Genomic DNA, 144,179 nt, shown 5'->3' with positions numbered 1-144,179 from the left:
GTGCTGCTGTGTTAATGTCCAGTGAAGTCAAAATTATTAAATAAATTTAAATAGTAAATAAGTCCAAACACAGTCCATAAAGTGCTTATAAAGGAAAAAATCTGTGCTTCATTGAAACCAATGGTGAATCAATAATTTTCAAGCGGTGATCCGGTGATAAGTGTGGGGTGGGAAAACCATGCACCCCTCCAATGTATCCCGCACTCACCAGAGATATGCACCCCTGCAGGGGTAGTAAGCCTTAAAGTATTAGCCTCTCTCCTAGGAATCACGGTATTAGGCTTTAGGATGGAAGTATCCCTGGATATCACTTCTCAATGCGGTCAGATATCTTCAATAGGCAAGGTCACCATAATGCTCCATACTCCAAATATGGGGAAATAATCCCAGGTAACATGTAGAAAGGAAGACCTCGTATAGTGAAGTACCGTTTTTAATCCGTTTATTAAAGTATAAAAAAGACTACTCGCATATAAAAACAAGGCAAAGCAAGCATACGAAGCAGTAGGGGCCGCGAGTCCGTCGTTGGCGGCTACTTCCGGGACGCTACAGTAACCAGCGACCGGATCTGCGTTCCATTGGGGTGGAAATGACGTAACCACGCACGTATTTCCATTAACGTCATTTCCGCCCCACTGGAGCGCAGATCCGGTCGCTGGTTACTGTAGCGTCCCGGAAGTAGCCGCCAACGTGGGACTCGCGGCCCCTACTGCTTCGTATGCTTGCTTTGCCTTGTTTTTAAATGTGAGTACAGTCTTTTTTATACTGTTTTTTACTGGTATTTATGGACTGTTTGGACTTATTTACTATTTAAATTTATTTAATAATTTTGACTTCACTGGACATTAACACAGCAGCACTTTGTTATTGTCACTTTATTGATTGCACATATCACTTTATATTCACCATTTATGTGTTTGCATTTATTTATATGTCAACGTGCAGATTAATTGTTTATCACGATTTTATATATTTTTTACATTTAATACACATTATTATTATATACAAAATTTTCACAATCCCTTCCATATTTTTAATATTTTAAAATCCCTTCCATATTGGTGTATTTCTTACTTTTTAACAGGCAGCGCCATTTTACCTCGTTTTTACTCTTACTTTGTTTGATATAGCCATCTGGACTATATTTTGGGGTAGGCTGCAGCCTTATCAATATCCATTAGCGCGGAAACGTACCTCTTTTTAAAATTAAAGCTAGCTTGTACATTCTTCCCTCCAACGCTAAAGAAAACCTAAATCCATTTCATTTCAAGTATACACTTTGAGTGCATTTACCCACATTGGGTTCTGATGACAAAAAATTGCCAAATAACTTCTGAATAAAGCATTGGTCATTGGACCACCTCTTCGTCATCTTCCCTTGTTTCAGAGTTGCAATGAAGGGGAACCTGAACAACCCTTTTACGTTCTTAACTTTGGACATGCAGCCCTGTCTGGGAACAGTTTTTTCCTGCATGCAATACTGACATTGGAGCGAAGTTCCAGTGAAGCGTGATGACACGCTGCCTTTAGTATGTAGGACTACAGAAGTTGTCTGGCAGGGTCCCCCTGTCAGAACACGTAACACAGCGGGAGATCGCTGTACTAACATTGCATAGTTAATACCACAAGCTCTTCTGTGTTTTTTTTTTTCATTCAGCCTGCTGCATTGTATTGAAAACAAACTCAGTGTGTACCAGGCATTAGAATGAACTTTAGTGAGCATCATTGCAAACTTTGGGACACAGGCTATTATATTCAAGCACACTTGTATAGCAAATGACTTCTCGATTTTCTATAACATCTAGAATACATTGCATGCATTGAGGTTTGCTTGTAACAGACACCTGCTACTAGAGACTACTCTGCTACTCAAACTTTCCTTGTGCAGCTGCTCTTTTTGGGGTGGGGGTGGGGGGAGGAATCTGTATTGAAATACGGTGACTGCCATTACAGGCTTCCTTCTGAAAGTGCCGGTTATGCATTGTTAAATGCAGGCGATCATGCCAGCTGTTTAGGTTCAGTACTTTGTCACTGATGTAGAACAAGCTTTGAGTGGTTAAATAAGCAAATCGCTGACAAGAAAATAAATCTCCTCTCCCCTGGTAAGCATCCCACTCACATAACCAAGCTTGATGTCCTTATTTTTGGTCATTCCTAACCTAAAAAAAATGTTACTGGCATGCGAATTTCTGTCTGCACAAATCAGACTTGATTTTAAATTTACACACACATTTATTTTATATATGTGACACGATACAGAATCTGGAGAGGAGAAAAACTATATTGTAAAAAAGAAACATTGACTTTGAGACAAAATCCAAAAATCTGCATCAGAGGCCATGCATATACCATTGAAAAAAGAACAGGACAATTATTGCGTATTAAAAAGGGATCAATTTACTGATCACTACACAAGAACTTTTGTTCCTCGCATTAATCAGCAAAATTTTTACAGCTGTGTTATGGCCGTATGAGTAAGGCCTTGCCTTAAAGTGACACTAATCGATAGCCTTATTCTGCAAAAATAATCCATAGACGTGCTGCGTAATGGCCCAGAAATCATATTTTTTTCTGCAACCTTGTAATGTCCTCCGTGAGCTCTCAACTCTCCTCCTTTTTTGTCTAGGGCAAAGATATGAGGAGATATAATTAGCTGATCATCCGATCAGACTCAGAACCCTGCACCCCCACGTTCTAGGGGCTTTGAGTCCTGATGTCTTTAGGCCTAGAGCAGGCTCCATAGACCTGCTCTTGACATAAGGATGCCAGGACCAATCCACCACTGGATTGTGGGGGAGCAGAGTTTGCCAATGAGTGAAGGATCAGGTGAGTGTAAGACTTTCTCCATTCCCTGGACAAAACAAGCACTTAAAGCTTGCAGTGCAGGCACAGCCCCGCTGAAAGGACAGTTGGAGTTGTCAATTATGTTTTGTAGTAAATATCTAGAGCTGTGCACAGTATGTAAAAACTGCTTTTGGGCAAAGTTACAGGAGTGGGCACTAATAAGTCTCTATTCATATCTACCAAATAAAATCCTTATCTGCTCCAAAGGCAAAGGTATAATATGTTAGGCTAAACTGCAAGAGAGAAAAGTTATCCGGTGTAGAGCTCTTAAAGTGGTGAAAGGAGGGTGGGGGAGAGAATGTATACAGTTTGGGTCTAAACAGTGTAAAGAGTACAAAGACTTTGGGATTGAATGAAGTAGCAAAATAAATCAGTGGGGCCTATAATGCTAGTGTTCCAAGTATTATAAAATATCATACTTTACCACTATAGAAAGCTAGAAACACAGAAAAAAAATCTATCAGTATTCATAAATAGAAAGTATTTGCACTTTAACCACTTTCTGCCCGGATATAGGTCGAAAGACAACAACGCGGGTTTCCTTCGCTGGGAGGGCGTACATGGACATCCTCCCATGCTTGCTCTGCCCACGCGCCCCTTGCAGCAGGCAGCGAGCTCTGTGATCGACGAGTCCTTCGGCCCCAGCTGATCACAGATAGGGGTAAAGGGCCAATCACAGAGGCCCTTTACCACGTGATTAGCTGTATCCAATGACAGCTGACCAACGGATGTAAGCAAAAGCCGGTTATTGGCTTTTCTTTCCTCACGCTGACCATGTGAGGCGAGACGAAGAGCGATAACTGGCTTGTGTTAAAGGAACATCGGCACTGATTATCAGTGTCCTAAATATCAATGTTGCCAATCAGTGCCGCCTCATCAGCGCACATCCGTGTAGGAGAAAAATTACCTGTTTGCAAAATTGTGTTACAAACTATGACTTTTTTTTTTCCCCAAACCTTTTCGGTCTTTTTTCGTTTATTTAGCAAAAAATAAAAAAAGCAATTGGTGATTAGCCTCCAGACGAAAGCTCTATTTGTGTGAAAAAAATTATACAAATTTCGTTTGGGTGCAGGTTTGAATGAGCGTGCATTTGTCATTCAAAGTATGACAGCGCAGAAAGCTAAAAATTAGCCTGGGCAGGAAGGGGGTAAAAGTGCTCAGTAGGCAAGTGGTTAAATTAAACCTTTTTGAAAAATCATAAAAGCATATTACATGTATACAAGTTCTATTTAGCTTGCACTCCTGTTGTGCCATCTAATGACCAGGGTCGCATGTTTTGTAGACTAGTACAGCGAAGGAGATCTTAGTTTTTTTTTTTTTTTGGATTGGAATAAAAAAGGTTGTTTGTTCTTGCATTATGCCAGTTGACAAGCGATAAGATAACATTTTCAGTGGCATAACTTTTTCTGGTCGGCCTTAACGTTATAATTTCCAGATTAGGTCTAAAGTGACATTGAACTAATGTGTGATTGAAGCAGATGTGTACAGGTATGAGAGAAGAGCAGGTGGAACTTGTTAATATTTAATAGTTAATATTTAACTGCTGCAAAACACAAAAAGAGTCCAGATGCACCGTACACTGCTTAAATGAATCAGTTTGGAGCTGTGGGTTAGGCACTTCTCTCCATTAGCTGGAATCTGCCACCAAAAATACCATTCCAAAATATTAATTAGTCTTAAAAAAAAAAAATCTTTATTAGTCTTCAAAAATACAATACACTTAGATGTTTGTTCCTTGAAAAAATAGAGAAACTCTTTTCTCTGTTCCTAGCACCACCTCTGCAGTATAATGGTTGACCATTCAGAAACTAGCAGAAGTGCTGTTGCATTGTGGAAGCATTTGTTTTCTTGGTTTCAATAATTTTTATTGGTTTAAGTAAGAAACATAGGATAAAGATGCATTGCATATTAATTAAACAATTCATAGAAGAGTACATGGATACAGTCGACCACACAAAGAGGCGTCAGCCCGCAGCCGTATCCCACATATCTAGGGCAGTGATGGTGAACCTTGGCTCCCCAGGTGTTTTGGAACTACATTTCCCATGATGCTCATGCACTCTGCAGTGTATTTGAGCATCAAGGGAAATGTAGTTCCAAAACATCTGGGGTGCCGAGGTTCGCCATCACTGATCTAGCGGTTGTCTAAACGTGCATATGCAAATAACAGCAATTGCGAAGATTTTGAAAGTTGCAATGCAAAAAGGAAGGAGCATGTAAACAAACAAAACACAGAAACAATCAGAACAAATGAGTCACTGAGTTTCACCTGCGCTAGAAGATAGCAAATACATTTCAGCATTCGTTTTCTTGATCCAGACCTTCTTAACCATGATAGGCAGCCACACAGAGGTCCCCCCCCCCCCTTTTTTTTCTTTTTTGTTTCTTTAATTATACCACGTGTGGAAACGCTATAACCAATAAACTTCTTTGTACATGCCTGGCTCCATCTAATAATTTAAATTCTAAAAGAAAAATTGTTTAAAATAGTTTTCTTAAATTGGTACAGTACAGGCGGTCCCCGGGTTACAAACATCTGACTTACAAACGGAGGGAGACAACAGGAAGTGAGAGGAAATCTCCCTCTAGGAAGGGAAATTTACTTCTGTAAGAATTATCATGGGAAAAAGGTGTCTCCACTGAAGCTTTATCACCAATCCTTGTTTCCACAACAACCCAAAATTTTCAAAATCCAATTGCCATAGGGACAGAAAGTGAGGTGAAATCTTCCGAACAGGGGTACAGACAGCAACACAAATGGTACAGGGGTGTTAACCCTTCCCTATGCTATCCAAAAAATGTTAACATGATTTTATTGGCTGGAAAAAATGTACCTGTTCTGACTTGAAAACCAATCAATTTAAGAATAAACCTACAGACCCTATCTTGGTTGTAACCCGGGGACCGCCTGTACATGGGAGTTGATTCTAAGGCTGGCCATACATTATACAATTTTCTGTACAGTTTTCTTTAGCTTTACCTTCAACTATGTAGTACAAAGGCCTGCCTTATAAGATACAATTGAAAGTGTTGTTTCATTTTGACCTTCTATTATGTTTTTTGTTAAATCGAACAGAAAATTGTACAAGAAATTTGAACATGTATGGCCAGCCTTAGACTGGGTAATATGTCCTTACCTTTAGAGGAGTGGACACTGGCAAAAGCCTTGTTGAGAACCGCCCTGAGTGTATCAATATAACCCTGTATGCTCCACAAGTCGTTGGTTTTCTGCTAGTTTTGGCCCCTTCTATTGAAGTTTTTTTCTTCTTCTTTTTTTTTTTTCTTTTTTCAACCTTTTTTACTTGACTGACTCTTCTCTCTGGATCTGACTGCTTATGGCTCACCTAGCAGTTTCAGCCTAGGTTACCATTGATGTACATCATGGGAACCATACCCGGACCTGTGGGCTGAAGTTTAAAAAAAAAAAAAAAAAACTTTAACCTCAGTGATTAGCTACCACAGTTTACCCTTCAGTCCCCAGGTTATAAGTAATCACCTCTGATTGACCTATCTGCGGTGTATGCATTCTGCCCTAAGGGTATCTTCAGCAACCCCTCAGTGATGTGACAAATAGTTGGTGTGTGTCCATTAGCCCCTCATTGACCTGTCCCCAACATATAGGTATTAACCCTCTCAGCCCCCGCTCTTTAACATCTTCAGCGCCCAATCCTCTATGTATATGTGATATCCTATTAACTCCTCATCCTCAGTCCATGTGCATTATCTCCATAATGCTCAGTCTTAAGTCCTGTGTTAACTTATCAGTATCCAGTACTCAGCTCATACTTTACCACCACACCAAATATCCAGCTCCTCTCCACTGAGTGGTCCAGTAGGAATTGCCGCTCCACCACCCCATTTCCTGTTTCATCCTTGGAAACAAAACCTTGCCCCATCCTCTGTCTCCTGCACTACCCCCACAGTTCCTGGACTCCAAAAACCAGTCCCTGCTAATAACCTGATTCAATTTTGATTTTTACAGGTTTTTGTCAGCATAACCTTTACAGATGATATTGCTGCTGATGCTATCCCCAAGCTACCTCCACTGTCTGAGAATAACTTGCCTCAATTTTGGGGGGCCCATTTCCTGGACACTTCTGTGTGATGAGCTCGGCTCCCATGCATGCTGCTGTACAAATTCTGTAATACAAAATTACTATAATTTTGTAAATGGGCGCCAAATTCATTATGGGGCAATTTCTTCACCCTTGTCATTCACCTGTGTGGCGAAGACCATATTTTGTAGTAATTTTGTTGCTAATTGGAAAGATCAGTAACCACTATTTGTGAGTCCAAATATTACCTGTTCTTCTCGCTGTCATACCCTCCACACACTAATGCCTGCTGTCATAACGCCACTAGCCCCTACTGCACACACTTTCCTCTGTCATACCTTCGGACTCCTCTACTGCACATACTGGCCATTGTCATACCCTGCACATATTGCCCACAGTCATTTCCTCTATACTTCTGCACATCTTACCCCCCTGTAATACCCTCCACACCCCTCCTGTACATATTGCCCTTAGTCATATCCTCTATACTGCTGCACATCTTACCTCCCTGTAATACCCTCCACACCCCTCCTGTACATATTGCCCTTAGTCATATCCTCTATACTGCTGCACATCTTATCCCCTGTAATACCCTCCACACCCCTCCTGCACATATTGCCCTCAGTCATATCCTCTATACTTCTGCACATCTTACCCCCTGTAATACCCTCCACACCCCTCCTGCACATATTGCCCTCAGTCATATCCTCTATACTTCTGCACATCTTACCCCCTGTAATACCCTCCACACCCCTCCTGCACATATTGCCCTCAGTCATATCCTCTATACTTCTGCACATCTTACCCCCTGTAATACCCTCCACACCCCTCCTGCACATATTGCCCTCAGTCATACCCTCCACACTCTTCTCCTGCACAATTAATCACCCTGTAATACACTCTGCACTCCTTTCCTGTACATACTGCGTATCCTGTACATACTACCCTCTGTATACTCCCTTCCTGCGCATACTTCTTGCTGTCATTCACAAAGCACTCTCTTCCTGCTTGTATTGTCCCTGGCATACCCTCTGCACTCTCATACCTCTCCTGCACTTATTGCTTTTTGTTATACAAGCCGCAATTTTTTTTTTTGTACATTGTTCATACCCTTATTTATTACTCTTTTTCACCTATGGACTGCTGTCATACACTGCACTCCTACATGTAGTGCATCTGTCATACCCTCCACAATCCTTTCCTGCACATACTGCCTCCGTCATCCCTCTGCGCTATATTGTTGGTTATATACCCAAGCTTTCCTGAAAGTGTTAGTAAATGCTGTCACAGTTCTTGTATATTGCCTTTTATCGGTGATCGTTTTTGAAACCTTTCTGTTTCTTCTCTATTTCCAGGTAGTAGTGAGGATGGTGAAAAGGACTGAAAGACTACTGGTCCCTGTGTAGATGGCACTTGTACGTCGTACATTTTCTGTAAAGGAGCAATCTCAGATTGTGTAAACTTTGAGAACATTGGCTGCAGGAGTGTGCCCATGGTGTAAATTATTGTACAATCTACTTCCTCATATCCGCAGTCTGCTGTCATGCTCAGTGATCCCAGCACTCCTACTCTTTGCCTATGTAAAGCTACTACTGCATTCAGTGTACATTATACAAGTTAGAGCTGTAAAGTAGTATCTAGTACGATGGACCTTGTACATTAAGATATATACCTTTATTGTGTCTGTGCTAATGTAATGAAAAGAAATCTTACTGTGTATCCATCAACGTTTAAAACACTATGTATTGATTATTATTGCACTGTTATATTGCAGATCTGTACAGACGTTTTTTTAAAGGGGGGGAACCACTGCTTGCTATAAATTTTATCTATTTGATTGTGTTGATATATTTGTTTTTTGCATTCTAGATTGTGAATGAAGCTGCTCCTGAGATTCTTGATCTCAGCATCTTATATGCTGTATCTTTTTCATATTGTTGTTTTTCTCGGAAAACAACAGCATATGTTGTTTTTTTTTTTTTTTCAAAGATTTTGGATCTTTTTTGCACATCCAGTATGACAATTTATTGTATGCGTTCACTCCTCAGTATATAGAACAGTCCCAATATTTGTACCTAAAATGAACGTGGTTGTTTTTAGATGTGGGTTTTCATATTCACTTTTCGTAGCTGTACCTGGCTGTAACTCCTGCTATGTCTTACAGGTCTATATGAGATATACAGTCTGTATATAGATTACAGTGATTTGCTTTGTCCTATGTAGATATGTCTTTTTTTTTTTTTTTTTTTAAGCAGACAATATGCTGCAGAGAATGGAATATAGACCCATTATTTTCAGTAGTGCATGTTTATTATGAATTGGAACTTGCTTGTCTAGTTTTGGATGGATTGAAGGAAGGTAGAGCCTCTGTCAGGTCAGTACTGCTCTCTCAATCCCTTGATGGGATGGCTTCATTATTTTTAATGATGGTTATTGCTGCTGAGTCTGAAAGTGACAAATTCAAAATGTTATGGGTGTCACTGGAACTGCACATGAGTCTTCCTGTAGGAACACCTGGCCTGAAGACAACTAGAACCTTTCTTTATTTTGGGAACATTTACACTAATTTCCTGTTGTATTTTTGAAATGGGAAATTGAGGAGGATCTTTCTGATGGGGAGTCTGAAATAACATGACAGATGTTTGAACCCTTTTCAATTTAAACCTAAATTTTAGTCTGAGAGTTCCACTTTAAGATATATTGGGTCCTCTGCTCACTCTTTTAATTCTTGTTCTTGTATGCCTGTTGTCATAGCAGTATAAATAACGCATACCTGCAAAAAAAAAAAAGACTGAATATACTAACTTTCTGCTGACCTCTTCTCTGCTCACTGTCCTCTACTAGTATTCACCCATTTCAATGAGTACAATATCTGCCTCCCACATGCTCGCTGTGGTTCCATCCTGCCAGAGCATACATTTTGTGATGACATACAAGCCGACGAGCGAAAATACAGCGAGTGGATGTGTTTGAATACTTGCGGAGGACAGTGAACAGTTTTTCATGAAACAAGTGGTTGGATCTGGTATGTCACTGGACTTCAAGTGATTATAACGTTTTTTTTTTAGAGCCTACGGTTGGCTGTCTTGTAAAAGGAATCCTAATGGCTAAATACTGGTTGCTTATACAAACAGCGGGAGGGGACGGTACCCCCCGCCTTTCATGGCTTTACTGGGACATCCCATCCCACAGGTCCCGATCGATCAGCCTGCCCTTCCGCCAGCTGATCAGAGCCGAACAAAGACCGGGATTGGCTTTGTTCGGCTCTGTAATATAGTAACCCAGATGTAAACTGCACCTTTTTTAAAAATCAAAAGCATTCGATCACAACAATCTTGGTGTGATCAAATGCTTCCAAGGGCAGGGAAGAGATCTGGGGTCTTATAGACCCCAGATCTCTCCATAAAGAGTACCTTTCACATGCCTATTGCTGTCACAAGGAATGTTTACATTGCTTCTGATCGCAATAAAAGTGTTGAAAGAAGAAGTATTATAAAGAGCTCAGTATAGCCTAGTTAGCAAAGAGTGATACTGCACATCAGTTGTTACTCCTTAAATGGGACTGCCAGGCTGTAGAGCAGGCCGTGAAAGCTGTAACCAACCTATTAATGCGTGTAGACACACCAACATTCACTATTCAACCTTCATAGTCTCCTATCATCCCTCTGCTTGCCTCTGAGAATATATTGCTTATCACAAGAAAATTCACCCTCAGCCAAACATCCTAGCACTACCACTGTTACAAGTAAATATGAAATATTGGCTTAAACAGGATTTGAAGAAACATTACAATTCTCACATAAAATAACCACTACAGTTAGGCAATGTCTACCCTGGTCTACCCGTTTCCTTTGGCAGTATTACGTGTACCTCTAAATGACAGGTGCCCTTTAATGCAAATACTACTTCCATTTATCTGAGGAACCCGTGACAGTGCTCCATATTTGATTATTTTAATGAAATGAAAATAGTTTAGACACATTATAAAAAACTGCTTACAAGCACACCGTATCCTTCCTAATTGCAAGCAACCTAGCGCTTGTTGAGGAGATAACTCACACTCTAAATTGGTAAATGCTGCTACTTGATAAGAAACATATAAATAAAAAGAAGAATATTAAAATACACAGATGGTCAATATTCCTGTAGCGCAAGGGTGAAGAGCAAAATCACAACACCTACCACTGACAACCATAAAATAAATAAAATATAATTAAAATAAATTTTAACACCAATGCAGTATAATTCATCAATGATATGCAGCAATAGTCCATGAGACATCCGTTATGGAGAAGTAAATTGTGGGTGCAGATGTATGGGGTCACCAACCATCACCACTGTGCTCTGAAGGGGGAGATGCAATGCCCACTCACCGACTTCATAGGCTCAGCCACTCTCATGACAGAGCAAACAGACAAGTAATCACAATTTCCTCCAGATTTCCAAGACCGGAATCACTGTATTGGGAACAGAGGAGGCACTGGTGGAGCCAATGCTGTTTGCTCTGGACACTATGCTTCCTTTTCGTTCCATATGTCCTGTTTCCACATTATCACTGAAAGAGGTGTCAGATTTGCACCACGAGTCTTCAATAGACGCGACAACACCACCTTCCGAGTGAGAGAGCAGAATGTCGGAAGGTGGTGTTGTCGCGTCTATTGAAGACTCGTGGTGCAAATCTGACACCTCTTTCAGTGATAATGTGGAAACAGGACATATGGAACGAAAAGGAAGCATAGTGTCCAGAGCAAACAGCATTGGCTCCACCAGTGCCTCCTCTGTTCCCAATACAGTGATTCCGGTCTTGGAAATCTGGAGGAAATTGTGATTACTTGTCTGTTTGCTCTGTCATGAGAGTGGCTGAGCCTATGAAGTCGGTGAGTGGGCATTGCATCTCCCCCTTCAGAGCACAGTGGTGATGGTTGGTGACCCCATACATCTGCACCCACAATTTACTTCTCCATAACGGATGTCTCATGGACTATTGCTGCATATCATTGATGAATTATACTGCATTGGTGTTAAAATTTATTTTAATTATATTTTATTTATTTTATGGTTGTCAGTGGTAGGTGTTGTGATTTTGCTCTTCACCCTTGCGCTACAGGAATATTGACCATCAGTTTAGACACATTACTCCCAAGGGATCACTGTTTAGGGTGCATACATCATCTTAGCACTGTGTGCATGAGACTAAACTGTGTCCCTGTAAATGTATACATTTCCACCAAATTATTCTTAAAGGTATTAAAATTGGTGAACTTTACTATGACTTATTTTCTGAGCATTTTGCCAGAGAGCGTGCCATTGGCAAATGGTTTGATCCATAACTTGCTGGTGTGCAATACAGTGCTAGTCACTGTCTCCATGTATTTTCAGTCTTAAACTGGTGGTTGTGTAACATTTACTCTCTGGTTGTTGTCTTGACCTCTTCCCCAGCCCTGGCAATGGGAAAACAAATTCTATAGGCTAAGAATTGTTACAAAAGAAATGTGTGTATATTATCCAATATTCGTTTGGAAAGAAAAAAAAAACTTCTTCCATGTGAAATATATAAATCTCTTCCTGGCTCTGTTTTGTAGATGTTAGACCACACTAGGCCATTTGTTGAAATCCCACTAAATCTGTCCTAATTAGGATAACTTCATTTATTTTTTCAGTGTTGTAACCAGCATTTCATCACTCTGGCATATATTATAGCCCTAATCTGGACAGCAGAAAAAAATACTTTTGCAATTGGCCTCCCCCAAATACTTGATGGGTCTAGGGGTAGAGGAATGAGCTGTAATGCCTTATTCCTTGCTACACCAAGCTTCCACCGCGCTGTGTGACCAGTCCCCTTAAACTGCTTCCTTTCAACGCTCTGGCCTGTGCTCACACTTCAATGTCATCTGGTCCTCCAGTTTACATGAGGATAGCAAGAGCTGCATTGAATAGAGTAGAATCCAGATTTCTCTGGAAGGAAGGAATAAGGTTAATATTAGATTATTCCTCTACACCTAGACTTAACAACTATTTAACCACTTTACGACTACCCCCGCCGTAGATATATTGTGCCAGGGTGGCCCTCCACGCCCGATCACGAACCCAGTTTGTGATCTGACATGTCTAGGGCGTACACATGTGCAGCCGACGAACCTCTCCCGCAGTGATCACACACAGCAGGAGCCCAGCGGCGAGTACTGCGGACCTAATGTCCGCCAGCACCCACCGATTTTTCAGCACAGAGGCAGAACGGAACTTTACCTAATGTAACTAAGGTAGGTCACCGTTCTGTCCTTGGGAAGGCATTAATCCTGTGTTTCTGTAAAGCAAGAACGTGGATCAATGCCTTCCTATTGTAAAAGCACCTCCCCCACAGTAACCAAGCACAGGCTAGACACACAGTTAACCCTTTGATTGCCCCTGATGTTAACCCCTTCCCAGTCAGTACAGTGACAGTGCATATTTTTTAGCACTGAACAAAAAAAAAAACCCCAGTTTGTAGACGCTATAACTTTTGCACAAACCAGTCAATATACGCTTATTGGGATTTTTTATAACCAAAAATATGTAGCAGATTACATATTGGCCTAAATTGATGAAGACATTTTTTTTTTTTTTTTTTAATTTTTTTTTTTTTTTTTGGATGTTTTATAGCAGAAAGTAAAAATATTATATATATTTTTTTTTTTCAAAATTGTCGGTCCTTTTTTGTTTAGCGCAAAAAAAAGCGCAGAGGGGATCACATAATCACCAAAAGGAAAGCTCTCTGTGGGGATAAAAGGACATACATTTTATTTGGGTACAGTTTTGCATGACCACGCAGTGCCGTATCACAAAAAATGGCCTGGTCATGAAGAGGGGTAAATCTTCCGGAGGTCGAGTGGTTAAACCCCTAAATTTAGCTTTAAGTGCAGTGCTCATTGCAAATGTTGTAACAAAGATGTATAAAATTAAAAAAAAAAAAAAAAAAGTCCTGTGCAGTAAACCCAATGATTTCAGCATTGCCCGGCGTGCCGTAGCCCATTCAACAGTCTGCCTCTAATTTGGCTTTAAACTCTTAAGACTTCTGTGTAAGGCGGTGAGAAAATCACAATTGTAGGGGTGAGGGAGGGGAGCTAAGGATTCTGAGAAATTCTGATTATAAAACAAATGCGGTAGCAGGACAACAGGCAGTGAAGTGGGCAGCAGTATAGCTTGCTTGCTGCTCTGGCTTGTTATGTGGCTTACCTGCTTGTCATGTCTTGTCTGACAGAGGTTTAAATTAAATGGCCACTGCTATCTTGGCATATCCTGTGTATCCATGGTTGTATATAGATGTTTTTTGGAACATGCCAGAGTAAATCACCCTATTAAAATGGAACTGAAGCCCAATCGTCCTATTCATTAGGACTGATCATCTGGAATCAAAGCAAAATAAACCTTTTTTTCTTTTTTTTTTTATATATTTAAAAATATTTTACTGGTACAAGATAGATGCCCCAGATAGTCACAGAAAATAACTTGTATAGCATTGTGTATTAGTTTAGATTTTTTTTTTTTTTCCAAGGGAGCTGTCCAATTTCTAAAAAGGAAAAAATAGACAAGCTCTTGGCTGTGGGATTGGTATCTGCAGTGTGCTCCCCCCACACTGCTGGGTCAATCAAGCCACAGTTTGGCAGCTCCAAAACACATTGCATTTAAGTTCGAAGGTATGCACAGAAGAGGGTTTTCCAGATAGTAAAGGTAATGGCAGGTACTGTCAAGTGTTTTTCACATTACAAGTAAAATTTAGTTGGTGTAATGAATATCATAAATGTCTCCATGAATGGAGGATTTCTAAAAAATGGAACCACGTTAGTGTCATTACAAAGGTAAGAGACACATTTTTACTTGTCCAGATGTCTTGCATAACAAAATGCCTTACAGTAGGCTTCAATGTGCTCCAGGTTTACTGTGACTTTAAATAGCCAAGCTGGCCTAAAACGATTTCCTTGATTAACCCATGCTGGGAGCGCTGTATAAATTAAATGTAGCATCTGCTACTACATACAATGCTGCGTTCCAGCAGCGGGATGGGGCTTTTGCCCCGCTTTCAAAAAAAATGTGGGTTCAGTGCTGTTCAGCCATTCATAGGAAGCCTTGTATTTTATGAATGTCAAGGTTTCCTCTGATTGGCTGGGGTGGGAAGGCGGAAAGGATGATGTCACATTCACACAATCTGTTTCTTGCGTACAAACTACTGTAATATATTAATAATTGTTGTCCAAAGGTCTGCTTAGAATATGTGCAGTTTTGAACACTGCATGCCAGTTTCATTGCAGCTTTTGCATGTAGAAATGATCAAACGTTAACACATTTTCATGTGTTTTTAAATTAAAAAATGCAAAATTCCCTGGCTGCAAGCTTTTGAGCGGTGACCCTTTCAGTGTAATAATACTTCATCTTAAAACACATCAATTCTTAAAATTGTGTGTTTTCAATTGTAGAAGTTAAAAATGGACCCAAAGTTGTTTTTTTGTATCGGTTTCCTGGGTGCAGCTGAATCCAACAGTTCAAATGTAAGCCTTTTAGAGTGATTATATGCTTATAGACCCCTGGCAATACCAGACAGTAAATGATGAATACACATAGCGCTCTCCAGGATTAAACAGCATTTCTTTGACATTAGAGCTGCTATGATTCGGCGGAGGCATATCCGCTGCTTTTACATAATAATGTGATGGGGAATGGTCATTTCTAGTGGGTGCAATTGTGTAGCAGCCCCTGTAAATCATCTGAGATTTCCCCTCACTTCCTGCCTTCAAGAGAAGTGGTCACTGGGACTGGATTTGGGGAGGGATTAACATGTCTGCCAGGTTTTTATTTCTATTCTCCTATTGGAGCATTTCTCCTATCCTCCTGCCCTTGGGGTCCGTTCCTATGGCTAGGAAGTAAGTCCCCCCATTGGAGACAGCCAACGATAAAGCCTGACAGTTTATGCCTTACCTCCTTTATTCTAGCCTTGCTGTCATGCTGGTCCTTTTTCTTTAATATTTTGGGTCCCTGACACAGAGCAAGCATGGAGAGGATTCCCAAATTTTCTGGCCCACGTGTTTCCCTATATTTATCTCAAGACAGGTTTACTTTAACCGCTTCCGGACCGCCCGCCACAGTTTCTCTGCGGCAGGCAGCCCCTCCGGCACAAACCGACGTAGGTCTACATCGGTCGCGCGCTTCCACCCCCACTCAGCAGCGGGGACTCCGATGCACATGGCAGGCGGCTCCAATTGCTGCCTGCCACCCGCAATCGCTCCCCGCTGAGACACAGCTGACCATTCTTCTCTCTGGAGTGATCAGAGTGCCTGTGATCCTTCTATGTAGGATCACATGTCTCTATGATCATTTCACAAGAACCTCCCCCATACAGTTAGAAACACGCACCTAGGTACACATTTAACCCCTTGATCACTTACTGTTAACCCCTTCTCTGCCAGTGTCATTATTACAGTAACAGTGCATATTTTTAGCACTGATTACTGTAGTAATGTCACTGGTCCCCCCAAAAGTGTCAGTCAGGGGTCCGATCTGTCCGCTGCAATGTCGCAGTCCCACAAAAAATCGCAGATCGCCACCATTACTAGTAAAAAAAAACAATAAAATTTACATAAATCTTTCCCGTAGTTGGTAGACGCGATAACTTTTGGGCAAACCAATCAAAATATGCTTATTGCGATTCCTTTTTTTTTTTTTCTTTTTTTTTTTTTTTTTACCAAAAATATGCAGCAGAAAACAAATTGGCCTAAAATGTTAAAAAAAATAGATTTTTACTTTTTTTTTTTTTTTTGGGGGGAGGAATGTTATATAGCAGAAAGTGAAAAATAGGTGTTTTTTTTTTTTTCAGAATTTTTTTTTTTGTTTATAGCGCAAAAAATAAAAATCGGTGATCAAATACCACCAAAAGAAAGCTCTATTTGTGGGAAAAAAGCACATCAATTTTATTTTGGCACAGCGTTGCACGACCGCGCAATTGTCAGTTAAACAACGCAGTGCCGTATCGCAAAAAAATGGCCTGCTCATTAAGGGGGCAAATCCTTCCAGTCCAGAAGTGGTTAACCTGGACATTCTTAATAGTGACACTCCACTTGTGACTTGTTTTAGTTTTATCTCTATCTAGAATTTTGCTAGGTAGTTTGCTTTTTGTAACTGGTGCAAGTCTTCCTTGACCTCTGGTTTTCAGTATGTATTTTAGAAACCTTCATGCTATTTTGTGGTTGATTTTTTTTTTATTATTCTACTTGGGGCTAATTCACACATTGTGCGGTAAAAGATGTTTTACTGCATTGTAAAGCGACAGCCACCGCAAGGGGACACAGAAAACAATTGTTTCCTGTGTATCCTATAGACACTGCAATGCAGCCTGGATTCATGCTGCAGCGCGCTGTGATAAAATGCAGGTATGCTGCATTTTATCGCATGGCACTGTACATCAGCACAGCGCATCGCACTGCAGTTCAGCACCATAAATCAATTTTATGTTTTGCACATTTTAAATGTTTGTCCAAAAAACAGGGAGACGTGATGCGTTGAATGGCGCACCACACCGCCCCCTACCACAGTCGGGAACGGACAGCGCGGCAGCTCTTCGCTCCTCTGTGAACCGGTCCTTAGTCTGGCAGGTGAAGACAGCAAGTCTGTCCGGTACACCATGGAGATCGTTTTCATAAGGGATTTGCACTCGTATTAAGAGAATCAAGCTAGATAAAAAGAACTGTGCTGTTGAGTGGAGTAATTGGTATGTTTGTCTTAAAGGTCTCATTCACAAGGGCGTACCTATCTGTACACCTGTCCATAGGGCCATCCATGCCCACACGGGATGTGCAGATGTTCCGTCCATCCAGACAGTCCAATTCATGTTTTTTAGGGATGCAGTAGCTGCACTGACAGTCACTGGTCCCAGTTTGGCAGCTGTGCAGGTGCATGTCCTCAAATGCTGTGTGTGCTCACACATGTACCTGCATGGCTGTCAAATTACCAATAGACATGAATGGAACAAATGTGCATCCCCTGTGGGCAAAGATGGCCTTTCGCATGGGTATACAAATAGGTACGCCTCTGTGAATGAGACCAAAAAGTGATTAGTGACTTTAGAATATTCAAGCAGATGGTAGCCATGCATACTGGCCAATCTTTATGTGCTAGATACTTATTTCGACTTTTGTTGTCCTGTGTTTTTTTTTTATTTAATAGTACCTTGTGTTTTTCTAAATGCCCTCTACTAACTGCATTGATGTCTTAGATTCTCACCATTGCACTGATAATAACTCTATGAATCTATTTGTTCCCTAGATGATCACATATGTGCAGTATGTATGTCCGTGTTTATTCTATGTATCAATAATTCCTCTTAAATAGGACTTCAGAGACACTTGTCATGATGGAAACGTGGAGGCTGCCAGTACTGGACCCTCATTCTTAATTGCCAACTGCCCGATTGTCATACTTGGCTCTTTCCTCACGTTAACCTTGAGTCATAGACCTGAAAGAAGTATACGGATCAGGATTTTTGACTTTATTCAGACCTTGCTGGCCTTCCTGGTTTGAATTTTTGTTTTGGGTCAGTAACTCTCATGGCAGACTGTAAACTAGCATTGTATGTTTAATGCAGTAAAAAAAAAAAAAAAGATTTCGATGAATTTGCAATCCTTTATTTAATAATAAGACCACCTAAAACCGTTTTTAAGTGGTTGCTTTCTGGTTTAAATAACTGCTTCACAACACACTTTATTTCTCAGGTGTTAGTGGTGAAACCTCTGCCCTGCTCGGCCAGCCTGTACAACCATCACAAGTGACCCCTCTTTGACGATTCATTTTGTTTTGTGTGAATGCCAGAGAAACAGTGAAAGTCTATAGAAGAGAGGACAAGGCAAAGATCAGAGTTCTCCCTGATAAAGAAATTCAAGAATAATAAATTCAGGCCAGTAAGGTTCACCTATCCCCTAAATATCCAGTTTGGGTGCCCCATAGCTATAAGCACTACTTTGTATTGAATATTCAGCATTTGTGCAAATACCAAGTGTTCAGAGATCGCTATCATTTGGGGATAGTTGGAGATTTGTTTTTTTTTTTTTTGCCTTAAATCAAAAGTGTACACAGCATTAACTTGTCCAAAAACACTATATAGCTTTTTTGATTTAAGATGGTGTCAAAACTGGTTTAAAATTGTTAGTATAGATTATCTACAAAAAAATGTAAACTTGAACTGCAATGACTGCTGATTAAGTTGCCTTGCACATTGACTGTATACACACATGAATGATGTATGTACAGTCTGTTATGAACTAGGAGCTTGTAGGCTGGGGATTTTGTTTTCCTTGTAAAATAAAGCAAGTATATAAGGTGTATGGCAATATTTTCCTGGATGAATGTCCAGTTCTTAATGGTCTTTAAATGGTGTACATTTTTTTTTAATTGTAAAATTTTTACTGTACATTTGATGATCATGCATAGTGTGATTCAAACTGCTTGTAATTTAAAACACTATTTAATATTCAGAATAAAAGTTATATATTTATAAAACTCGTGTTTCAAGTTTTTATTTGTCTTGGTCGGGTTGTGTTCATATTCAGTGAATTGTAAAAAAAAAAAAAAAATTGCAAAGGAAGCTTTGCCGATCTAGCCTGGTGAGTGTGGGCATCTGCGAGGGCTTATTAGAATCTGGAAGCCCCCTTTAACAAAAATGAGGCTCCAGATACTGCAATTCATCCCCCCATGTGAAGGAGTAGGGGCTTTTTCACAGAGGAGTCCCTGTGAGGTGGTAAAAACAGGTGGCTGAGCCACCTTAATGCCTTCCTCTTGGCCCTCTAAGAGCTTCTAAATGCCGGGTGGCAGGCATTCGGGTCATGTGACCGGTGTGATTGGCTGTATGCATCGGGAGCTTTCCGGTCCCTGCTGGTGACCATGCTGGGAGCATGGAGGATGTATGCTCTCAGCACAGAAAACTGTTTACTTAAGGCCGCATTGGCGTTAAAGCCCACCCCCGTCGGGGCCACATATATGCGCCACATCGGCAGGACGTTGTTACAACTATTACACATGCCACAGCAATTTTAACTTGTGCTGCAGAGTTTAACAGGCGGCACCACCCGTCAAAATAGCCATGAGATCAACGGGGGCCGCCCTGCAACTGAGAACCAAACACATTGCTCACAGTTGCTCCTGCGGTGTAAAATTTCTGTTTGGCAATTAAAGAAAATAAAAACTGTCATCGGGAGGCAGTAGTAGCACGTCCTGAACAATCTGCCAGCGTCTGATGATACTCTTGTGGACCTGTAGTCCTCCTTTATTTTATGCTGCTGGTATATTGGAGGATCACACCCCTCTCCTTCTCTCCTGGTTTTTGTTCCTACTATAAGGGCGACCCTTTTTAAGATAGATTTAGGGGTATTTGATTTCAATATAGTACCCATTCTCTATCTCCGGCTGAGGTGAGGTTACAGTGACATTTTTATTTTTCAATTTATATACAGTATAGACCTGCCAGCCACTGCTATACTGCCCTCTAAAAAGTAGTTCTCTGTGGATTGCTCTTCAGAGGGCAGTAAGCATTGCCACCACTGTGAAAGAGCCCTAAAAGCTACTCGTTCACACAAAAGAAATAACCGTAAATAGAGACAGTGTCTTTAAAAATAAAGTTGTTCCATGATGTACATTCATCATATATCATGAATAAACTGTGCCTGCCAAAAGACTGACCTACAGTGAATGACATCTCCCAGGGCTCCATCGATAAAACTCAACAGAGGGTGGGATCTCATATATGACATCATTGACCAAATATTTCTTTCTCTGTCGCTCATTAACAGACGCAGTCCTCTTGATTAATATCAAATCGGGTTATACTGCCCTCTACAGGAGTAGGACACTAGGCAGAAGGAAAACGTTCTGGCCACACCTTAGGGGCAGTCCCAGAGGGTATATCATCTCTCTCCCTGCTACAGGATGTTAGTTTTTTTCTGTCTAGTTAGGAGTAAGGACCTAAGTTCCTTGCTGGGATCTGTGGTCCTGGCAAGATTTTTTTTTTTAGAAAAACTTTTTTTAGGCAGCTTTTTTTCTCCAGTTGTTCCTGTGAGATCTTCAAGCAAGTATGCTGAAACTGGGCGACGGGCTGGATGTTAAGATCCAGTGGTCACCCCAGTCAGCCTACGAGCGCATGCAGGCCCTAGCTCCGCGCTGGGTCGGCCGCAACATAGTCCCACTGGACGGGGACTGACCCTGCGAGTTAAACGTCTCGCCTGGATGCCGATGACCAGTTGGAAACTGAGTCACGGCGTCCGTATTGGTCGACAGCCCCCCACCTCGGTGGAGAGGGGTTCTGTCAGGAGTTGGCGCCCGCCTGTTCCGGTATGGTGAGTAAACTGTTCCCCCTCTCCCCCTGACGGGTTTGTGGGTGGACGCGGGCCCCTCCCTGGGATGATCGGACCCTTATGATCCTGGATCCCCCCTCTATCCTATAACAGGTGTCACAGATCCCCCTCTTGAGGGTGATTTAGTGAATAAGAACCAGGAGGCTTGGTTTGGGAGCTGACTATCGGAGTCACTGTATGAGGGGCACTGTAAAGGGACCATGACTGAAGTCAGTGGCTGGCATTACTGTTAGGATGGCCATGTAAGAGGGTGATAGCATCCTACCTGGTACATAAGGTTGCAATACAGGCCGATGCCTGTGCCTGGACTACCGCCATCCGCAGGCTGCCATCCTCCCACAGGCCGCAGCAGGCCGCTGCCATCTTTCCACAGGCCGCCGCCATTCTCCCGCAGGTCGCACGGGGCCGCCATCTTGGCGTAGCCTCGTGTCTCCAGCATGGGGCGGCCATTTTGGAGATGACCAAACACCTCGGAGTAGCATGGGAGGCGCCGGAAGGCGTGTAAAGGGGCGGAGCCGCCTCCTTTACCCGGGAAAACGATCCAAAAGACTTCCTGTCTGTAAGAGACAGCGCTGAGAGCAGGTTGATAGAAACTTCTGTGCATCAGGTGGTGAGGCTTGGGGTCTCTCTCTCTCTCTGTGCGGTCCAAGCAGGTAACACTGAGGGGCGCTGTTGCGCTGGGGGACTACAAGAAAAAAAAAAAAATTTTTCTTTGCAATTATTTTTTTGTTTGCTGGCAAGTGTCTTGAATAATCATGGACCCTGCCACACATGTATCCCCACCTGATCCCCTCGAGGTGGCCGCAGGACCCTCCAGTACCCCACTTGTGATTAATGCATTATCAGCAGTTTTGGAGTCTTTGGTATCCCGGGTGGAGGTGGCCTGTCAGAGACGGGGGTCAAGGAAGCGACCCCCGCCTACCCCTATTTCATCTGACACTTAAGATACGGATTCTGAGCTGGTCACTGCAGCTGCAGGTCCCTATTCTGGGGCTGCTGTCTCGGGTACGGTCTCCTCAGACAGTGAGGAGGATGTTTCTGCCTCCGCCATAGCGCAAGAAGAAGCGTTGGTGGACGCACTAGTCATGTCTGTCCGGGAAACCTTAAGTCTTGAGGTTACACCGGCAGAGGTAGCTGACACAGAAATTCCCTTTGGTACCAGCAAGCCTACAAAAGTGGCGAAGGTTTTTTTCCTTGCCCAAATGTTTTGGTAATCTAATTAACCACTTGCCGACCGCCGCACGACTATCTACGGCGGCGGTCAGCCCCTCACAGGCAAAGTGACGTAGGTCTACGTCGCTCGCCTGTGAGGGTTTAGGGAGCGAGCGCGCGCCGCCGGAGGCGCGCTCCCGCGTGGTCACGGACCCCCCCGCGCGTGTGACCGGCGGACCCGATCGCCGCCGGCCACTCTGCGATCGGCGGGGGAGAGGAAGAAAGTCAGGCAGCTTGTGTAAACAAGCTGCCTGTCATTCTCCTCTCTGTATGAGAGATGATCACATGGATCTACTATGTAGATCCATTGATCACTCTGCATACAGTTGAAGCCACAGCCAATCACAGTTAGAATCACGCCCCTAGGGACACACACAGCCCCTCCCTCTCAAATAAAGTTAACCCCTTCACTACCAGTGTATTTTTACAGTAACAGTGCATATATATAGCACTGATTACTGTAGAAATGTCACTGGTAACCCCAAAAGTGTCAAATGTCAGTCAAGGGTCCGATCTGTCCGCCGCAATGTCGCAGTACCGCAAAAAAAATCGCAGATCGCCGCCATTACGCGTTAAAAAAAAAAACAACAAAAATGACAAAAATCTTTCCCTTTGTTAGTAAACGCAATAACTTTTGCGCAAACCAATCAAAATACGCTTTTTGCGATTTTTTTTTTTTTTTTTTTTTTTTTTTTTTTTTACCAAACATAGGTAGCATAAAACAAATTGGCCGAAAATATTAAAAAATTTAGATTTTTACATTTTTTTTGGGGGGAATTTCATATAAAAAAAAGGGAAAAATATTGCTATTTTTGCAAAATTTACGCTCTTTTTTTGTTTATAGCGCGTGATCAAAAAATCGCACAGGTGATCAAATACCGCCAAAAGAAAGCTCTGTTTGTGGGAAAAAAAGGACGCCAAATTCGTTTAGGTACAGCGTCGCACGACCGCGCAATTGTCCGTTAAAGTCACGCAGTGCCGAATCGCAAAATACCCTCTGGTCGTTTAGCAGCCAAATCCTCCGGGGCTTAAGTGGTTAAAGAAGAATGGGATCGTCCGAAACGAACCCCCTGCTATTTCCAAGCGCATTGCTAGGCGCTATCCGTTTGAGGAATCCCTCCTTAAAAGATGGGTGTACCACCAGTGGTGGACCCACCGATTTCCAGACTAAATAAAGCCACTGTTATCCCGTTGGAGGACGCTCCGTCCTTTAGGGATCCGGTGGATCGAAAAGTGGAAGCAGAATCCCGCTCCATTTTTTACCCTGATAGGGTCAACATTTAGGCCAGTGATTGCCATTGGTTTAGTTTCACAAACATTGACAGAATGGACCAAATTGTTACGCCGTGACATAAAGGGGAGAAGCATCCCCCCGGCAGTATCAGATTTGCTGGAGCAGATAATACAAGGGCTACAGTTCATCTGTGACGCCGCCCTGGACGCCACTCCCTTGCTAGGGCGTGCATCTATTTCAGCAGTGGTCCTCAGATGCGTGTTGTGGTTAAAGTGCTGGTTGGCGGATCAAGGTTCCAAAAAAGCTTTGGCTAATCTTCCTTTTCAAGGGGATCGCCTGTTTGGGGCCACCTTGGATGAGATTATAAAGGATCTCACTGGGGGCAAGAGCACTTTTTTACCACAGACTGCTAAAGGTAAAGGACCTCGTAACAGGCGAGGACCTTCCTTTTCCGCTCATAAGAAGTTTGTTCGTTCCGCTGGGGCGGGCGATAAGGGGAAGTCCTCCAAAGCCCCTTCAGGGGGTTTCAGAGGGCGCTGGTCGGGTAAACAAAAGTCCGACTCAGCCAAACCTGAAGATATGACCAATACAGCCTGAAGGTGCGCCCCCACCCATCTCTGGGGTGGGGGGACGTCTTCACCGGATTCCGGATCCATGGCTTTCCAGAATCCCGGACAAAGGGGTTCGCGAGGTCATGCGGTCGGGTTACAAGATCGAGTTTCGATCACTTCTACCGGTGCGATTCTTCCCTTCCAACATTCGACTATACCGGATCGCTTAAAAGCTTTGCGGGGGGCCGTAATGGATTTGATGCAACAAAAGCAGTTCCCGCTCCTTGAGCAGAACGTTTTCTTCACTTTTTCTAAAGATCATTCCTAGTTCCCACCAGCAGATTGAACTATCTGGTCCTGGGACTGATGGTGGCCTTCTTAGAGGCAGTACCGTATGCCCAGTCTCATACCCGAATTCCCCAAAAGGAGATTCTTTTCAGATGGAATCGGAATCCCAATTCTCTGGACAATCGGATCCGGTTGAGCGAGCGGACCAGGGAGTCTCTGGTCTGGTAGCTTCGGTCTCCGATGCTCAGACAGGGGAAGTCATTTCTTCCGGTAGAATCCAGGTTACCGATAAATGTATTGGAACTGAGAGCGATCAGACTTTGTCTGATTTACTGGACCGAGCAGCTTTAGGGCAGCCAGGTTTGGATTCAGTCGGACAAGGCCACGGCCGTGGCTTATGTCAATCACCAAGGGGGCACCAAGAGTGCCCTGGCGGCCATAGAAGTGGCCAGCATTCTTCATTGGGCGGAACGGTTTGTTCCGGCTCTCTCCGCGGTATTCACTCCGGGGGTGGAAAATCGGCAGACAGAATATGTCAGGCGTCAGATTCTGGATCAAGGGGTATGGCCTCTTCATCCAGAGGCATTTCACCAGCTGTGCCTTCATTGGGGCACCCCGGAGGGGGATCTGTTGGCAGCTCGGCTCAACAGGAAGGTGCGGAGGTTTGTAGCCTGCTCCCGAGATCCTCGAGCGGACGCAGCAGACGCGCTGGTCGCCCCGTGGGGACAGTATCAGCTACTGTATGTCTTCCCTCCTCTCAAGTTACTGCCGAAACTTCTTCGCAGGATAGAGGTGGAGGGAATTCCAGTTATCCTGGTAGCTCCGGACTGGCCTCGTCGACCCGGGTACGCCGACTTGGTCAGGCTGGTCGCGGACGCTCCTTGGAGACTTCCTCTCAGGGAGGATCTGCTGTCTCAGGGACCGATCTTCCATCCTGCTTTACAATCGCTGGCTTTAACGGCCTGGCTATTGAGACTCAGGTGCTGAAGGACAAGGGATTGTCAACTTCAGTTATTCCTACTTTAATTAAAGCAAGGAAAGCGACTTCCAGAAAAGTCTATCATCTCACATGGAGGTCTTATATTGCGTGGTGTGAATCCTTTGGATTTCCTCCACGTGCCTATTCGGTGACCCGAATCTTGGCTTTTCTGCAACAGGGGGTCGAGCAGAAGCTGGCCTTGAGTACTGTCAAGGGTCAGGTTTCAGCGTTAGAAATCTTCTTTCAGAAACCTTTGGCTACCCATTCCTTGGTGCGGAATTTCATCCAGGGGGTGCGGCACTTGGCTCCGCTAGAGCGCGCGCCCTTACCGCCCTGGGATCTTAATTTGGTGTTGTCGGTTCTTCAGAAACCTCCCTTTGAAGATATCAGGGAGATTCCCTTGCTTACGTTATCCCAGAAGGTGGCCTTCTTGGTGGCCATCACTTCTGCACGCAGGGTGTCAGAACTGGCCGCATTATCTTGTCGTTCCCCATATCTGGTGGTTCATAGGGATAAGGTGGTTCTTCGTCCGAATCCATCCTTCCTTCCTAAAGTCGTTTCAGAGTTTCATCTGAATGAGGACATTGTATTGCCTTCCCTGTGTCCTAAGCCCAGTCATCCTCGGGAATTTGCGTTACATTCCTTGGATGGGGTTCGGGCAATCAGGGTATACTTGAAAACTACGGACTCGTTTCGTAACACGGATTCACTTTTTGTGATCACGGATGGCCCCAAAAAGGGGTTGCCTGCATCTGCTGCGACTATCTCCAAATGGATCAGGCAGACGGTGGTACAGGCTTATTCTATTAAGGGTCGGAATCCTCCGTTCCCTGTTAAGGCGCACTCCACTCGGGCGCTTAGTGCTTCCTGGGCCTTCCGCCATCAGGCGTCAGTGGTCCAGGTTTGCAAGGCGGCTACCTGGTCGTCGGTTCATACCTTTACAAAATTTTATAAAGTTGATGTGATGGCATCGGCGGATGCCTCTTTTGGCCGCAAGGTTCTGCAGGCCGCAATTTGAGGAGACCGTTGGTCTACCTCGAGGGTTTTTTTCTGTTGGATTTTCAGTTGAGTCTCATCCTTTGGTTTGATGAGCCTTTAAGACTTCTAGTCGGCACCGGTTGGGCCTTCTAGATTGGATTTTGATTTCTGTTATCCCACCCCTCATTTGTGGCACTGCTTTGGGACGTCCCGATTTGATATTAATCAAGAGGACTGCGTCTGTCAATGAGCGACAGAGAAAAATGGATTTTTGTAAAATCTTACCGTAAAATCCTTTTATCAAGCTCATTGACAGACGTAGTACTCGCCCCTCTACTTTTGAGTTGGGTTGGGTTAAATTCTCTGACACTGCTTTGTGACATAACTAACATCCTGTAGCAGGGAGAGAGAGGATATACCCTCTGGGACTGCCCTTAAGGTGTGGCCAGAACGTTTTCCTTCTGCCTAGTGTCCTACTCCTGTAGAGGGCAGTATAACCCGATTTTATATTAATCAAGAGGACTGCGTCTGTCAAGCTTAAGAGAAAAGGATTTTACGGTAAGATTTTACAAAAATCCATTTTTTCCCAGACAGTAAATGAATGGGGACGGGTGATATTCCTTTTTAAAGATGCAGGCACCTGCCACTCCCATAGAAACCATTTAGAGGAGGAAGCTGAGAAACAGTATCTCACAAAAGTGAGTACACCCCTCACATTTTTGTAAATATTTTATTATACCTTTTCATGTGACAACACTGAAGAAATGACACTTTGCTACAATGTAAAGTAGTGAGTGTACAGCTTGTATAACAGTGTAAATTTGCTGTTCCCTCAAAATAACTCAACACACACCCATTAACGTCTAAACCACTGGCAACAAAAGTGAGTACACCCCTAAGTGGAAATGTCCAAATTGGGCCCACAGTGTCAATATTTTGTGTGGCCGCTATTATTTTCCAGCACTGCCTCAACCCTCTTGGGTATGCAGTTCCCCAGAGCTTCGCAGGTTGCCACTGGAGTCCTCTTCCATTCCTCCATGACATCACAGAGCTGGTGGAAGTTAGAGACCTTGCACTTCTCCACCTTCCATTTGAGGATGCCCCACAGATGCTCAGTAGGGTTTAGTTCTGGAGACATGCTTTGCCAGTAGATCCCCTTTACCCTCAACTTCTTTAGCAAGGCAGTGGTTGTCTTGGAGGTGTGTTTGGGGACGTTCTCATGTTGGAATACTGCCCTGTGGCCCAGTCCCCAAAGGGAGGGGATCATGCTCTGCTTCAGTATGTCGCAGTACATGTTGGCATTCATGGTTTCCTCAATGAACTGTAGCTCCCCAGTGCCAGCAGCAATCATGCAGCCCCAGACCATGAAACTCCCACCACCATACTTGACTGTAGGCAAGACACACTTGTCTTTGTACTCCTCACCTGGTTGTAGCCACACACTTGACACCATCTGAACCAAATAAAATTATCTTGGTCTCATCAGACCACAGGACCTGGTTCCAGTAATCCATGTCCTTAGTCTGCTTGTCTTCAGAAAACTGTTTGCTGGCTTTCTTGTGCATCATCTTTAGCAGAGGCTTCCTTCTGGAACAACAGCCATGCAGACCAATTTGATGCAGCGTGCGCCTTATGGTCTGAGCACTGACTGGCTGACCCCCCACCCCTTCAACCTCTGCAGCAATGTTTTCAGCACTAGTACGTCTATTTCCCAAAGACAACCTCTGGATATGACGCTAAACAGGTGCACTCATTTTCTTTGGTCGGCCATGGTGAGGCCAGTCCTAAATAGAACCTGTCCTGTTAAACCGCTGTATGGTCTTGGCAGCTCAGTTTCAGGGTCTTGGCAGCTCAGTTTCAGGGTCTTGGCAATCTTCTTATAGCCTAGGCCATCTTGATGTAGAGCAACAATTCGTTTTTTCAGATCCTCAGAGTTCTTTGCCATGAGGTGCCATGTTGAACCTCCAGTGACCAGTATCAGCGAGTGAGAGCGATAACACCAAATTTACCACACCTGCCCCCCATTCACACCTGAGACACTAACGAGTCACATGACACGGGGAGGTAAAATGGCTAATTGGGCCCAATTTGGACATTTTCACTTAGGGGTGTACTCACTTTTGTTGCCAGCGGTTTAGGCATTGTTGTTTTGAGGGGATAGCAAATTTACACTGTTATACAAGCTGTACACTCACTACTTTACATTGTAGTAAAATGTAATTTCTTCGTTGTTTACATGAAAATATATAAAATATTTACAAAAATGTGAGGGGTGTACTCACTTTTGTAAAATAGTCTATAGATATACACCGTGCCTTGAAAAAGTATTCGTATCCCTTGAAATTTTCCACATTTTGTCATCTTACAACCAAAAACATAAATGTATTTTATTTGGAATTTGTGATAGGCCGATACAAAGTGGCACATAATTGTAAAGTGGAAGGGAAATGATAAATGGTTTTTACATTTTTTTTTTCCAAATATCTGAAAAGTGTGGAGCGCATTTGTATTCAGCCCGCCCCCCCCCCCCAGTCAATTCTTTGTAGAACCACTTTTCGCTGCAAGTCTTTTTGGGTAAGTCTCTACCAGCTTTGCAAATCTAGTGACATCTTTGCCCATTCTGCTTTGAAAAAGTCTACATACCCCTATTAAAATGTCTGTGAAATGAGACAAAAATAATTTCAGAACTTTTTCAACCTTTACTGTGACTTATAAACTGTACAACTCAATTGAAAAAAAAAACTGAAATCTTTTAGGGGGGGAGGGGGAACGTAAAAATAAACTAAATTGTGGTTGAATAAGTGTGCACACAACTGGGGATGTAGCTGTGTTCAGAATCACATTAGAACGCATGTTAAATAGGAATCTGTACATTCCTACCATTATTTAAAGTGCCTCCGATTAACCCCAAATAAAGTTCAGCTGTTCTAGTAGGTCTTTCCTGATATTTTCTTAGTCTCGTCCTACAGCAAAAGCCATGGTTCCTAGAGAGCTTCCAAAGCATCAGCGGGATCTCATTGTAAAAATTTATGTCAGGAAAGGATACAAAAGAATTTCCAAGCCATTAGCTATACCATGGAACACCGTAAAGACAGTCATCATACAGTGGAGAAAATATGGCACAACAATGACATTACCAAGAACTGGACGTCACCCCAAAATTTATAAAAAGACAGGGAGACTGCCAAGAGGCCTACAGCAACATTAAAGCGGTTGTATCCCGCTTTTTGACACTTTTACCTACAGGTAAGCCTATAATAAGGCTTACCTGTAGGTACAAATAATATCTCCTAAACCGGCACGGTTTAGGAGATATTTACAGTGCATGCAGCCGCTCGCGCGAGCGGCGCATGCGCTCTGAAGGTCCGGGGGGACCTTCAATTAACTTGCCGGGAGCTTGCCGGAAAAATCACTCCCGCGCGCATGCGCGGGAGTGACGTCATCGCGGCTCCGGCTAATCAGCGCGCTGGAGCCGTCTCTTTCGGCCAATCAGCGCGCCGGAGCCGCCGAACCCGGAAGAGACGACGAGGGATCATGGCAGCGCCCGCATCGATGTCCGGGGGTCCGTGTCGGGGCTTCGTTTTAAGGTAAGTTAAACATAATGGGCTAGTATACAATGCATACTAGCTCATTATGCCTTTGTCTTGCAGGTTTTTTTTTTTTTTTTTTAATAGGGTTTACAACCGCTTTAAAGGTGCTGCAGGAATATCTGCCAAGTACTGGCTGTGTGATACATGTGACCCCAATCTCCTGTATTCTTATGTCTGGGCTATGGAGTAGAGTGGCAAGACGGAAGCCTTTTCTTACGGAGAAAAAAAATCCAAGCCTGGCTAAATTTTGCAAAAAAGTCTCCCAAAAGCAAGTGGGAAAATGTGTTATGGTCTTATGAAACCAAGGTTGAAATTGTTGACCATAATTCCAAAAGATATGTTTGATGCAAAAACACTGCACATCACCAAAAGAACACCTTACCCACAGTGAAGCATGGTGGTGGCAGCATGCTTCGAGGGCTATTTTTCTTCAGCTGGAACAGGAGCCTTAGTCAAGGTAGAGGGCATTTTGAACAGTTCCAAATACCAGTCAATACTGGCACAAAACCTTCAGGCTTCTGCTAGAAAGCAGAACATGAAGAGGGACTTCATCTTTCAGCACAACAACGACCCAAAGCATACATCCAAATCAACAAAGGAATGGCTTCACCAGCAGAAGATTAAAGTTTTGGAATGGCCCAGCCAAAGCCCAGACCTGATTCCAGTTGAAAATATGTGGGGTGATGTGAAGAGAGCTATGCACAGGAGATCACCCTTGATAGCGTCGGCTCTGATGAAACGCGTTGGATCGCGGTGTGCTGACGTCACCCTCTGCGTCCAGTAAGTGCGGGCGGTAAGCAGTCCGGCCGGCGGGTCTAGCTCCTTCTCATTCAAGGCATTTATTTTATTTACATGTGAGTGCATTTCAGTTTTTTTTTTTATATATTAAAGTCGGTCTGGTTTTATGCTATGGCGGTCCCCCTTTTTTTTTTTATTTCAAGATTGCGCAGTCCACTGGTCCCTATGTGTAATATCTATGAGGTGGGCTATCCTGTGACTGCTGTGTTCCCTTGGACATACCTACCAACAGGCTGTTGTCCCGATTCTAAGCGGATTCCTTACTGCCATTTGGTATTATATTGGGTGTGGCTCGATTTAGGGGTGAGTGTCCCTTTCTTCATTTCCACTGGGTGAAGATTTCCATCTTCTGCTATTCACCTCTCTCATTTGTTGGATGTTCTTCAATGCACATTCTTATCTATATTTGGTAAGGGGTATTTATATAGATCTACACACACACTGTGGTGTTTACGTTTTACATTTTATATAATTTTTATTTTTGTTTTCTTTTTGCTCCTTTTTCACTTGGTGTGGAGGTGTTTTTAATATTTTTCATTCCACATTATTTTGGTGTCCATTAACCTTTCATCAACTTTTTGGGGGTTTTATGCTATGACGGTTTTTTATCATTTCATGTTCATCATCCCATATGACCATTATTAATCACCACCATTTGAGTGACCTTGACGTCGTCGTCATAACAAATCAGGAGTTCTATATAGGATACCTTTCTGACATCTTGACCCTTCACAGGCTCATCTCACGTGGCGGAGAGTGATTTACACATATGCCATATATTCACCTATATTCTGGTAAGCAGAATACTCATCAATTGTGGATTCCTTACCCAATCACCCGATTGATATATCATTTGCACATAGGATTCTATGAACTTTATACATTCTTTGGACTTTTATTTTTGTATTTTGATACATTTATTTGTATTTGTTATCACTTAGCGCGACTTATATTTATTAACTGTATTATTTTAGTTTTTTATTTTTACCTCCCTCCACCTTAATGATTTCAGTTTGTTGTTCAACTGAGTTGTATAGTTTATAGGTCACATTAAAGGTGGAAAAAAGTTCTGAAATGATTTATCAATGTCTAATTTTTTTTTACATCACAGAAACCTGACATTTTAAACAGGGGTGTGTACATTTTTTATCCACTGTAGATAGTGTCTGTGAATAGCAATTTTCAAGTCTTGCCACAGATTCTCAATTGGATTTAGGTCTAGATTTTGACTGGACAATTCTAACACCTGAATTTGCTTTGATCTAAACCATTCCATTGTAGCTCTGGCTGTATGTTTAGGCTCCTTTCCCTGCTGGAAGGTGAACCCTCCGCCCCAGTATCAAGTCTTTTGCAGACTCTTAACAGGTTTTCTTCTAAGATTGCCCTGTATTTGGGTCCATCCATCTCCCCATCAACTCTGACCAGCTTTCCTGTCCCTGCTGAAGAACAGCATCCACACAACATGATGCTGCCACCACCGTGTTTCACGGTGGAGATGGTGTGTTCAGGGTGATGTTCAGTGTTCGTTTGTTGCCACGCATAGCGTTTTGCTTTTAGGCAAAAAAGTTACATTTTGGTCTCATTTGACCAGAGCACCTTCTTTCACGAGTTTGCTGTGTCCCCCACATGGCCTCTTATGACTTTCTCTATAAAGGCCAAATTTGTGGAGTGTGCAACTAATAGTTGTCCTGTGGACAGATTCTCCCACCTGAGCTTTGGATCTCTGCAGCTCCTCCAGCATTACCATGGACCTCTTAGCTGCTTCTCTGAATAATGCTCGCCTTGCCCGGCCTGTCAGTTTAGGTGGACGGCCATGTCTTGGTAGGTTTGCAGTTGTGCCCTACTCTCTATTTTCGGATGCTGGATTGAACAGTACTACGTGAGATGTTTTAAGCTTTGGATATTATTTTTTTATAACCTAACCATGCTTTGAACTTCCCCACAACGTTATCCCTGACCTGCCTTGTGTGTTCCTTTGCCTTTTATGATGCTGTTTGTTCAGTAAGGATTTCTAACAAACCTCTGAATGCTTCACAGAACAGCTTTATTTATACTGAAATTAAATTACACACGTGGACTCTTTACTAATTAGGTGAGTTCTGAAGGCAATTGGTTCCACTAGATTTTAGTTAGGGGTATCAGAGTAAAGGGGGCTGAATACAAATGCACGCCACTCTTCCGATATTTATTTGTAAAAAAAATAAAAAACCATTTATCAATTTCCTTTCACTTCAGTTACATGCCACTTTGTTGGTCTATCAAATAAAATATTTACGTTTTTGGTTGTAACATGTCAAAATGTAGAAAATTTCAAGGGGTGTGAATACTTTTTCAAGGGACTGTGTATGTATGTATGTATGTATATATGTATGTGTGTGTGTGTGTGTATATATGTATATATATATATATATATATATATATATATATACACATACATACACACTATATTACCAAAAGTATTGGGACACCTGCCTTTATACGCACATGAACTTTAACGGCATCCCAGTCTTGGTCCGTGCGGTTCATTGAGTTGGCCCACCCTTTGCAGCTATAACAGCTTCAACTCTTCTGGGAAGGCTGTCCACAAGGTTTAGGAGTGTGTCTATGGGAATGTTTGACCATTCTTGCAGAACCGCATTTTGTGAGGTCAGGCTCTGATGTTGGACGAGAAGGCTTGGCTCACATTCTCCGCTTTAATTCATCCCAAAGGTTTTTCCATCAGGTTGAGGTCAGAACTCTGTGCAGGTCATTCAAGTTTCTCCACCTCAAACTCGCTCATCTATGTCTTTATGGATCTTGCTTTGTGCACTGGTACGCAGTCATGTTGGAATAGGAAGGGCCAACCCTAAACTGTTTCTCAAAGTTGGGAGCAAGAAATTGTCCAAAATGTCTTGGTATGCTGATGCCTTAAGAGTTCTCTTCATTGGAACTAAGGGACCAAGCCCAACCCCTGAAAAACAACCCCACACCATAAACCCGCCCTCCACCAAATGATTTGGACCAGTGCGCAAAGCAAGGTTCATTAAGACATGGATGAGCAAATTTGGGGTGGAGGAACTTGACTGGTCTGCACCCCAACCCGATAGAACACTTTTGGGATGAATTAGAGTGGAGACTGAGAGCCAAGTCTTCTCTCTAACATCCGTGCCTGACCTCAGAAATGCCCTTCTGGAAGAATGGTCAAACATTCTCATAGACACATTCCTAAACCTTATGGGCAGCCTTCTGGGAAGAGTTGAAGCTGTTATAGATGCAAAGGTTGGGTCAACTCAATATTGAACCCTTCAAACTAAGACTGGGGTGCCATTAAACTTCATGTGCGTGTAAAGGCAGGTGTCTGAATACTTTTTGTAATATACAGGCATACCCCACTTTTAAGTACACAATAGGACCAGAGCATGTATGTAAAACGAAAATGTACTTAAAGGGAAGCAATACCTTTTTTCACTTCTCAATGCATGTAAATACACTAGCTCCATAGGAAATCTTGGTCAGCTTGACATGGCATTGCTCCCAAACCATGTGACAAGGACACCAAGCTTGGGGAGCATGTTAAGGGGATCCAGGACTATGACATGGTAGATTACCTAGGCAAGCTGGCCAGCCACAAACATGATATATTGTAGTCCTGGGTCCCCTCTCGGTGCTCCCTAAGTTTGGTATCCCTGTCACTTATGGTTTGGGAGCAGTGCCATGTCAAGCTGACCAAGATTTCCTATAGACGCCAATGTTAAAAACCGGGAGTAGTGTCATGCCAAGCTGAACAAGCTGTGTCCTTACTCGCGAGTGTACTTAAAGTGAGTGTACTTAAAGCGGGGTATGCCTGTAGTGTACATATCAGCAGTAGAATACACCAAACAGCCAAAGTTTGGTGCCAGCCTTAAGCCCCATCCCTACCTAGCATGCCTCAGTTTAATGCTAGTGTCCCTGGAGGATTGATGTCTTCAGCTATGCTGAGAAAATTCTAACTGGTTATAGCAAACTTTGTTTGACTTTCTTCCTATATTTTGACAATCAAGATTCCTTACTACATCACTGCTTGAGCTGGGGTCTACATAGCAGCTATTGGCCTTTACCTAGTTTTGGAGTGCCTTACCCAAACCTTGCTGGGCTCCACTTGTCTAGGCCTAGAACTGATAAAAGCTAGCAACAGGGCACTGTCCAGTTCCATTGCCTTAGCCCTCTCTTAGACTCACTCTAAGTAGGCAGATTTGGGTGATCCGTGGTAGCAAACCTTGTTTTATTCACCGCTGGGCACCTTTTGCATTTCCCGCTACTGCCAGTTTCAAAAGAGAGAAGCATTAATTGCCATAATTCATTCATAGGAATCAGGCCACTATATATTTTTGTTAATTCTCTAAGTACCTAATTCCCGCAGTGCTGATGTGTGGTTACATGACACTGACAGCCCACTGGGAAGAGACCAGTTACTTGGGAGCCTGGCCGGGAACATCTCCCTAAAGGGCTTGGTGCCTCTAAGATCAGGCTTTGTCTGGGTTCAGCACTGGAACCTATCTTCTTTAGGGGAGGTATACCAGCTTAGATCCTCCCTGGAGGAACCCACAGCATGTTTTCTTCCTGCCCCTCCTTATTAGAAAGGGAATTTCCCTTCTTTCCTCTATAGCTGGAATCTTGAGTGTTGAGAGACCTTCCCCCTTAGCACCACTTTCTCCCACCTCTTCTGCGTCTACCCCAGCTTTTTTTTACTGTAGCTGTAGGTCTAGTTCCTGTAAATACCAAAGTTTCTGTTCTTGGGGTAGTTACCAGTAGAAATACTTGGCCTTCTCATCTGGAGGCTGCTATGAAGTTATCTTGCATTTCTAGGAGGATTTCTTTATTGGAAAATTATCTCCAGGGCAGCATTCTGTTAGCTCAGAACAGATGTTTTCTGCTGTCGTCACTGAATTCTGCTCTGGGTAGGTCCCCTGGCTTGGACACTGGGTGCTGCTGTGACTTTCCCTTTAGGCCTCATGCACACTGGATGATTTTACAGCTGCTGTTTGTCTTTAGGTGTTTTTTCTGCAACCAATAAACTCTCCATGCTATTCTAGGTGTCCATGCACACGTAGGCTGTTATCAGCGGTTTTGGCAGGGATGTTTTCTAGCTTGAAAAGAACCCAGAACTATTGGGGTTTGAGAGTAGTTTTTTAGCTGTAAAAATGCTCTAACTCTGAAAAAAGCTGAAAAGCGCGGCTATTTTGCGTTTATCAGTGTTTTTGATCCATAAGCTTTTGTGGGAGTATAGTTTTGTTAAACCTCATGATTGCTACTGCAAAAACGCTGAAAAGCTAACTCTACAGCTACAGCTTTCTACAGCTAACACTACTGGCTTTTTTTTTTATAACGTCTAGTGTGCATGAGGCCTTAAGCCCCGTACATACGTACTGATTGTCGGCCGTAAATATTCGGCCGACGACCGATCGGCCAATTGTAGGCTTGTTAGTATGATACTTCCGACAGCCGACTGCGCATTTTCGGCCGAACAGAATCTGTCGTGCAGGCATTAAAATTTTTGTTGGCCAACACCAGAACGGCCGATTGTTCGCCAGTCAGTACAGATTTCGGCCGACAGACAGCAGATTAGCAAGACTGGGCATGCTCAGAAAAGAAAAAAGACAAGGAAAGTTAACCATCACATGACATCACTTCTGCAGTCGGCTGTTGGCCGACAAAATTTGTGTGCAGTTTTCAACAGACACGACAGCCCTGGACAAAAGACGGCCGATCGTTCGGCCGACGATCAGAACGCGTGTACGGGGCTTTAGTCTTACCCATGCAGATACTCTAAGGGCGATCATCTCTTGACTGGTAACTTCTAGACATGTAGGTCAGGTTCTTGTACCTTTGCGTGTCCCAGACCTTGTGTTTCAGGTGGACATCAGAGGAGGGCCCTGTGTCTCCTTTGACTGTCTGCGAGCAGAAAGAAACTAATCTCCTGCTCCAAGTATCCTCCTTCAGAAACCGAGAATGTCTTTGAAACCCGGGGTTTAGCCCTTTTATCTTGGCTGTTTTGCAGATTCATGAAGGAGGCCTTTCTAGCACTATTTTCTGTTCTAGATTCACTCAGGTGAATATTCCGTCCCAATAGGATTTCTGTCCTTTTGTGCCTCAAATCCTGCTGCGTCATTGGATTTGGAAAGTCTAGAGCATTTAAATCCATGTGAATCTTTAATTCAGAGTTGGGCAGGATATATTTTCAGCAGTGTCCCTTTTAGAGCTTGCCACAAAGGTGTCTTTTGCATAACTGGTGAGTGTGTCCAACTTATTCTCTGCTTCATCATGGTTGGGTTCTAACCATCCTTTCCTGCCAACCCTGTTTGAGATGTGGTTATAGAGACACATTCAGAGACCGAGAACCATCCCCCGTTGATACAGAGGAGCATGCATAACCACGCTGGGACAGAAATTGTCATTCCCAGAGATTCCAGGTGAAAAAAAAAAAGGCCTGGTAAAATAATAAATACTGCCGCCTCATCTATGGATTGGTAAACTGCAACATATTATATTTTTGGTTTTAGATCTACTTTAAGAGAACTCCAGGGTGTCTTTAATCTGTTCTACAGCAGACAATGACGCATGTATTAAAAACCGAAATGGAGACATATAGTATGGCTGTGTGTATGTGTATATATATATATATATAATATTTGTGTTTATATTTTTATTCTGAATGATTAGTGTCCCTATAATTCTGTCAGAAAATGCTATTGTATGATTGCCTATGTTAGGCACATGCACCAACCATCCCTCTGCTACCGCCCTGCGGGACAGAAGGGATATCTCTCACACGTTTTTGTATTTGATCCCTTCTATTTGTTTTTTTTTTCTGTGTGTGTGTTTTTTTTCTTTTTTCTCCTGGGTTTTTCACGGGTTGATAGGGTGGATGGAGTTTTCTTTCTTGGATCAAGAGCCCGCACTAGTTGGAGTAGGAGCGGGGCGGGGTGGGTGGTTGGGATGTCTTTATTGTCGCTATATGTTTTTTCTTTTTATGTATCAAGGAATGAGTACTGCAATATTTTTTTACTGTGTTATTTTTCCCCCTTCTTGCCGAGTGAAATTATATATTTTTTCATGTCTTTTACTGATATATATTCTGTTTTTTTCATTTTTAGTATGTATTTCCCTAGATATCAGAACCGAACGGAACCCACGGAGCTCCTGCATGATATTATGCTGATCCATCTCCATGGCGCACCTTAAACTCCTTACTTGGAATGTTCGGGGCATGAGGGATAGACTTAAGAGGTCAGCTGTTTTTGATGCCTTAAAACGCCATAGGGCAGACGTTATAGTTTTACTTGAGACCCATCTAGAAGGTACTCTTCAAAGGGCGCTGAAGCGCCCTTGGTTGGGATGGACGTTCCATTCCATGTACACTTCTCATTCCCGTGGTGTGGCAGTCTTGGTTGCCAAAGCAGTGCATTTTGAGCTCCGGGGGTCCTTAGTAGATTCGCAGGGCAGATATGTGTTTTTAGATGTACTGCTGTATGGTGAGCCTTATTTGTTATTAGCCTTTTATGTTCCTCCACCGTTTTCGGCTTCTATACTGCATGAGGGCCTGGACTTCATGGTGTTGCATCCACGGATACCAGCGATCTGGTTAGGGGATTTCAACAACACCTTGAACCCCAGTTTGGATAGGTTACTTGCTCCCGGAGCCACACAGCCCCAGACATTGACAACTAGGTTTGCACGGTTGATGGAGGAATTTAATTTGCTGGACACTTGGAGGGTTTGTAACCCGTCATTAAGGGCGTACTCCTATTTTTCTGCCTCTCATAATTCTATGTCTCGTATCGACTTTATTTTTATATCCCCCTTTTTACTCCCCAGACTTTTGGATGCAGGCTTTTCAGCCCGCAGTCTTTCAGATCATTGTCCCTATTGGGTTACGCTCCGGATTCATAGTGAACGAATTCGGCCAGCCTGGCGATTAAACCCGTTTTGGCTCCCCCTCATCCCTGAGGAGATAGACTTGGCCGCTAGGTGGCAACAATTTTTTGCCGATAACGTCGGCTCGGCCTCCCCCTTGGTAGTGTGGGAGACCTTTAAGCTTCATGCTAGATCGACATTAATGACCACCATTAATTCTATTAAAGCAACTTCTGCTCAGGCGCATACCGAGGCGATTGGAACCTTGGCCTCTGCAGAAGCTGCGTATACAGCTGACCCGACACCCACTGGTGCGGATCAATTAAAATTAATGACAAGGGTAGTTGAGCAGCTGGAGTATGAAAAAGCCCGTAGGACACTTTTTTTTCAAAAACAAAAGTTGTATGAGCATGGAGAACGGGCGGGTAAACTTTTGGCCTATCTAGTACATTGCAACGATAGGCCTCCGGTAGTGATCACTCTTCATCCTCCAATGGGACCTCCTGTAACCGACCCTGGGTTAGTGGCTGACCGATTTCGGGATTTTTTCCGCGACCTTTACACTTCTACAGCCCCGGCCGATGACTCTCCGATTTCCCTGTATATGTCCCCGGATGTTCTTCCCCAATTGTCGGTCGAGCAGCTGGAGCTTCTCGAGGCCCCGCTGTCGCAGGAAGAGATTATTGAGGCTATGGCTAGAATTCCCAGGTCTAAGTCCCCGGGAACAGATGGAATGCCCATAGAATTTTATTCCACATACTCTGAGGTATTGGTGCCACACTTGTTGTCTATGTTTGAATGCGCATTTGAATCCTACACACTGCCCCCTACTATGCGGGAAGCTTTAATTGTTCTTATTCCTAAACCAGGTAAAGATCCCCATCAACCCACCTCTTATCGCCCAATTTCTTTGTTACAAGTTGACGTTAAGATTCTGGCTAAAATCCTGTCTATTCGCCTCAGTAAGGTCATTCTTTCTCTTGTTCATGCGGACCAGTCGGGTTTTATGCCAGGCAGGAACACCTCATTCAACTTGAGGCGTCTCTTTATGAATTTACAGGCTGCTCATGACAACATTGGCTCAAGAGTTGTGGTGTCCTTAGACACAGCAAGGGCATTTGACTCAGTAGAATGGGGTTTTCTCTGGAGATGCCTGGAGGGATATGGCTTTGGCCCCAATTTCATCCGGTGGGTACGGATTCTCTACCAGGCACCGGTGGCTAAAGTACTGGCTAATGGGAGGACATCGGAGGGGTTTTCTCTTACTAGGGGTACTAGGCAAGGTTGTCCCCTTTCGCCCCTTTTGTATGCGCTGGTAGCAGAGCCACTTGCGATAGCGATCCGGTCGCACTCTGATATACATGGTCTCCGGGTGGGAAGATTAGAAGAAAAAATTAGTATGTATGCAGATGATACCCTGTTGTACCTGGCTGACCCAGATTCATCTCTCTCGGTAGCCCTTTCCCTTATTAAACAGTTTGGCCGATTTTCTGGATTACAAATCAATTGGGACAAATCTCAAATTCTCCCCATAGATAATATTTCCCCCTTCCCTGTAAACCCACTTTTCCCTTTGCAGGTAGTGAATTGTATTAAATATTTAGGGATCCAGGTGACTAAATCTTCAGTGGATTATATACAGAACAACATACAACCCTTGTTTACATTGTTAAAAGCTAAGACACAGATATGGGCGCGTCTTCCGCTGGGGGTTTGCGGCCGGATTAACCTCGTAAAAATGGTGTTACTACCTAAGTTTTTGTATATTTTGTGGCATTCTCCAATTTACCTTCCCCTTAAGTTTTTTCTTCAGATAGAAGCTATACTTAAGCCCTTTATTTGGGGATCCAGTAGACATAAGTTGGCATGGCGGAAGCTTAAGAGTCCCGTTGACCTGGGTGGTATGGCTCTCCCAGATTTTAATTTATATTACCTGGCATCACAGTTATCCCACTTCTTTCATCTTCATAGTTTTGATAGGGAGAGATTCCTGGCCCTTCTAGCCCCTGCATGGGCCCATGCATTAGTTGAACCCCTATCCTTGATTCTGGTGGGCGTACGGGGGGCTGAAACCCGGGGGGATAAGACCTCTATGTTATATCAGTATAGGCGAATATGGGAGGTGGTGTCAACCAAATTGGATATACCCTCGCTACATGCATATACGCCGCTGTGGCATAATACCAGTCTCCGTGAGTGTGCCTCTATTCCGGATGCACATGTGTGGGCCCACTATGGAATTTCCTATTTGGTTGATATACTTACCAATGGTGAACTCCAATCTTTTGATGAGTTAAAAGGGCAACACGATCTCCCTAACCATATGTATTTTAGGTACCTGCAGCTTAGGCACGCTTTTGCAGTTCAATTTCCCCGTCCTATTCAAGAATTGACCGTAATCCCAGTCTTGGAGGTGGTAATGGGCTTTGAATCTAAACAACTTATTTCATATATGTATAATGCACTCCTTTTGCCAGAATCAACGGTCTTGGCGTATGCCATCAAGACTAAATGGGAGGGAGATATCGGGACGCTTGAGGATAAGGAATGGGGGGAAGCCTTAGATAACTGCAAATTGGTTTCTCCGAAACTCTCGGATCGCCTGACTCAATTATATATTCTACATAGAGCCTACCTGACACCGGCTGTGGTGGCTACCTATAGTAGCGAGGCTACTGGCCAGTGTCCCATGTGCAGGGTGGAGCGTGGCACCTTTTACCATTTGCTCTGGACATGTACCGAGGTCCAGGGCTTTTGGGAGCAGGTGGTTAGATTTCTACATGATACCATGGGGTCTCCTTTGACCCTGGTTCCGAAATTCTGTTTACTAGGAATACCCCCTGATATTAATATAGATAAATATACCACACTGTTTTTGCATGAGACACTGTTTCTCGCTAGGAAGTGTTTGGCCCGCCGCTGGATGAGAGATTCACCTCCATCTATACAGGACTGGCTCCGGGAGATCAATGTAACCTTGCCCTATAAAAAACTGATCTACTCCCATAGAGGAAGTGTATCCAAGTATAATAAGATATGGGATAGGTGGGTTCAGGCCCCAGAGACGTGCATGCCATCTGAATAAAGCCACATAAGAGATCGTTCTAATTTCAGGGAGTGGTACAGCTGTTTGTTTTCATTCTTTGTGTTTCCTCTGTTTCCTTTCCTTCCCTAGGGAGGGGACGTATTAGTAATGCATATTATTAGTAGTATGTACAAAATGACAGATATCAGTCTACTTGTATTGTGTTCCTCGGCTTCCTTTAATTGCAGTACAGGTTCCTCTATATGAACCCTTGTTTGATATATGTAAATTAGTTTGGTTTACTCATTCCTTAAAATTTCAAGATGTGTATTGTACAAAGTTGTATAGTTTTTGCTTTGATTTATTACAATAAAGAACTTGTTGAAAAAAAAGAAAATGCTATTGTGCAGAATTCTATTCGTACCTTACCGTATTTGAATGAGACAGTTTGAGTTTGGCATTGAAAACAAATTCCTTTCAGAGTAACAAATATTGGACTGTGCTGACGAGATGCCAGATTTGATACTGTGTGCCATATAGGCAACCAGAGTTGTGTCCTTGATTTTCTGCTCTAGGGCATATAAATATACCTTTTGGTTATTAAGTTCTGAGATAATCAGATAACAAACACAGATTAATTCTGACTGTTTTGTTATGACTTTCCAGTTGCCAGTTGACCTGGACTTTAATAAGAGACTCAAACCTTTCCAATCGGACATATATTTAATTTGACATTAGAAGTTAAAAGCAAGTATGAGGAGGTATTTTATCTAGCTGATTTCCTAGTAAACGCCCAAACATGGAGTACACAGTGTGTAAAGATGGGGCTTTGTAACGCTCACTTTTCATGCATGCCTCTCTGTTGGTCAGAAGGACAACACATTTCTCTTGAAGCATCTTGAGGGGGATATTAGATCCCCCATATTCAGAGCAGGGAGGGGGATATTAGATCCCCCCATATTCAGAGCAGGAAACTTAAATTTGCAAATTGAGCAGTCTAGATGCTTTAAGTGAAACTATTCATCCTCACTCCAGAAATGTGAAATTTTTGAGCTTCCGTGCCACTGGCTTCTTCCGTGTTTAGAATCTTAGGCTATCTTAATTAATCAAGCTGGGATGATGTAACTCCCATACATGTGCACAGGAGTAAATTCATCCTGACATCTAGGTGATGCAAGGATTGTACTTTGAGTTTAGCGTACAGTGTAAAGAGTTTGTGAGAAGGAAGGAAAGAATCCATACAATGTCCCTTCTGCAATACACAAAACAATCCTTCATGCTTATAATTTTTAATTTCTACCTAAAATTACACTTTTAAAGCACAACTCCAGTTCCCACTTCCAGTGAAGGCGCCACCTTAGCAGTTAACAAAAAAAAAAAAGCCTATACTTGCCTTTTTCCTAGATGTCTTTGGCTGGGACTGATGACATCATAGGTCCTTTTTGCTCTCTTCTTTCTAAAGAGGTGGGCAGATCCTAAATGCTGCTGGTGGTACCTTGTAAGAAATTAGTCCATAATGAAAGGGCAAAGCCTTTATTTTACGGCTACTCTGGGGGATGTAATTTCTACATTTATGCCCCGCTAGACACAAGCTTAAAATGATTCTTGCAGATCATAAAAGCATATGCTGGTACTTTTCTGATTTTAAAATGTAAACCTGTCAGAGAAAAATGTAGGCTGCTATTGCTGACCTCTCATACTGAAAAAGCAAATAACTCTAGTGTTCCTTGTATATCTCAAATCCTTCAGTCTTTTCATGGAATCCCAGACAGACTCAATAATGTTGAGATCAGGGCTCTATGAGGGCCAAATCATCACTTCCTGGACTCCTTGTTCTTCTTTACACTGAAAAAAATTCTTTAATGGTTTTATCACAATGTTATGCCGTGCTACTTCAGGCTGGGTTCACACTGTGTGCGGAGCGGCTTGCAGCAGGGGGTCCATTGCGTCCCTGTTTACCGTTTTCAGGTCTGAATTCAGAAACAGACCAGAAGACGCACAGGACTCTTCTGTGAACCAGCTCAATTAAGAGCCATTCGCAATCTCCTGACATGCCTATTGGAAGCGGGGAAACCCGCATCCAATTTGCACCAGTGTGAACCCAGCCCCAGAGATCAATGGGAGGAAGCCCTCCAGTCGGTTTTAATCTGTTCCCTAAATGGGTCACAGCGACTGACTAAGCTGTACATCCTTCTGAGGGTGTACTACACTTCCCACAGATTATACACTATGGGTCTGGTGTCTACGCCTAACTGTACTAGATGTAATTGTGTTCCTAAAGACCTGATCCACCTACTGGTGAGGTGCTTAAAACTGCACCCCTATTGGAAGGGGGTGGTGGACACTTTAAATAGGGTGTTTCAAGTGTCTCTCTCCCTTTAGATCCCAAACCATGTTTGTTGGGTTTGAATTAATACGAATGGGATAATTACACTAGAGGCGATTGGTAGAACCCTATTTCTAGCTCGCAACTTAACAATGTTCTATTTTAAGTCAGAAATCCCTCCTATGGTTGGGGAGAGGATTACAGCTATTTGTAATACACTGTGGATGGAAAAAATCATAGTCAGGTCCATAAATATTGGGACATTGACACAATTCAAATCTTTTTGGCTCTATACACCACCACAATGGATTTGAAATGAAACAATCAAGATGTGCTTTAACTGCAGACTTCCAGCTTTAATTTGAGGGTATTTACATCCAAATCAGGTGAATGGTGTAGGAATTACAACAGTTTGTATATGTGCCTCACACTTTTTAAGGGGCCAAAAGTAATGGGACAGATTAACAATCATAAATCAAACTTTCACTTTTTAATACTTGGTTACAAATCCTTTGCAGTCAATAACAGCCTGAAGTCTGGAACGGATAGAGATCACCAGACGCTGGGTTTCATCACTGGTGATGCTCTGCCAGGCCTCTACTGCAACTGTCTTCAGTTCCTGCTTGTTCTTGGGGCATTTTCCCTTCAGTTTTGTCTTCAGCAAGTGAAATGCATGCTCAATCGGATTCAGGTCAAGTGATAGACTTGGCCATTGCATAACATTACACTTCTTTCCCTTAAACTCTTTGGTTGCTTTCGCAGTATACTTTGGGTCATTGACCATCTGCACTGTGAAGCGCCATCCAATGAGTTGTGAAGCATTTGGCTGAATATGAGCAGATAATATTGCCCCGAAAAACTTCCGAATTCATCCTGCTGCTTTTGTCAGCAGTCACATCATCAATATATACAAGAGAACTAGTTCTATTGGCAGCCATACATGCCCGCGCCATGACACTACCATCACAATGCTTCACTGATGAGGTGGTATGCTTTGGATTATAAGCAATTCCTTTCCTTCTCCATACTCTTCTCTTCCCATCACTCTGGTACAAGTTGATCTTGGTCTCATCTGTCCATAGGATGTTGTTCCAGAACTGTGAAGGCTTTTTTAGACGTTGTTTGGCAAACTTTATTCTGGCCTTCCTGTTTTTGAGGCTCACCAATGGTTTTCACCTTGTGGTGAACCCTCTGTATTCACTCTGGTGAAGTCTTCTCTTGATTGTTGACTTTGACACACATACACTTACCTCCTGGAGAGTGTTTTTGATCTGGCCAACTGTTGTCAAGGGTGTTTTCTTCACCAGGGAAAGAATTATTCGGTCATCCACCACAGTTGTTTTCCATGGTCTTCCGGGTCTTTTGGTGTTGCTGAGCTCACCGGTGCATTCTTTCTTTTTAAGGATGTTCCAAACAGTTGGTTTGGCCACACCTAATGTTTTTGCTGTCTCTCTAAAAGGTTTGTTTGTTTTTTTTCAGCCTAATGATGGCTTGCTTCACTAATAGTGACAGCTCTTTGGATCTCATATTGAGAGTTGACAGCAACAGATTCCAAATGCAAATAGCACACTTCAAATTAACTCTGGGCCTTTTATCTGCTCCTTGTAAATGGGATAATGAGGGAATAACACACACCTGGCCATGGAACAGCTAAGCAGCCAATTGTCCCATTACTTTTGGTCCCTTAAAAAGTGGGAGGCACATTTACAAACTGTTGTAATTCCTACACCTTTCAACCTGATTTGGATGTAAATACCCTCAAATTAAAGCTGAAAGTCTGCAGTTAAAGCACATCTTGTTTGTTTCATTTCAAACCCATTGTGGTGGTGTATAGAGCCAAAAAGATTCAAATTGTGTCGATGTCCCAATATTTATGGCCCTAACTGTATATCAGCATAGGGGGTGCCCACGAAAGTTATGGGATCCTTGGCTAGATCTACCCAGGCTTTCCCCGGTAGATCTGACCATGGACAGGTTGCTTGGATTTAATGTTGGATGATTACTCGTATGTCATTACTTGTGGCTGGAATGGTAACATGGTTATTTACTGTTTCTGTATATGCTAGACCTTTATATAATAGTCATGCTCCCTGTGGCATTTACTCTGTGATTGTTGACTGCGATTTTATTGTTTTGTAAGTTTCTGGCTATGTTGTTTGTTTTGGGCTGTATTCTATTAATAGTCTTTTTTCGGATTAAAAAAAAAAAAAAAGTAATAATTCTTAATGACATTGGCTGTATGTTTGGGGTCAGTGTCCTGCAGCAGAATACATTTGAGGCCAGTCGCCCTGATGGTAAGTCAGCTGGCTGCAGTTCTTTTAGCTTAGGTCTCTCTTTACTGGAGAAGGGTGGTCAAGGGGGTCCCCCCTGAACTCCCTTCTGCAGTCCCCCTAGTTAGGGGTCTCTCTCCTGGAGAGGGGTGGGTAGAGGGGGTCTAGGTTGGGGTCCCCTTTGGATCGCTCCCCTGCGGTACATTTAGCTGCAAGTCTCTAACTGCGGAGGAGTGGGGGGGGGGGGTTCCTGTACTTCTGGATGGGGGTCTCCCTATATTTGTCAGTATTTCTGGATGTATAGGGGGGTCTTTTTTAATCGCCCCATGCAGTTGTCATCCTCCTGACGGGGTCAGTATTCCTGAATGGGAGGGAGGGGCCCCTCTGATCACCTCCCGGCACTACTCAGCGATGAGGAATTTGTAAATATAGAGGGGGGCCAGGGAGTCTTATATAGAAGTAGTTAAGTGTCAGGTGATCTTATAGAGGTATGTAGGTGTCATAGGGTCTTATATAGAGGTAGGTGAGGACTTGGAATACACTTTTCATTTTCATATATTAAGTAAAAGTCCTAAAATAAAAGTGGGTGCACTGAAGGACTTGGTGGGAGGGCCCTTGGGAATGTTGGTGGTCAGGCCCGGTAGGGGGTTGGGGATGGGGCTCAGGCCTAAAGCTGTGAAGGGGCCCCAAAATTTCTGATGGCTGCCCTGTTGAGGACACCATTGATCCTGACAAAATCTCCAAATCAATTTGCAGAAATGCAGCCCCAAACTTGCAAGGAACCTTCACCATGCTTCACTGTTGACTGCAGACACTCCTTATGTTGCTGCTCTCCAGCCATTCAGCAAACAAACTGCCTCCTGCTACTGTACAGCCAAATATTTAAATTGATTCAAGAGCACTGCTGCCATTTTTCTGCACCCTAGTTCTTATGTTTTTGTGAAAACCGCTTAGCCTTGTTTCTGTGTCAGAGGTATGGCTTTTTGGCCCCAATTCTTCCATGAAGATTCATCTTTTAACATTCAGCCTGTCAAAATTCGATTTGCAGGGGGCAGTCAAGGCTTTGTCATATGACAGGAGTAGGGCTTAGCACAGGGAGAACACAGCTTAGCTTCCTTTAGCCTCCTCCTCCCTCCCAGTGGCATTTAGAGGTTGCCAGAGGAATATGGAGGGGATTGGTTCCTGTATATGCCGCCCCTCCTGTCCAAGCTTCCTGTGTGCTCCCCTGTCTTAAATCCCACCACCCCAAACCCCCACTCCCCCCCACCAAGATTCGCAACTTTCCCGCTCGCCTAGCGAGCGGGAAAGGGGCTGGTAATCATGTCTGTTACCGTTCATTCATAATTGAGGCCTAGTAAATTATGTTTACTATGCCTTGTTCTGTGAATGAATGGGAAGCTCTGTACAAAGCTATTCCTGTTCATTCATTCTGTGCAGCTGAGGCTGCAGAGATGGCGAATAAGGGCAGTGTCCTCTATCCTCTCTTCTGTTTCAAAAGTGAGACATCAGGGGGCTGTTTAGACCTCTGATATTTCACAAAAGCCCCCTCAATAGGGCTGCTAAAAAAATGGTAAAAAATAAAAGGAACACTTTGAAAACACATCAGCTCTCAATGGGGAAAAATATTATGCTGGATATCTATACTGATATGGACTGGGTAAGGTGTTAGGAATGAAATGTCACATCGTTTCATGGAAATGAAAATTATCAACCTACAGAGGGCTGAATTCAAAGACGCAAAAATGATGCAGCAGGCTAATCCATTTTACTGAAATTTAATTGCAGCGACTCAAAATGGTACTGGTAGTTTTTATGGCCCCAATGTGCTTTTATGCATGCCTGACAATGTCGGGGGCATGCTCCTAATTAGATAATGGATGGCGTCCTGGGGTATTTCCTCCCAGATCATGACCAGGCCATCACTGAGCTCCTGAACAAACTGAGGTGCAACCTGGCATCGTCGGATGGACCGAAACATAATGTCCCACTGGCCTTCGTTTGGACTTAGGTCAGGCGAGCGTGGGGGGCCATTCAATGGTATCAATTCCTTCATCCTCCAGGAACTGGCTACATACTCTCGCCACATGAGGCTGGAGATTGTGGTGCACTAGAAGGAACCCAGGACCCACTGCACCAGCATAGTGTCTGACAATGGGTCCAAGAATTGCATCCCAATACCTAATGGCAGTCAGGGTGCCATTGTCTAGCATGTAGAGGTCTGTGCATCCCTCCATGTATATGCCTCCCCAGGCCATCACTGACCCACCGTCAAACCAGCCATGTTGAACGATGTTCAGGCAGCATAACGTTCTCGACAGCTTCTCCAGACCCTTTCACGTCTGTCACTTGTGCTCAGGGTGGACCTGCTCTCATCTGTGAAAAGCACAGGGTGCCAGTGGCGGACCTGCTAAATCTGATGATCAATGGTAAATGAATATAGAGCTCCACAGTGCTGGGCAGTGAGCACAGGACCCACTAGAGGATGATCAGGCCTTCAGGCCACCCTCATAAAGTCTGCTTCTGATTTTATGGTCAGAGATATTTACTCCAGTGGCCTGTTGGTGGTAATTTTTTAGGACTCTGGCAGTGCTCATCCTGTTTATGCTTGCACAAAGGAGCAGATACCAGTCCTGCTGATGGGATAGGGACCTTCTACGGTCCTGTCCAGCTCATCTGGAGTAACTGCCTGTCTCCTGGAATCGCCTCCATGCTCTTGAGACTGTGCTGGAAGACACAGCGAACCTTCTGGCAAAGGCACGTATTGATGTGCCATCCTGGAGGTGTTTGACTGCTTGTGCAAACTTTATAGGGTCCAGGTATCACCTCATGCTACCAGTAGTGACACTGACCCTAGCCAAATGCAAAATTAGTGAAAAACAGTCAGAAAAGATGAGTAGGGAAAAAGAATGTCAGTGGCCTCCACCTGTAAAACCATTCCTGTTTTGGAGGTAGTCTCCAAGTTGCCCATCAAGTGCACATGATTTTCATATCATTAACACCAATGCAGCTGAAATTTATTAACCAGGAGTTTAATTGACTTGATTCTATAATATGATTAAAATGTGTTCCTCTTACTTAGGAAAGAATCCAGGCCTTTTTTAAAGCAATCCACTGAACTGGCCAGAACCACCTCTGGAGGGAGTCTATGCCACATTTTCACTCACTTACAGTGAAGAGTGCCCCCTTGTCCTCTGTGATGACCCTGTAGTTATGCCCCTGGATAGGATCAGTGGCAGCAGTGGTGGATGGAATCAGTGGTGGTGGGTTGGAGGGGGGGGTTGGTTGGGATGATCCTGGCCTGTGACGGCACCAGGCCCCACTCTCAACTGTGCATGCCAGGAGAATTCCCATGCTCGCGCAACGCCTAAACAAGGGGCTGCCACTGATATGGAGGGAATCCCAAACAGAGCAGCCATACATCAAAACTAGACAAAGTCTACCCTCCACACACACAGTGGCGGAACACCAGAGCCCTGCTCCTGGGCCCCTCGGGACGCCTGGACCCCCTACATGTGTATAGGCTGTGTCGTCGTCGCCTCCCCCATGTACCAAAAAAGGGTTTAGATAGATCTTTTATATGCATAGTAGATGAATTTAAATTATCCATCTTTGCAAACGACCTCACAAGATGCAACTGTGCATTTTTCATTTCAAAAAAATGATATGCTTTCTGAGGAAGGAAGCAGCCCAGTTTTCTACCTGCACTAGTTTGAATAATGTCTTCCATAGATTTGTAGTAGTTATAAACCTTTAAAATGAATCTGAGATACAAAGAGTGAGGGAAAGCAAAGCACATTGCTAGATTCTTATGACACTTGGCAGTGCATACAAATACTGGTTTGACTGCTTGCTAAGTCATTTCTTTACTTCTTTGTATGCAAATGTGTCCTGTTATTAAGTGAGCTACTTCCTAATCCTTCCTGCACATTTTCGATACTTATGGCATAAAACCAAGTTTACGGTCATTCAATTTGCTGAAAATATGTTGCCTCTTTGGCTCAGAAGTAAACCATTCTAAACATTGATTGCCCCTATTACCCCCATTCTGCCAGTTAGCAACTGCAATATTAAAGAGTGTGTCAAGGAAAAAATAAAAGTGTATATCTTTGTGTTACATGCACATTTCCCCGTCTTTTATCCCTTTAAAAATGCTGCAATTTCTGTGTCATATCAGGGCCAATCCTAATATTAGGGGTACAACCTTTCCCAACTCCAAACATTTAGTAGCAGGTTATATAGATGACCTGCTGTTCTTTATTACTCGGCCCACTACTTTGACTGAGTACTATAGCTCACTTTCTAACTTCAAAATCTATCTCTAGAATTCAGAGACACTCAACATCAATATCCCCCAACAACTCCTACGCAGTCTTAAAATTATTGTAAAGGCTTTTTTTTTTTTTTTATAACAAAAATGTTATACCTGCTCTCTGCAATCACTTTGCATACAGCGGACTGAATCTCCTCTTTGGAGGTCCCCCACCAGTGCTATTGACTCCTGCTCCTTTTCTTTGAGTGCCCCCATAGCAAGCAGTTCTCTATGGGCTTGATCCCAAGCCAGTCTGTGTGGTTCCACAGACGCACACAGTGCGGCTCGGCGCTGCTACCAATCCTCACAGGATTTGGTTGACAGCAGCAGGAACCAATGGCTCACACCGCTGCCGAGTCTCATGTGAGAAAGGAAAGAGCGGAGAAAGCTGCTGCAGATGGGCACAGCGCTGGATCAAGAAAATGCTCGGGTAAATGTTTAAGGGGAGGAGGGGTTCTGTGGGGATCAGATTTGAAAGGTTTTTTTTACCTTAACCGCTTGCCGACCACCCGCCGCATATAGACTGCGGCAAGCTGACTCGGCTGCGCGAATCGTCGTGCCTGTACAGTGATCCGTGGGAGCGATCCTCGGGTGGCCTATAGTGAGTCTGTTGTCCCCTCTGTACAGCATCCCTCCTTTCCTTTTAGCTCGCCCCCTTTTTTTTTTTCTTTTCCGTGATGTTCGAGACCAATGTAGAATTGCAATGTATCGGAATTATAAAATGGATAGAGCCTATCCTAAAACCCTATCCTTTTAGGTCACTATGGGACTGTGATGTGCATCTGCTGTGTGATTGACCAGGCTGGATACAAGTGCTCCTCAGGTCTAAGCCCCTATTCCTTGCTGTTGCTGTGTTTTTTTGTGTCCCATGCTTCTTATATGTGTGATAACTTTGTTTACATGCATATCATTTCAATTGGTGCTGGATCCACACATAGCCCCATCCCCTCTGTGATGCCGCCTGGCATATAGGGCTGCCGGCCTTTCCACTGACAGATAGATGGTACGGCGGCTAGTCTCTCCTGGCTATGGGCTGGCTGTTTCCCTCTTGTGCACGCGGTCTCTGGCTCTGCTTCCGCTCACAGCCGTTCTTGGTCTATGATTGGTTGCCGCCCCCCCCCCTTTCGCCGCCCACGACGACCTCATGCTTCGGTGGGTGGAGGACGTGGCGCTATGCTACTCCTCCTTTTTGTGGCAGCGTGGCGCGCCCTCGCCCGGGGGGGAGTTTTTGGTGCCCTCCCATCAGCTCTGCCATTATTGGCTGCTGCCACAAGACTCCCTTAACTAAACACTGATTGGCTTATTCGCAACCATAACTGCCTATATAATCCATTGAAGCCTTGTGTAGCTTCAGCTCTATTTGGAGAGCAATCAGTACACACATATGCATGTGGCTGAAACTCTGGTAGGCTCTTATACTATTTCTTTTTATATGTAATCTGCTTATTAGTTCTTGTAAAATGATTATATCGAGATTGACTTTTACCTGGCTATGCTTTGTTTTTGATTTTGATTCCGACTTTTAGCCTATCCCAGTTTGGACATTTTCAATCAATATATGACCAAATGCTAATCCAGATATTAGCTACACTAGTATGGCTGCGCCCACACGCTCACTATCCTAGATGTAAGTGTTCCTAAACTTCTCATACTCAAATACCGTACTGGCAGGTAGTGTTTGTATATTTTTTATTTTATTTTATTTTTTTATTCTTGAAAAGTAATATATAATACAAAGATGTGGCTTATACTTATTATATTTTTTATTTTTATGCAGCCCTCAGGTTGTCAGGCTGATCTGGACCCTACCTTGCACCCCCAGTGGCATCATTCCCTTTGGTGGGGTTTCTGGGTGTATCGCCATATTTGTGGCTCACCTTTAGGTCAACGCAGACGTTTTTTCACTCATTGGTTTTAAAATATTTCTTGGGCTTATCTCCTGTATGTGGAGCGTCCTGCTCGAGTCTGGTCAGTTTCATCTGATGGTCATGCTCCAATATATTAAATGCATTTATGTATTTAATATTTTTTACAGAGGGGAAGACCTCAAGAGTTGTCCATAAGTGTCTCTATGCTTTGTACTCATTATTGTGTAATAGAATGGTGTAAACACGGAACTTGCAAACAGTGGTTTCAATTAGAACAATCATCTACCCCGGTTGCTCTTTGCTGCCTACCTGGTTTGAGGAGGAGGTTCCCTGCTCTCTTTTATGCCACCCTCTAACACAACTTTTAATCTGTTCATTCCTGACTGGCGACACATTCTGAGCGACCAGTCCCTGTCCCTGATGAGGCTGATTAAAGGGAATCCTAAGTTGTAGCCTGGAATTCTTGAGAGCACTTTTCAGTCGCTTTCTGGTTGCATTAAGTTCTGTCTAAAACATTGCTACTCATCTTGCAGCTTTTTAGAAATTCAGGTCTTAGCTGACTCACCCTGCCCATGGGCAGCACATTATAAGTCTGGCAATTTCTACCCCCTCTGACTGAAATCATATGTGATAACCCCTCTCCCATCCAACACTACCTACCTATCTAATACTCTCTGCTGTTGAACCCCCTGGGCCACTATGTCTCTCTTTATATCCCCAATTGGCAGAGGAATGTGGGTATCTCCTTTTTTGGAACAGCAAATGCAGTGGAACTTGAACCTTGCACATTGTGCATCCATCTCTAGCAAGATCAAATGAGCTATAAGATTTCATCACGCTGTTATCTACACTACTTCATAAAACATTTTTTAAGTGCTCCCCCTATGCGGGAGGTGTCAACAACACAAGGGACTGTTGATAGAGTATATTTTCTGCTCTTGCACAGTGTTGCAGGGTTTCAGGATCCAAGTTCCTTAAAAACCACTGATGTCCAGTTTGGAAACAACATGGTTTTCCTCCTCCATCTCATGCCCCTGGCAATGAAATGCTTTAGGAAGTCATTCCTGATACATCTATTGAACACAGCAAGGGCCTGTAATACTTTCTGTTGAAAACAGACCTTCACTTTTCCCCTACCACCAAATCAGTCTTATCATAAAGTAAATGGGATTAAAACCATGGAAGATGTCATTGCATCCTCGAAGCAAAATGAGGAACAACTCTGAAACACCTTGTTCTGTTGGTTGAATTTTATGTTTACTCCTGATTACTGAGTACTTATGGACAACTCTTGAGGTCTTCCCCCTCTGTGATTGTGGAGAACTTTTAGTGCTGGCACACTACCGCTTCCCCCGCCCCCCCATTCTTGGAGGGAGGAAACAGCTATGGGCTAAATTCACCCCCCCTCCCCCCAACTTTCCCCGCTCCCTCATCTCCTGCAACTTCGACCCCCTCCCCTTTTTTTTCCTCTTTACCTTCCTGTAAACTGAGTTCTCTTAGTCCTTGAATACTGCTAAAATCCCTTGCTGACCATGTTGAAATGTGGCCCTGTTTTGTCAGATTTGCACATATTGGGGCTTTGAATGGAGATAAAGGGCGAAAAAGCATGAATAAATTTTCGCCCCCAGGGATGTCTCTTTACGTACTGGTTTGTTTGTTCCTTGCCTCACTGGCAAGGGTCAGCCTGTATCCTTCTTTTCTGTTCACCTGTCTGTTTCAAATGTATAATTGTGTGTTTTGTTGGTACAGCATGCAAACTGAAAATAAACCATGCTGCAAGTACTGAGAATTAGTTGTTCATGTGCCAGAAATATAGAGTGCTCCTTTTGCATTATTTGACATGACAAAACAGCAAAGGGAATTTATCAAAATTGGAGCAGCCATAATCTGGAGCGATTCTGCATGGCAACCAATCGGCTTCTCTCTTTATTTTCAAAGCTTAAAGGATAAGTTCACCTTTCGTAACATGTTACATATTACAAACATATTCTCCCTCCCCGCTAGCTGTCACAAATGAAAAAAAAAAAACATGGCCACGCGTTACTCATTCACAGTGTCCTGTGAATGGAAAACTACAAGGTCCAGCAGCCTTTGCAGCTGTCGGCTTGTAGTTTTCAATGAACTATCAGAGCGCTGTGGTAGTTCATTGAGTCTTGCTCGTAAGAGGTTCAAGCAAGGAGATACACTGACAGATCTGCAGGAGATCTGCTTGGCACCAGCGATCTGCTGATCACCAGTGCAATGCTTTTTAGGCTCCTGCAACAAAAACATATTAAATGCACGATTTGTTTTACCTGCAAAAAAATGTGCATTGCTTTCTTTTTAAAAAGTGAACTTATCCTTAAAAAGGTAACTCCACTTTTGTGGGAAAAAACATAGCAAATATAAAAAATAATATAGCATATGCAATTGCTACATGAGCCATATTGTAATTGAATGTTATTAAAAATGACCTTTCCTTTTCAATTTGCAGTGATGTAATTTTCTGTAAAATTCCATGAATATGGCAACCTGGAGGCCTTCTGTGCACATTTGGTTTACAGATCTTCCCCAGAAATGTAATTTCTCACTTGTGTAATTGGCTTACTGATTTTTACAGAAGTCTACACTAAGATGCAAGTCAGATTTTAGGCATCCTCAGCAAAAATAATTTCATTTTTGGTGAGATACTGTCAAATGGTTAACTACTTCTAAAAAGATGCATCAGCTGATTGATAATGAAAAACTCCCATTTAGATTCAATGTGCACACTGACGTATCATAACTTAACAAAGTTTAGTAAAATCCCTGCAATAGATTCCGAGGTGAGGTACAACGGAGGGAAGTTCATTTTTAAACCCCTATTCTTTCTTCCAGTTCCTTCTTGGTTTTTGGTCCCTAAGCCACTCACCCCCCCCCCCCTTTTTTTTTCTGTTGGTTGAATTTTATGTTCACTCCTGATTACTGAGTACTTATGGACAATTCTTGAGGTCTTTCCCTCTGTGCCACTCCCTCCTTTTTTCTTTCTAATCCCCTTTTCTTCTCTTTACCTTACCCTAAATTATCCCTTCTTCTCTTTCTTTTTTCATACCATTTATAAAAAATCTTGTATTCACACCACCGATTTCAAGTGGCTTTTGGTTAATATGTTCTTGTTTTACAGTAGCAGTGAGATGATTGACCTGATTCCGTGTGACTTTAGAATCCACTGCTCTATATGATCAGAATTGATCTTAATGTATTTGTTTGATAATCCTGTGTTCACTGTACACTTGCTCTTCTCCTGTACCTTGTCAGAAACAGTATTTCATTTTGTCAATAGTAGAATGCATAAAAAAACATATGCAATGTTCATTGATCATCCAGAGGGGACTATTTTTTCCACAACAAAAATGCAGTTACTGTATAATGCTAATTGGTAAAAACATTTTTTTTTTTTGTTTGTTTACTGCATTTTAGGGTAAATCCCCAGTGTTTTTTTCCTGTAAATTAACTATTATTTCCTGAAGGAGTAGTGATTGATTGCAAGGAAATTTGAGGGTTGATACATGGAGAGGTGACTTTCCTACTCAAGTCCCTTGTCTGCACTTTTGTAGTTAAAGGGAATCTGTACTTTGCCCACTCTGACAGTTAAAACCTGCACAGTGCCAACATGCCAACAAACTCCTTTCCCATTTGACAGTACTTGATTCTGATAATTGGCTTCTCAGACACTAAGCCCTGAATTGTAGGAAGGCAGAAGGAGCATCATATGTGCCCCATAGCTGTATGTTTCTATTGTGATGGATCAGGTAAGCAGGTAAGTTGAGATTATTATACATTCTAGCTAGCTATTACTTTGTCTACATGGGTAGGTATAGGATCATTTTAATTTAGTATTTGCAAAAAAAATGCTTCTATATAATTGTTTCATGTCATACTTTAAAGCAACCCTTTCTTTTTCTAATCTTGATAGAAACCTCTTTTAAAGAGCAACTCCACTTTTGTGGGGTGGGGGGGGGGGGATAGCAAATAAAGAAAAAATAATATAGCATAAACAATTGCGATACAAGTCATATTGTAATTACCACTTGCCGAGTGCACACCGCAGATATATTGCGGCAGGCTGGCTCGGCTGCGTGAACCGCTGTACCTGTATGGTGGTTCACAGGAGTGCTTCTGGGGGCGAGCAACGCGCGCCCACCCCCACTAGGCAGCAGGGATGCTGATCCACAGGGCCGGTGGCCGCGATTGTCGCCGGGCACCCGCGATCGCTCCTCGCTGAGAGAGAACGACGGTCTCTAAACACAGCTGACCATTGTTCTCTCTGAAATGATGACAGTGCGCCTGTGATCCTCCTATATAGGATCACAGGTCTCTGTGTTCATTTCACAAGTCACAGTCCTGCTAAAAAGCGCTGATCACTGCCAATACTAATAAAAGCAAAAAAATAAATAAAAACTCCAAAAATCGAACCTGTGGTTTGTAAACGCTATAACTTTTGCGCAAACCAATTATGTAGCAGAATACAAATTGGCCTAAACTGATAAAAAAATTAGATTTTTAAAAAAATTTTATTGGGAATGTTTTAAAGCAGAAAGTAAAAAATATGGCGTTTTTTTTTTTTTTTTTCAAAATTGTGGCTTTTTTTGTTTATAGCGCAAAATCGAAAAACCGCAGAGGTGAGGAAATACCACTAAAAGAAAGCTCTATTTGTGGGGAAAAAGGACATTACTCGTATTTGGGTACAGCGTTGCACGACCACGCAAGTTTTCGTAAAAGTAACGTAGTGCCAAATCACAAAAAATGGCCTGGTCATTAAGGGGGTAAAACCTTCTGGAGCTGAAGTGGTTAACCCCTTCCCTACCAATGTCATTATTGGCCTGGTTATTAAGGGGGAAAATCTTCTGGGCCAGAAGTGGTTAAATGTTATTAAAATTACCTTCCCCTTCAATCTGCAGCCGCTGTAATTTTCTGAAAATTCAATGCAATGTGGCTACCTGGAGGTGTTCTGTACACAACATCCCCCAGCAACATCATTTCCCGCATGTGTGATTGGCTCATTGATTTTCCCAGAAGTTTGCACTAAGATATGTCAGATTTCTGGCATCCCCTGCAACAAAAATGTCATTTTTGGTGAGCTACTTCCAATAGAAACACGTCTAAAGGGATGCAGGCCCAGCAGCTTTCCTGATTAGTGCCCTGCAGGTGCACAGCTGGTTAATACTTGATGAAACCACTCCCAGTAGACTTTCCCACATGGACACAGACAAACACAGAGGGATTTCTCCAGAATAACAAAAGGTAGAAATTTGCAACAAAGGTTGTATAATCCCTGCAAGGTACATATATCGCCAATGGGAAAATGTTTTTTTCTCAACAAAAGTGGAGTTATGCTTTAAATATGATCTCAATTAGTGAACAGCTTTTCTGTTTCAATACATTTATGGAATTTTCAGAACATACAGTGCATTGCGAAAGTATTCGGCCCCCTTGAACTTTGAGACCTTTTGCCACATTTCAGGCTTCAAACATAAAGATATAACACTGTAATTTTTTGTCAAGAATCAACACGTGGGACACAATCATGAAGTGGAACGAAATTTATTGGATATTTCAAACTTTTTTAACAAATGAAAAACTGAAAAATTGGGCGTGCAAAATTATTCAGCCCCCTTAAGTTAATACTTTTGTAGCGCCACCTTTTGCTGTGATTACAGCTGTAAGTCGCGTGGGGTATGTCTCTATCAGTTTTGCACATCGAGAGACTGAAATTTTTGCCCATTCCTCCTTGCAAAACAGCTCGAGCTCAGTGAAGTTGGATGGAGAGCGTTTGTGAACAGCAGTTTTCAGTTCTTTCCACAGATTCTCGATTGGATTCAGGTCTGGACTTTGACTTGGCCATTCTAACACCTGGATAAGTTTATTTGTGAACCATTCCATTGTAGATTTTGCTATATATTTTGGATCATTGTCTTGTTGGAAGACAAATCTCCGTCCCAGTCTCAGGTCTTTTGCAGACTCCATCAGGTTTTCTTCCAGAATGGTCCTGTATTTGACTCCATCCATCTTCCCATCAATTTTAACCATCTTCCCTGTCCCTGCTGAAGAAAAGCAGGCCCAAACCATGATGCTGCCACCACCATGTTTGACAGTGGGGATGGTGTGTTCAGGGTAATGAGCTGTGTTGCTTTTACGCCAAACATAACGTTTTGCATTGTTGCCAAAAAGTTCAATTTTGGTTTCATCTGACCAGAGCACCTTCTTCCACATGTTTGGTGTGTCTCCCAGGTGGCTTGTGGCAAACTTTAAACGACACTTTTTATGGATATCTTTAAGAAATGGCTTTCTTCTTGCCACTCTTCCATAAAGGCCAGATTTGTGCAGTATACGACTGATTGTTGTCCTATGGACAGAGTCTCCCACCTCAGCTGTAGATCTCTGCAGTTCATCTAGAGTGATCATGGGCCTCTTGGCTGCATCTCCGATCAGTCTTCTCCTTGTATGAGCTGAACGTTTCGAGGGACGGCCAGGTCTTCGTAGATTTGCAGTGGTCTGATACTCCTTCCATTTCAATATTATCGCTTGCACAGTGCTCCTTGGGATGTTTAAAGCTTGGGAAATATTTTTGTATCCAAATCCGGCTTTAAACTTCTCCACAACAGTATCTCGGACCTGCCTGGTGTGTTCCTTGTTCTTCATGATGCTCTCTGCGCTTTAAACAGACCTCTGAGACTATCACAGTGCAGGTGCATTTATACGGAGACTTGATTACACACAGGTGGATTCTATTTATCATCATTAGTCATTTAGGTCAACATTGGATCATTCAGAGATCCTCACTGAACTTCTGGAGAGAGTTTGCTGCACTGAAAGTAAAGGGGCTGAATAATTTTGCACGCCCAATTTTTCATTTTTTTATTTGTTAACAAAGTTTGAAATATCCAATAAATTTCTTTCCACTTCATGATTGTGTCCCACTTGTTGATTCTTCACAAAAAATTACAGTTTTATATCTTTATGTTTGAAGCCTGAAATGTGGCAAAAGGTCGCAAAGTTCAAGGGGGCCGAATACTTTCGCAAGGCACTGTAACAAGCTCACAATTTGCCCACACAGGGGAGGAGCTAAACTGTCACATTGAAGAACAAGTACAAATAGACAATGTATAATAAATCCGCAAAGGACTAGCCAAAACCAAAGAGTACCAGATGGAACCTCAGAGCAAGCATTGCTATTTTTGCCAAGCTGTTCTCTAAGGGGTAACGATCCCCAATGACAAGTCTCATCTGGTAAAACGCAAGAACAAAGAGATTAATAAAGGAAGAGAGAAGCAGGAGGAGAAAAAGGTATCATGGACAGTGAACCCAGGTTTTCCTCCATTGGGCACTACCATCTTGCTTCTTACAGACCATAGAGAAGGTGGTTATCAATTACAACCCACATGTCCTACACCTGTGACCTTCCAGTGACAATCATGTGTCTCTGCTCTCTGCATACATCAGCAGCGTGGTTAGATCTTAGGATGAGGGCCTAGATTGCTGACTTTTGACAAAAAGTTTGAAATTATTAGATAAATAACAGCACTGTTTCATCTGTTTTCACCTGAGGAAGAAGTAACACACGTGAAACAGCTGATGGAGTGAATTGTAAAGGTACTACTTTATGTCGACATGCTTGAAAACTGGAAAGGTTCACTTTAATAGTGTACCAGTCAAACATATACAAATGAGTTAATAATTTTGTGATCTGGACCCATGTTTGTACATGTTGTCTTTCTGTTCACTAGTGATCTGTGTCTCACTCTAGAGTGATTTCACAAGTTCCTGGTAAATTTATAGAACCTTTTATTAACCTCTTTACGACCGCCCTGCAGATGTACTGCAACAGGCAGCCGCTCCTGCGCAAATCGCCGTAAGTGTACGGTGGTCGCGAGCAGGAGGCTAGGGGACGAGCGCGCGCTCTTCAGCAGGGATGCCGATGCAGCGGGCAGGCGGCTCCAATTGCTGCCTGACACCCACGATCGCTTCCAGCTGAGAAAGGACGGTCAGCTGTTGTAAACCTAACTGACCGTTCTTCTCCCTGGAATGATCATAGAGCCCCTTCTATATAGGATTACAGGTCTCTATGGTCTTGTGATACCAAAAAACTTGACCTTTTAAACAAATGGTGATGAGAACAATAAATGAATTAATGCAACGTGAATAAATCTTCCTTAAAATGATTCCTTGAAACAATATTATGCAATTATCACACAAAAATAAAAGTCCAAACGTGAAAGGTGCAATAATTCCCAAAATAAAGTCCAACTGAAAATCCAAAGGTGCTGAATGTTGGAACGTGAAAGAGTGAGTGACGGCGCGACTCCTGCTTCGCTCTGATGCGTTTCCTCCCGATTGGGCTTCCACGGAGATAGGAGGGGACTCTTCACATATGATTTCCAGAGAGTCTGCACTATAACCAATAGCCTGAAATAATTGGGATCTGGTAAGCAGCCCCTTTATATATAGGTGTGAGTCTCAGCACAGCACTTCCTCTTGTTTTCATCACAGAGGTTCCCCTTTGGACCGATTTTTCTGCTTATCTGCCCTTTACCAACTTTATTCTGGTAAGAAGCAAATCTGTGAGCTGGTGGGAAACCTTCACATCCCATTTGTATCACGATCACCGTCACTTCTGAAATACCAGTTCAACATTCTTTCATGTTTCAACATTTAGCACCTGTGGATTTTCAATTGGACTTTATTTTGGGAATTATTGCACCTTTCACGTTTGGACTTTATTCTTGTGTGATAATTGCATAATATTGTTTCAAGGAATCCTTTTAAGGAAGATTTATTCACGTTGCATTCATTTATTTATTTATTCTTTGTTATCACCATTTGTTTAAAAGGTCAATTTTTTTGGTATCACAAAACACTTGTTTATGATGACAACATTTTAGCGCACCAGACTTTTTTCATCACTATTTATTCCTATTGGATCTTTGATTGCAGCTCACATACATTTATCAGCGCACTTTTTCACCTACACTAGGTCTCTATGGTCATTCCACAAGCCACGCCCCCCCAACACTTAGTATCACTCACCTAGGCTCACATTTAACATATTGATCACCTACAATGTTAACCCCTTCCCTGCCAGTGTCATTACAGTAACAGTGCATATTTTTAGCACTGATTACTGTAGTAATGTCACTGGTCCCCCCAAAAGTGTCAAAAATGTCAGTCAGGGGTCCGATCTGTCCACCGCAAGGTCGCAGTCCTGCAAAAAATTGCAGATCACCGCCATTACTAGTAAAAAGAACAATAAAAAAGCCATAAATCTTTCCCGTAGTTAGAAGACGCAATAACTTTTGCGCAAACCAATCAAAATATGCTTATTGCGCTTTTTTTTTACCAAAAATATGTAGCAGAAAACAAATTGGCCTAAAATGTTAAAAAAAAATTATTTTTCAAATTTTTGTTGGGGGGGGGGGGGGGAATGTTATATAGCAGAATGTGAAAAATATTGATTTTTCTTTTTGAGAGTTGACTTTCTTTTGTTGTGTATAGCACAAAAAATAAAAATCGCACAGGGGATCAAATAGAACTAAAAAAAAAGCTCTGTTTGTGGGGAAAAAAGGACATAAATTTTGTTTGAGTACAGCATCATACGACCGCGTAATTGTCAGTTAAAATCACGCAGTGGCAAGTTGAAAAAAGTGGCCTGGTCATTAAGGGGGCAAATCCTTCCGGTCTTAAAGTGGTTAAACCAACAAAACATTTTTTTTCCGTATCATTTTTATTTTTTGGAGAATGCCAATTAAAGGATACAGGAATATCATAATTGAAAAAGTTATCAAATGAAGACATATTACATCAAAGTGTGATTATAACGTTTCAGATACATATATAATAAGTTGCGCTAAAATTGAATAATATTATCAAAAAATATTAGTCAAATTATGAAATGTAGTGATGGTGAAAGCCATACACTAAACTGTGTGAAACCACAAAAACAGTGTCCAAATGTTCATTGAATTGATCCAGATGCATGGACGTTTCAGATGCATGGCATTAAAATTGGTTTAGACATTGTTTCATAAAGTCCATGTGTTGAAGAATTTGAGAGTTTTAAACTGCTTGCAGTAAACTCTAATTTATTATAGAATCACGGGTTTCTGTCGAGTAAACCTAACATCCCAAACATTCGATGGATGTGAGTAAATACAGTTTGTAAGGATGCAATTTTTAGCGGCTAAAATGCAAATCTGTTCAAATTTGTAAAGTTTCTGCCCTGCACCTGTGCCTGTAGTGTTGTCACCAACCATCTGAAAGACAGCTGTGATGGGATAATGTATTTCATAATGGTGCAATATTCTTCATAGTACCAAATGTTCTGCCAAAATGTTTGGATGGCCATAAAAGATGATTTAGTTTAAAGTGTGAATATTGACATTTGGGACATTCTTTAAGATATGTTGTGAACGATGTCTTATTTTCAGGGAGATGTCAAAAGCATCATATGCTCTGTGAATAATTTTAGATTGTATTTCTCACCTTCTCGCTTCTAATTGCTTTTCTAACACTCAAGCGGCTATCTTTCAATAGATCCAATGTGGTAAAAATATTTTATAGACTTTATGGCACTGAGCATTTAAAAAAAATTACATACAGCCAGGATATCAAATATTTTGACATTCTGGGTTTAGGCAGCCATGACCGAGATTAAAGTAAGTGTAAGGAAAAGCTTGGGCCCCGCACCTGTTTTAAATGATTGGGAATTTGCGCATAACAGAGGTCTTCTAGTGTTTTTTATGCCTCCTAAGTCCCAAAATCCCAAAATACAAAGAGTTACACTATGATCCTTGAGGAAATCCTGGTGTAGATGGTATAAGCAAAAGAAGGGTATCTGGCCCAGGATATGAACAATTTTCTTCACCTGCCGCTAAGCAAGTGTGGTAAGGACAGAGATGTGTGATTAGGGCCTCCAAAGTGATATTTGTTTAGAAACAAGTGTCATTAATCCAATGTTTTCACTGTGGTTTGTCATAAGGGATGCTTTTGAACACAGCCATAGTTAAGAGATCTAGCAAGAGGTTTATTAAATATATTAAATAGTAAGAGGTACAATGGGCATCTCTGTCTGGTACCTTTTTGAAGAGGATATAGTGCCCTCCAGATAGAGTCTGGCAGTAGAGGATAAGTGCAGGGTATCATTTAAATTGAGAAAAGAAAAGAACCCTGGAAACGTATACAAAGACCTTTTTCAGCCATATTCAATTTATACTGTTGAAAGTCTACTCTGTGTTGAGGGTCAAAAAAGGCCCCAGCACGAGAGAGGCTCCTGCCAGTCAATGATACGCCAACACCACCACCTCTTTTCGATAGCATCTGTGCCAATTTGGCAGGTAATATCTTGGAAAGGGAATTTACATCTAGGTTAATATGTGAAACTGGACAATATGATTAGATAAGTCTTTGTGCCCCTGAAATCATAGTTTAACACAGTTGCATCAGAAAAGGACATTTGCCCATTGATTTCCACCAGGATTGTAAAGTTTAATTTGCTGTAATACAGAAAAATAGTTTTTCCTGATCCCTAAAGGCAATCAGACATCTTCCTAAAGCAGCATTCTACAATATTATTTTTGTATTAAGATAATTAGCCATGTTATCTTGTGCAGTAAGAAACGCATTCAGACCTCTTTATGTCACAAAGTATGTTTGTTCTTCCCTGTTCCCTTAAAATAACAATGTATGAGCATGGGCCAAGTGCCCATAAGTGTTCTTCCCCTTGGAATAATATAAATCCTGTTTATCAGGTAATAGCCCTGGACTGAGAGATGGCCTTTCACTGATGCTGTAATTTATATAAGACGTTTATCACTGTGTGTGCTCGATAAGGTCATCACAACAGATGTGCATGATTAAATTTCATGCTTAAACTCGTGTATATAATGCCGCTTATTCTCCCGAATGTGCAAGGCTCTTTTACTGAATTGCACAAGGCATTAGGATTTGGCAATGCAATGAAAGGGTAAGTGTTTTTCTCCACACCTCCATTACAAACCAAAGTGTGTAAATAGATTTCAGAGAGGCCAGTGACACCTGTCAGCAAGATGAACCCAGATAAGCAGATATTATACAGGTTATGTATGATGGGATCAGGTATATTTCAAATGTAAGTATATGATATATAAAACAGAGCCTACTAAGGTGACTCACTAGTCTCTTGGGCACCTGTTACATGTTGACTTCTTTATAGTGCTACTACACGTGATCTTCCAAGTTTTTACAGCGCTAAAAGGCCCATGTCATGATGTCACTCTAGGAATCCTGTCGCTAGCGAAAATCTGCCAGCCACAAGATCGCTAGAAAATTTCGGGAGGGCGCATACCTGCTTTATATGTGTCAATCCCTCACTGCTGAGTCCCTGGAGAGAAAATGTGAGGAGGAAGACATGCAAGCTGGTAGGTGTTCTCATTTCCTGCTGTGTTCTTCAAATTTATTCTAATTCCAGGGAATTTTCTCCAGGAACAGAATTGCCAGTGTGACATGACCCTTGCAGAAAAGCTGGATTTTTTTCTGACATACCCTGCTGTCAAAATCACTAAATACAAGTTATCATGGCCTTTGGTGAAATGGGAATAAAGTCCAGTACTTGACACTGCAACCTGAAAAGATTTGTCTCTCTGCCCAACCACTCTACTACATTACTGGCAAACCTTACATAGAACAGAATAAGGGAGGGCTGTTTTGCATTATAGAAGGATAGTGTTTTCCACTAATTTATATCTTCTATTCTATGAGGAGTGAGTACAGATCCTTTGTTTTTTAATACCTCTAACTGGGCCAGACTGGTTTACATATGAGGACTCTAAATGTCTAAACCCCTGGTATCCAACCTGTGGTTCTTTGACAATTTTTGTGCAGCCCTTGAGGATACATTAATCTGTATTTCCTTTTGTCTATGACAACTTTCCAAGACACATCCCCAGTTTCCAACAACTATTATAGCATGTTCACAGTCACCAACAAGTCCTATAGCATGTTAGCAGTCTAGAACCATCTCCTGCTGCATGTCTGCAGTCTCTGAAAGTGTTCTTGTCACGTACCTGATAGGAGACTAAAATTACGAGGTCGGCCTCTTTTGTATCTCCAGCCCAGGCCCCACTGAAGGTAGAACAGAGGATACTGAGGGGTAGGAGGAACACAAGTGCCTGTGGAAGTTGATAGAAGAACTTGATTCCAAGGAGACTGGTGAACTAATGGATCAGGAACCATTGTAGTGTTTAGAAGTCTATCCCAGGTTGAAGTGGCACTCCACGTACGCTGTTGGTTCAGGACATGCAGCTTGTCAGGGTTCTTAAGCCCCGTACACACGATCAGATTATCGAACGATCTGTCGTCCGTTTTTTGTGGCATGCTAGTCTGATGTGGAAAGTAAAGAGGTTATTTTCATACGAATTTTCCCGTACAACAGAATTCTACTTCAGAAGTGATGTCGTGTTTGATTGCTTTGTATGTGTTCTTTCGTCTCTGAGCATGCCTAGTCTTGCTCTTAAGATTTTTTTCCGTCAAAATCTGTACTAATGAGACGAAAATCGGACGTTGTTTTGACGGACGACAATAATTATATGGCCTGCGCATCAGGATTTTGTCAGCCGAAAAGTCAGAGTTGGCTGTCGAAAGCATCATACTAACAATCCGAAAATCGACATTTTCGAATTTTCCCTACAGATTTCCTTATAGTGTGTATGGGCCTTTAGGCTTGAGGCAGGAACACTCAGCGAGTGCACAGAGCTGGTACAGCAGACAGCCAAACAGGCACTTGAACAGGACAGGAAGTCAGGATCAGAGACAGAAGCCTGGTCACAGAAATAGCCAGGGTCATCAACAGGCGGACAGTGAGGTACCAAATCATAAGCAAACCTAAAATAAACAAGGGAGCCAGGCCAGGAATTAATGACAGAACAGAAGCTGAATCCAAGATCAGGTCAGGAGCTAGCCAAGTCAGCAACAAGGAAATCATATAGGATAAACGAAGGACACATGAAACAGGTGAAGATCAGTCAGCACAGAACATGGGCATGAGCATCCTTTATATAGCCTGTCTGGCGCCAACAGGAATTATGCACGTGCGAGCGCCTGTTAGTGGTTCTGCAGCAAATATCATGCAACTGTGCATATCTGCGCACCAGACCTCTCACAGGGATTCCTTGACAGTTCTGTAGCTCTGCAATATTTGGCACACCTATTTTACCTTCACCTTCATTCTTTCTACAGAACCTTCTGTTACATTTTGACTACACTGCCTGCTGCTATGTTTAGCCCCCACCAACTTCTGATCAATGGCATCATCAGGCCACTTGGAGCATGTTCCTCAGGTTTCCTTCCTAGTGCACGTTATAGTTATATTCAGTATTCCTACCATTGGCTCCAAGATAAGAGACAATCTTCCTTCAACCAATGTATAAGGATGGTATTTTTCTTCACTAACCACCAATGCAAGGGGGTTGTATTTTTCTTCGCTAACCACCACTGTAAGGGGCATTTCCATTGACCACCAATGCTAAGGCAATCTTCCTGCCACTGATCACAACTGCTGGGGCAATCTGGGGCATCTTTTCACTTACCACCAATATTACAGTGTTTTCTCTCTTTGCCTACCATTGCAGGGTCCACTTTGTTCCCACTGACCACCAATGTAAAAGGACATTCCTCCAACCACCTGCCATCAATGCTAAGAGATACTTCTTCCCACGGACCACCAATTTATGGGGAACATTTCCTCTCAATAACTGTGATCTTAGATACTCTGGACTGTTGCACTTTTAAAAAATGCACTCTCCAAGCTTTGCTGTATTTATCCAGACCACTTCACTGTATAAGCTATGCTCTAGGAAAGCTAGCACTCCTGACCACTGCTCTCTGTAAGCTGTGCTGTATGTTACATATTCCTGACTGCCCCTTCCTATATGCTATGTTGTACTTTTGTAGCATAAAATAAAAAAAATGCTTTTTTTCAACATCTGCTGGCTTTTTCTGTTTGTAACCCAATGGCAACTAAATACCATCAAAAGAAAGCTCTTTCTGTGTAAAAAAAAAAAAAAAAAACATATTTTATTTGCGTACAGTGTTGCAAGACTGCGCATTTGCCAGTTAAAGTAACGCAGTGCCGAAAAGCAGAAAATACTCAGGTCATGGAAGGGGGGTAAATCTTCTGGAGGTCAAGTGGTTAAGCTGGCTATACACCAGTAGAATTTACTTTTAACTTTTTTTTACTTTTAAGAATGTTTGTTCGATTTTCTAACCATTAGTGGGGTTAACTTGACGTTCATTTTTTTTGACTCTAATGATGAGAACATTTGCAGGAGCAAGACCTAAATACATTTAGGTTATTTTTAAGATTTATTATTGGATACGTTTGATAACGTAAAAAAAAATATATATATATTTTTTTTAATTTTCTGTCTTTTTCCTTCAGTGATAACCAAATACCATCAAAATAAATCTCTATATGTGTGAAAAAATAACATACATTTCATATGCGTACAGTGTTGCATGACTGCGCCATGGCAAGTTAAAGTAACGCAGTGCCAAATAGCAAAAAATGCTCAGGTTGTGAAGGGGGTAAAATCTTCCAGAGGTCAAGTGGTTAAGCTGGCTATACACCAGTAGATTTTAGTTTCAAGAATGTTTGTTTGATTTTCTAATCGTTAGTGGGGTTAACTTAATGTTCATTTCCTGACAGTCTCCATGGCAGCCTACGTGTGGGTTAACCCCGCCTCCACTCCAAGGGTATAGGACCCCCCTCCCATAAATTTCAGCTCTCAGGTACAGCCAGTGTTCCTTTTTTGTCCTCCAAGGACCTACATTTTGGATGTCTTATCTATGGCCGGCTCACCTCAAGATTAAAGTATGGATTCTGACTTTGGATAGTGTCTGCGTGTCCAGGGCCCAGCCATGGGCGGGTGAGTGTCACTTGCAATCCCCCAGCTCTCTGCGGTTGACTGAAGCCTGGCCGGCATACTCTGACAGGGTCTGAAAACTATCGATACAGCTCTTCATGGCAGCGGTATTTGTTATTTATGTATGCTTGTTTGTTTTCTTTCCCTGGTGCTAGCGGCGTTTTCTTTTGGCCCCAATGGCGCTGGAACGCTTCCTGCGTTCTAGCATATATTCCTCTTCCTCCTCTGCTGTCCACGGCCAATCGGAAGGCCGCTTTCCGGTCCCACGCATGCGCAGTGCGTCGCAAACGAAGCCAAGGCTTGGTTCGCGCATGCGCACTCGCGATCGTGGCTGCGTCACCGCTGACGTCATTCCGGCGGGGAATTTAAGAAGCTGTCAGTTCCCCTGTACCTTTGGGAAGTACTGTGGGCATTGCGGCAGCTTCCCTGTGTCTCTGGATTCCTTGCTACAGGTATGTGCAATGACTATTTGACTTGCAGAGGGGGAGAAGGAGTATAGTTATCTTACACTATCCACTGTATTGTTCTTGCCACTGATGTATGTTACCTTTCTTTATCAGTCTGGTTATTTGGCCTGAAGTATGGATCCTGCGTCACCGCCCTCCTGTGGCCAGCCCTCTCATAACAGGTGGGTGCTGGCATTTTCAGGGGGGGGGGGCGGGGGAGGGCTAGCTGGTCCCTGGTTCATGGCTAAATCCAGTGTCTCCCCAACTTTCTCCATCAGCTCTTCCAGGCCTGCAGTACCTCAGGATAGAGACCCTGTCAGACCACGTGGGAGTTCATCCTCCAGATCGAGACGCCATGAATCCCCATCAGGGAGTAGGAATCAGAGGAGACGCTCTATTTCCTCCTCCAGACACCATACACAGCATCATGGTCACCGCACAGATCAGAGAGCTTGTTGGAGTTGTGGGGCACATGTCCCGGAGGACAAGTCCCTATGTGAGCCATGTTTTGCTCAGGCAGCCGGTGAAAGGGAGCCCGAGGACCGCAGATTGGAAACCCTGGTGAAGAGGGTAGTGCAACAGTCCCTGAAGGAGTTGGGTACGGTTCCAGCACATGGTCCCACTACATCTAGTTCTCCAGCGGAAGCACCGGAAAATAAGGGCCCCTCTCAACCGAGCCTTGCTTCAGGAAAATCATCCGACAGTGATTCGGAAGAAGAAGGGGCAGCAGGTGGCTTTGAGTTTGCCCTAGTACCACCCTTAATCAGAGCCATTAAGGAAGCTCTAAAATGGGAGGATCCTGTGTCTCCCCAGAAAAAACAACGGAAGTTTTTCAAGCACCTAGGTAAGGAGCGCATTAACTTCCCTTCCCTTTCTGAGCTGCAAGATGTGATCACTGAGGAATGGAGCAAAGGGGAAACAAGTCTTCCCTATCCTCCAAGCTAGTGAAGCTCTATCCCTTCAAAGCTGAAGATGTAGCTCGCCTGGAGTCTGCTCCCCTTGTAGACGCTGCAGTCACGAGATTGGCAAAGAACGTTACTCTGCCCCTGGATGATGCGGTTTCCTTTAAGGATCCCTTGGATAGGAAAATAGACCTAGATCTAAAAAGAGTCTATGTTACAGCTGGGGCAGCCTGCAAACCTGTCATGGCACTAGCAACTTTGTCCAAGGCCATGGAGGTCTGGGTGTCTGATATCGAGACCAGACTTGGGAGCATCTCGGATGAAGCTGTAGAAAACTCTCCCATTCATGAACTCAAGTTGGCATCAATTTTCCTGGATGAAGCATCCATTGATGTTCTTCGTCTCTTGGCCAGATCAATGTTGTCTTCAGTTACAGCGAAAAGGGCCTTGTGGCTCCGCCCCTGGCTTGCTGATCCAGCTTCCAAGCAGGCATGGTGTAAAATCCCCTTCGAGGGTACATCTCTCTTCGACAATAAATTAGACAGCGCCATTGCGAAGGCCACTGGCGGGAAATCGGGTTTCCTTCCACAGGATAGACACCTGTTTGGCCAGAAGAAGCCTCAACCTAGGAGGCAATACACTGAGAGGTCAAGAGATGCCCGCTCCTACAAAGATCATCCTCGAAGATCATCCAAGAATCCAGCTCCTGCTGGGCAAGAAACCACTAAGTCTTTTTGAGATTGGGCCCGTTCAGACATGCCAGGTGGGGGCACGTCTTCTCCACTTTCAGCGTGTCTGGGCGGCCTCAATCTCTGACTTTTGGACCGTCAGAACGGTCTCTACAGGCCACAAATGGTCTTTTCTGGCGGATCCGGTTCCTCGGTTTATTCCAACTCACTTGCCTTGTCAAGAAGAGAGAAGAGAAGTCTTGCTCGCTTATGTAGACGCTTTGGTGGCTCAAGGAGCAGTGGTTCCGGTACAAGACCAAGAAAAGTTTCAAGGCGTGTACTCACCCCTCTTCCTGGTACAGAAGAAGAACGGTTCCTGGAGACCAGTTATAGACCTCACATATTTGAACAAGTTGATAAAGAATGAAAAATTCAAAATGGAAACTCTCTCCACCATTCAGAAGGCAGTGATGCCAGGAGACTGGCTTGCCTCAATAGATCTCAAGGATGCGTACTTTCATGTACCTGTGGCAATCGACTTTCACAAGTATCTCCGCTTCTGTGTCTTGAACCGGCATCTTCAGTTCATCTGTCTGCCTTTCAGCCTCTCTACCTCACCTAGAGTGTTCTCCAAAGTACTCCTGGCCATTGTGGCTATCATAAGGTTAAGGGGTATACGTCTACACCATCCACCAGACGATCTTCTGCTTTTGTCTGACGACAAAGATCAGTTACTAGCACACAGAGATCAGGTCATAGCGACCCTCAAGGAGTTTGGATGGCTTTAGAACCTGCAAAAGAGTCAGCTGGAGCCCACTCAGTGCCTAGTCTATCTGGGGGCGCAGTTCAATACCATCGAGAATTCAATCTCTCTCCCTGTAGAGAAGATACCAGTAGTGCAGGAGAGAATCCTCCCGGCCCTTTCTTCCTCCCGGCTAAGAGCCTCTCAGTGCCTCAAAATCATTGGCACCATGGTGTCCACGGCTCCCATGGTCAAATGGGCCCTTTGGCGTATGCGGCCTTTTCAGAAGGGGTTCCTACGGCAGTGGAACCCGTAAGAGCGAGAGCAATCCATCCACATCTCCTCCAGCATGAGGACCAGTCTTCTTTGGTGGCTCCAACGCAAGAATCTGCTCATTTGCCACTCTCTGGTTCCAGTCTCATGGACCATAATCACAACAGACGCCAGCAACTCAGGTTGGGGAGCTCATTGTCTGTCGGAAGTGGCCCAAGGGAGGTGGTCTTCTCAGAGACACACTCCAGTTTCCAACATCCTGGAACTCCGGGCAGCATATCAGGCTCTTCGAGCTTTCCAACACCTAGTGGAGGGGAAATCGGTCATGATCAGGATGGACAACACCACGGCAGTGTCTTATGTGAAAAGACAAGGTGGGACACGGAGCCTTTCCCTGCTTCGGGAAATGGATCCATTTATGACTTGGGCTCAGGCTCATCTAGTCAACATTTCAGCAGTTTACATTCCAGGACCTCAGAACATCCAGGCAGATTTCCTGTCCAGGGTCTAGTTGAACCACAATGAATGGTCTCTCCATGTGGAGTCATTCAACTGGATTCTGTCGTTGGGAGTGTCTCCCGAAGTCGACCTGTTCGCCTCTCCTTGCAACCACAAGTTGGAGAAGTATGTCACAAGAGGCAAATGTCATCAAGCCTACGGGACAGATGCGCTAACCGACAGGTAGGAGTTCAACAGGGCATATGCCTTTCCTCCAGTACCCATCATTCTCAAATTCCTGCAGAGACTTCAAGCGGAAGATGTCGAGATAGTGATGGTGGCTCCCTTCTGGCCGAACAGGCCATGGTTTCAGCTACTGCTACAGCTCAGCTATTGGGACCCAGTCCCTCTTCCCCTCAGACCAGACCTGCTCATACAGGGAACATCAGTGCACCCCTGTCCTGCAATACTCAGGTTGATGGTCTGGTTCTTGAGAGGGAAAGGTTGGAATCGCTCGGCTGTCCGCCAACGGCCATTGCCACCTTAATGAGCTCTAGAAGACCGAGCACAAATGTGATATACCGCAGAATCTGGTCAAGATTTATGAAGTCTGCATATCCGGAAGGAATGTCCTCAGTCCCTGGGATTCAAGAAGTCCTAAAATTTCTTCAGGCTGGCTTAGATATGCCCCTTTCGGTAGGCACTTTAAGAGTCCAAATATCAGCATTATCCGCCTTCTCCGGAGTCATGTGGGCCCAACACCCACTTATTCAACAGTTCTTTAAAGCAGCAGCCAGGCTCAGACGTTAGAGAAAACCTAGGTTTCCGAAATGGGACCTTCCTCTTGTCTTGAATGCCTTCTCAAAAACCGGCATAGAGTCGTCTTCTTCTATCAAGGACCTGACCATCCGGACAGTCTTCCTGGTAGCCATCACTTCGGCTAAAAGGGTCTCTGAAATAAGTTCCCTCGGCTATAAAGAGCCATTTCTGACTTTCTTCCCAGACAGGGTAGTGCTGATACCCATGCTGAATTCAAATCCGAAAGTTACCTCGGTGTTTCATCAAAACCAAGAAATCGTCCTTCCTACTTTTCGGTCTTCTGATGAGACTAGTCCTCATCCGTTGGATGTGGGTGAATCCTTAAGAATCTATCTTCAGGCGACTGCATCATTTAGACCAGGGGTGGGGAACCTATGTCCCGGGGGGCCGTATGCGTCCCTTGAAGTCATTTGGTCCGGCCCCCCGTGCAGCTGAGTCTGTGTCTCTCAGCTGATCTGTCAGAATGGAGCCAATGTTTCCTGTATAGTTCCGGCTCCGTTGTGACAGTCTGAGTGAGTCACAGGCGGAGTGATATCAAATGCACTCCGCCTGTGACCAATACAGGAAACATCGCCTCTTCCTCCAGCACGGCACCGCTGCTAGCCAGCATTTCCCGCCAGCAGTACTCACAGCAGTACCAGCCAGAGCCAGCAGTACTCACAGCAGTACCAGCCAGAGCCAGCAGTACCAGCAAGAAGCCAGCAGTACCAGCAGTACTCACAGCAGTACCAGCCAGAGCCAGCAGTACTCACAGCAGTACCAGCCAGAGCCAGCAGTACCAGCCAGAGCCAGCAGTACTCACAGCAGTACCAGCCAGAGCCAGCAGTACCAGCAGTACTCACAGCAGTACCAGCCAGAGCCAGCAGTACCCACAGCAGTATAAGCCAGAGCCAGCAGTACCAGCCAGAGTCAGCAGTACCCACAGCAGAACAAGCAGTACCCAAAGCAGTACCGGCCAGAGCCAGTAGTACTCACATCAGTACCAGCCAGAGTTAGCAGTACCCACAACAGTACCAGCCAGCAGTACCTACAGCACAGTACCAGCCAGCAGTACCAGCCAGAGCCAGCAGTACCCACCAGCAGTTCTTTTCAAAACTTACCACCATAAAGTCGACTGCGCTCCAGACTGACCGACGCAAACCTGGAAAACCAGTTGCGAGGAGCAACATCAATACCAGCTAACATCACACACCTCACCAAAGAGAACCAGTTCCAGCCATTACACTAGGGGGTGAGTTAATTAAATGTTTGACCAAATATAACAGGCACATTTTTAAGTTGATAATTTTGTACGGCTCCCGAATGATTTTATAAATATCCAAATGGCCCTTGGCAGAAAAAAGGTTCCCCACCCCTGATTTAGACAGTCGGGCAACCTCTTTATCTTGTTCCAGGGAAGAAACAGAGGTAAATGTGCTTTATCCAGAACCATTGCTTCATGGATAGTGGCTGCTATCCAACAGGCCTATAGAGCAGAGGGTTTGGCTCCTCCAGAGGCGGTGACGGCGCACTCTACAAGGAGTATTTCTACATCCTGGGCGGCCTTGCGACAAGTGGCTCCAGATGTGATTTGCGGAGCGGCTTCCTGGTCTTCGGTCAATACTTTTATGACTCACTATTGTGTGGAGCCTGCTTGATTGTCTTCAGTTAATTTTGGTTTGACTGTTTTGTCTGCGAACAGCATGAATTAAAATTTTCTTTGCTAAAGCATTCCCACCCGTGTGGCGTGAGCTAGTTATTCCCCACACGTAGGCTGCCATGGAGACTGTCAGGAAAACGGAAAATTCCTATCAAATACTTACCGTAATTTTCCTTTCCTGATGGTCTCCATGGCAGCTGGAGTTCCCACCCTCTCGTCTTGGATTCAGCTAAGATATGGAACACTGGCTGTACCTGAGAGCTGAAATTTATGTGAGGGGGGACCTATACCCTTGGAGTGGAGGCGGGGTTAACCCACATGTAGGCTGCCATGAAGACCATCAGGAAAGTAAAATTACGGTAAGTATTTGATAGGAATTTTCTGTTTTTTTTCGACTCCAATGATGAAAAAATGTAGGTGATTTTTAAAATGTATTATTGTATATGTTTTATTGCTTAACCACTTGCCGTCTGCTCACGTTGCTGCTACTGCAGCAACGTGGCTCGTTATCGTCTAGCGACGTAGTACTACGTCGCTAGACTCCTCCCCCTGTAGGCGGCGCTCCCGCTGTTTTCAGTCACAGCGGGAGTCGGGCCAGGGGAGGAGCGGTGGCGATCGCCACTCCTCTTCCCCAATCGTCGGGGAATCTAGTTTGGAGATCCGCCCGCCTGTGTAAAAGTGACAGGGAGTGACAGATCGCAGTGTTCAGCATAGCTGAACATCCGATCTGTCCCTGACTCACTCAGTCACCTCCCCCCACACACGTCAGTAAGCACCAGGCATACATTAACCCCTCCCTCTCCAATAAAATTAACCCCTTCCCTGCCAGTGTCATTTTTACAGTAACAGTGCATATATATAGCACTGATTACTGCAGTAATGTCACTGGTACCCCCAAAAGTGTCAAAAATGTCAGTCAAGGGTCCGATCTGTCCGCCGCAATGTCGCAGTACCGCAAAAAAAATCGCAGATCGCCGCCATTACTCGTTAAAAAAAAACACCAAAAATGACAAAAATCTTTCCCTTAGTTAGTAAACACAATAACTTTTGCGCAAACCAATTAAAATACACTTATTGTGATTTTTTTTTTTACCAAACGTAGGTAGCAGAAAACAAATTGGCCAAAAATGTAAAAAAATTTTGATTTTTACATTTTTTTGGGGGGAATTTCATATAAAAAAATGTGAAAAATATTGTTATTTTTTCAAAATAAACGCTCTTTGTTTATAGAGCAAAAAGTAAAAATCGCACAGGTGATCAAATACCACCAAAAGAAAGCTCTGTTTGTGGGAAAAAAAGGACGTAAATTTTGTTTGGGTAAAGCGTCGCATTGTCCATTAAAGTCGCACAGCGTCGAATCACAAAAAGTGGCCCAGACGTAAGACAGCAAAATCCATCCTCTAGTGGTAAAGTGGTTAAAATTTGACGTTCATTTTTTTCGACTCCAATGATGAGAAAATTCGAAGGAGCAAGACCAAAAATTTTTCTCAAACAAATTTCTAACAGCGAATGTGGTTTTATTATTGGCTATGTTTCATAGCATAAAATAAAAAAAATATATATTTTTTCTTCAAAATTTCTGTCTTTTGCCGTCCGCGATTTTCTAACCATTAGCGGGGTTAACTTGACAATCATTTTTCTGACTCCAATGATGAGAAAATTAAAAGGAGTAGGAAATAAATAAATGTTGGTATTTTTTAAAATGTATTATTGGAAATGTTTTATAGCATAAAATAAAAAAAATATATATTTTTTCTTCAAAATTTCCATCTTTTTCCATCAGTGGTAACCAAATACCATCAAGAGAAAGCTTTATTTGTATGAAAAAACTACTCCGGATTAACTTGACGTTCATTTTTTCGACTCCAATGACCAGAAAATTCACAGGAGTAAGAACTAAATAAATGTTGGTAATTAATAAAATTTATTATTGGAAATTTTTTATAGCATAAAATAAAAAATATATTTTTATTCAAAATTTCCATCTTTTTCCGTCAGCGGTAACCAAATACCATCAAGAGAAAGCTTTATTTGTGTGAAAAAATTGCTCAGGATTAACTTGACTTTTTCGACTCCAATGATGAGAAAATTTGAAGGAGCAAAAACTAAATAAATTTAGATGTTTTTTTTTAATTTATTATTGGATATGTTTTACAGAATAAAAATTGACGTTCATTTTTTTGACTCCAAAGATGAGAACATTTGAAGGAGCAAGAACTAAATAAATTTAGGTGATTTTTTAAAAATTTATTATTGGATAAGTTCTAGCATAAAACTTGATGTTAATTTTTTTTCGACTCCAAAGATAAGAAAATTCAAAGTAGCAAGAACTAAATAAATTTAAGTGATTTTTAAAATGTATTATTGGATATGTATTATAGCATAAAACATATCCAATAATGAATTTTAAAAATCACTTTTATAGCATAAAACTTGACGTTCATTTTTTTTTAATCCAATGATAAAATTCGAAGGAGCAAGAACTAAATAAATTTAGGTGATTTTTAATATTTATTATTGTATATGTTTTATAGCATAAAACTTGACGTTCATTTTTTTCGACTCCAATGACGAGAAAATTCTAAGTAGCAAGAACTAAATAAATTTAGGGGATTTTTAAAATGTATTATTGAATATGTTTTATAGCATAAAACTTGACGTTCATTTTTTTCGACTCCAAAGATAAGAAAATTCGAAAGGCGCAAGACCGAAAATATTTCTCAAACAAATTTCTAACAGCGAAAATATTTCTCAAACAAATTTCTAACAGCGAAAATATTTCTCAAACAAATTTCTAACAGCGAAAATATTTCTCAAACAAATTTCTAACAGCGAAAATATTTCTCAAACAAATTTCTAACAGCGAATGTGGTTTTGGTTTGGGAAAATCCTTTCCTTCTAAAAATCAAATGTTAAAAGTCAATTTAATTTTGAAGCACTTTTGAACAAGATTTATGAAGCTGTCGCATGTTCGGAGAATTTTCGTAGGGACATTTTTTAGAAAATCTACTCATGTAGAAAAGCAATGACCTTAGGAATGGTCGCTTGAAAAACAGAATGTCTCCCGACTGCTCTTATCGCAATAAAGCACATTGTTTCAGGAACGCTGCGCCGATATGCCTATTTACCTAGGTGTTCTTTCTAAATAAGAATGGGAACATTTACTTACAGAGCTACAATGTGACAACTGGCAGAGCTGAGCATGTGCCACAGCTGGAAGAGCTTCTAGGGCTTGTTTAGTTTTTGCATGTGAGATGCTGCCAGACCCCACCCCTTCCCCAACCGTGCACTAAAGCTACGTGTACTATCCACAGGCTCACAGCAATAGACGCAGACGCTGGCTGCAACCTCCCTGCATCTCACTCAGCTGCACCTGACCTACTGGACCCTGACAGCGGATAATTCCATCCGGAAACAGCAGGACGACAGAGAGAGCAGGTAACGTGTGTGTCTTTACTGCAACTCTACCTTTCCTTTCACCTGCACAAATACAGGTACTCTTTACACAATGCCCACTTTATTCCAGCTCAATGAATTCTGCATCTAGTATAATACCAATGACTACCCATACTTGGCCATGAAGTAATTGCTTGCCATGACTACTTGCAGTACGTATTTAGCAATATTTTAATATCATTTTCAGGAAAGCTGCGCTGCAATTTTTCCACTCTCGCTATACAACACAGTAGTGCAGAGAGCGAAAAACCAACTAGCGCTCTACATCTAAGTTAGGGCCGGTTTGCATTTGTGCGGCACATTTTATGGCACATTTTATGCGTGGCACATTTTTAGTTGCGCTACCATTGAACTCTATTAGAAAGCACATCAAAGTTCTGCATGCTGCCTCTGTCATGCGCTTTCATCAAAACACACGTTCTAACAGAGTTTAATGATAGCGCATGTAAAACGACGCGGTGAGCAAAAAAAAAAACGCACTGCGCACATGTGAACAGACCCTTACGTTTATGACACCCAAACATCAATATGTTTCTAGCATTTTTATTGGGTGTTTTTCAGAAGAAAATAATAAGTTAATATCTATTAAAAACGATTTAATAAAAGCGATGTGGAAATAAGACGCAGAAAATGATAAGGTTAGCTGTACATTTATCTGATACAAAGATATTTCCGGGGACATCCTTCAGAAAAAAATAATAAGTTAATACATCTAAGTTAGGGTCGGTTCGCATGTGTGCGGCACATTTTATGCGCGTCACATAGTCGCGCTACCGCTGAACTCTATTAGAAAGCACATCAAAGTTCTGCATGCTGCCTCTGTGATGCACTTTCATCAAAACGCACGTTCTAATAGAGTTTAATGATAGCACATGTAAAACGCGGTGAGCAAAAAAAAACGCACTGCGCACATGTGAACTGTCCCTTACGTTTATGACATCCAAACATCAATATGTTTCTAGCATTTTTATTGGGCATTCTTCAGAAGAAAATAAGTTAATATCTATTAAAAATGATTTAATAAAAGGATAAGACGCAGAAAATGATAAGGTTAGCTGTACATTTATCTGATGCAAAGATATTTCCGGGGACATTTCCTGAAAATGATAGAATTGTACTAGTCAATCAAAGGCATGTTAGTATATAATGGAGATCTTAGGCTGGCTTTACACTGTTCTGTGTGGATGCATCATCACAGTAGATGTAAATGGGGTCAGAGAGGATCCCTATAAACTACAGCGCATGGAGGTGAACCAGGCACTTAGAAAATAATGGGATTTTCACTTGACATGCATTTAGAAGAGTTTTGCTTCATCAAAACAGACAAGTGTTACTATAAGTACTTCTTTTTTGATAGTTACAATTTTCTGTATATCGTTACCCATGATGGGCCTCCTTTTATAAAAGTGACATGCGTTTGACAAGCGTTTTTACGTTCATGTGCATGCAATTGCAATGCAAATGCATTTTTCCCAGGCTTGCATTTTCTTTGAGGTCACTTCCATCTTTTCTTCTTTGGGTTTTTATGTGCACTGCACTGAGCTGCGAGCAATTCCATGCATTTACATGCGTTTCTGTGTAATTGCAGCTTAGAAAAATGCAGCTTGCTGTACCTTATTTTTTTTTCACTGCACTGTAATAGTGTAACAATGCCCATAGGATAACCTGGAATTTTGACTGTCTATGCAGTTGGAGTGCAATCAAAAATGCATCCCACTGCATCTGATGTGAATGGGCCCCCGAGCAATCTCCTTATTCTTCAAAAATAATCCATACACATGCACTACTTAATGGCCCTGTAAACTATATTTTATGAAATTGTTACTGTGTTTTTCTGCTTTCTTATCACATCCTCTGCGAGCTCCCGAACAACTCCTTTTCATCCTCACTTCCGTTTATATGCAATTAGCAGTGCACGTTAGTTGCAGTCATGTGCACTGCTCTATGCGCATTGCACGTTAGTTGCGGTCATGTGCACTGCTCTATGTACACTACATGTTAGTTGCGGTCATGTGCGCTGCTCTATGCGCACTACATGTTAGTTACGGTCATGTGCACTGCTCTATGTACACTACATGTTAGTTGCGGTCATGTGCACTGCTCTATGCGCACTACATGTTAGTTGCGGTCATGTGCACTGCTCTATGCACATTGCACATTAGTTGCGGTCATGTGCACTGCTCTATGCGCACTACATGTTAGTTGCGGTCATGTGCACTGCTCTATGCGCACTACATGTTAGTTGCGGTCATGTGCGCTGCTCTATGCACACTACATGTTAGTTGCGGTCATGTGCGCTGCTCTATGTGCACTACATGTTAGTTGCGGTCATGTGCACTGCTCTATGCGCACTACATGTTAGTTGCGGTCATGTGCACTGCTCTATGCACATTGCACTTTAGTTGCGGTCATGTGCGCTGCTCTATGCGCACTACATGTTAGTTGCGGTCATGTGCACTGCTCTATACGCACTACATGTTAGTTGCGGTCATGTGCACTGCTCTATGCGCACTACATGTTAGTTGCTGTCATGTGCACTGCTCTATGCGCACTACATGTTAGTTGCGGTCATGTGCACTGCTCTATGCGCACTACATGTTAGTTGCGGTCATGTGCACTGCTCTATGCACACTACATGTTAGTTGCGGTCATGTGCACTGCTCTATGCGCACTACATGTTAGTTGCGGTCATGTGCGCTGCTCTATGCGCACTACATGTTAGTTGCGGTCATGTGCGCTGCTCTATGCGCACTACATGTTAGTTGCGGTCATGTGCGCTGCTCTATGCGCACTACATGTTAGTTGCGGTCATGTGCACTGCTCTATGCGCACTACATGTTAGTTGCGGTCATGTGCACTGCTCTATGCGCACTACATGTTAGTTGCGGTCATGTGCACTGCTCTATGCGCACTACATGTTAGTTGCGGTCATGTGCGCTGCTCTATGCGCACTACATGTTAGTTGCGGTCATGTGCGCTGCTCTATGCGCACTACATGTTAGTTGCGGTCATGTGCGCTGCTCTATGCGCACTACATGTTAGTTGCGGTCATGTGCACTGCTCTATGCGCAACATATTAGTTGCGGTCATGTGCACTGCTCTATGCGCACTACATGTTGCGGTCATGTGCGCTGCTCTATGCGCACTACATGTTAGTTGCGGTCATGTGCACTGCTCTATGCGCACTACATGTTAGTTGCGGTCATGTGCGCTGCTCTATGTGCACTGCTCTATGCGCACTACATGTTAGTTGCGGTCATGTGCACTGCTCTATGCGCACTACATGATAGTGTGCTAACTAGTTACTTTTTTAAGTGACATGACCAACACTGGCTATGTTGCCTGTAACCTCGATCACATTCAAGCTTTCAGCTCCCAATTTGGAAGGGCCTGACTAGTGACTGTGGGAAACACATTCATGAATTGGATATTGTGTTATTAAATAAGCTTATGCAATTTCTCAGCATGAATTTTTGGTTATGACTCACCTGTGTGTATAGTACAAGTGTACTGAGAATTAGTTATACAAACAGCAAACGTAAACCATCTCAGCAATACTTCGCTGTTTACAGGAGAGCTGCAGTGGAACATAATGCATGGACTTCGGTGAGCACATTTGGGATACAGGTATATGTCAGGACAAAATATTACAAAAAAAAAACATGTTCAGCATATCTCTGCAATACATGTGCATTCACCTATGTTGTATCCCTTTAAAGATGCTGCAGGCGCTGTAACATACCTGTTGACCTGCCAGAAATCGAGTGCGCTCCTAACTTCCTGTTTGAGTGTTCTGTATTGAAATCCCAACCGTTGTTAACCCTGCCTGCTGCAGAACTCTACATATCCTGCAACCCTCTCTGTCCCATTCATATTCATGCATTGAGTTGAATGTACATTAGAGTAGAAGTACAGCCAAAGCTCGTTTGTCTGTACTTCTCCAGTTCCTTTTGCACTCCTGTGACCCATTTTCAACTGAAGCCCGCTGTCGGCTGACGTCACAGAGCCAATCCAGGCTGGGGAAAGATCGCGGCCATAAGGTCGGGATCCACCCAGGAGCCTGGACTAGCACCTGGCTCAGCCTCTCATAGAGCCGCTGAGAGCCTGAGCCAGCCGCTCCCGCCCCCTCCACAACCCAGCACTCCAGTTAGTGCGAGGTGGGGGTTTGGTAGAGCAGACAACAGTGACTGACAGTCACCAGCTCTCTGCCTAGGGAGCTCTGAGAACTGAGCGATCAGAGGTGTTTGATCGCTCCGTTCTCACCCCTAGAGCCGGTGGGGGACAGATGCAGCATCAGATTGATGATGCGTCCACCTAGGTAAGTATGATTAAATAAAAAAAAAAATCCTAACATCTCTTTTAACCACTTGCCGACCGCCGCACGACTATCTACGTCGGCGGTCAGCCCCTCACAGGCAAAGTGGCGTAGGGCTACGTCACTAGCTTGTGAGGGTCTAGGGAGCGAGCGCGCGCCGCCGGAGGCGCGCTCCCGCTCCCCCCCGCGCGTGTGACCGGCGGACCCGATGTCCGCCGGTCACTCTGCGATCGGCGGGGGAGAGGGAGAAAGTCAGGCGGCTCGTGTAAACAAGCTGCCTGTCATTCTCCCCTGTGTATGAAGGATGATCATACGGTTCTACTATGTAGAACCGTTGATCACTCTTCATACATCTGAAGCCACAGCCAATCACAGTAGAAAGCACGCCCCTAGGGACACACACAGCCCCTCCCTTTCAAAAAAAGTTAACCCCTTCACTGCCAGTGTATTTTTACAGTAACATTGCATATGTATAGCACTGATTACTGTAGAAATGTCACTGGTACCCCCAAAAGTGGCAAAAATGTCAGTCAAGGGTCCGATCTGTCCACCGCAATGTCGCAGTACCGCAAAAAAAATCGCAGATCGCCGCCATTACGCGTTAAAAAAAAAACAACAAAAATGACAAAAATCTTTCCCTTTGTTAGTAAACGCGATAACTTTTGCGCAAACCAATCAAAATACGCTTTTTGCGATTTTTTTTTTTTTACCAAACATATGTAGCATAAAACAAATTGGCCGAAAATGTTAAAAAATTTTGATTTTTAAATTTTTTTTGGGGGGAATTTCATATAAACAAAATGTGAAAAATATTGCTATTTTTGCAAAATTGACCCAAAATTTTTTTGTTTATAGCGCGTGATCAAAAAAATCGCACAGGTGATCAAATACCACCAAAAGAAAGCTCTGTTTGTGGGGAAAAAAGGACGTCAAATTCGTTTAGGTACGGCGTAGCACGACCGCGCAATTGTCCGTTAAATTCACGCAGTGCCGAATCGCAAAATACTCCCTGGTCGTTTAGCAGCCAAATCCTCCGGGGCTTAAGTGGTTAAACAAATGCTGCTACATTAACTCTCAAGTGCGAGCCCACACACTATGTGTAGGGAAATGGCTCTTGGGAGATGTAGTTCTGGGGCATTTCTACATAATTCTGAACTGAACTTCTAGCATCTGCCCCTGCAAGACTTTTCCCCAAAGCCTGGTGATGTCGTCACAGGGAGTATTACAAGCCGTTTCATACAAGGTATAGGAATAGGGGGTGATAAGGTGGTTTGGGGTTAAGTGATACTAAACACACACTGTTTAATTAACATTGTCTATTCTATTTCTGTATATGGATGATGGCACAGTGATTATTCTAATAAAAAAAAAAGAATATCTAAGTACCTTTTTCCTAAACAATATACAGCTGTCACATGACCCAGCTCTTTCTCAGTCTGTCTGCAGGGAAACATAAGTAGGAGGAGCTTCTAGTCCTCTGTTGCTGATCACGGTCAAAAAAAAAAAAACAGCCTTTGGAATACAGAGTAACAATACATCATTAATACCAATAAACTGTTTTAAATTGTCATAGAAATATAAATTTAAAATTAAATCTTAACATAGTGTGGGTGGATTTCTGCCAGTCACGAGCTGTGTCTTAGCATAGGAGGGAGGTGAAGCTTCCATTAATCTACATGTAATATTCCGCTCCCATTGTGTTTAGCTGATTAGTGGGCATTGAGGAGGAGGGAAGGAGTGAGTAGTCATTTACCACTGTGTATATACCCACATACCCATGGGCTGTGCAGATGTGATAGGGAGGAAATGCTCAACATAGAAACTCACTGAAAACTGAGCATGTGCAGGGCTGCAACCACAACTGAAATTTCCTTAGCTTAATTGGTGACATGGACAGAAGGAGGATATAGAGAGCAGCAGGATCAACCAGGTTTTTTGCAGAATACAGAAAATGAATCTCATAGTGACTGAGTATGAACAGCATGTAATACAGCATTTATTGATAGTTTTTATGATGTGGGTTTAGTAACACTTTCAATTTGGGTATTGTTTGGACCTATCTGTTTGCTCCCCCCCCCCTCCAGTGCCACATTCAGGTTGGGGAACGGGTACCTGTTTTGGACAGGTACCCATCCCTACTCCTGGTGGACTCGGCCACAGCGAAGTACCTCTGATGCCCGGCCCCCTCCTCCTTTGCCCATTCAGAATGCGCAGCGTGCTTCACGCATGCGCAGTAGGGGACTGGCCGTGAACCCGCAAGCCTTCACAGCCAGGTTCCCCTACCGGCAATGGCAGCGGCAGCACCCGACAGCCAATGAAAACATCAGCTGGGTGTGCTGACATCGTTGGATTCCAGGACAGGTAAGTGTCCTAATTCTAAAAGTCAGCAGCTACAGTATGTTTTCTGGGGGCAGAACTCGGCTTTAAGGCTACACTCACATAGCAGTTTAGCCACAGATAGTTTGCCACCTCTTGATGTAGCAACATCCTGTGCTATGGCCACATACATACTGGCCAACTAGCTGCAGACAGTTTTTGTGGTAAAAGTCCGCAGATAAGCTAACCCTGGATTCACCCTGTCTGCGTCCTGAGTCAGTCGCAGGCTCTATCCACATGTAACCACTCAGATGAACAGTTACATGCAAACAGTGGAGACGCCGGCCATTGATGTGTAAAGTGCAAATCTGACAGCCGCTACTGACACAGTGTGTGCTGGAAGTGTTTACAACTGTCAGCAAGAATCTACTGACCTTCCCTGCCCCCCCTGATAAACTGCCATGTGAATGTACCCTAAGACACAACTCACTGCACACAATACACACCTAAGCCTGTTTTTGTGTCATTTATTTTATTTTACAAAGCAGACTTTAACCACTTAAGCCCCGGAAGATTTTACCCCTTCCTGACCAGGCCCTATTTTGCGATTCGGCACTGTGTGAATTTAACGGACAATTGCGCGGTCGTGCGGCGCTGTACCTAAATGAATTTGACGTCCTTTTCTTCCCACAAACAGAGCTTTCTTTTGGTGGTATTTGATCACCTGTGCAATTTTTTGATCATGCGCTATAAACAAAAAAAGAGCAACAATTTTGCAAAAATAACAATATTTTTCACATTTTTTATATGAAATTCCCCCCAAAAAAATGTAAAAATCAAACTTTTTTAACATTTTAGGCCAATTTGTTTTCTGCTACCTATGTTTGGTAAAAAAATTGCAATAAGCGTATTTCGATTGGTTTGCGCAAAAGTTATTGCGTTTACTAACTACGGGAAAGATTTTTGTCATTTTTATTGGTTTTTTTTAACGAGTAATGGTGGCAATCTGCAATTTTTTTTGCGGGACTGTGACATTGCGGCGGACAGATCGGACCCTTGACTGACATTATTGACACTTTTGGGGGTACCAGTGACATTACTACAGTAATCAGTGCTATACATATGCACTGTTACTGTAAAAATGACACTGGCAGGGAAGGGGTTAACTTTATTAGAGAAGGAGGGGTTAAATGTTTCCCTAGGGGCGTGCTTCTAACTGTTATGGGATGTGGCTGTTTGTGTAACTACAGAGACATACGATCCTACATAGCAGGACCGTATGATCTCTGCACTTACACAAGGGAGAATGTTTGTTTACATTAGCCGCCTGCCTTTCTCCCTCTGTACCGGACGATCGCGAGTGACCGGCGGACATCGGGGATCACAGTGAACGAGCGGGGGCGGGAGCACGCCCTCGGTGGCACGCGCTTGCCCCCTATTGGCTCGCAGGCGAGTGACGTATCCATACGTCACTTTGCCTGCACGGGGCTGACCGCCACAGTATATGTACTTGCGGCGGTCGGCAAGTGGTTAATACCTCTATTAATATTTCTTTATTGCTGTCAGTGGTGTGAAATATTCATGTTAAAGATTTATCGTGTACAGTGCCTTGAAAAAGTATTCATACCCCTTGAAATGTTCCACATTTTGTCATGTTACAACCAAAAAGGTAAAAGTATTTTATTGGGATTTTATGTAATAGACCGACACAAAGTGGCACATAATTTTGAAGTGGAATGAAAATGATAAATGGTTTTCAACATTTTTTACAAATAAATATCTGAAAAGTGTGGACTGCATTTGTATTCAGCCCCCCTGAGTGAATACTTTGTAGAGCCACCTTTTACTGCAATTACAGCTGCAAGTCTTTTTAGGGATGTCTCCACCAGCTTTGCACATCTACCGAGTGAAAATTTTGCCCATTCCTCTTTGCGAAATAGCTCATTCTCTGTCAGATTGGATAGAGAGCATCTGTGAACAACAATTTTTAAGTCTTGCCACAGATTCTAAATTGGATTTAGGTCTGGATTTTGACTGGGCCATTCTAACACCTGAATATGCTTTGATCTAAACCATTCCATTGTAGCTCTGCCTGTATGTTTAGGGTCCTTGTCCTGCTGGAAGGTGAACCTCCGCCCCAGTCTCAAGTCTTTTGCAGACTCTGAACAGTTGCCCCGTATTTTGCTCTATCCATCATCCCATCATCTCTGTCCAGCTTCCCTGTCCCTGCTGAAGAAAAGCATCCCCAGAACATGATGCTGCCACCATCATGTTTCACAGTAGTGATGGTGTGTTCAGGGTTATGTGCAGTGTTAGTTTTCCGCCACACATAGTGTCCTGAACACATTCCTGACCTGAACACCTTCTTCCAAGTTTGCTGTGTCCCCACATGGCTTCTCACTTACTGCAAATGGGACTTCTTATGGCTTTATTTCAACAATGGTTTTCTTCTTTCCACTTTTCCATAAAGGCCAGATTTGTGGAATGCACGACTAATAATTGTCCTGTAGACAGATTCTCCCACCTTAGCTTACTATGGGCCTCTTGGCTGCTTCTCTGGTCAATGCTCTCCTTGCCCAGCCTGTCACTTTAGGTGGACAGCAATGTCTTGGTAGGTTTGCAGTTGTTCCATACTCTTTCCATTTTCAAAAGATGGATTGAACAGTACTCTGTGAGATGTTCAAAGCTTGGGGTATTTTTTTAAATTCTAAACCTGCTTTAAACTTCTCCACAACTTTATCCCTGACCTGTCTGGTGTGTTCCTTGGCATTCATGATGCTGTTTGTTCTCTAAGGTCCTCTAACAAACCTCCTGAGGGCTTCACAGAACAGTTGTATTTATACTGAGATTCAATTACACAGGTGGACTCTATTTACTAATTAGGTGGCTTCTGAAGGCAATTGGTTCTGCTAGATTTTAGTTAGGGGTATCCGAGTAAAGGGGGCTGAATACAAATGCACGCCACACTTTTCAGATATTTATTTGGAAAACCAATTATCATTTTCCTTCAACTCCATAATTATGTGCTACTTTGTGTTAGTCTATCACCTAAAATCCCAATAAATTGCGTTTTTGGTTGTAACATGACAAAATTTGGACATTCTCAAGGGGTATGAATACTTTTCAAGGCACTGTATATATAAGGAGCCACAATTTCTCAAGATCTTTGTTAGTTAACTTATTGCCAATCAAACAGATAGCGATAATGATAAATTTACAGTGTATGGAGTGAAAACAACAAAACAAAGCAAAAGATTTTGAGCATCAGAACCTATATCTGGCAAGTTGGATACATTTGGCCTCATGCACAGAGGATGTTTTTTTCCTCCCCGGATGAAGCAGCATTAAAAACAAGCCGCATTTTACAAACGGGTTTAGGCGCGTCAAGTGTCTGAGCATTTATTCATTATTACTTGCTTGTAAATACCTATGTCTGCAAGAACACATAGGTTAACATAGATGGGCGTTTAGAAGCAGAAAAATAAAAACGTCAAATGCCCTTAGAAATTTCACTTTTGACGCCCACTGCGCATGGCCTATTTCTCGAATGTTACTGGAGGTACATGACAGAAGTGCGCTGTGGGCATAATAAATAAACATATTATTATTTAAGTGTACATGAAGGATCCAGCCATGGGTATATATATTTTTAATATAATTATGGTATGATTTCCACATTAAACTAGGGGACTTGCATGAATAATAGTGCACAGGTAATAATGAGAAAAGGACGTTCCATAGGCAGGATCTCTGATTTTTTTGTAATACGTTTTTGGGAAGATAAGGAATGTACCTGTTTAGCCATCATGTGCTACAGAAGTTTACTTGTGACTTACTATCAACTTATCTTCCTAAACATGACATGACAGATCTACTTAGGCTTCTATTGGAGACCTTTTGAAAATGTAAGAATGTGGCTCCTATACCAATCCTCAGGCATCAGTCATTTCTAAATTGCTGACCTGGAACATCTATGCAGATCAGGGAAGTCTGACAAAATCAAGACTTTATCTGCGTATTTGCTGTGATCAAGACGTCTAGCCGAAACGCGTGAGCCTTTGTGTATTTTACTCACTAAAGTCTTTGTAAGGATTATCTGGAGTTACTGGGTATATTTTTCATTCCATTATCTGTGCATGCTTTCTTAGCCAGTAACTTAAAATATTAAAGTTGAACAAAAGACACATTTTTTGGTTTTTCAGTTTGGATAGAGTAAGGGAGGGTTATACCCCTGTCAGTTTTGTAACAGAAAAATGGTAACCAATTGCATACAGGACGTTAAATCAACTGTGACCAAAACTCAAACAGCTAATGTAAGATGGCTTCAGCTCTGCTCTCCACCCACAAGAGAGGTCTCTTAGGTGTGTTTGCCCCCCCTAGTGGGCTTGATTGTTGAGACCATTAAAGGGCGAAATGCATCTGAGAAGCCTCTCCTGTGGGTGGTTTGGTTTTTGGTCACAGTGGGTCGGCATCCTGTGTGATAGGTTTCTATTTTCCTGTAGCTGTTTTTTATGATCTGTACCAGTACATTACTGATATCAGAGATTAGAGCGCTGCCATTTTTTTTTTGTTTGTCTACCCTGTGGGGTTTTTCGTGCTATCTGTGCCCCATTGTGCAGAGTTCCCTTAATTTCCTTTCTCATAGCCACAAAAGGAAGTGAGAGGAAATACCTCCAAAGTGAAGGAATCTCTAGTTATCACTAGGGTCACCAGAACAAGTGTCCCCACTGGAAGATTTCCCCTTTATTCCTGTTCTGGTGACAACCCAAAATTTGGGATTTTTATTTCACCCTTGGTAGTAACAGTAAGCAAGACAAATGGAAAGAATGAAATTCCCTAAAGAGGGCACAGACCGCAATAAAAATCTGGCAGGTGTTCTAGTCCCTCTCCACTCTATCCAAAACTAAAACTTTCTCATCTCCACCTCTACTAACACACAGACCAGGTGCTGGCCCCGTGCATCATGGATTCCAATGAGCAAAAAGAATACTGGTTGGCCACACGTCCAGTAAAATCACCTTTATTTCAGCTAGTCCATAAAAACATATCCAAAAACACAAACAGAGGGGAACAGCATCACCAGCTAACGCGTTTCACACTTCATTAGCACTTCGTCATAGCTCATATCTAAGTGCTAAGGAAGTGTGAAACGCGTTGGCTGCTGATGCTGTTCCCCTCTGTTTGTGTTTTTGGATACGTTTTTTATTGACTTGCTGAAATAAAGGTGATTTTACTGGACGTGTGGCCAACCAGAATTCTTACCTAGATATACTTCAAAGCCAGTGGGTCAGTGTTACAGCCAAGCTACTAGCATTTTCTTGTGGAGAGACTAGCAATGGCAACTTGCATGGTTTCCATTAGGGAACAGTGACCCAAAATATTGTGTAGACTTTACAAAGCTGTATCCGTCAGTGTTATTAAAGTACCCTAAATGAAAATCATAGTCCCCTCTGAGTTTGTATTTGTGTAGGAGGGGTCTTTACAATCTTTTTTTTTTTTTGGTAATTGTATTCTTAGTGGCTAGAGAGGAAAGTTGTCATTTTCTCTCCATGGTCAATGAACATACAAGATATTTCTAAAGCAACACTATCACTTTTACCACTTCTGGACCGGAAGGATTTGCCCCTTTAACCACTTTACCACCGGAGGATTTTGCTGTCTTCCGTCCAGGCCACTTTTTGCGATTCGGCGCTGTGCGACTTCAACTGACAATTGCGCGGTCGTTCGACGCCGTACCCAAACGAAATTTACGTCCTTTTTTTCCCACAAACAGAGCTTTCTTTTGGTGGTATTTGATCACCTGTGCGATTTTTATTTTTTGCGCTATAAACAAAAAAAGAGCGTTTATTTTGAAAAAATAACAATATAAAGATGTAAAAACCAATTTTTTTAAAAATTTTTGGCCAATTTGTTTTATGCTACATATGTTTGGTAAAAAAAATTGCAATAAGCGTATTTTGATTGGTTTGCGCAAAAGTTATTGCGTTTACTAACAAAGGGAAAGATTTCTGTCATTTTTGGTGTTTTTTTTTTAACGCGTAATGGCGGCGATCTGCGATTTTTTTTGCGGGACTGCGACATTGCGGCGGACAGATCGGACCCTTGACTGACATTTTTGACACTTTTGGGGGTACCAGTGACATTACTGCAGTAATCAGTGCTATACATATGCACTGTTACTGTAAAAATGACACTGGCAGGGAAGGGGTTAATTTTATTGGAGAGGGAGGGGTTAATGTATGCCTGGTGCTTACTGACGTGTAGGGGGGGAGGTGACTGTGTGAGTCATGGACAGATCGGATGTCCAGCTATGCTGAACAGTCCGATCTGTCACTCCCTGTCACTATGGAGATCCGCCCGCTGTGTTTACACACAGCGGGCGGATCTCCAGACTCGATCCCCGACGATCGGGTAAGAGCAGCGGCGATCGCCGCTGCTCCTCCCCTGGCCCGACTCCCGCTGTGAATGAAAACAGCGGGAGCGAGCCTCCGGCGGCGCGCAAGCGAGCCTCCGGCGGCGCGCAAGCGCCGCCCAGAAGGGGGAGTGTCCAACGACGTTAATACTACGTCGCTGGACGATAACGAACCACTCTGCCGCAGTAGTATTACTGTGAGCGGTTGTAGAGTGGTTAACCAGGCTATTTTTTGTGATTCAGGTTTGCGTTTCTTTAACTGACAATTGCGCGGACATGCGACGCTGTACCCAAATAAAAATTGATGTCCTTTTTTCCCACAAATAGAATTTACTTTTGGGGGTATTTGATCACCTGTGCGATTTTGATTTTTTGCGCTATAAACGAAAAAAAAAAGAGTGACAATTCTGGAAAAAAAACAATATTTTTCACTTTCTGCTATATAACATTTAAAAGAAAGAAAAAAAAAAAAATAAGGATCAAATTGTTTCCTCATTTTAGGCCAATTTGTATTTTGCTACGTATTTGTTGGTAAAAAAAAATTCCAATAAGCGCATTTTGATTGGTTTGCGCAAAAGTTTTCACGTCTACAAACTAGGGGAAGATTTATGTCATTTTTATTTTTTATTTTTTTATTTTAGCAGGACTGCGACATTGCAGATCAGACCCCTAACTGACATTTTTGACATTTTGGGAGGACCAATGACATTACTACAGTAATCAGTGCTAAAAATATGCACTGTTACTGTACTAATGACACTGGCTGGGAAGGGATTAACCCAGGGGCGATCAAAGGGTTAAGTGTGAGCCTAGGGGAGTGTTTTCCAACTAAGGGGGGGATGGGCTTGTAATATCAACACAGAGACCTGTGTTCCTAAATATCAGGAACACAGGGGCTCTGTGTTAATAGCAGAGAGAACAACGGTCTGCTGTGTTTACATTCTCTTTTCACGGGGAGCGATTGCGGGTGCCTGGCGGCAATCGCGGCTGCTGGCCCCACACCTTGGATTCCCTGATGGGGAGTGGGCGCGGCTGCACGCCCACTGGATCGCTCCCGCGAACCGCCATACATGTACAGCAATTTGCGGGAGCCTGTCGCCCTGCTGCTGTATAACCGCAGCGGCTGATCGGCAAGCGGTTAGGGATATTTGTCCTTTTGCAGAGGCGTAACTAGAACCTTCAGGGCCCCGATGCAAGAAACCATGAAGGGCCCCCCAGACCCCTGGCCGGGGCCCTTCCCTTCAAGCCCGGGGCTCTTCCCACTAATCCTGGGGCTCTTTAATCTCATTGCATGGCCTTTTATTATGGTCCCGCATCAGGATCCTTTCACAAGTTCTGCAGTGGGCCCCCTTCCTGCAATCTTGGGGCCTCCCCACAGTGGTGAAATGCCAGGGCCCGGTCGCAAGTGTGACCTTTGAGATCCTAGAAGTTCACCCACTGGTTTGCTACCGGGCCCCCTGGAGCATGGGGCCCGGTAGCGATTGCAACCCCTGCAACCCCTGTAGTTACGCCCCTGTCCTTTTGGTATCTTGGTAAACATTCGTTACCCTACATTGTATTAAATTTTGTACTGATGTCTTAATACCCCAAATTACCTTAGTGACATCACCTAAACTATAGAATAGTACCGGTTACTTGCATTACACCCCTTTAGTGACTTCAGACCAGGTGGGAATAAGGATTCAAAAGCTTTACTTGCAGAAACATAAAGTCCAATATGCAAAATCGGTATTTCTTCCTACATTCCCAATGCTAACTCAGGCTCTGTTCTGCCTCGGCATACTTGCAAAGGTAGAGTTCAGGTAAATTCAGGGGATCCATAAGTGACATTTCCCCATGCTGGAGTCTTTGGGGCTAAACCCCTGGTCCTGATGACCTTCTACATGATGGCAGTAGCAGCAGGAGGCGACATGCCTTCACTCCTCTTGGGTGTAATTCTCTGACCCTCTCCCCCCTGGGCTTGGGTCGGACCCAAAGAAAAACCCACCGAAACCAAAGAACCGGGAAAGGCATTGCCTTTATCCTCCTGTCCAGCGCAGCACCTAACTTCCTATATTTCAATCTACTTGCACACTAATTCCCATTAACCCCCTATGTAATGGAGATGAACAAAGGCAGACATGTTTAAAGTCCAACCTAGGTAACAACCATGGCTCCCTTCATAGATAACGTGGAGGAATACGTTTAGCCATACAGGAACAGGAAATGTGTTATTCACAGAATCACTAGGCACAAATAAAGAAATATCCTAAAAAAAAAGAAAATTAACGTAGCTATTTCAACTAAGGACTGATAAGCTGCAATATATTTTGGAGGTGTCTGTAGATGTCACTTTACATAAAATTAAAATTGTCTAAAAAGCCATAAAAAGTACAGTGGGAATAGAAAAGAATCATCTCCCTTTAAAATTATCTTATTTTGTTGCTTTGCAGCCTGAAGTGAAGACAGGCACAGTTTTTGTTTTATCAAGCTGTATTTACTCAGTGCAACTTTTAAAATTCAAGTGAAAGATATAACACTAACATGCCAGAAAATAAAATTCATAAATAGAATCACTGATTTGGAAAAAGAAGCACCCCCCTCCTAAAAATGACTTGTAAACTCAATCAGGTGTAGCTAATCGCCTTCTCAATGGCGCACAGAGCCATTTGACTTTCAACTGGAATCAGCTGTGGTCCTTTTGATTAGCTCAGCATGAAAAGAGCTTTCCTGAAGCATTTCAGTCCCTGATAGAGCAACTAAAGCAAACAATCAACTAAGGGGGTGGGGGGGGGGGCAGACAAACAAAAAGTTGCAGGAATTTATGACAAAGAGTGGTCATTGTGTTCATGTGACAGAAATATCACAGATTCTCCACGAATGTGGCTTGAAGGTTGCAAGAAAAAAGGCACTCCTCAAGAAAGGCCACATGCAGTCAGGACTGAGCTTTGCCAGAACACACCTTGAAGATTCTCAAAAAAAGGTGATATGATCAGATGAGACCAAAATAGAATAATTTGGCTTCAACACCAAACAATATGTCTGGTGAAAATCCAATACAGCTCACCATCCAAATACCACCATTCCTACACTAAAGCATGCAGGTGGTAATATCCTGTTATGGGGGTGTTTCTCAGCAGCAGGGACTGGAGCACTTGTCAGGATAGAAGGAAAATGGATGGGGCAAATTACCATCAAATTCTTGAGGAAAATCTGCTGCCCTCTGCAGGAACGTTGTCAATGGGAAGGTTTACCTTCCAACATCACAATGACCCAATGCACACAGCAAAAATTACCACACAGTGGTTGAAGGAGGATAAGGGGAATGTCCTTGCATGGTCTAGTCAGAGCCCAGACTTAAACTCTATTGAAAATCTGTGGAATGACTAGAAGTCTGCAGTTCACAAACGGTCACCATCAAATTTAACTGAGCTTGAGCAGTTCTGCAAAGAAGAGTGGGCAAATATTGCAAAGTCTACATGTGCAAAGGTAGTAGAGCCATATCCCAACAGACTAAAGGCTGTAAATAAAGCAAAATACTCACACAAGTGGTGATCCCTTTTCCAATTCAGTAATTTCATTTTTGATTTCTTTTTTATTTTTCTGATATGTTGCTGTTCTATTTTTCACTTGGATGTTATAAGTTGCTCTGAGTAAATACAGCTGGATAAAAGAAAAGCTGTGTCTGTCTTCATCTCAGGCTGCAAAGCAACAAATTGTGATTATTTTAAAGGGGGTGATTCTTTTCTATACCCACTGTATGTATTTTATGAAAGGGAAAGATGGTGTATGTTTCTATCATCTGGCCATTACTATAAATCTGTGCTGTGCCTCTTGTCAGTTGGAGTCATATAATTGAGGCAATCTAGATATACTTGCTGAGTGACAGGGATTAGATTGTTGAGAGATGTAGGACCTGACATGATGAGCCAGTTAATAAGCAAAGTTAGCTGATCACTTAGCACAGCTAACCACACAAAATCCCTTAAATTACCTTCAAGTGTATCACTAGAATTTATTTTTTTTTTAATAGAGTAAGAAACAGTTAGATTGGCCATACAAAGATCAAAAATTTCTCCGGTTCCTGCTGAACCGCCCAAATTTTGATCCAAGTATGGCCATTTCCATTCATGAGGAGTCGATTCCATCAAGCGACTTCTCATTAACAGGCTTGTTGGTATATTTTGCTCGATCAGCACATTAAACCGATCGTCTGCAGCACTGATCAGTGTATTCTGGCAGCCGGGGGGGGGGGGGGGGGTCTGTCAGATTACAATGACACAGCGAGGAGGATTCCTGCATCCCCATGGAATGTGTGGATGGGGAAATCTGTTCAGTTTTCCCTTCAGCTGGCTGAATGAAAAAAAGCCAAACCATGTATGGCCAGCTTAGAAATCACGTTCGGTAATTATTTTTTTTTCAGTCTGTGTCTTGTTGGGAAGATTTCACTTTTTGTCCTAGTGACATTGTTGGGACTTTTGAAGGAAGTAAAGGAAAATCTCCAGTGGAAACATGGACAGCAATAAAAGATAACCAAGCTTCTTCCCCTTCTCTATTAAAGCCGCCCATACACTGTTCAAATTTTGGCTGGTTCCTAATGAACCAGCCAAAATTCGATTAATGGGTGGTCCTGTCACCAGCCTCCCATCCGACATTGATTGAAAATTGAAAGCAGCCAGGCAGATAATTTTCAGCTGAAGAGCAGCTACATCCAATCAGATGCAGCTGCTGTTCGGGTATTTTGACAGCCAGCAGATGATTAGTCCATCTACACTGGATAGCATGGATTGAGAAATTGGTTTGATTGTTGTGTTCAATCTGCAGGCCTAACCAAATCTATAAGGCCAGCCATAGACGGTTCAAATCTGTCGGTTCAGCAGGAACCAGCCGAGACTTGAACTGTGTATGGGCAGGCTGAATGTACCAAGTTGATCAATCGATCAACTTGGGTACAACCAGCCTGCTGGATTTACTTGCGATTATGGCTGGAAGCTGCAGGAAAGAAATTTGTCAGCTTAAAGCAGGGACTGTCCGAATTCCAATCAGTGTGTGACAGTCACCAGTAGTCAGAAGTTGATAGTTTCATCAACTTCTGTAGCGAACATGTTGGAAAATGTTTCTCGATCAGTGACTGCAGTAGCAGGTCCAGCTGTCAGAATAAAATTGAAAGATTTTACTTCACTTCCTCTTGATGACACAACATTGTCTCTTGGACAGAAAGTGAATGAAAGCCTCTCTAAAAGGGTAATGGATAACGAAATTACTTGACTATTTTTAGTCAAGTATGGTTTTAGTTAGCCACTTGCCGACCGCCGCACGACTATCTACGTCGGCGGTCAGCCCCTCACAGGCAAAGTGACGTAGGGCTACGTCACTAGCTTGTGAGGGTCTAGGGAGCGAGCGCGCGCCCCCGGAGGCGCGCTCCCGCTCCCGAGTGGTCACGGACCCCCCCGCGCGTGTGACCGGCGGACCCGATGTCCGCCGGCCACTCTGCGATCGGCGGGGGAGAGGGAGAATGTCAGGCAGCTTGTGTAAACAAGCCACCTGTCATTCTCCTCGCTGTATGAGAGCTGATCATCTGGATCTACTATGTAGATCCGTTGATCAGTCTGCATACAGCTGAAGCCCCAGCCAATCACAGTTAGAATCACGCCCCTAGGGACACACACAGCCCCTCCCTCTCAAATAAAGTTAACCCCTTCACTACCAGTGTATTTTTACAGTAACAGTGCATATATATAGCACTGATTACTGTAGAAATGTCACTGGTAACCCCAAAAGTGTCAAAAATGTCAGTCAAGGGTCCGATCTGTCCGCCGCAATGTCACAGTACCGCAAAAAAAATCGCAGATTGCCGCCATTACGCGTTAAAAAAAAAAAACAACAAAAATGACAAAAATCTTTCCCTTAGTTAGTAAACACAATAACTTTTGCGCAAACCAATCAAAATACGCTTTTTGCGATTTTTTTTTACCAAACATAGGTAGCATAAAACAAATTGGCCGAAAATTTTAAAAAATTTTGATTTTTACATTTTTTTTTGGGGGAATTTCATATAAAAAAAAGGGAAAAATATTGCTATTTTTGCAAAATGGACGCTCTTTTTTTGTTTATAGCGCGTGATCAAAAAATCGCACAGGTGATCAAATACCGCCAAAAGAAAGCTCTGTTTGTGGGAAAAAAAGGACGCCAAATTCGTTTAGGTACAGCGTCGCACGACCGCGCAATTCTCCGTTAAAGTCACGCAGTGCCGAATCGCAAAATACCCCCTGGTCGGAATGGGGTAAAATCTTCCAGGGCTTAAGTGGTTAGGGATACACTTTAGGGCTCATTTAGACGTGCAAAGAAATTTGAGTGTCCATTAACGAACCTAACAGCACGTTTTTTTTTTTTTTTATATAATCTTTATTTAAGATAAAGTAACATGTCACATCAATGTTTTTTAATAATGCAAAAAACATACATTTCCAAGACACGTATAAAATGTGAGGTACAAGTAGTAAACGAGAATAAAAGGAAGAACAACAGTTGTATGACAGAGTAATAATAGAGCTCTCTCTTCAAGGAATTGGGGTTGCTGCCTTGAGTCTGTCACCAACTAGTGTGTGAATATGTGAATCCAGAAATAAGTAAATAAAAAAATGGCTCTTGACAAGAGGACTTATTGGCCAGCACTAGGCCAACATATGCTAATGAGAGTGTTAAATGAACTATAGAGTGGCCCAGCCGACCCAGATACTAGGGGAGAGGATATGTGCATCCATCTAACCTCCTCCAGCACACCACCAGCACCATCGCCACCCTGAGGCCTAAAACAAACACCGAAGGGAGAAGCAGTGCTACCCTCAGGACTCAGTGACAAAACACTGGGACTGCCCGTCATGTTAGTGCATTATGAGGTAGTACTTAAACCAGATTCCCAAAAAACGAGAAACTTATTCAATTGTTGAAAGAAAAAAGGAAAAAGAGAACGGAAAGAAAAAGGAGTAGGAACGTACCTTAGTTCTCGCAACCAGTGCTCTCGCCCACACCAAGCCCAGCATCCCATAGGATAGAAAATTGCATATTTGTGTGTACCACTAAAAAAAAAAAGACCCTCGTCTCACTGCTACTGAGGCTAGGTACGTTGCCTAAGAGATGGTTCTGCCAATTCTGGCAATGGCAGATCTAAACTGGAGGACACCTGTCTGGGGTCACAAATCTAATCCATCCAAGAGGACCAAATGCTGGAGAAGCGTTCACGGTTACCTTTACAAGTCGCTATCCAATCCTCCGCTTCCCTTATATCATTAACCTTGTGAATCAACTCCTCTCGGCTAAGAACCTGTGCTCGCTTCCAATATATTGGGAGCAAATGCTTTGCCGCATTCAGTAGATAGGGCAATGCGCTCTTCTTATACTGGCTAATCGGTATAGGAGGGATATGAGAGATATGGAAGAGGAAATGAACAGGGGAAAGAGAAATGTCCAGACCTAGGATTTCTTTTATCTGATATTTAATGTCATCCCAAAAGAGCTTAATCACAGGACAATCCCACCACATATGTAATAGCGTACCTGGGCGGCCACAGCCTCTCCAGCATTGTTCAGAAGTAGATGGATAGATTTGTGCTAGATCAGCGGGCACCTGGTACCAGTGTGGCAAAATCTTATAGCTTGTTTCCTGTATCTTGCAATCAATAGCGCTTGAATGAGTCACCGGTACAGGTGGATCAGCTGAGCCGCACTAAACTCAAGCCCGAGGTCCCTATCTCAGACTCATATATACGCCGGTTTAGCTTCGGAAGTGGCAGAGCCCAGCAGTTAATACAATTCAGAGACCATATGTGGTATCGGTTTCTCTGTGGAAAAAAAGGCGTTCAAAAGGTCTAAGGGAAATGTCCCTTATTGAGCGGCCATGGACTTTGAAAAAGTGGTGGATTTGACTGTACCTCCAGAAATCAATTTGGGAACCTCCGTGTCGGGCTTTCAAAGTCTCAAAAGTAATCAAAACGGCATGTTTTTGATGTGGTTGTGACATGTTAAAAAAAAGTTTGCCAGTACTATCATCTCGACTAGTAATGCTTTCTAAACACATCTGCCCACGTTTCTAAATTGCAGCAAGAGGAGCGACGTGCGCTTTGGTTTCCTTTATTCCTAATGGCACCCCAAATGCAGTATGATTCTTCCGTGATGGTTACACAGCAATCGCAGCAAAACACGTGTTTAAAATTTGTGCTTAGCTTGTCGTAAAAAAAGGAGCAGGAGCTTTTTTGGGGGTGACAAACGCACATAAAGTAGCCCATTGAAGTGAGTGGGCTGCCCTATGCGTGACACACAGAAAAATCTTTAAATCACACTTTCAGATTTGCAAGTGGGGGGCGATCATTTCTGCAATGAGATATCTGAACAAGTTATAGGAAACAGTCCTGTATTTCCTTCTCCTGTGATCATTTTGGTAAAAAGTTTCTTATCAGACTAAATCAGTGGGCAATATCTTTGCCTAATAGAGTATATTTTAACTTATATATATTTGTCCAAAATATTTTGATCTTGGAACACTCCCACCAGATATGTAAGAGAGTACCTGGCTGCTGGTATCCCCTAAAGCAGGGGTCTCCAAACTTTCTAAACAAAGGTCAGTTTACTGTCCTTCAGACTTTAGGGGGGCTGGACTGAGGCCACTGGGAGTAGAAAAGGTCCTGAGGGCAGTCTGGAAAAAAAATGCCGCCTCTTTGGTGTCAATGAGAGAAATTGTGCCCTATCATTGGTATAAGTGGGAGGAATTGTGCCGCATTGTTGGTGCCATTGGGAGAAATTGTCCCTCATCATTATTGTCATTGGGAGGAATTATGTTCCACTATTGAGAGGAATTGTGTCCCCATCAATGGAGTCATTGGGCCCAGTTGTTAGTGTCATTGGGAGGATTTGTATCCCATTATTGGTGTCATTGGGCCTCATTGTTGGTGTCATTGGGAGGAATTGTGTCCCATCATTGATGTCATTGAGAGAAATTGTCCCCCATCATTCGTGTCATTAGGAGGAATTGTGCCCCCTTCATTTGTGTCAGTGAGGGAAATTATGCCCCATTGTTGGTATCAGTGGATGAAATAGTGCCCCAAGGGCCAGATAAATGTAATCAAAGGGCTGCCGTTTGGAGACCACTGCCCTAAAGCATAGGTCTGAAGCCACGGGACTAAATTCACCAAATGTTTGGAGCCCATGTGCCATCTCATGAGCAACTTCTAATTGGACTCTATAGCTGACGCATTTATAGAACAATGTGCAGTAGTCTGCCATATTTATTGCCAGTCTTTCAGGTCCAGGATATCCCCATTATGTATGTGTGCGGATGTGGGGGTCTGTCCTTCCAAAATTGAGGCAGTTATATATTCTCAATTGCGTTAATGTTTGAAAGGAGGAGGATGATTTGATTACCTGGATAACAAGGTTTTTAATCTGGAAAATATCTGAATATTTCTTGTAGTGGTGTGTTATGTAAATGTTTGATAGCGGAAAAATGTTATACTTCCATTGGGGACAGTGGGCAATGTCTTTTTTTGCAATAGAGATGGTCAAATGATGTCCTAATAATTGCACTTTGATCAGCGCTCAGCTCTTTGTGCTAAGGATCTATGAGTTGTTAGAGGATGAACAGCCTCTTTATGGGCATGTGTTATGTTTTAAATGATAATGTTTGGATTGGTGAGATTATGATATATATTTGCAGTGAGGTTGATTTTCTCTGTTAATAGTGGCTGTTAAACTAAGGGAACATACACTTTTAAAGTAGTTTAGTAAATAAGGTGAAGCTGTGTTCACTTCAAAAACTCAATCGTGTGCAAGGTAAAAAAAAAAAAAAAAAAGTGTTGTTATAGGTGTAAGAGGGCTCCCTTAGTGGCAGGGGGCACTCGGTCAGGTCCCTCATTAGGAGCCCCCTGTAAAAATGTGGAACACAAGGATGTTGGGTTACCAATCCTCACCTGCGGGGGAACACCTTGCCATCTTGCAATCACAGGGCCTCCAATCACAGGGTCTCCACATACTGGTCTCTTGCCCAAGTTATATTTCAGGCCCCCTAGGGTATACCCCAGATTAGGCACAACAACATCCCAGTTCACCCAATAAAAGAATGGCCAGTTGGCACTCACGTTTCTGAATGGTTTACTCACCAGCCGTTAAAAAGTTTGTCTAGTGGCATAACAGTTCTTCATATGTTTGCATTGTTTTTGAGGACGAAAACTGTGGTGATCAAACGAAAATCGCACAATCTGGTATCTTATGATAAACATTTTCATGTTTGTCACTTCAAATAATTTCAGATTTACTGTCGCGATCAACCTCGAAGGCTGTGTACTAATGATCAGATTATCGTACGATCGCTGTGAAAGAACATTACATTGTGTTACAATACTGGTTGAAGATAAAAAAGATTCCTCAAAACAGTCATAATTTTTATACCTAAGACATTCCACGTGTGCCACACACAGGCGGCAGTGGTAGGAGAATCATTATCTAATAATTATTTTTATAAGAAACAATTGTCCAGATGATCTTGAACTTTTGCCAGTTATGTATTACATTAAGAATTTATGCACTGGCATCTACAGCTGCAAGAAAAAGTATGTGAACCCTTTGGTATGATATGGATTTCTGCACAAATTGGTCATAAAATGTGATCTGATCATCATTTAAGTCACAACAATAGACAATCACAGTCTGCTTAAACTAATAACACACAAAGAATGAAATGTTGCCATGTTTTTATTGAACACACCATGTAAACATTCACAGTGCAGGTGGAAAAAATATGTGAACCCTTGGATTTAATAACTGGTTGAACCTCCTTTGGCAGCAATAACTTCAACCAAACGTTTCCTGTAGTTGCAGATCAGACGTGCACAACGGTCAGGAGTAATTCTTGACCATTCCTCTTTACAGAACTGTTTCAGTTCAGCAATATTCTTGGGATGTCTGGTGTGAATAGCTTTCTTGAGGTCATGCCACAGCATCTCAATCAGGTTGAGGTCAGGACTCTGACTGGGCCACTTCAGAAGGCGTATTTTCTTATGTTTAAGCCATTCTGCTGTTGATTTACTTCTATGCTTTGGGTCATTGTCCTTTTGCAACACCCATCTTCTGTTGAGCTTCAGCTGGTAGACAGATGGCCTTAAGTTCTCCTGCAAAATGTCTTGATAAACTTGGGAATTAATTTTTCCTTCGATGATAGCAATCCGTCCAGGCCCTGACGCAGCAAAGCAGCCCCAAACCATGATGTCCCCACCACCATACTTCACAGTTGGGATGAGGTTTTGATGTTGGTGTGCATTTAGAAAAGCAACCAGTCCTCTTTTTTTTTTTTATTGTTTTAAAAAATGGCTGGATCTGGAAGGAATATTTTTTTTCTTGCTGGATCAAACTGGTTTTCACTTCATGGGGGGGTTGCCTTCCTCTGGATCAATCGTGGGTATAGGATTCTTTGTATGGAGGTTTTCTAATTGTTTATTTTATTTATTTATTTTTTCTATTGGCTGAGCAAAATGGACTGTTTTTTTTCAACCTAACTCTGTAACTATTGGACAGATCAGTAGACCACCAATCCACACTGTGATTAGACAAAAAATAGGGGGTGCCACTCAAGGCTCCAGCCAGGTCCTCTCCTGTAGTACACTGCTGGGAGTGCTGGCAAGAACAGAGCTCATCCCAGCTCCAATGATACAAGAGACAAAAAGGTCCTATGCACCGCACATCACAGCAAGACCCTGTGAATATTGGCTGGGCTCCAGCCAAGCCACGCCCTCAATGCGTTTCACTCTGCTCAAGGAGCTTAAATATGGGGAACCATGGTGAAAGCGTTTGTTCCCCAACATTTCATATTCCTGGTATGTGTCTGCTGTACCATAAACTTGTATGAGAAAGTATCCTGCTCTTTGTATTGCCTCCTTTGTGTGAAATTCCTTGTGTTCCTGCCAGTCCCTTTGCTTTCCTATTAAAACTGACTACACTAGGCATGAGAGCACAGCATGGTCAGTTCTCTAGCTGTGCTTAGAACTCAGCCTGCTCTCCTCCAATAATCAGACTTCCTGACATGAGCCCTCTGCACAGCCTTTCACTGGGAAGATCAGTGTGCTGCTGCTTCTCCTCCCACCAGCTCTTATGCAGCTGAGAATAGAGGTAAGGTACTCACTTAAAAAAAATTAAAAGAAGGTATTTATAATGTTTTTTTAAATCTATACAAAAATGTTTTGCCTTTTATTTTGATTTTCAACCTAGAAGATTGCTTTACAAGGTTATCGTTTACAATCACTTTAAGCTCTGGGGCGGAGTGAAATGTGTTGAGGTGATGTGCGGCACATAGGACCTTTTTTGTGCCTTGCATCAATCCACACTGTTGCAACACTGCTATACCTGTACTGCCAATCACTGACATCTACACTAATTTAGTACTGCTTCTCATTGACATTTACACTGTTGTACATGTACTGCCTGTCACTGACATCTACAATGCTGCAACACTGCTCTACTTGTTTAGTCTACCACTGACTTTACCACAGCTGTATTTCTACTGTCTACCACTGACATCTACTCTGCTGTACTTGTAGTATCTACCACTGGCTTTAACCTATTGTACTTGTACTGTACATCACCGACATCTACTCTGCTGTACTTGTACTATCTACCACTGACTTCAACCTACTGTACTACTACTGTATATCACCGACATCTACTCTGCTGTACTTGTACTATCTACCACTGACTTCAACCTACTGTACTACTACAGTATATCACCGACATCTACTCTGCTGTAGTTGTACTATCTACCTCTGACTTCAACCTACTGTAATACTACTGTATATCACGACATCTACTCTGCTGTAGTTGTACTATCTACCTCTGACTTCAACCTACTGTAATACTACTGTATATCACCGACATCTACTCTGCTGTACTTGTACTATCTACCACTGACTTCAACCTACTGTACTTGTACTGTATATCACCGACATCTACTTTGCTGTACTTGTACTATCTACCACTGACTTCAACCTACTGTACTTATACAGTATATCACCGACATCTACTCTGCTGTACTTGTACTATCTACCACTGACTTCAACCTACTGTACTTATACTGTATATCACCAACATCTACTCTGCTGTACTTGTACTATCTACCACTGACTTCAACCTACTGTACTACTACTGTATATCACCGACATCTACTTTGCTGTACTTGTACTATCTACCACTGACTTCAACCTACTGTACTTATACAGTATATCACCGACATCTACTCTGCTGTACTTGTACTATCTACCACTGACTTCAACCTACTGTACTTATACTGTATATCACCATCTACTCTGCTGTAATTGTACTATACTATCTACCACTGACTTCAACCTACTGTACTTATACAGTATATCACCGACATCTACTCTGCTGTACTTGTACTATCTACCACTGACTTCAACCTACTGTACTTATACTGTATATCACCATCTACTCTGCTGTACTTGTACTATCTACCACTGACTTCAACCTACTGTACTTATACAGTATATCACCGACATCTACTCTGCTGTACTTGTACTATACTATCTACCACTGACTTGAACCTACTGTACTTATACAGTATATCACCGACATCTACTTTGCTGTACTTGTACTATCTACCACTGACTTCAACCTACTGTACTTGTACTGTATATCACCGACATCTACTTTGCTGTACTTGTACTATCTACCACTGACTTCAACACTGCTGTGGTACCTTTACTATCTGTTACCAACATCTACACTGCTTCATTACTGCCGTACCTGAGTTCTTTGTTACTAAACATTGCATTTAATGCTGATTCAATACCATTAGAAACCCTATACCCACATAGAGATACAGCAGATAAGTAGCATGTTCAGGGCCGCTGATAAGGCAGTACAGCCAGCCCTCCTGTAGGGGGCCCGAGCCTCATCAGTCCAAAATGGGGCCCGGGCACCTGCAGGAGAGGAGAGCTGCTGTACTGTCTTGTGACTCCTGTGAAACCCCTGGCACTGCTGCTAGCTTTCTCCCTCTGTTCTCCAGTCACTTTATTTAACCAGCTGTTCTATGCTGGCTTTGTTCTCGGGCTGCATCCCGATTTTGGAGCAGTGGGGACAGCTAGACTATCTCTCTCTCTCTCTCTGCATTTGCCTTGCAATTGTTACACTGCTGGTGCTGGGTCCTGCAACTTCCCCTCCCCCTGTGATCGGTAATGTACTCTTGCAGCGAGGAAGAAGTCTTTTACCTGCCCCTCCTCCTTCCTGAATCCCGAGCTCTGCTCTCCTGACCTCACCATGCACTTTGTGCACTGTAACCTGCAGTGGCTGAAGGGCTTGAATGTTGTATGTATCTGCTGAAAACGGGGTGAGTGGGGGGGGAGGGGGTGAAGATGAAAAAAGTTCAGAATTCCTGCTGATGCACATCTCCACCAGGCCATTTCTATAAGACACCCCTGAGATCCCATTCACACTAAGCAGAGCAGGAATGCATGTTACCGCTCATATATATATAATTATTTTTTTTTTTTTTAAGCTTGTTTTTTACACATAGGGAAGCCCATTCACTTGAATGGGCTGCCCTACCTTTTGACAAACACACCATAGAAGGTCTAGAACATTTTCAGGTGTGTGGCTTTGCAAGTTTACCACATGATTAAAAATGAATGGCACCACAATCACTATGTGATTTTGCATTACATTTTTAAAATGCGTGAGAAAACATGCGTTTCCCATACACATGTTCAGGAAATGCAGAGTGTTAATGCAGCCTAAGGACTCTTTTACATGGGTGGCTGAGCCATGGATTTACTGCCACCCCTGGCTGTGTATCCGAATCCTAACAATGCAGTCACATAGGGCTGTACACATGCTGTGGCTGAAATGTTTTACTACACAGCTGCTGCAGAGTTGGACATGTAGCACCACCTATCACACTGGGTTCACACTGTTGTGTGGAGCGGCTCACAATAGGGGATCTAGTGCGTTCCTGTTCTCCATTTCAGGAATGAATCAGGCCCAAATTCTTGGCTCAATTCAGACCTGAAACAGACCAGAAAACGCACAGGACTCTTCTGCAAACCGCTCTGCAGCCGCCCCAGAGCTTTGTGAACTGGGTGCATTAAGAGCCAGTCACACTCTCCTGACATACGAATTGGATGCAGAAAAACCCACGTCCAATTCGCATCATTGTGAACCCAGCCTTACCCCCCTTTTCAGTTAAAAGGGGCTGATCTGCAACTGCAAGCCAAACACCTGACTCAGTTGCAGCGTGGTTTCGCAATGTAAAATTACCATTCAGCAATTTTAAAAAAGTATAACAAAATACAGGTGTCAGGAAGCAGAGTTAGCAAGGGTATGATTTCTGTCATGGCTGCAAAACCGCATTGTGACCATGGCATTTTAGCAGAAATGAAATTTGATATTTTTTTTTGGGGGGGGGGGGGGCCCTATCAGGTAGGCTGTAGGGGGCCCCGTAATTTCTAACAGCAGCCCTGAGCATGTTGACCACTTCACAGTGATCACAGTGGCTCATAGCAGCAGATCTAGTCTGTAGATTACCTGTACTTGCTGATTAGTATCTGCCCTTAGTGGCCATTACTAGAGTGAGTCTGTTATCCAAAAAAATACATATCATATGGGTCTAAGTGTACTACCCATAAAAAATAAAGGCACTATTAGTAGTATAAAGCTGTCTTTGGGAAAATGAATTTCTTCTTTTTATAATATTTAGGAGAATGCTCATTATCCTGATTAGTGAACTATTGTGAGTAAATGGTTTCTTTCTGCTGCTTTTGTTATGAGGAATCCCTATTATACTGTGGCATATAGGTGATCTTTGAGTTCCCATTGCTGGCTGGCCATGCTGGTACTTTTTAATGCAGAACTGTCAGCACAAGTATGAGGATAAAGCAGTTGCTTCTAGTGGGACGGTGAAGTAAGTATAAAGAAAAATTGGTTAAAATAGTGTTAGAGCTTAATTCGAGGGTTAATTTAGTTTAATGTTAGAGTCATGGATTAGGAAATGTGAATTGTAAGTCATGATCGTGATACAAGTGACACGGTGGGCGGGGGGGGGGGGAAGGGTGGGGGTTATTGTGAAGAACAGAACATGCAGAGAATAAAGGTCAATACTATGTGGGTCACTGCGGTTTAACAGGGCACACCGTTAGCATTATTAGCAGGTCAGGTTGATGCACAGTCTTTGGCAGCAACCTTGACAGAGTTTCCAAATTCTCTATTTCTATGTTGTTGGAATATAAACATCTGCAGAGTCTTTTCTACTGTGTACTGTAAATAGTTATAAAAAAAATAAAATAAATTCGAATGGCAATGAAATTTTTATTTTTTTTTGTAAATTGGGAAAGTATAAAACCCACCCTCCTTCAGGTTTTATTCCTATATCCCTGCTGGGCACATTTCCAAACATTTCCTGTCTATGTGATGGGTGTTAGAAGTGGAGGTGATGAAAAATTTTACATAACGTGTCCAGTGAAGTTTTTGTTTGTTTTTGTGTATCCCCATTAGGGCAAATTTCCAACACACCCTGTCCGGGTGATGGGTGTTATCATAGGATGTAAAGGGAAATATATTCAATCCAAAACTAAAAACAAAGTTTTGGGTGAAAGTAAAGTGTGTACCTGCCTCACGTAAAATGAGAGCGTTGGCAGTAGAAGCATATTTTAGTTTAATTTTCATCTTCACTTGTGTGTGTTGACTTAGGTTGGAACTCTTTAATCCAGTACACTACAATCCGGAAAACCCAATAATATGGCATGGTTTTAAGCAAGTTATATATCCCTTCTGCTCAGCAAAGTAACTTTCAGTCACTTAAAGCGGAGTTCCGGCCACAAAATCGTTACTTTAGATTTTATGGCATCCGCTTCCTTATTGTCACAGGTACTAGAATTGGATATTCCCGTTTTTTTTTTTTACTTACCTTTTTTCAGAAGATAATATACTCACCTTTCCTTCCACTTCCTCCTTCCTCAGCCACGGCCCGCGTCGTCACTTCCTGTCCCGCAATGCGTCCTGGGAGCTCTTACTCGTCGCTCCCAGGATGCAATGGGCAGTGACGTAGGCGGCCGGCCGCTCCTCTCTTCGCGTTATTTCCAAACAGGAAATGACGCGATGTTAGGCGGAGCCCAGTGCGGACGCTGCTGTCCCTATGGAAACACATACCATGCCGATCGCATAGTACTGGGCATGCGCGAGATTACGCGCTGGATTCACCGGCCTCCTCCCTCTAGAAGCAGGAAGCAGGGCAGACATTTCCCCACTGCGGACTCGGGTAACCCAGGCAAAGATGGCCGCGCTCTGCAAACATTATATAAAGTACGATTTTATGATTGCCTAAATGTTATCTAACTGTATAAAACCGGATTAGCTGATACATAAAGGGCGGTGCGTCACTGTTTGGGAGTTATTTAAAAAAAAAAATGATTCTGTGGCCGGAACTCCGCTTTAAGTGGCTCCTTTTATTGTTTATCACTGCCAATAATTAATTGCCTTTCCTGTAAAATTATATGGCGAGAAACGGGTTGTGAAAGAAACACCGAAGCTAAAACGGCTAACCTTTTTTCTGAAAAAGTTTAGTTACCTGGCTGCCAAGCTGTAGCAACTGTGAATCTAGCTGTAAATCTAGACAAAATAAAAGAATCACAGTTAAATGTAGGGACCAATACCTAATGGCTGATGTTCATAGACTGAAATCCAGGTGATCCATGGCAATTGTTTTGCTCATCTACTACTATAGTTTCCAAAGATGGTGATTCATGTTGGGAGGAGCAATGTTCAATGTCAGCATACATCGTTCTAGGACTATATTGTGGTCAGGTAATGGTGTGGTCAGGCCTCTACATATTGTAATTATATGTGATAATCAAATCATGTATGAGGAGAAGCTTAGCTTCTTAAAGGCTTAATTCACAAATATGATAATCTTTATTTTCAACCATGTGACTGTGCATTTCAAATCTCATTGGACTCAGCTGATCACAACTATCACTTTTTAAAATAGGAATCCTTATCATGGTGTGTTAGCTTTGTAAATTGAACCTTAAAGCAGTATAATACCCCAAAACAAACATTTCAATTTTAGATGTGGGTGCTGCTTTGGTTTTCTTTAAGGCTTTTTCCCCCTTTATTTTTACCTGATAATCAGGCCTCTAACAGTTCCTTCCGTTTGGTATCTCTACTCCACTGGAGGAGCAATGGAGACAACTTTCTAGTTAACTAATGAAGCCACCACATCTAAGAATTGGTAAGCTGCAATATATTACATTTTTGTTTTTGGGTTTATTACCACTTTAAATTGGAATGTTACCCATAACAACTTGATAAAAATAATGTTCTGTAGCAAGAAACATACATTCCACATTAATAATTATGTTACCAAAATGAGTGTGTGCTGTAAATTGACTCCAGTATTGTTACTGTTTCTTTCTTGCTGGAGGCTGCCATTTTGCTGAAGCCCAGAGCCCCTGGGCAACAGTTAGGTAGCCCATAGACGGTACAAATTTATTTTACGATAGATCAACTTGGTACATTCAGCCTGCCCATTAATGGATTTGAACCGTGTATGGCGGACCCTAATCTTTAGGCTGTCAGGAGGTCGGCCTCTACAAATTCAGCACAGTGCCTAAAAATAGAGAGCAACTGAGCATGTGCAGAGCAGGGTGAGGCAGTACATTACTGGGTTTTAAACAGTATAGGCACTTACTTTACATATACTATACCTGCAAATGAGTCCAGCCTGAAGTGATCTAGCAGGAATTCATTTTCTGGCTGAAGTTCCACTTTAAGTCTGTAACAGAAATATAAGATGACCATGTCTACTGATTTAATTGTGAAGTGGTGCTTTATATTTCTACAAGGTAAAAAAAATCAGAAAATTATGTAATTATGAGCTAAAGTACATGCATAGCCAAAAGTTTTGTAGAGAAGGGTCTTAACCGATCCCAGGTTATTTTCTGTGCTGTACCATTGGGGAAAAAATCTCTTCTTTCCTGTCCCAGAGATACAACAGAAAACTAGAGGGCGTGTATTAAAGTGAGGGAATTCCCCCTCTTAGACAGTTGCCCTCTCAAAAGGTGCCCCCACTGGAAGTTTTTTTTTTGGATTAAGTAGAGAATGGTCTTAACCGATCCCAGGTTATTTTCTGTGCTGTACCATTGGAGAAATTTCTCTTCTTTCCTGTCCCAGAGACGCAACAGAAAACTTGAGGGCATGGATCAAAGTGAGGGAATTTCCCCTCTTAGACAGTTGTCCCCTCAAAAGGTGCCCCCCACTGAAAGTTTCCCCTTACCTTTTGTTGTAGGGACAACTCCCAAATTTATGATTTCGCCTCACTTTTTTATATGACATTGGTCTACAGTACAAATAGAAGGGTGGACCTCCCCAATGGGGTCGCAGACGGTAATAGTACCATGACAGAGGTTCTAACCCTCCCCCACTAAATCCAAAGTTTAAAGGAAAAAGTTTTGCCTAGCGATACACTTTAAGGCCTTATGCACACTGGACGTTTTTACAGATGCTGTTTTCGGCGTCAGACGTTTTTTTCTGCAGCCACAAAAAACTCCCCAGCATGTTATCCTATGTGTCCATGCACACATAGGCTGTTATCAGCAGTTTTTGGCAGGGGCGTTTTCTGGCTGGAAAAAAACCCCAGAATTAGTTGGTTTTGAGAGGAGTTTTGCATCTGTAAAAACATAACTGATAAAAGCTTAAAAACGCTGAAAAGGTGGTTATTCGGCGCTTATCAGCCTTTTTGAGCCATAAGCTTTTTTGGGAGTATAGTTTTGCTAAAAAACGCTACAGCTGAAAAACGCTAAAAAAACGCTGAAAAAACTCTACTGCAAAAAAGATGAAAAACTCCTTCTATAGCTACAGCTTTCTCCTGGCGTTTTGATAACGTCCAGTGTGCATGAGACCTAAGGCTCCATTCATACCTGAGCGTATCATTTTCGGTCGTTTTTCAGGCGTTTTTTTCAGGAGTTTTTTGCAGGTGTTTGGAGACAGGCATTGACATCTAACAAAAACGTCTGGAATCTGCCAAAAAAGAAGCTTGTGTACATTTTTGAGCTTCAGGCGTTTTGCTTCAGGCAACAAAACGCTCATATGTGAACAGGGGTCATTGAAATGAATGGGATTTTGCTTGTTTGGCGTTTAGAGATGAACGTTTTATGAGCTGAAAAATGCTCAGGTGTGAACATGGCCTTATGGTTACATATTACACGTTTGACAGCAAAATCCCCAGAAGTTGTTTTTAAATGTTAACAGGTTTGTCCTTGGTTCTTGAGCAGATGTCAAACAGCACATATGAGAAGGCAACAAGTTCAAGCTTACAACTGCTTTGCAGTGTCTAAAAAAACTCTCCATGATATTGACTGAAACTTGATAAATATGTGATATAAGAATGTGTCACTTCAAAGCCTAGTCTCAGCACAAATAAGCTCACAACTGCACCATTATCAGTCACACATTTAAAAAAATATAGTATTTGCTATTTCCTTTAAAAGTAAAAAAAATAAAAATAAATAGTAATAATAGAAATAGTGTATGGCCACCCTGGAACCTAGGTGGTTGATTGATGCTCATCTAGAATGCTTAGATTTGCCGGAGGTATTCAGTTAGAATCTAGTGTTTATCCTAGCCTGGAGATATACACACAGTGCATTTTTAAAGTTTAGCTGTGGACTTTGCTTTCCAGGTAGGTTTGTTGGCTCAGCTATCAGGAGGGCATTGTGATCTGTATTTTATTTGTAATACTCTTTCATCAGGACACGTGTGAGGCATCCAAAACACTTTCTGGAAAAAAAAAATGCAACCTGGAATTTTATAAGTCACTTAACCCTCCAATGACTACAGATCTTTTCAATTATTTTATCAATGAGAAAAGAACATTTCAGGGTGTCAAACATATATAAGCTAGTTTATGTACAGGAACTTTAAGACTCCATTCACATATAGGCGTTTCGGATCGTGAGGAGAATTCCTGCGATTCTGCCTGCGATCCCGAACCATTGCAAGTTGCGGGACACCCGCTCGATTCCCGTGACTTGCAATGGCACCCCAAATGCGGCGCGATTTTGCCACCATTGACGCCTGACAAATCGCGACAAATGGCGCAAACAGACTCGCAGGATGCCTGTCGCCAAAAAGAAGTACAAGAACTTCTTTTGGGCGACAGGCGTTCCGCAATTCTGTTTGCGTGATTTTACCGTGATTCGTAGGGCGACGATCACGGCAAAATTGCACCACGTTTGGGGTGCCATTGCAAGTCACGGGAATTGAATGGGCGTCCCGCGACTTGCAATGGCTTTGGATCATGGGCAGAATCGCGGCAATTCTGCCCGCGATCTGAAACGCCTATGTATGAATGGAGCCTAATAACATTATCAGATAGTTACATAAATACATAGTGACAGTTAAGGCCCGTACACACGTACCGATCGTCGGCATACAAACGTCGGCGGACGAAAGATCTGCCGATTGTACGCGTGTTAGTATGGTGCCTCCGACAGCTGTCTGTGCACAATCCGCGGACAAAAGTCTTTCTTGCAAACATGAAAATTTTTGTCTGCGGACACCAGAACGGACGATTGTTCGCCTGTCAGTACAGAATTCGGCCGACAGACCGCAGATTTGCAAGACTGGGCATGCTCAGAAAATAAAAAACACAGGGAAAGTTAACCATTACATGACATCACTTCTGCAGTCAGCTGAAGTCTGCGGACAAAATTCTTGTGCTGTCCTTGTGCTGTCTTTGCACTTTTCAACAGACACCGACATCCCGGGGAGAAAAGACGAACATTTGTATGACGACGATCTGCGTGTGTGTACGGGGCTTTACATAGTCTGGTTGATAAAAGACAAAAGTCCATCTAGTTCAACCAAAAAAAAAAGGGGGGGTCATACAATCTTATATACACAATCTCTTACCCACAGATGATCCAGAGGAAGGCAATAAAAACCCCAGCAAAGCATGATCCAATTTGCTCCAGCAGGGGAAAAAATCCTTCCTGATCCCCTGAGAGGTAATCGGATGTTTCCTGGTTTAACTTTACCTATAAATGTTAGTATCCAGTTATATTATGTACATTTAGGAAAGAATCCATAAATACATTTAGGAAAGATAAGAAAGACATTTTGGTTTTATCTTTAACCTCCCCTTCTAAACATGTTTCGTGACCAGAGTTTTTTTTTGAAGCTTAAAAATGTCTCTTTAGGCAGCTCCTATCACTGAGCTGGGTCCAATCATTCCTTCTTCATTAGCCTTCCTTTTAGTCTATGAGGCCATCCCTCCAGGGCTGGCCCAAGACATTGTGCTGCCTGGGTCCAAGAATGAAATGCTGCCCCCACCCCCCCCCCCCAAAAAAAATTCACGCCCTCCAAAAGGCCCCCCACATTCTATAGGACTATGAAAGCAGTCAGAGGGGTGTGAGTGTGTACGGAGTGACAGCAGGAGCAGGGCAGGGCAGTAGACACTGGGCAGATGAGCGCACCAGGCTCTCTTTTTCATAATACAGAAGAATGCGGGGCTGCGGGCATAATACAGAAGAATGCAGGGCTGCGGGCATGGTACAGGAGAATGTGGGGCTGCGGGCATGGTACAGGAGAATGCGGGGCTGTGGGCATGGTACAGGAGAATGCGGGGCTGCGGGCATGGTACAGGAGAATGTGGGGCTGCGGGCATGGTACAGGAGAATGCGGGGCTGCGGGCATGGTACAGGAGAATGCGGGGCTGCGGGAATGATACAGGAGAATGCAGGGCTGGGGGAATGGTACAGGAGAATGCGGGGCTGCGGGCATGGTACAGGAGAATGCGGGGCTGCGGGCATGGTACAGGAGAATGCGGGACTGCGGGCATGGTACAGGAGAATGCGGGGCTGCGGGCATGGTACAGGAGAATGCGGTGGTGGGCATGGTACAGGTTAATGCGGGGCTGCGGGCATGGTACAGGAGAATGTGGCGGCGGGCATGATACAGGAGAATGCGGCGGCGGGCATGGTACAGGAGAATGCAGGGCTACGGGCATACTACAGGAGATGCAGTGCTGCGGGCATTGTACATGACGCTGCATCTTCTGTAGTATGCCCGCAGCCCCGCATAATAGCAGGTAGTGTGGCTGTGGAGGAGTGTCACTTACCTGTTCCTGAGGCTTTAGATTTGAAAATGGTGCGGCCCTGCGCCAACACGTCACCGCGCATGCGCCACCGCCGCTCGGAAAAGCCTGCGCATGTTCGGCTATTCCCAGAAATAGCCGAACATGTACGGGTTTTCCCGAGCGGCGGTGCCGGCGCATGCGCAGTGTGCATGTCAGGCCGGCCGCGGACCTTTTTTTTTTTACTTCAGCCGAAGAAGAGAAGAGGCGGCTGGGGGCCGCCCCTGTCTAAGTGCCGCCTGGGCCTTAACCATTGATACAAGGCAGGATGGATCCATGCTTTCATGTTGTTCACGCCCAATTCTGACCCTACCATCTGAATGTCGCAGTTAAAACTGAGACTCATCGGACCAGGCAACATTTTTCCAGTCTTCTATTGTCCAATTTTGGAGATCCTGTGCGAATTGTAGCCTCAGTTTCCTGTTCTTAACTGACAGGAGTGGCAACCGGGTGGTCTTCTGTTGCTGTAGCCCATCTGCTTTAAGATTCGATGTGTTGTGCATTCTGCATACCTTGGTTGTAATAAGTGGTTATTTGAGTTACTGTTGACTTTTTTATCACCTCACCGCCTATTCTCCTCGGACCTCTAAAAACCAACATTTTTGTCCACATAACTACCGCTCACTATATATTTTCTCTTTTTTAGACTATTCTTTGTAAACCCTTGAGATGGCTGTGCGTGAAAATTCCTGTAGACTTCTGTCAGACAGGGCCACCACACACTGATTGAAATTCATCTAGGTCCCTGCTGGTCCCTCTTTGGCCAGCTTTAGATGGCCCCTTCTTTTGCTGTAAAGGATAGGAGAGTTTAGTAACACTAAGTAAACCATATTCTTTATATTTTCTGCATTTGCAACTTTATACAACAAAAGCCTTTGTCACTACATGAAACCTGTACCTCTATGCAAATGTGCATGTCATTGTCAATGTTCTATCATTTTCAATTTTATTTAAGGATCAAGTAATACAGCAGGTGTTTGTTGGTTTCAAACATCTGTAGAAGATGAATATTTTGGTACTATGAAGCACTTTCAGTGTTATTCAGTAAGGTGATGTTAGGGGTTTATGTGCAAAGCACAGAGTTCAGTTTTGTCTAGTCAGGTCAGGATTTCTGATGGTTACTGTGGATTGTTGCAGGTTTCACATCATCCTTGCCTTTTTTTCCTTTCTGTATACTGAATTAATCTTTTTTTTTTTTTTTTTTTTTTTTAAGAATCAAAATTTTATTCCGATTTATGTAAGTAACAAAGAAATACACAATAAGGAGGTCATAGGAGGTTAACCATACCGAGTAAACGTACATGTTCATATAACACAAATTGAGTTGACAAAATCAATCTATTACCAAGAAAAATTACATGGTAATGTACAGGTCAGGTGTATAGCACAGTAGCACAATAGAAAATTCACCAAGGCCTTCCACCCCCCTCCGCGTCATCGTCAACACGGGTGCGGGAGAGTAGGGGAGTAGCTGACCCAAGCGAAGTCGGTCAGGAATGAAGAACTATAGGAACAACCGGAAGGGAAAAGGAAAAGAAAAAAAAAACAGGTGGAGGGGAAGTGGGGATATCAGATCCCACAGAGCGGTGTCTGTTCTATTACTGTTTGAGGTTAGCCAGAGCCTGGCTGAAATGAGGAATGGGTATGGGGCTACGGCTATCAAGTTGTCAATTGTTATGTGGGGGTTATAGTTAGTCTGCTGTGATCTCGGAGGAATAATGCAGTACATCCAGCCAGACCAAATATCCTTAAATATTTCATACTGGTTTTTAGCAGTGTAAATCCAACGCTCTGCCTCCATGGTGGCATCCACCTCCCTTTTCCAATCTAAGATAGTGGGACAGGTGGACTATTTCCAATACCTGGGAATCAGATCTTTGGCTGTGTTGTGTAAGTGTGGAGTTACAGTTCTTTTATATATTTTTAAAGAGGATGGCACCCCATCTAAGTGAAGAGGGGAACTCTCTATGGGTCGCAAAGCCGTCTTTCTGATCAACAGGGCAATTGCCTCCCAAAACACCCTGATCTTATGACGAGACCACCATAAGTGGAAAAAAGTGCCCCGTTGTCCTCACCCTCTCCAACAAGTGGCATATGCTGTCGGAAACATTTGAGCAACGCGGGATGGTGTTTTGTACCATGTGGAAATAAATTTATATGAGGATTCCTGGATATGTAAGCTAACAGAAGTAGAATGTTTAAATTTAAATATCCTCTGGTCCTTATAGAGGGTAAACTCCTGGTCCAATTATTTTTCCCATTCCTTAATGTAGTACGGGACTATGGAGAATTGTGAGTTCAACACTAGTTTGTACATTTGGGATAATAAAATGTTTAGAATCTGGGAGGTTAATACATAAAGACTCGAAGGAAGTAAAGGGGGCTTTAATTTATGAAGAAAGTTTTAAATTTGGAAATGGAAATGTCTCCAGTTTGCAAAGGGGATAACACCCATGGAGGATTGTAAAGTAGCAAGATGCATTATGGTACCCTGTGGGGCAAATTCAGCACAGGCTACTTTCCCATTGGAGCCCCAAGACCCAAAGAAGCCTTGTTCTTTCCCTGGTGGGAACCATGGGTATCCTCCCAGTGGTGCTAGAGGAGATATCTGGGGGGGCAAAGCGACCTGTCACTTTCAAACGGTCCCAAATAGCTAAGGAGGATCAGGTCAGGGGGAGGTCTAATCGGATGGTCCCCTAGAGTTGGTGGGAATCCAGGGGGCTTCTGACAGATTTCTGTCTGCCTGCCATTGTTTTTTCTAATGGAACCCAAACTTTGCTAGCAGAGTTATGGCACCAGTTCAAGATACATACAAGGCACATGGCCTAGTAGTAAAGAGCCATGGCCGGAAGACCAACTCCCCCCTCTGATTTTGGTCTACATAAGAGATCGTAAACTAGTCTGGGATGTTTGTCTGGCCATACAAAAGTCAGGAAGGATCTGCGTAATTTTTTTGAAAAAAGTCTGTAGGTGGGCAATTGGTATAGTAAATAAGGCATAACGTTTTCTGGGAAGGATTGTTATCTTAAGGACATTTATCTGTCCAAACCAGGTAAGCTGTAAACCTCTCCAAGTCTGAAGGTCTTTAAGTATCCCCGCCAGTAGGGAACAATAATTGAGGTGGTACAATAAAGTCAGGTCTGGGGAGATACGGGTCCCCAAATATGGTAATGAACCCTTATGCCACACAAATGGGAAAGATTGCTGTAAAGATGATGCCATTGCAGCTAGGACATGGATAGGCAGAAGTTCTGACTTCTCGAAAATAATTATGAAATTTGAAATTTGTCTGATCTTCTGCACGTCGGCCATCAGTACCGATAGAGCAATTATGGGGTTTCAGAGGTAAAATAACAAATCATCTGCATTAGCAGATAGATTGTGTTCTAAGGCACCGATACGAATCCCTGAAATGTCTAGGTTGTTCCTTACAATACACAAAAATGGTTCTAGAACTAAGGCTGAATAAATCATTTTTCATATATAAGTATTCATTTTATGCAAAATACTAACAAATACAAAAATGGCAAAGATGTTATATAGCTTAAAATATGTCCCAATTATGTTGTTCAATGCACATTTGATATTTGTTTGGTTTGGATGACAAATATGCATTCAATAAGAGAGGAATTACCACAGTATAGTGTGTTGGGGCATCAATTTTTATTTTCACCTGGCAGTCCTGTAAATTGTACACATGTCCCTTTGTGGCCATATTAATTTCATAGTATTTTGGGTAGAAACCTATGTTGTCACACGGACTGGACTTCAAACATCTATCACCTTGAAATTGAGGTCTGGGGAGGTCCCGAAATCCTGGTGTAGGATTTTTTTTTGCACCATGTTGTATATTCTGCTTTGACCTCAATATATTTCTGAGGTCTACTATGGACAGCTGACTTTTATATATATTTATATATATATATATATATATATATATAAAACATGGCATCACTGTCAGCTGGACACTCCAACACAGTGTTATTCAGGTCAAGTGCTGGATAGATTTGTGTACAACTAGACAACAAGCACATCTGCCTTTGTTCTGTTCCATAACATACTAGATTGATAAGACCAGGGGCGTAACTACAGGGGTTGCAGGGGTTGCGATTGCTACCGGGCCCCATGCTCCAGGGGGCCCAGTAGCAAACCAGTGGGTGAACTTCCAGGATTGCAAAAGTCACACTTGCGACCGGGCCCTGGCATTGCACCACTGTGGGGAGGCCCAAAGATTGCAGGAAGGGAGCCCACTGCAGAACTTGTGAAAGGATCCTGCTGCGGGACCGTAATAAAAGGCCATGCAACGAGAGTAAAGAGCCCCAGGATTAGTGGGAAGAGCCCTGGGCTTGAAGGGAAGGGCCCCGGCCAGGGATCTGGGGGGGCCCTTCATGGTTTCTTGCATCGGGGCCCTGAAGGCTCTAGTTACGCCTCTGGATAAGACAATTAGGTTACAGCAGAAAGATTAAAGGAGAAATAGGTCCATGTCGTTCTGCACTCCTGTTGGCCATTTTCAGCCGAAAGTGGGCTAAAGCGTCACTCAGCTGGTCCACGCTCTGGAGAGATCCTGACCTTAATGTCGGTAGCAATCCCGATGCCTAGAACGACAGCTGGTTTAAGCCTGGTACACACTAGGCTTTCGTCCAGCAGGCAGAATGAACAACAACTGGCAGATCGCAGTACTAACAAAAGCGATGTTAGTACATTGATCTCCCCTGTTGTGCTATTGTTTTCTGACAGGGGGACTGCCCCCCGCCAGAACACACCAGTCAGTGCTTTCAGTCACTGGTTTTCCAGCATGCTCGTTAAACAGAAGCCAGTCCTGAGATCAGCTTCTTTTGAACAGGGAGTTGTACACATGGGCTGATTGAATCGTTTTCACAGATCTTTGCCCTGTGTGTTCCTAACATTAGCCTAGTAAAGCCTGAGCCAGTCGCTTCCACCCCTGCACAGTCCAGGGCTCCTGGAGGGGCAGAACAGAGAGCTGGTGACTGAAAGTCATAGGCTCGCTGCTCACTGAAGTTTGAGATTTGAGCAATCGGCGGTCTTTGATCGCCCAGTTCTAGAGGTAGTTCAGGTAGAGGCGGCGGGGGGCAGATGCAGCATCGGATCGATGCTGCATCCACCTAAGTGGATATGAATGTTTGTTTTTTTAATACCACACACTTCTCTTTTAAGTTGTTTGTGCTTTCTTCTCAGCCCATAGGAGGTGACATGGACACTGCATTTTGTCAAGATAAACTGGTATTTCTGTACTTGCTGACAATGTTCTTAGCTTGAAAAAAAAAAAACTGAAAACCAATGCAGACACCACATCTAAGGACTGGTAAGCTATGATCTACTAAATGTTTGTTTTAGGGTTTAGATATGCTTTAAAGTGGCCATATACATTATAAACCCATCTTTTACTATAGGGGTAGGCAACCTTGACAATTCAACTGTGGTGAAACTACAAATCCCATCATGCCTCTGTCTCTGGGAGTCATGCCGGTGGCTATGAGTTTTGCAATGTCTCATGAGGCTTGTAGTTTCACAACAGATGGAGTACCAAGGTTGCCTCATCCTGATCAGTAAAAACAAGATGGTCCCCATCATCAGGATATAGGAATCTTGGCAAAGTTGTAAATGTTTGAAAAGATTGTCTATAGTTTCTTTGTATATGAAAAGAGAACACCACAGTGACAAGGATATCGGTACCTTACATATACAAACACAACAAAGGATACATGCTTACATGCTCAGGCTGTGGAAAGAATGCTCTTTCCACAGCCTGAGCATTTGTGAACATCTAAGATTATTGAGTTTGGACCAGTCTGACTTGCACAATCTGTACTTATATATGTGTGTCAAGGAAAAATAGCTTTTTCAACATTCTGAGTGCTTCTTAACATCTAAGATTAATGGGTTTAAACCAGTCTGACTTGCATGATCTTTTTCATGCTGAACCAACTTCAAGCCTATGTGTGCTGTTTGAATTTCTATGTTGTCATAACAGATGTAAAATGGTTAGACTTCGGAAAGCTTGATATTGGGACGCAGTCACGTTAGCGATCTTGACAACAACACGAGTGCAGTGTATACTCACTTGCTTCTCTGGCATCACTTGTTTGCTGGCCTACCCAGTTCAGTGGCATGCTGTCGCTGCTCCAATTCTGCAGTGTTTTGGCTGGCAAAGAAGCAATGTGAAGTTTCCTTGGACATAAAAAGCATGGTGGTACCTAGAACAAGGACCTAGGACTGTCAGATATATTGTCGTATAGGTTTTAGCCTGAGCATTTTGTATCTAAGTTTTGCACAGGCTAAAAATATGGACAATTTCTGGGTTTTTCCTAAAGCAGAAATCTCCCAGTCCCATCACTTTCATATATTTCCCCTCTCAACTAATTAACACTTAAAGCGGAGTGCCATCCAAAAGTGGAACTTCCGCTTTAAGGCCTCCTCCCCGGCTCCTGTTTGTGAAACTGAGCTTTTGGGGGGTAGGGGGGAGCAGGTACCTGATTTTGACAGGTACCTGCTCCCACTTTTGTTCTGGTCACCTTTGGCAATCTGAAGCGGAAGTTCTCCTTCCTGAAGTCTTCTGGGAAGCAGAAGATGACAGGTTGTAGAAGACTTCGGGACCAGTCACTGAGCACAGCACCACTCGCGCATGTGCAGTGGGCACCAGGCTATGAAGACGCAAGCTGTCCCATCCGGGTGCCCATAGTAGAGATGCCAGCGCTGCCAAGGGAGGACATAGGGAGAACACAGCTGGGGTGAGTGCACCACTGGTTTGTGGGACAGATGACTGGCTGTTTATTAAAGTCAGCAGCTACACTGTTTGTGGCTGGATGTGACTGGAACTCTGCTTTTAGGCTCCATGTACACGGGACGCTGGAAATGGCCGTTTAGGAGCAGTTGGGCGTTTTTTTTAGAAGCCCCTGAACCCATCTACATTTTATCTTATCTGTCCATGTACACCAGGTCGTTTACAGTCATTTTCAGGCAGTTGCGTTCAGGGACTGTTTTTAGAACGCAATTATTTGCGTTCGAACGTGTTTCCCGGCGTTTCAAACGCACAAACGCGTCCGAACGCGCCTGAACGCGATGACCCTCGTTTAGCGTTCACGTTTTTCCATTTTAAAGGGGAATAATTTTTTTGACCTCTAGGAACGCTTCTAAACGCAAACGCCCGCAAACGCTGCTAAACGCCCGCTAAACGCGGGTACAAACGCGACCGAACGGACGTTTCAAACGTCCTAAAAATTCCAGCATTCAAAGGGACTTTTAACAACGTCCCGTGTACATGGAGCCTAACAGGTAACTCCACTTTCGTAGAAAAAAATATAGCAAATAAGAACAAAAACAATTAATTGAATTTAGCCACTTTGATAAATGTGCTGTCATGCTATGAGTAAAGGCCAATGAGATGCATGCCACTATTGGACTTATCTCTTAAATTTACATCTGACAGTTTTAGGGAGCTCTGACAGTGCAACTATCATTATACTCCTGAGGTCCTGGCAAACCCTCCCATCTGATGTCTGATCACAGAAGGCTTTGTATTCTGTGAATGGGCTCACTTAATGGAAAGCACTCTGTGGTTTGGCAGGAGGAGGAGAGGGATGGACACATTAGCTGTCCGTCTGCAGCATTAAGAACTGAAACCAGGTGGTCCAGGGTTGGAGCACCAGAAGCATAACGATTGTTGCCTTTCTGGCACTCAGAAAAAAAGTAAACTGAAAAATAAAGAGATAAGTCCACAATGTGGCATTGCACTTCGTTGGACCTAAAGTAGGAGTAAACTCCCATGCATGAATTTTACCTATAGGTATTGTAAATATCTCCTAAATGTGCATATGTGCATGCGCTCTGAAGGAATGGCATACCCATGCTGTTCCTTCAGAGTCCTGTCCCGCGCTCATGCGCAGGAGTGACATCATCGTGGCTGTGGCCACTAACACAGCTGGAGTCTGGGAACCTGGAAGGAAGACTAGCTGAAGATGGAAGCAACTTCAGTGGTTACAGCCCGCCGCTGGAGGGCTTCGCTCTAATGTAGGTTTCACATAATGTGCTAGTATGCGATGCATTGCCTTGCAGGTTTAAAAAAAAGAAAGAAAAAAACGTGGTTTAATACCGCTTTAACCCCTATTAATCCAGTACATTTTTCAAAGTAGCTAAATTCCTGGATTTAAGGCTATTATAATTACCTTTCCATTTTAATCTGCAGAGCTCTAAATTTCTGTAAAATTCAATGCAATGTAGCTTCCCAGAGGTGTTCTGTACAAATGCCTCTAAATATGTAATTTCCATGTAATTTCCTGCTTGTGTGATTGACTCACTGATTTTCACTGTCTGCACTACAAGATATAAGTCAAATTTTAGGCATTTCCTGCAATAGAAATTTCAGTTTTGTTAGAATACTCTGATTGGGCCCATTTACACAGACGTCCTGTTTGTTGTTTTTTCATCTGTCCTCTTCGGATGGAAAATGGACAGAAATTTGTTTATGGGATTTGTGGATGTAAATCAATGATCATCCAGTAATCTGCGCCTACATCGGTTTCCCCTGCGCCCTTTTCCGTTTAGGGCTCATTCAGACAGGTGATTAAGCCGCAGAGCTGGGTGCAGGCAGCCCATAGAAGTGTATTCGGATCTGTGCACCCGTTCCTGCCCCTATGCATCTCCCAGCGGTTCTGCAGGAAGGCCCGGCTTATTTGCCCATCTGAATGAGCCCTGAGATGGATCTGACTAATGTAAATGGATATTGTTCATTTACATCCGTTCTGTTTATGTCTGGTTTTAGGCTAGGAATATATATTTTGTTTATACTTGTTTATTTTCTTGATTTTTCTTGATACTTGATTATTTTCAGTCTGCATCAGTCACTTCTGACAGTCTATGCTGACACGACCAAATGTCACAAGCAGATTGACAGCCTTAACTGTGCATGTTTCCCTATGAGACTGTGTAGAGAGGGTGTGTCCTTTCCCTCCACTCAGTTCCCTGCTTATGCCAGTGTGTGATGTCAGATCCCAGCTTCCTGCCTGCTGGAGCTGAGAAATAGATTTTGATCTTAGAAGGCTGTAAAGAAGAGATGGCTACAGATAAACTGGTACAGCCTTTGTGGCAAGATTTGTTTCATCTATGTGCATCACCTAAAGCTTGTCACTTCAGTGTTTATATGTAAGGGATTACAACCACTTTACCCACTTCAGCCCCGGAAGGTTTTGTCCCCTTGATAATCAGACCATTTTTTTTGTGATCTGGCACTGCATTTTTTACTTTCTGCTATATAACATTACACCAGATTTTTTTTTTAAATCTACTTTTTTCATACTTTAAGGCCAATTTGTATTCTGCCACATATTTTTGGTAAACAAAATCCCAATAAGCGTATTTTGATTGGTTTGTGCAAGTTATCGCGTCTACAAACTAGGGGAAAAAGTTATGTCTTTTTCCTTTTTTTACTAGTAATGACGGCGATCTGCGATTTTTAGCGGGACTTTGACATTGCGGCGGACAGATCAGACCCCTAACTGACATTTTTGACACTTTTGGGGGGAACAGTTACATTACTACAGTAATCAGTGCTAAATGATGCACTGTTACTGTAATAATGACACTGGCAGGGAAGAGGTTAACCCAGGGGGGATCAAAGGGTTAAGTGTGAGCCTAGGGGGTGTTTCCTAACTGTATGGGGGGGGGGTGGAATCCACACAGAGACCTGTGATCCTAAATAGGAGGATCACAGGCACTCTGTGTTCATTCCAGAGAGAACAACGGTCTGCTGTGTTTACAACAGCAGACTGTCATTCTCTTTCCACGGGGAGCAATCGTGGGTGCCCAGTGGCAATCGCGGCCTCCAGCCTCGCAGATCGGTTTCCCTGCTGCCTAATGGGGGCAGGCAGCACGTGCCCGATGGAGCGATCCTGCAAACCGCCATAACAGGTACGCCGGTTTGCGCAGCCGAGCCAGCCTGCCGCAGTATATCTCTGGCAGGCGGTCGGCAAGTGGTTAAACAACTAAAAAAAACAGATGTAAACTGCACTGGATAGACCTGAACTGAACTGACGTGAAAACTGATATAGGGCTCTTTCACACGGGCGGTCCGATCAGATCCGCCTGTCAGTTTTTTAGGCGGATCTGATCGGATCCTCCATGCAGCTCTATGGGGCAGCGGGTGTCAGCGGAGGTCACCTCCGCTGACACCCGCTGCCATCCGCATCCGATCCTGTGCTGAAATCTGGACGGATGGAAACCCTATTTTTCCATCCGTTCAGTAATCGGAGCGGAGCGGATCTGATGAGAGCGGACAAGCGGTCCGCTCTCATCCGATCCCCCATAGAGGGCAGCGGGTGCTGAGACACCTCCCTCTCCGCTCTGCAAGCGGAGACGGAGCTGTCATCCGCCCGGCTCAGCGGGGTTCGCGGAACGATCCCCGCTGAGCAACACGGATCCGCCTGCGGAGGCGGACCGTGTGAAAGAGCCCATAAACTGAACTGAAAACGGATGTGCAAACTGATGTGGCCTGAATCAGTATTCATCATTTTCTATTTAGCAGAAACTGAACTGATGACGCTTGCGTGATAGGCCCTTAGCGTTAATTATTTCGAAGGGATGCAGACCCTGCAACTTTTCTTATCAGAAGACTGAGAGTGCATCAACTCATTATAAGGAACCCGTCACTCCTAATTAGAATTAGGTATACAATCAGTCTGGCCAAACAAACAGATATTTCTTTAAAGCACAAACAGGCAAGAATCTGCAACAAAGTGTGTTTAAATCCTTTTAATTTACATTGGTCACCCAGAGGAGATTGTTTTTTTTTTCTCAGCAAAAGTGGAGTTACTCTTATCTAAATAAAGAGCAGACAGGTTTTATGGTAATTGTTTCACAGCCTCCCTGAGGCTTGGTCCAGGTTAGTGATATAGAGTTGGGGGAGCTTGTCTTGTCTTAATATAATCTGTTACCAGTAACCATCATATAAATAGATATTACCAATAACAATCAGTCAGTTTGAATTTCTAACGCAGTTTTGAAACTGAAAACAACTGCCATGATTCACAGGAACTGTTTTTTTTTTTTTTATACAGTATATGTCCCTTGTCTTGGTAAGAGCAGTTAAGCTTATCAATCTCCTACCATATCAGAGAAGCTTTGTGCTGTTGTTATCAGCCCGGTGACTCATATTTCCTGAAAGAAGCTTTATTCATAGGTTCTTCGACTTTTCTAATGCATGTTTCTCAATCAAACAAGGGAACTAATGTAATTCATTATTTTCATGTACAGTTTTGAGGAGGAGTTTGCGAACTCATAGAGCCCACTAGCACTTGTGTGTTGTGCTAATTCATATTAAATTGAGATTCCCTTTATTGCTAGTAACTAGTATAACCCCCTTTTATCGACAATACCTGCAACACTTTTCTATTTTTTTAAAAAAAACGTGCATAGCTATTTGTCCAGTGAATCTGCATGTATAGTTCTCTGAAAATTAACCAGCATTTGCAGATTAGTGTTAAGAGTTTTCTCCAAATGTACAAAGCTGTGGCTGTTTTGCTGATGGTTCTTAAAGTGATTGTAATGCTTTATTTTTTTTTTCAGTAAAATTAGAAATCGACCGATTATCGGCAAAGCCAATATATCGGGGGCCGATCTGCACTTTCCCCGATATATTGGAATCGGCCCCTGAGGTTACCGTTATTGCCGATATTTCAGGAAAGTGCTTGTACCGGAGTGGTGCCTGCAGCTAGAGGCATCACCCCGGTACCGGCGTCCATAGCCTACAGTCGGCTGTCTTGTAATAACAACCGATGCAGCTGAGAAGACGCTCGGCTGTCATTACAAGGAGCGGGAGATGGCACACCCCGCCCCCCCCACGGCTCACCCGGGTCTCCCGTTCCACCGGGAGACCCGGGCAACCATCCTGCACGGCCGCCGAAGAGAAGACCCGATCAAAGCCGCATTCGGCTCTGATTGGGTTTCCATGTAAAAACCTGGAAGTGATGTCATGACATCACTTCTGGGTACTCGGCGCCAAATTAAAAAAAAAATGACAGCATTCAAAACAGCTAAACTTGGCGTTTTGAATGCTTTTAAGTGCAGAGGAGGGGTTTGGGGTCTCTTAGTACCTGTAAAAAAAAAATAAAATAAAAAATAAAACATTTTTTTTTAATGTACGAAAATATCGGGCAATATGTGATGACCAAAATATTGGTATTGGCAATAAAAAAACGATATTGGTCGATCACTAATTAAAATAATAAACATGTTATATTTACCTGCTCTGTGCAGTTGGTTTTGCACAGAGTGGCCCCGATTCTTCTCTTCTCGGGTCCCACGCCAGCGTTCCTGGCTCCGTCCTCTTGTCCGGTGCCCCCACAGCAAGCAGCTTGCCAAGTTGAGCTGCTGCTTTGTGTGTTCATTTACACACAGAGCTGCGGTTTGGCCTCATCCCCTCTGGCTCCTGATTGGCTATTGTTTTAGGTTATTTTCTCTTTTGGTTGACAGTTCTCAGGCTATTGTTTTAGGCTTGTTTTGGTTGAATGTTCTCAGGGATTTGTTTTAAGCTATTTTCTCTTTTGGTTGAATGTTCTTAAGCTATTGTTTTATGAATAGATCCCTATGTGTAACAACTGATCATATTTACAGTGTTTAGAAGACATTCTGGTATTTAAAATAGCATTGATTCATGTAATTTTTTTCTAACAACTTGCGTGAGCTACTTGCTTCAGATTACATTGGGATGAGATTGTGATCAGGTCTTCGTCTTGCCGATTTAAAACAACGTTTTTTAAAAAAAAAAGTATATAGCCAAACCTTTTTCATTAGCTTTAGACAGAGTAAGGCCAGGTTCACACTTATGCAGATTGCGGTGGATGCATTTTCCCAGTGCATGTTTCACATGTGTTTTTGATGCGCTTTACATTTTGTGTTTTTTGTGAGGTATTTGTTCTCATGTGGGAGAAACCAGCAAAAATGCAGAAGAAATGCATTTTCTATTGAAGTCAATGGAACCAAAAATGCAACCTGCTGTGGGGAAAAAAAGTCCCTGACCCTTTCCAAAAAATGCACTAGTGGAAAACGCAGAGATGTGAACGAGACCCATAGGAAATCATGTTAAATGGACAGTAGTGCTTTTCTGCAAAACTGAAAACGCACTGAAAAATGCATAGGTGTGAATTGGGCCTTAGGAAGTGTAAAATCCATGTATTTTTCTATTTTGCTGTCTGTGTCCTGTTGGAGAGATTTTGTTTACTTCTTGTTATGGAGACACAAAGGAAGGGAAAGAAAAATAGAAAATGTCTCTAAAGTGAGCTGTCTTGCAAACTATTTCCTTCACCTCCTGTTTGAATGGCAACCGTAAAATTTCAGATTTCCTATTATTTTCTGCCCTCCTACCAATGCGCACAAGAACAAGCAAAAAAGGTAAAGCTCCAGTGTATGGACTCAAATGGCGATAAAAACTTGACAGTCTTTTCAGCACTTCCACAGTCCATCCAAAACCAAAAAAAAAAAAAAAAATCTGCTTTAGAAAGACTGTAAAGCCCCACTCCAGGCAGAAAAAAATGACCCTTGCTCACACATATCACACCTCCCTCTGGGCATTCTTAACTAGGGATGATCGAACGGTTCGGGTCGACCATCGGTTCGACCCGAACATTGACTGTTCGAAATTCGGCCGAATTCCGAACTTTTTGCGGAAAAAGTTCGGAATTCAGCAACCAGAACCGCCCAAAATGCAATGGGACAGGAACTGGGCTTTAAAAGCTCTTGATTGGACCAGGAACATCAGTAAAAGCCAATTGAGGGGGCAGGAGGATGCTAGGTATGTGATTGGAGTGACTAGGGGGTCCAGAGGCCAATCAGTAGTGAATACGCCCCCCAGTATATAACATAGCCCCGCCAAATCTCTAGCACTGTAATACAGGGGCTGTGGAAGAGAGTGGAAGCAGTTCTGTTACTCCTGCTGCAAAAGTGTCATTTAGCAATTATTAGTGTGAGGAAAGGGATATCTATTGTAGTTAGGGTACTATATACCACTATAGTTAGATTCAATAATCTAGTTTCTGTAGGGAAAGTGTTAAGTGTCAGGGTGACCGTAGTGTAGTGTAGGGTGAACTGACTCTGACTGCTATGCCAGGGTGACCAAACTCTTCCATGTCAGGGTGACCGCCAGAGAAAAAAGATCATTTGTCTTAGAATTGCAGTAGAGCAGGGATGGGGCTCCGCTCCTTGTATGCCAGGGTGACCGAATTCATCCATGTCAGGGTGACCGCCATAAGAAAAAGATAATTTTTCTTAGAATTGCAGTAGAGCAGGGCTGGGGCTCCGCTCCTTGTATGCCAGGGTGACCGAATTCATCCATGTCAGGGTGACCGCCAGAGAAAAAAGATCGTTTGTCTTAGAATTGCAGTAGAGCAGGGATGGGGCTCCGTTACTTTCACACCTGGGCGTTTTTGTTGCAGGCGTTTATTGGGCTTTTTTGTGGACATCTTTGGAGGCAGGCATGACATCTGAACTTCTGTGTAGGGGTATATATACACACACACACATATGTATATATACACATACACACATATAGGTGTAAAAGTAGCGGAACCCCATCCGTGCGCTAATTAAATTATTTGCAGGGATGGGGTTCCGCTCCTATCACACCTGTATGTGTGTATCTGTATCCTATATACACAATCTCATACCCACAGTTGATCCAGGGGAAGGTGATGCTGAGATTTTGGGACACAGCATCATTGGGGCAGAGCACAGAGGAGAAATACTATATACCACTTACTCATTCACATGGGAGTGGAAGCAGTATCTGGAGACTTCTCTGGGGCTTCCAGATTATGATAAAGCCCCCCACCCACAGACCCCTACAACCATTGGGCCAGGGTTGTGGGGAAGAGGCCCTTGTTTTTATCAACATGGGGACAAGGTGCTATGCCGGGGGGGGGGGGGGGGGGTCCGTCCTACATTTGCTGCAGCAATGTGCATTCACCCACAGGGCACCATGTTTGCTTGTAGGTGGGCGGTAAGAGGGCAGTAAAGATGTGGATGGACCACTTGTTTTTACCACCCCTTTGCTGTCCGTGTGTAAGAAGCCTAACTGTGCCATGGCAGATACATTAGGCTTACGTCAGAGCCATGCATCACTTTCCTACAAGTTGCTGAAATTCTGCCTTAAAGGCCCAGGGAGCATCAACCAGGATCCATGGCACTCCCCCTGATACCAGCTGAGCCTGAGTGAGCTCCTTGTCCTGCTGAATTGGCCAAAATACAAGCTGTGGATGGCCCTGCAAGCACCAAATGGCTTAAAAAAAGTTGATCTAAAAGTTATTGGGCAAAACGTTTCTGCATCCTATCAGATGCATTCACGCTTCAGCAGCACCACTGTTGTCAGGCAGCCATGGATGTCATAGCTGCCTACTTACAAAAGCCCGCAGCGGAGATTCCTCCATCCATGCAGTTAGTGTAGATATGAGAATGAATTGATCTTTTCGTGTTCAAGCCATGTAACCTTTAATACAGTATATACATGTATTCTCGCTGGCTCTTTTTTAAAGCTGGCCAAAAACCAGAAGATGTACTGATGAGCTTTTGTGCTAAAATTCTTATCAGTGCATTAGATGACATGACGAACGTCATTGGAAAATACTTCAATATTTAGTTTGCATTTAACATAAATTTTGCAATAAAGGAATTTCCTAAATCAAAACCACATTCACTGTTAGAAACATTTCCATTCCTACTTTTATTATGTTGTCACTGTGGGCAAAATAAAAGTCATGTTTTAAAAATTTAACATACGTTCCGCAAATAAAAGTTTTTAAAGGAAATTCTTCTAGTGTATGGCCAACTTAACACTCTCTCTTTGTCAAATATCATAAAAGTTTAGTGACGCTCAGTGATGTATATTTGCACTTTATTTGTCACAATGGATCTCATGTTTCTTATTTAAAGTCCTGAGGCTCCAGTGCTGAATATACAGTCTGCAGAATAAGAATCATTATTAAACAACACCATAAAAGCCAGAAAATCTAAACATATATTTACAGCTATTCACTAGATGGAAATGATCACATTTGTAATGCATCCTACTTAAATACCATTGTGCTTAATAATAATTATAACTTTTCTCACCTTTCTTGTTTTACAGCAGTCACCTTTTATCCATTGTACTGTTTATTCTGTGTGTGTGTATTTTCTTAAGGCTCTCAAGTAGCTTTTGGTCCTATTAAGGATCTAAAGTGCCACATAGATTGTGCTTACTTTGTATTACCATAACCTCATATAAAATTGATGTGTAGTTTGCAGCAATGTTAATACGCTGTGTTTAATTAAAGTGTATCTAAACCCAAGAACAAAAATGGAATTGTATTGCCGCTTCACTAGTCATTAGAAATAGTGGCTGCATTAGTTTTTTCCTTTTTAGTTAATTTTTTTTTTTCACCTGCTGATCCTAACCAGTAACACATTTCCTGTTCTAGGGCGACAACGCTGAAGAAAATGCTTTAGTATAGGTAAAGGCAAAACTTTTTTTTTTGGTTAGTTCTGCATAGAGTGGGGGAGGTTTAGATCCTCTGTCAAGTCTTTATTGCAGTATGTGTTCATGCTAGGGAGATTCACCCTTTCTATTTGTCCTTGTGACAGAAAGTGAGGGGAAATCTGTTATTTTAGAAAGAGTAAGAGGTGGAGAAAAAACTTCCAATGAGGATGAATATTCTGATGAAAATTGTCTCAGTTAGTGCACTTCGTGAAAATCCCCTTTACCCTCCTGTTGGGCCTCCAGAATGGGAAGTGAAGGGAAATCTAACTAGCAGGACAATAGAACCAATAGAGGGTTTAACCCTTCTCTATTCTATAAAGTGAATAATAAATACATTTGTTTAATTATTTTATTCATTTTTTCACAGTAGATTATTTTGTAATTTTGATATGCACAATCATTTTGATATGCACATTAATTTGAAGAGTGGATTATGTCAGCACTGATTTATTTAATAACTACTTGTTTTTAGTGCTGTATTTTGTGTATTTGATATTCACTTTATGGGCTGGTTGTATAAGTGGCAGATCTGCTATTTGTATATATTTTTTGGGGGGTATTTGATTATTATTAGTATATAAAGTATTATATAGTATTATATATATAATATATATAGTATTATTATTATAATTTATTTGTTCACAGAGCAGAAGGAAATGTTGAGTTTTTTTATCCCTTCTCTTTTCTGTCCAAAACTCAAATACACTTCTTTTTTAACCACTTAAGCCCCGGAAGATTTTACCCCCTTCCTGACCAGGGAGAATTTTGCGATTCGGCACTGCGTGACTTTAACGGACAATTGCGTGGTCGTGCGACAATGGACCTAAACAAATTTGACGTCCTTTTTTTTCCCCACAAACAGAGCTTTCTTTTGGTGGTATTTGATCACCTGTGCGATTTTTTGATCATGCGCTATAAACAAAAAAAGAGCGACAATTTTGCAAAAATAACAATATTTTTCACATTTTTTATATGAAATTCCCCCAAAAAAATGTAAAAATCAAAATTTTTTAACATTTTTGGCCAATTTGTTTTATGCTACATATGTTTGGTAAAAAAAATCACAAAAAGCGTATTTTGATTGGTTTGCGCAAAAGTTATCGCATTTACTAACAAAGGGAAAGATTTTTGTCATTTTTGTTGTTTTTTTTTTAACGCGTAATTGGCGGCGATCTGCAATTTTTTTTGCGGGACTGCGACATTGGGGCAGACAGATCGGACCCTTGATTGAGATTTTTGACACTTTTGGGGTTACCAGTGACATTACTACAGTAATCAGTGCTATACATATGCACTGTTACTGCAAAATGACACTGGTAGTGAAGGGATTAACTTTTTTTGAGAGGGAGGGGTGGTGTGTGTCCCTAGGGTGCGTGATTCTAAATGTGATTGGCTGTGGCTTGAGCTGTAGGAACAGTGATCAACGGTCCTACATTGCAGAACCGTATGATCACTGTTTCTACACAGGGGAGAATGACAGGCGGCTTGTTTACACTAGCCGCCTGCCTTTCTCCCTCTCCACCGACGATCGCCGAGTAACCGACGCGGGGGGGGTCCGTGACCGCGCGGGAGCGCGCCTCCGGCGGCGCGCGCTCTCTCCCCAGAGCCTCATAGGCTAGTGACGTACCGGTACGTCACTTTGCCTGTGAGGGGCTGACCGCCGCAGTATATGTACTTGCGGCGGTCGGCAAGTGGTTAATTGTTACCTTTCCAGTAGCAGTGACATTGATCTTCACTGTCCTCAAGAGCCCTGGTGCTCCCACTACCTGATAAAGCCACTAATGGTACATTCCCATTCAGGGCAAAGTGACAGTGCTTCCTGATAGCCCACCCCTTTAGGTAGGTGTAATCAGCGATTCTTAATTCCTTATCGCCTCCACACTACAGGAGTTGACCCTAAGTAAACTCCTGTGTGGGATAATCCAAAAAAAGGTGGACTCTCATCTTTTGTCCATCAATCAATTAGAAGAAGGTCTTTACTGTGAAATGCACATGAAATTTACAATAAGATGCAAAGATAAGCTATAGAAAAGCTATAGAGTATATAGGACTCTACCTATAAAGGCTTCTGGAAAGTGTTCTGAGCAGTTTTTGTCTCAACACACATGTGTCTGGCACTCTTTTTGTCATTCTTCGGTGGGGGGTGGTGTTAGAGCTTAGGTGAGTGCTCCTTCCTTCATATGACAGGGTGCGGGCCTGGCGAATGACCACTCTGGCCCGAACACTATCACAGGGTCATTTGCTTCTCCATACCTGGAAGCCCCACTCAGAGCAATGCAGCAAGGCCTCCAATGGGGTGGGGAAGTGACTAGGGAATACAGATCGGTACATAGGGCTTGCTAGTAGGTAGTAGGTGAGCCATTAAAGGGCACTGTCACTGCTTTAAATGGGCAGATTTAATGAAAATTGCTTTTCTGTTCACTTTTAAATCATTGTTTTTGTGAATAGTAAACTTAATTACAATGCTGCCAAAAGTAGACCAAATATGCCGCTAGAAAAAGTAAAAAAATTGTGTAAATACATAAAGATTAGCAGTTTAATCTATTCTACACATTGCAAAATTGCAAATTTTGTCCAGAATGTGGAATAATAAAACAGCCCAGGTCATGAAGGGGTTACAGAACCAGTAAGCACACATATGTATAACTTTAGTTCCAGAATTTTATTTTGTGGTACTGAATTGTGAAACTGAGTTGTCATCTTGAAACAGGTGCAGCACTTTTCACAAGATCTACTAAGTTTCAAGAGACTGTTTCTAATTCTCTCATACTGCTTTCTACAGAATTTTAATGCATAGAGTCGGCAGAAAAATTCTAAGAAAGGCTTCAGTCAATTTCGCTCCTGCTTCTACAGCAATATGAAGACAAAAGCAAGAGCAGCAAGAAGAAGGCTGGAGATTGACCTGGAAGATGAGGATGAAAGCGTGGCACAGCAGACGTCAAGTGAGGATGATAATGATAAGTGTTTTGTGTATAAAGAGAGGAGTAAAGGGAAGAGTCCAGATTCCGGGAAGAGCACAAGGAAAAGAAGGCAGATGTCACAAGGAAAGGAACATAGCACCCGGAGATTGGAGAGTAATGAACGAGAAAGACAAAGGATGCATAAACTAAACAACGCATTTCAGGCACTTAGAGAGGTCATTCCACATGTCAGAGCAGAAAAGAAACTCTCCAAAATTGAGACGCTAACTTTAGCTAAAAATTATATCAACACATTAACTGCTACCATACTGAACATGTCCAGCAGATGCTTACCCGCTGGCCAGGACACTGGCTCTGATGGCAGTGGCAGTAAGTTTTACCAGCATTACCAGCAACAACACGGAGAAGAGGACAATGATGAACACTTAGAAAAATACTCTACACAAATCCACAGCTTTAGGCAGGGAAGTTGATATATTCGGTATATTTTTTCTACTTTGATACTAGGTACATTCTCAGAAATACTATATTTTCAAAATTAGATTTTGCTACTACAGTGTACAATTTATATGGAAATATTGCTTATCCACTCATCCGCACTTTACACCGCCGTTCAAGAAATCGGTTCAGATTTTCATTACAGATAGTTGAATTTAGATATGATTTTTGGGATATTAACATTAAATGGATGTAGATTTTGGTATCATGGCAGGTAAAATGTAATTTTAATTTTTAGACTTTTAAGGATAGGGTGGTTGGTGATTATATGTTTATTTAATATATATATATGTGTAAAAACTGATGAATACAATAATATTGATATCAGGTAGCAGTAGAGGTATCTTTTCAAAATAGATGTGGCATCTGATTTTCATATGAAACCAGTTTAGTTTTTTTTCATATTTTATGTAAATCGATAGTTACTAATCACTAGAGTCTAGCCAATAATTGCAAAATCCCCAAAAGATATGGTTGCCTTGGATTAAAAGCCATCATCAGTGTTGTTATTAAATAATTCTAGTTAATGTAAATTAATTTTGGACATTACGTCTAAAATTTTTGTCATGTAGGGTGATCAAGAAGCACCAACCACATCACAATGATGTAATGAGTGCATTTATGGTAAAACTAAACAAGAAAAGACATCAAATTTCTGTAATGAGTGCACTATTAGCAACCCCACAAACACCAGAGAAAAGATGAAATTAGTGCATCAGGCAATCATTACAGACATCACATGACTGTGTATTCTTAGTAAGTCTGACATCACAGTGCTTTAGTGAGCGTAATAAAGAGACCCTGTCACCTTTCCCAGGCAGGGCACAGTGTTTCTGCAAAGAAATCCTCAAAATATTTATACTCATCATGCCTGCACTCCCTCATAGCTTCTTCCTCCATCTCAGCCAGCACTTAAATTACCAGTGTGGGTGATGACAGGGAGCGGTGAGATTACTCCTTCAGTCATATAAAAGTGCTTAGGTGTAGCAATTGACTGCTAGGCCAAGTATTGTTGTAGGGAGGAGGTCGCAAGCTCCCTCAAGCTTGGAAGCTTCTATTAGTGTTCCAATGGAGAAAGGAGCATCCGGGAAGAGCTAGTAAGGTGAGTTTAAGGGGATGCGGGGTCCTTTGCGGTGATCCTGGTACTTTGCCTTGCATGGGCAAGGTGGCAGTGTCTCTTTAATAGTAAATCTGACAATCACCAGAGACATTGCAGTCACTGAATACATTATTAGTGAATCTGACAAGCCCCAAAATATCACAATGCTATACTCGGTGTGTTTATAGTGAATGTGACAACAATAAGAGACATCACAATGCTATACTCAGCTCATTATTAGTGAATTTTTCACGCTTCAAAACATCACAATGCGGTATCTATTAATAAATCTGACAACATCACTTTTCTACACTGGAGAAATTACACTTCAAAATTTATTTTTTTATTAATTCTGCAAAATGACCACTTAATAGAAGAAATATCAGGAACAGATTTTCATTTTATCAGTATTGGGCTTTAAGAAAGAACAGCCATCTAAGTAATCCTACATTTAGAAAAATATGTTTTTTCTTTAAAATAAATGTGGATATTTAGATATTAATGTCTATATTTAAATTGTGTTGTATAAGATTCTAGCCCGGAATTGCTACCAAATGTGTTTGTAAAATTACTAGAGGTATTGGGAACTTTACCTATATGCAGTAAAGGTGATTATAGGCATAGAATGATGTTTGGTCATTAGAAATGGTCTGAACATCATAAGGTTTTTAATATGCCTGGCACATTATCTGCACATAGTAAATCTTATGAAAAGGGATATTAAATGGTAAATGAGGTGTTCTTTTTTTTTTATTACAGGCAAATGCTCTTTACATGGTAATAGGTGAAAATTCTTAATGTAACCGATACATTTTTTGTTCATTTGCTATGATAGTTCTTGGCACACATATTATTTAGACCTCCTAACTAACCTCCTTAGGCAGGACTGTTACAATTCTTTTACCAACCAAAGAAGGAGTGAAGTTTTACCTGAACTATGGACATAGTTTGGTCAAGGTCACATGGGACTGACCCTGTCTCAACTGAAAATGTACAATGGAAAGTATTTGCTGTATGACTGTTCCTCAATTTTAGATGAACAATTAGCCGGCTGCTGTTAGGGCCTTCAGGAGATGCTAGTCTTCATCAACCTTTAATACAGGTTCCTTATTGCTTTCCGTCATTATTTTTTTAATATCAACTGCTCAACCCCTGAAGGAGGGAGAGATTTTTTTCCCCCCGAAACTCGTTGGTTGTATTTGATGCTCTTAAACATTATATGTTTCAATAAGTCCTTTAAATGAGATGAATTTCGACCAGGCCTTCCTCTGTACACATCCAAGAATGTATTGCTTTGGATAAATACATCTATGTATGACCACCTTGAATGATACAATGTTCACAGCTTATCCCAATACAGTGTGTACAAAAGGAGCATCTGTCATTGAAACTGCTGGATTTACTATATAAAGACAGCCTTATTAGATTCATGTGGAGTCTTGATATTTGCATATGAAATGTTTAAAAACATTGCTCCTGTGAGTAGAATTCAAGTACTGTCTGCTGTGCTCAAACTACGCTTGGATTTATGTATGTAATTTCTGCAGTATGTGATTAGGTGATTTATAAGAGATGAAACTAAGGTTGGTAAGATGATCTATGGTATATGAATAATGTACCTTTTATCTGGCAACTCATTTTCTAAAACATCCAATAAATAGAGTGCTAAAGACATCACCAGCAGAAGCTTGCAAATATTCCAAAGTAAACCACTAATAATGATGTACATTCTGGACACTGAACCATTTAGATCAGTCGTTAATCATGTACTTTATCAGTTAACTAATGGCCTCAGTGAAACAGTTCAATCATAATAGTACATTGAACAGAAATATTCCAGTGGCGATACTAGGTTTACCTGACATCAGCTTTGCAGGTGAAATAGGAAATCGAGTTCTTCCACTGCAGGGTGCTGTGAACACTACAACATGCAAAGACATTTAAAAAAATTCTAGCACTTCCAACCTTGTGGCAACAGTGTGTGCCTTGTGCAAAATGCCAGCTCCATAAAGACATAGGGGTTGATTTACTAAAACTGGAAAGTGCAAAATCTGGCACAGTTCTGCAAAGAAACCAGTTTTTTTTTTTTTATCAAAGTCTAATTGAACAAGCTAAAGTTAGAAGCTAATTGGCTATCATGCACGGCTGCACCGGATTTTGCACTCTCCCGTTTTCGGAAATCAGCCCCATAGTTTGCTGTGGGGGACATCAAGTGGCCTGCACAAACCTCTCTCCTTAACCATATTTTTGCTGAATTAGAAAGCCAGTTGCAAGCTAGGTATTCTCGTCCAACTATCAGCCTTTGACCTCAAAATTTTTTTTTTGCCTCATTTCCACAGATGCTCTCCAAACTCCGAACAGTGGAGGCTGCAACATCCACAAAAGCAGGGGGACTCCATATCAATGCTCATGGTTTTAAAATAAGATTTTTAACTCTGCAGTTGGAACTTCACCCCTAAAGGGCAGTGCTGCTTTTCTGCCACGTCCCCCTCCCCCTCCCGCTCATTAGATTTTGGCCTCCCTTTTTGACAGGTACCCACTTCCTCTGCCCACAGCCTCTTGGGACAGGCTGACAAGTCCCAAGAGGCTGCAGGACCATTGACTAGGCACAGCACGGCTTGCACACGTGCAGTAGGACGCCGGCAGTGAAGCTGCAAGGAGTCACAGCTGGCTTCCTACAGTTAGCATGGCAGTGCTTTACCAACACTGGTGAAGAACTGGCCTGGTTAAGGACAGTGCTGGATCCCTGGACAGGTAAGTGTCCTTTTATTAAGAGTTTTTGTAGCTGTTGACTTTTTTTTTTGGGGGGGGGGGGATTTAAGAACCTCTTTAACTTGTTACATTACTCTGAAAATTCCATGCTTGTACAGTGCTTAAATAAAATCTGAATTGTATTTTCTAACTCCATGAACACCATGTCGTCATTTTTCTAATTCAATGTAAGACTTTGTTGTTTAAAAAAAAATATATATGTATATTTAATCACTTCTTAATCTAATTCTTTTTCTTCAATTTCAGCCAAAATATTTTATTTTTTATTTTTAAAATGTTAGAGCATCTGCCAGATTTATAATACTATATATGTTCTACTCCAATGGGGACACAGAAAAAATAAAAGAATACATTTTTATTTGAGCGAGGAAGCGTTAGAACTTCTAACAATGTGTTTATTACTGCCTGTTCCATGCTATTCGGATAACAATTGCACCGCCCTTTTCTTGTATGGATGTCACAAGAATAGGAAGCAAAGGTAACTTTTCCCAGTGAGGTCACAGAGAAAAATGAAAACCTGACAGAAAAGGTAATGGTATGGCAAGCATCTCTTGTCTACCTTTAAATAATTTACACCAGACAGCTTTTGTTGGATAATAATTTGGCCACGGCCTTTATTTATTGGTTTTTCCAATATTTTATTAACTCATTAAACCATGAATAAACCATTATTAACTTTAAACATTACCATAATTTCACACCACATAACACGACAACCCAGCTTAGCCGCTCGGGTTATTACTAACCACAGAATAAACCTCCACATAAATGTCCCCCTTTCTTCAAAGGTGACCCAACCACATAAATTTTTTAAGGCCGTGACTTTAACACCTTTTTTTTTTTTTTTTTATATATATTTTTTTTTTTTTTTTATATAGGGGGGGCGGGCGGGAAGCTCCGCTCTGGCTGCTCTCCTGAGGCGACTGACCACGCGCTCCCGCTCACACTCATATTTATAGCCTACCTCGGTTCCAGAAACTTCTGTGACCTTCCGCAGGCAGCTATTTTGACCAATCCGCTTCTTCTTCCCCTACACTACCTGCCTCTCTCCCCAGTCAGGGGAGGGGAACTAGAAACTGCCTATTCCGCAGCCCTCCCATGAGGAAAAAGGAAGAAAATGGGTTTCTTGAAACCCCTTTCCCTTTTTCCATTCATGGGATGGCAAGCATCTCTTGTCTACCGTTAAATAATTTACACCAGACAGCTTTTGTTGGATAATAATTTGGCCACGGCCTTTATTTATTGGTTTTTCCAATATTTTATTAACTCATTAAACCATGAATAAACCATTATTAACTTTAAACATTACCATAATTTCACACCACATAACACGACAACCCAGCTTAGCCGCTCGGGTTATTACTAACCACAGAATAAACCTCCACCAAGTCAGGAGGTGCTAGCCTCCTGACTACCCCACCAGCCCGCGGCCAATTCTATTGCTGTCTGGAAGCCTAGATTCATTATATCCAGACCTATATCCGAAAGATGTACCCCATCCTTCCAATATAAGCCCGGGATACCACCCTCTAAATCTACGTGCCTATAGGACAAGCCATCACCCATACTCATGAACTTTTCTAATTTATGATTCACTCTTCTTCTCATTTTCTCAAAAACCTTCCCCGACTTGTCCTGCACCAAATGAGACGAGGGATGATCTCAGAAAAAATGATGACTGTACCTGGTGAAAATGACTTCCATTTCTGTATGATAAAGCATATCTTAAAGATTAACCTGACTGTTTGCAATTTCCCGATGTCATTGCCGCCCAGGTGGATTAACAAAATATCCGGCAATGGCCAACCATAACTCAGCCTACCCAATTCAGTCATCAGATTATCCCAGATCAACCCACCCTTACCAAACCAATATAGTTCAAATAAACTTGGATCCAGATCCAGATTAGTGCCGTAAATTCTGCTTTCGGCTCTTTTGTGCGCCCAGCGGACATAAGAGTGCCCGACGATCCAAACTATCAACTTCTTGCCTGGAAGCAAAAGGTACATTGTTAGACTTCACATATCTCAAATAGACATTTGACTTCCATCTACCCACTTTCTTTATTGCATCTTCTCCCATCCCCGATCTAGCTGCTGTTGTGGCAGCCCCCCTTCTGAAAGAGTGACATGAAATACCCAAATTGCACATGCCCAAAACAGATAGGATCTTTGCCAAAACTCTCTGAAACTGAAACCCAGTAAGAGGAGACCGGTTCTCATGAATAAAAAGACGAGTCCCTCCCCTCGGCCTCAATTCCAAATAGGAACTTAATGATTCCATAGGACATATGGACCGCAACGAACTCCTTCTTAATACAATCCACGTCCCCTTTCCGGACTGATCTGTCTTGGATTTGCGCAAAAATAATTTTAACTGGTCCTTTTCAATTATGACATCTTCCAATAACAGCCCACCCTCATCCTTTTTTGCTCTCGGGACTAATTCTGAAATTCTTAAAGCTGCAAAAAAACAAACCGAAAATGCAGCCTTAAACAGCCTTATTTCATGGGTCGAAAAACAAACCTTTTGCGTTGCCTTACACATATCCACTAAATTAGTGACCGAGATTGGACCTCTATAATCCACTCTAGACTGTTTTTTCTTATAACCTTTAAGGACTTGCTGAACTGAAAAGAAAGATAACATAGACTCTAAACCTTTTAGTTTTAGAAAATAAGAGATCCCGTACAATATTTTGCTAATATGTGACCAGGACAATTTCTTCATCAATAATTTTTCCAGAAAACCCAATACCAACCTTTCTGAAATTGCCACCCGGCCATTATTGGTCTCATTTAAGAAAGACAACCATAATGACCAGGAGCTACAATAGCTCTTCCACGTTGAATTTGCCAGGGAGTTACGAATGTTCTCTTGTACTAAACTATATCCCATAGATGCTTTGGACAGTCCATACCCACTTTGTTTGCTCCCGGTACCAGCTCGAAGAACTTGCCCATCTGTAATCGGGAGAGAGCGTCAGCAATAACATTTAGCTTACCCGGAACATATTGAGCCTTTATCCAAATGTTATGAAGCAAGCATCTGGAGACTAAATGACGAATCAAAGAAATAACCGGTGGAGATCTAGATGTTAAACAATTTATCGCAAATAGTACTCCTTTATTGTCCGTACTCAGCAGGATGCGCCTATTTTGGAATTTCAGACCCCATATTTCTACTGCTACTATGACAGGAAAAAGTTCCAGTAAAACAATGTTTTTTAACAGACCTTTTTCCCTCCATTTTACAGGCCAATTCCCTGCACACCACTCATGCTTCCATATGGCTGAAAAACCAATTGATCCAGCAGCATCCGTGAATAAACAAAAATCCGAATCAGTAATGAAATCTTCCTGAATTATCGCTCTACCATTAAATGACTGCAAAAATTTTGACCATAGCAGCATATCTTCCCTAATGTCCTGAGTCAATCTTATATGGGAATATGGACTCTTTAAGCCTGACATCTTCAAATACATTCTTCTGGAATAAATTCTCCCTACTGGAAGCACTCTAGTAGCAAATGCTAAATTACCTAATAATTTTTGCAGTTCTTTCAACAGAACTTTCTTTTTTCTTATCAGAATGATAATTAAATTGAAAATCCTGTCCAATTTCTCTTTAGGTAATTTGAATTCCATTTTATTGGAGTCAATCAGGATTCCCAAAAATTCCAGCTCTTGAGAAGGATACACCGTTTTTTCTTCCGCTAGAGGAATATTAAACCTAGAACACATGTTTTGGAACGACTGTAACAAACTCAAACATCTGCCGGAATTCCTGGGACCCAAAAAAAGAAAATCGTCTAAATAATGAAGTGTAAATTTTGAATCCGCCTCCGACTGTAATACCCATTCGAGAAAGGTGGCAAAAGCTTCAAAATAAGCACACGATAAGGAACAACCCATCGGGAGAAACATGTCAAAATAAAATTTCTTGTTGAACATGAAACCAAGTGAGTTAAAACAACTCGGATGTATTGGCAGCAATCTAAATGCTGACAAAACATCCGCCTTGCTCATTAATGCTCCAGTACCCAACTCCCTCAACAATTTTATCGCCTTTTCAATTGAAGCATATTCCACTGAACAATCCCCCGGATCTATTTGGTCATTAAGGGAACTCCCGAATGGGAATGACAAGTGATGTATGAGTCTAAATTTATTGGGTTCTTTTTTGGGTATGATACCCAAAGGAGAAGTCCTAAAATTAGCGAATGGTGGCTTCAGAAATGGACCCGCAATTCTACCTGCCTTAATTTCTTTATCAATTTTTTCCTCAACAATATGTGGCAATTCATCCACTGATTTTAGATTTCTCACTACTACACAACCTTCTCCTTCAAAGACAGGTAGCTTGAAACCTTCCGCAAACCCTTTAAAGAGCATGCTGGCCATCCGCTGGTCTGGATATTTGCGTAGCCAAATTTGCATTTCTTGTAGGTTCACCAGAAGCTTGCCCCTTAAGAAATGGCTCTTTTCCTACAGATTGAGAGCTAGCTGCCATTTTTTTTTAAACATTTTGACACACTATGAGCTCCAGAACAGAAGGCACATTCATGTCTAAAACGACAATTATGCAACCACTTACAACTGGACTCATTAAATGCAAAACATATGCCTTTCCTGTAATTTGTGGCCTGAGCGGCCATAGTCACTGGTCTAGAAATCTGTGGCCTTTGTGGGATTAGCAGGTTAAGCCATAAACCCACATCTTTACATCCCCATTGAAGATCTTTATGGACGGATAATTTTTGTCTAAAGGATTCGTTATATGAAAACCATCCGAAGCCTCCAAAGTTCTTATATGCCTCTAATATGATTTCCACATGATGAAAAAGCCCCACTGCTTTGTATGGATGTTTCTCGCATAATACACCCGCATATATACAGAAGGCCTGCAGCCAATTATTAAAAGATTTGGCCACTGGTCTTCTCCTATCTTCTTCATTTTTTTCTGATTTCAGAAATTCTTTACTAGACGGCAGTAAGGACAGTAAGTCCATAAATTCTCCATTCCAAATTTTCTCCTTGATACTCATACCCAGATGGAAACCCAAAGGTGATGGGGAACAAGGCATGCTTTCCTTAAGACTAATTTCTGGTACACCCACATCCTGAAAGCCCGTTACCCTCTCTGTCACTACCTTCCCCTCATCCGGGTCCAACCATACCGATGACACATTTCTTGTCTGAACCTTATTATGTAGCATATGTAGGGAATTAGCATTTGATTCAAGGACTGGTTCAGATTACCTAAGATAGTTAAGTTACACTCACCCGGCCCAGCAGTTTAATCCTCTAAAGGAATTTGCTCCTCTGCTGGCCAATATAGCGGGCTTACTTCTCTGTCATCCTGCAGGCAGCTGTCCTTGGGGCCTGAACCGGACCTTCCTTCAACAGCCCCTGCTTTTGAATGCCACCTTGCTGTGCTGGCTTCCTCTGTTCTTGGTGCCTTATGTCCTCTTGTCTTCTGACTTGCTGGGCGCTCTTCAACCGGCGGGCTAAATCTCCTTCGCGGTGTCCTTCTCCTCTTCTGCAGCTCTTCCTTTGCTGCACCGCTGCTAGTCTCCGCCCCCATGGACTCGTTGTGCTCCCGTGCCGCTCCGCTTCCACCCGACTCTGGTTTGCCGCGTTGTCCTCCCGCCGGTCTGCCTCTCTTCCCGCCTCTTTTCTCCTCACCGCTGACGCTTCCCACCGCTGACTTCTTCAAATCTTCCGCCGGACTTCTTTCTTCTTGTCCCGCCTCTTCTCTTCTTTCTTCGGTGGACATCTCTAGGCAGCGTCTCAGCCACTTCTCCCCGCCTTCTGCTTCGGCTCTCTCTAGTAGCTGTCGCAGTAGAGTCTTCATTTCTTCTGGAAGCTCCGCTCTGGCTGCTCTCCTGAGGCGACTGACCACGCGCTCCCGCTCACACTCATATTTATAGCCTACCTCGGTTCCAGAAACTTCTGTCACCTGACCTTCCGCAGGCAGCTATTTTGACCAATCCGCTTCTTCTTCCCCTACACTACCTGCCTCTCTCCCCAGTCAGGGGAGGGGAACTAGAAACTGCCTATTCCGCAGCCCTCCCATGAGGAAAAAGGAAGAAAATGGGTTTCTTGAAACCCCTTTCCCTTTTTCCATTCATTCTCCTAATTTTTAGGCAAGATTCAGGCTCGGTTTTATTTATTCTACAGCTACTATTAATACCGCAATCTGTTTTCATATTCAACCTCTCTAAAGCCTAGTACACATGGATCGAATGCGGTACCACCGGTTTAATGGAAACCAGCTGACATTCAGAAGATTAGGGGAATGGTAGGGC

The 144,179-nt window shown here is 42.7% G+C and overlaps 2 protein-coding genes across 3 annotated transcripts in view; both read left to right on the top strand.

Annotated features, from left to right (window-relative positions):
• LMTK2 (lemur tyrosine kinase 2) overlaps nucleotides 1-8,283 on the top strand; it is a gene marked incomplete at its 3' end in the record, with an annotated part of 181,745 nt that extends 173,462 nt beyond the window's left edge. Inside the window, exon 14 of the mRNA XM_082261707.1 lies at nucleotides 8,255-8,283. Coding sequence (XP_082117833.1) covers nucleotides 8,255-8,283 — 29 coding nt within the window. The remainder of the gene's footprint in view (nucleotides 1-8,254) is intronic.
• A 69,323-nt stretch (nucleotides 8,284-77,606) lies between these two features.
• On the top strand, nucleotides 77,607-134,509 carry BHLHA15 (basic helix-loop-helix family member a15). Of its 2 annotated transcripts, none has more exons than XR_014225447.1 (2): nucleotides 77,607-77,841; nucleotides 119,257-119,347. XR_014225447.1 is itself a non-coding variant. In XM_082262262.1 (2 exons), the coding sequence occupies exon 2, from the start codon at nucleotides 133,437-133,439 to the stop codon at nucleotides 133,971-133,973; it is 537 nt and encodes a 178-aa protein (XP_082118388.1). In that variant the 5' UTR covers nucleotides 77,634-77,841; nucleotides 133,362-133,436; the 3' UTR covers nucleotides 133,974-134,509. The 2 variants fall into 2 exon arrangements, 1 of the variants encoding a protein (XP_082118388.1); XM_082262262.1 differs by lacking the exon at nucleotides 119,257-119,347 and adding an exon at nucleotides 133,362-134,509 and having other exon boundaries at nucleotides 77,634-77,841.
• The last annotated feature ends 9,670 nt before the right edge of the window (nucleotides 134,510-144,179 follow it).

Source organism: Pelophylax lessonae (assembly GCF_965119305.1).
Source record: "Pelophylax lessonae genome assembly, chromosome: 6".
Lineage (NCBI taxonomy): Eukaryota > Metazoa > Chordata > Amphibia > Anura > Ranidae > Pelophylax > Pelophylax lessonae.
Note: the sequence above shows the minus strand (reverse complement) of the source record. Positions and strands in the feature narration are given on the sequence as shown.

Excerpts from the sequence above, each read along its gene's own strand:
- BHLHA15 (XM_082262262.1), top strand. The coding sequence starts at position 133,437 with ATGAAGACAAAAGCAAGAGCAGCAAGAAGAAGGCTGGAGATTGACCTG.